This window comes from Camarhynchus parvulus, chromosome 1 (genome assembly GCF_901933205.1).
Source record: "Camarhynchus parvulus chromosome 1, STF_HiC, whole genome shotgun sequence".
NCBI classification, from domain to species: domain Eukaryota; kingdom Metazoa; phylum Chordata; class Aves; order Passeriformes; family Thraupidae; genus Camarhynchus; species Camarhynchus parvulus.
Genome location: NC_044571.1, coordinates 76,052,550 through 76,196,728, shown reverse-complemented (window position 1 = coordinate 76,196,728; position 144,179 = coordinate 76,052,550). Strand labels below are relative to the sequence as shown.

The 144,179-nt window shown below is 38.3% G+C and overlaps 1 protein-coding gene across 1 annotated transcript; it reads right to left on the bottom strand.

Moving 5' to 3' along the window:
* Positions 1-47,196: 47,196 nt before the first annotated feature.
* Positions 47,197-122,987, bottom strand: TRPC6 (transient receptor potential cation channel subfamily C member 6). Its single transcript, XM_030949879.1, has 12 exons — positions 122,845-122,987; positions 75,116-75,890; positions 67,048-67,233; positions 65,021-65,185; positions 62,987-63,200; positions 61,184-61,411; positions 59,183-59,447; positions 58,171-58,366; positions 56,779-56,982; positions 50,757-50,840; positions 48,262-48,337; positions 47,197-47,486 (listed from the first exon to the last, which is right to left on the bottom strand). Exons 1-12 carry the CDS (start codon positions 122,985-122,987, stop codon positions 47,335-47,337), a joined length of 2,688 nt encoding a protein of 895 aa, XP_030805739.1. The 3' UTR covers positions 47,197-47,334.
* Positions 122,988-144,179: the final 21,192 nt, after the last annotated feature.

The window sequence follows — 144,179 nt, the reverse complement described above, 5'->3', positions numbered from 1 at the left end:
TCTGTGGTAATGGTTAACGTTGTATTTTCTATATTGCTCATTTTTTTTCACTTGTTAGACTGATAAAAACTTTGAATTCTAAATTCCTGCATTCCAGTTTCCTTTTTACTTCTTACTAGCACCTGAAAATTTTGCTATTTATATTTATATATTTTGTTTTATTCTGTTTATAAAAGTAAAGCAAACAGTCAACATTTTATATGCTTTGATTTTTTTATCATGAATTAAACATGGAAAAACAATTAATCAAAATAAAAACAAACAACAAAACTCAGAATCTAAAAATTCTCATATGCCTATCTCTATTCCAAAATATCAGTTCATTCCTGTCTAATTTGTCTATGGACATCAGAAGATACAAGGAACCATAGATACCAAGAAAAACAACAAGTTCAGAAGTTGTCAGAGTCAAGAGACTATCAACTCCATAACTACTGCTATGGCACTCTCTATTTCCAAAACTGTCAGTTAGCTAAATCAGTATAATGAGAAAGAGGAGGATCCATTCTGAGAGGTTTTCTGACCCAAGCCCTGTCCTTAAATTGAGAGATGTAATTTCTGTGTCAGCAAACGGGCTCTCCCTTTTGTGAATTAGAAATCAGCATTAGGAGAGACGTCATAAGGGACTGCTTAAAACTTGAATATGTCAGAAGGCAATACATATTTCTTATTTGCCCTTTAAGATTTCTTGAATAGAAGAAGTTCTTGAATAGAAGAATAGCCAACAGGTGGTGAGCCTGGATTTCAATTGGGATGATTTCCTGTGATGTTTGCAGAAGCCACATTCCATTTGTGTGTTGATGTACAACTTTGCACTGACTGAAGTCTAGCCTGGTCTGCAGATGCTAAATAAAGAACTTAGAAAACATTGGATGATTCAGCATCGATTTCCACAGGCTCATTTATGCCTCAGACTCTCTGGCTGGGGCTGGGTTTAATGTGTGGTTCTAGAAGTCAAATCCTGGCCCAGGGCTGTCCTTAGACATTTTTACTGCAGCAGAACTTTTACAGCACTGTAACACTGAAAATGTCCTTAACCTCTGGGGTTTACAGCACACTGAAGTGAGCTTTTTAATCTCATTTGATTAGTCTTTTTAGATAATATCTCTATTCTCCCTTCCTTTCCTTTGAAATCCAAGTTTAGTGTGATAATTTAACTACTGCATCTGTGAACTCTGTATTACAGGAAAAGGTCGGCATTAACAACATCTGAGGGCACGTCTGAGTCAGAAAGGAAATGATGTGGCAAAAAACCCCAATATCACAGAGTCATCCATTTTTGCTATTTGTTTGTACATCTTCTAAAACATTTCCCTAGCCCTGTCACACAAAACTTGTTCCCATGGCTTTAAGGAAGCAGTGAATATTTCACTGATGAACCACTGCACTTTTCAGTGATGACAGTGTTATGGACCCATAATATTGTTGGTGCTGACTGCTTATGATTAACAGTGATAGTAGTGTTACTACTAACAATTACATACGTCTTGTACTCTATAAAACCATGAAACGACACAGGCCTAAAGGTGAGATTTTGGTACTTATGCCTGAACCCGGAGGGATGTTCCATTGTCTGAACACCAAACAGTGTTGTTTCTGGTCCTGAGAAGAATTTCATGTCCAGGAGAAAACTAACTCTGTGTTGAGTGTCAGAAGAAGAGAGAGGCACCTGGGGGAGGCTATCCAAGGTGTCCACTGCAGTGGACTTTGGTGGATATAACTCTACCTGACACAAAATTTTGGCAGCTTCTTCATATTAGAATAGACCAACAAATCAAGCATTTGAATGCACCTGGGACAAAGAAACACTCAGGAGAAAACACACAAGACTAAATAGGCAGAAGAAGAAGAAAATGAATGACAATACAGGTTTTTTTTTCTGTTTTCAATTTCTTTTTTCTTTTTCATAAATATATGTTTTTCCTAAACATAAAAAAATTATCACAAATCAGTTGTGCTCTGTTAATCTGATCTTCTTACCATGGTGATAGTGAAAGAACCACTTTGTCCAAATTAATAATGATTGGGAAGAAAAAATCAGACTGCTTTCTTCTAAATTAATCATTAAATTAGAGTTGATTAAATAATCACCTTCTTTTTAGAATGAATTTGCTTTTTAAATGGCCCTTGTTTATTCTGAGTTTGTATGGTAACTGAAAAGGAAAATCTTATTTTATTTGAGCTATCCAGGCATTACTGTAATAAAATGATAAAATACATTCAATGTTAAATTGTTTTGACATATTTACATTGAAGTAAGAAAATACAAAGGTAGTAGGCACTGATACTGTACTGCTTGGGGAATGATACATCAGTGTAAATGTGTATTCACCTGCCTTGGTAGCAGTCAGAACAAATGGACATAATACAATTTTGATTTTCCTGCAATATAACCCTATATTTTAAAAGAGAATGCAGGAGATTTTATACAGTATACCAGCTTGTTTTTTTTTTACCACTCCAGCACCTGTTCATTGATAAGAAAACTAAAAACAAAAGCTGTTCTATGATTAGAGGCTGAGGACTTTCCTGCACTGTAGAGATTGTCAGTCAGTTTTTCTGTGCACAAGCAGTTCAGCTATAACATGCAGCAAATTTCAAAAACACACTGGTTTTGCTTTCAGCTGCTAGTTCCAGAGCCTAGCAGGGCTGTTTGGCAGGGCTGCAGTGTGGTTACAGCTTTGTGCAGCAGGATGATGGTGATCCTTCACTGAATCCTTAATTGGGTAGTCCAGCTATATAGAGTATTGATGGCTGGCTACATGACTTCCAGCATTTTATGTGTGTATTGTAGGCTGCTGAAGTCTTAGCCAAATTAAATTACTTTTTGCCCAGCTGCCCTTATCCTAGTCAGAAATCTGGGGTTTTGCCATTCTCTCTTTGCAACAAAAAACTATGAACTAGATCTGAATCTCTTCTGAAACATTCAGCTGAATGAAACAAAACATCACAGACATGTTCCAGCAGTCTGCAGTCGCACTATTTGCTACATCATCTACTGGTAATCACAATCCAAAACAAAACATTTATCTAAAACATCTATCAATAGTGCAGCTGATCTTATAGATATGAAACCCATAAACACTACTGATTATTTTTGTTCTGCATGGCAATCTGTAGAAAAAGCAATGAGATGTATAAATGGCTGCTCTTGACTAGTCACAAACACTTTTTTCCCCTGTGATTTTTAATTGCAGATCATTTGTGCAGAAAATGTAATATTTTTTGATTTCTTGGTGCAGGTGCAAACAAAGGGATAGGGTTCTTTACTTCATGTTACTTCCACCTAAAAAAGGATGAGTAAATCAGATACAATGAAAACTCTGAATTCTGAGTAAAATATATTTTATTTTTCATTGAAAATTTAAATACTTTAGACACCTTCTGTTTCAGTCTTACAGGAGATATTTGATAACTGTGGACAAAAACGGTAGACTGTATTCTTGGTAGAAAAGATAGGAAACAGGCATAGCCTTCTGGAAGTCATGAAATATAAATGCCTTCCTTGCTGTAGTCCAAAACTGATCTCCATGCTGTACTGCCTGTTTCCTACCAACCCTACAACTTTGAAGAGGGTTTCACTTAAAATATTTTATAGGGGAATCTGAAATTAAAAGTACAAAGAAAATTGATGGCTCTAATCTTTCCTAGTCTGAGTCAAGGTAAAGGGAAAACTGATTACTTGTATTATTTTGAAATTTGATTATTCTCTATCAATCTATACAAGATTGAAATCTATCCTCAAAGGCATTTTCACTTCAAAATCCAGTTACTGAGATCCTAAGACTATCCTCCAAAATTGGAAATTTAAATCAAGGCCTTCTTTTTTTACTCTTTTAATTAGTTCAGAGGAAAGTAATAACACATTATGTATATTTCCTATATGAAACACATCTTGAATTCCCCAATAATATTACAAAATAACAGTACTTTGATTATGATATTTAAATCTATGTGTCAGTAATATTCACTTTCCCAAGGCATATTTTGACTACAAATCCAGCTGACTTCCGTCACCAGTAATCTTACAGTGCTCAGCTGCAATACCAGACAGCCCATTTTTTGTTCAAAATTACTGTAAGTAAAGAATCTATTCTACAGAGGCAGATACAGGCCAATGGCAAGAAAATACATCTGTCTGTCTGTCTGTTCCAACATAGAACTGGAGCTTTGGTGGCCAAAAGTTGTGCAGGCCATCAGTCTTGTAATTTCTCTCCTTATCTATTTCTCAGGCATTTAATTGTATTCTGGGATTAGATCACAAGCACAGGTTCCCTTTTCCTCCCATCTCAGGTCCTTACTCCTATCTCAGTACTACCAGGATTATTGTCTTTCAACAAAATTTTCATCCTTAATAAGAATTTAAAGTATTTTTACTTTTGTTTTGTCATGTACTGAAGGTTTGTGAGATGAGCTCACTTTCCCTCACAGTGATGATGAGTGCAAAGAAACAAACAATTCTGAAGACCATTTATTTTTTTTCCTATCCATTAGAAGACTAAGATTCAGTCAGTATAATTGTCCTGGCAGATGTCTCTAGAAACTTTAGACCTATAGCCTCTCTTTTCTTTGATGGCATTTTCCAAGTACTGAAAATGTAAGATTAGGATGATTCATAAGAAGTTTAAAATAATTTTTGGAGGTAATGTCATAGACCTCATCAGTATGTGCCAAAGACTCTGCAAGGCAGAGAATAAAGACAAATTCTGCTTAAAAGAGCTCAAGCATACAAGTGTACAAGTCAGAGTGAAAAATCTCAAAAAAGCTTGAAAAACTTTTCATTTTTATTTTATCTATTAACTGTTCAGCCACAATGCCTTAGAAACCTGAAGTGAGGCTGGAGTTAACCTGTTCAGATTTGAATTGCAGGCAGTTTTATCTGATCTGCTGAAACATAAACTGAGTAATAGCTCTGTTTAGGGCACAACACTCCTAATTCTCCTAATGATGAGAGGACTTGTCCTAATCTGAAACAGGATAACCAAATCACCCCCCAAGATGCCAGCTTCTCTCCTTTGAGTGTCGAGGCTGGCGGGGTGTTGCTCAGGTGTCAGCTTTTCCACTGGTGCCATTTGTAGCTAACTGAGATGAATCCCACCCGAACTAAAAGCTGACCCTGTCACACACAGTGTGGGGAGGCACACAAAGGCATGGAACAGTGAGGTCAGAGCCAAAGCCTGATACAAAACCAAGCCTTGCTGATCTTCTCTTTAATCCTCTGGTAAACAGCCAATCTATTTATTTCTCATTTCTTGCAAGTGCGTTTTAAGATGTAGCTGGTGATGGATAGTGAATAAAGCCATTGAAACAGATCCTGATCACAATTCATTTCTTATTCTTCATATTGCAAGGATTTTGACCTACAGATCTACAGATATATTATTTTTATTACAATTTATGTTGTTTTAAGCAAGGAATTGTTTTGGAAAAACACTCTGTAAAGACATTAAATCACTTGTCCTAAATCAACTTCTTTTTTTTTTTTTGCTCATATAATACCCAGCTATGACCTTAACACTCATTTTTCATTTTCATCCTTACCAGATACTATTAAAAGTATCTTTATTCTGCCTTTTCTATTGGTTTGTCACTATCTAAAGGTAACATAACACCTTAAAACTTACAGTCATACTCAGTTATTTGAGAGAGGGAGATCATGTGGCACAATTTGGAGGAAGAGTATAAAGGTAAGGGAACAAACTTAGGAATCATAACATCATAACATTATAGAATTATAGAGCATTTTGGGAGCAGCCTTTAAAGGAGAACAGTCCTTGCCTGGTTTTGCCACTCTCAAAGGTACAGGTCCCAGTGCACATTCCTCATCTGAGACAAAGTGAGATGGCCCAGGCATCACCCACTGCAAACAGGCAATGGAAAATATTTTTCTTTTCCTGCAGTCCTTTCCCTGCTTGCCCCAATGTGAGGAGCACTGAGGACTGCTCAGGCACTTGAGCCCATGGTAAGTCAGGAGTGGGTTTATGAGAGGTTTTCCCCATATTCCACCTATTTCTACAGGCAGGGGCTGATTGCATGGTGAGATGGGTTTGTCCTGTGCCACTCACCCAAAAAGATGTGACTTCCTCGGGGTGGTGACATGCATTGCCTCTTAGAGATGGAGCTCATGGGAAAGGAAAAAGTCTTCTGGGCAGAATATTCTTGCATTAACTTACTGTCACAGGTGTCATGTATAAAGTTCCATGGAGACTGAGAAGAAATGTAGTGACGTTGTGGAGTATGTCACATGGGGATGAAAGAGTTGGCAATGCCCAGCTCCACTGCTTGCCAGCTGCTTGCTTTTACAGGCAGCTGCTTATATTACAAGCACCCTGAGCTGTAATTACATGCAAATAATTATTCATTTTCCAACCCTCACACCACTTGCTGAAGGATATTAATATAATCCATTTTATTCTTGTCTATATTAATAATGGTTTGTAGATACAAATGGGAAAATTCAATTTTGAAAGGGCAACAGTTTCTTCTCACAGCCCATCTTTACAAGATTATTGTTCATTTTCAGTGGTCGATTTCACGCTGCTGTCAGCTTCAGAGCTCATAAACCCGCCAGAGCTATTGGATAATTATCTAAAAATGCACCATCCAGATTTTCTTCTTGTGTTCTGACACCTCCATACGGGCACAATCACTGCAGCTGCCTAAGCATCCCAGGCAGCTGGTCCAGAGGGCACCTGAGATGGGAGGGGACCCTACCCGGTGTCCTGCTGCCTGGCAACAGCCACGCTGACTTCCTCGGGTTGTCATGGTGACACTTGCAACACAAAGTGCCACCTAATGAGGACTCTGAAACCATTTGCTCTTGAGAAACAAAGTTGTGGTAATGCTGCCCTCAAGAAATGGGTCATATTATTGCTGTCATCAGGGAACTGTGCTTTTTAGAGACAAAAAATCCATCTGTTTCTTGGTTAGAGGTTGTATGTTTTTTTAATAAATTCAGATCCAGGAGTATCTGTGCTCTGCCACAGTCCCTCAGGGATGTCCTTGCCTGGCGTGGCCATACCTGTGGCCTCTCTCATAGACCCAGCATGGGTCAGCACAGCCAGGGACCTGTGCCCCCTTCGCCTGTTTTGTCCCCAGAATTGGGTCTGCAGCCCTTCATGGCTGACCGCTTCTTTCAAAGTCAGCGCGAGCTGGGGCACTGTGTACACTCCTGACTGGCTGAAGTTCAGAATCTGGTGGATTTTGTTTCTGTGGGGCGCAGACCTGGCTGAAGCTACTCCTGACTGGCAGCCTGGTGGACCGAGGCTTCTCAACCTGCATCAGAACTGACACTCCTCTCTGCATTTTTCCACCTTTGCACATTACAAGTGCAGGGCTCTGTGTCCCTCCTCTTCCTAAGCCTTTGCCTTGACCTTGGCTGAGCCTTCTCCATTTTCCCAGCCATGAGAATTGTCAAGAAATTCTCAGGGAAGATTTCATCCTGTCGTTCAACCCTTGGTCATCCCCTTTGCAATCTCACTTCAATGGAGCCCTAGGATTTGTCAGTGACAGCTGTGACTGTAACACTCATCCAAATCTGATTCTAACCCTAGCATATGTAGGGTTAGAATCAAGCTGCACAAGAGGAAGGTGGACTGTGAAAAGTCTCCTCCCATAAGAGCTAGTTAATGAGGGCTTTGGCTGGAGGATTGGTGCTAAGGCTCTGCTGTTGTCAAAAGTTAGATTTACAAATGAGGTTCAGCAGCAGAAGCTTCAAAGGGGCTGAAAAGGAAGGAAGGGTCTACAGCAAGGTCTCAGAAAATATCTCTTGAAACCTCATTCAAGAGGGCTGTGACTAAGGATCAGCCAAGTCCAAGACCTAGGGTGATATCTATTGTCAGATTTGTAAGAGAGAACATGTGTCGGGCTCCAGGAGTGTCAGTGCAAAGGGGATGCTGGGCTGCAAAAGGGGTGGGAAAAAAATTATAATTATTTTTTATAATTTATAATTATAAATTTATAATTTATTATAATAAGTGGAGAAAAAAATTTCCCTTAGAACTTTGTTAAACCAACAAATGCAAGGGGTCTTGCATTGAAGCTCAGCCCAGACCAAGTTTGGTTTAGGGTTATATTTAGGATTGGAGCTAGGAGAAACCCAAAGCCTTGGGCTCATGTGTGGGGGGCTATGTATGGATGGAGTAGGACCATAAAAGGCTTCCAGAGTGGGGGTTGCACTTCAAAAAGAAATCACTCTTGGAAATTTGACTGAGGGTCAGTCACTGACATTTCATAGGATAATTTTAGGACTTCGGGTTTAGGTTAGGCATAGGCTTTAGGTTAAAGTTATGTTTAGTATAGAGACAGCCCATAACTCTTGCTGGTCAGGGCTGCAGCAGGCTTGCCAGAGAAAGAGGGTGGGCTAAACACTGGTGTCTTGTTCAACTCTTGGGCACCTTGAGTTAAAGACACTGCTGGCACCAAGAGGTCTCTGGTTTCAACTGTGCACTTTTCCATAACCCATTCTAAGCTGGTCTTGAAAAAGTTCCCAGAAATTATTTATTTTTGGAACCCCTCCCCTGCCTTTGGCAGCCTTACGCCCACTGAAGCCTCTCTGTAACCTTAACTCATCCTTGGCTGAGCCTAGCCCAAAGCTGCCCAGCCATGGCACTGCTTAAGAAAGTTTTGGAGGATGCTGCAATGCTGTGCCAGCAGCACTTCCATTTTCTGAAGACTATATTCAGGGTATTCACGGTATTTTCATGGTGTATGTCTCACCATGGTGAGCGCAAATGAAGTATGTCTGAACATGTCTGTGACCCCTGCATTCCAGTGGTGTTAAGATGTAATTCTTGGTGAATTTTTGTCTAATGCAGTAATAAAATACATAGCCTTTCCGTGGCAGTTGGCAGATTCACAGAGCCTCATACAGGTAAATCAATATCTCTGGTGCTCTGATATTTCTGGTGCTAATTTTCCTTAATGAGATATATTTAAATGTTTAATCTTACTGGCACTTTCACCACCTGTGTGCTTATTTTAAAGAATGTGAGCACAACTCAGCTATCCCTCTTGTCTGCCAGTGCTCTCTTCAGGAAGTTGCTTTGAACACTCAGTCTGCATGAATCTGTGGTGGGGGACAGAGTAGACAGTGGTTGCATCAGCTGGACTAAGTCTAGGAAAATGAGAAGCAATTGGAAGGGGAGGGAGAAGAATTCTTGAATGAAAGGATCTTGAGAGTTTGCATTGGAGAGAAGAGAATCTGAGAGTGTCATGGACTCTGAACTATTTCACTGAGCAGTCACATTTACACTCTTATTTCCTCTTACGGAAAGTACCAAGCCCAGATATAGTTGTTTTTCATCTAAATTAGGTATTTCTTGACTGGTAGATAAGATAACTTTTTAATAATTCAGTTACATGTTTTTTTCATTCTTTTTTGTTTGCTTTCTGATTTCTTCAAGTGAGCAGTGAAATATTTCTGTATGTCTGCATGATTCAGTTATTTGCTTTGCCTTGAAAACAAATGATCACTCATGGGGCAGTGTGCTCCTGTTCACACTTCTGGCAGTAATGTCTTACTTCTGCCATGTGTTTCAGAAAAAGTGCCAGTGAAATATCTTGAAGAAGAATATTCAATGTGTAAGCAAGTCTGATGAGTTTAAAAAGTATATGAGCCAAGGCAGGAAAATGAAAAAATAATAGTGAGGCAGAAAAGCAAAGTGTAAATGAACTAAAAGAAATGGGTTCATTCTCTGGAAAAAGAAAAAAAAAAGAGAAGATGGGGAAAGAACAATGTGAAAAATCAGAGGTGGAATACAAAGGAGAGTGACTAGGTAGTAAAGGACTGGGTAGCAAAGGCAGTAGGCAGGTGACAGAATAATCTAACTACACAGGAGCAAGTAATGATTAAGAAATAGAAGAGACAGGGATAGGAATAGTGATGGCATTGCCAGGAAGAAATTATTTAAGTGGGAAAAGAGGTCAGAGAGAGAAGATGGGCTGGTTATTACACTACCAGCCATAATTTCCCTTGAATTGGGCATTTGCATCATCATCTTTGATATATTTGCATAAGAACTGGTCTTAGTTTAACTTATATGCACATCTGAAAACCACAGCTCTTATGTGGAAGTCTTAATGCTAGATTTTTTTTTTTTATATTTGTAGTGAAGTTATAAGAGAAATAGATGGACTCTCAAGAATCAATGCTTACAGCAGTCTATTGTTTGTGTAAAGGATTTTAATGCCCAGGACTACATACTGGCATATATTAGATACTACATAATGAATATACATTTTATTCCTGGAAAGTGATTAATGAAACAAGAATATTCTTCTCAGCCATTGACTTCCTCTTCCATTTAGAATGATAGGTAAAATAAAAAAAATTACACTTCCTATTTCAAAGGCCTTTTCTGAGAATTTTGTGTAGTTCCTGTTTAGACCAGAGGCTGTAATTTTTAAGTACCTGTGCCCAGACTATGTAGGTTTAAGTCACTGAAATTCAAAAGGCACCAATAGTTCTGAAAATCTCATCATTTATTGAAGCTGTGAACTATAGTCAGTAAATTTAGAAACATCTATTTTGTTCTTTTTCTGTTTGTGATAATATTGTGTGTAATGCCATGGCACTTCTCTGTGTAAAACCGATTTGAATTTAAGCAAATGCTTGTATGCTGATCTGTGTTTTATTGAGGTTACTGCATAACAAAATAATCAACACATATGTGTACACTGTATTTTATGGACAGACTACCGACACATATTATACTTGCCATGTCTCAAACCAAATTATTTTTAGACTGAACTTATTAATTCCTCCTTTTATAGAATTATTATCTTAATGAAATGGAATTCCTGTTGTTAGAATACTTTGTATTTTGATGATCAATATTCTCTCTTATGTCATTCTATCAAGTCAAGCTCAAGCAGCAACTAAACCCAATATGCACTTCAAGTCCAATAGAAGATCTAAAGTTCCTGTGTGACTGTAGAAATTTTGTCATGAGTTGTACCCACAGCTCTAGCTCTGCTCATCAAATTCTGCAAACCAGAGTCTTCAAAGTGTGTAATGTTTGTCTCAAATACTTGCACATGGTTTGACATTTTCAGGAGGCTGTGAAGTGTTTTCTATTGGCTGTTGAGGACAATTCTATCAGGCTTTCCACTGAGAACCAGAAAGCCAAATCAAGCTGTGCACAGTTCAGTGCAGCTGTAGCAAGAATCCTTCCAGTATATCAGCTGGTTTGTTCAGAACTATCTCACACACCTCTCCTCTGCCCTGTGACCTGCAGGATTAGCACTCTCCTGATTTCAGGTGGTAGAGGAAAAGAAAAGGAAACAGGGAATATGTGTGACTTCCTGATAATTTGACACTGAGGGCATTGAAAGCCTGGGAACAGTCCTAGCAGGGAGGGGGTTTGAACTAATCTCTTCTGTTTTCTGTATGTGATTTATTAAAAAGTACCAATGAAAGTTTAAGAACAAATGTCAGGAAGTAAATTAGTTTGACTTCAACTTAACTTGTGGTCTGTGCTTTCAGGTTTGGATAAGTGTTTGAGTTATTTTTTCTGGACATTTCCAAATTTGGCTTTTAATATGTGAAGTTGAGGAGAACCTGACATGGGTCATGAAACTGCAACAAAAAGTTTACTGAAAATTGTAAAGCAGCTGCAAATGTTGGCTTCAGTCCTGTGGAAGCAGCAACAGTTGTTGTTCCAGCAACAGATGGTTGAGGGGCCTTCATTTATTTGGGGAGTGTTGGTATGTACCTGCTCGGTTCTGTCTGCAGTCAAAGGATGTCATGAGGACACAAAAACAATTGTACTGGGTCAGAGATACATCCAGCCTTGTATCCTGTCTCTGACAGTGGTCTATGCTATCTCAGAAGTAAAGTAGAAAAAGCAGTTCCAGGGGGAAAATCTTTACTTAATAGCCTTGCAATTTGCTCTGCCTCGTCCAGAAATTTTCTTTAAATATTTGCTGTCAGTTTACTATCTACATTAATTGAATTTTTAAAGCAGTTTTGTGTGGACAAACATAAAACATTTCAGTGGAAAGCAAAATTGGTCTGTACACTAACAGCTCTTTTACAGCAGTGGAGACAGCAGTGCTAAATCCACCTGTGACCCCTGGGCTTTGCAAAAGTCCATTTGGTAAAAACCTGTGGATCTTTAATTCTCAGGAAATGTTGTAAGTGTTCTGAGAAGCCCAATACTCCATCCATCTTAGCTATCACCCCAGCCAGCTTCCTGGGAGAGGTGAAGCTCACAAGCAAGGATTCACATTTTACCCAGCCCATACATCTGCTCCTGAATTGTACTCAGCTAAGGGTGAGCTGACACAATTTTGGTTGGTCTGACCCTATAAGTATTACTCTGAAAGAAAGAGAATGAGAATCAGATGTGTAAGCTCCCATTTAGCTAAGCCTTTACGTTATGTTGACTTACATGAGAAATAATTGTGGGTTTAAGAGTGTTGCTGAGCAACATATTTTTTTTCATCATTAAGTCATATTCCCCTTTCATATTTTTCAGAGTTACATCCATTGACCTGAATGGGAATAAGAGTATGGGTTGAGCCTACACAACCCATCAGAGTGATCACCACTCTGAAAAAGCATGTAGAATAATCTACTGTTCTTCAAAGTGACTTGTCTCCACCATACCCTGTATCTCTTTACAGGATCCTGTTTCATAATCATAGTACTGGAAAATGTTCAGAAGATTTTGCTGATTTCTTTTTCCTTTCAAATCACAAAAGTACTTGGTGTTACACTATCCTGATACAGTTTTAAGATTTTTCTTTTGATAACAATTGTTTGCAGCCTTGCTAAATTGTAACCCAAAAGAACATTAGCGCTTGAGCCACTGAGACTCCTGAGTCTCCTGCTGCTGGCTGGACATAGACCCATTACCAAAACAACAATACACAGGCAATAGTAAAAGATGACCAGAAAAAGATGTGTACATGGCTCCAAAACCTGCTCATTATTTAGACACAAAGATAAGAAAATCTGCATAGCGTCTAAAAGTTTTCAAACAAGAGGAAATAAATGAGGAAATTATAAATAAGAGTTCATTAAAACTACATTAAAGTAATCTTATTTTGTTCATTCACATTATTGTACCTCTGCAAAAAGCCCCATTCTCCTGACTGCAAAAAATGTAGGTTTGTAAGGCTGATTGATTACAGCCTTGATAAAATTAAAATTGTTGATTGCATAATTTATATTCAGTCTTATTAGTACTATTAATTCATTAGACCAGCTGGACAAGCCATTCTCTCCAATTCTTCCTAAAATCAATAGTTATAAAAATGACAAGGCAGGCAGATTAGGATCAATGTTAAATAGTACAAGTGAACAAAGATTGCAGTTTACTTGCAACCATGTGAAACCAACATTACATAACGGAGGATTTGATTGTTTCAGCTTGACATATAGTCATTATTTGTTGGATTTTCAGCGCAAAAGCATCCTGTGAAGAGTTTTTAACAGAAGTCGTCCAAAAACTTGAAAAATGTTTCATTAAATTGAAGAAGAAAACCAGGAAAACCTTTTGTCATATTTCAGCTCAAGGTGGGTGAACCACCTTATAAAAAGCCTCATTGCTTCGTGTTAGTGCCAACACTTGCACTTGCAGGCAGCAGCTGGAGAAAGGGAAAGGTGAGGAGCACTCAGGTTCTCAGCAGGCTGCAGAAGCTGTGCCTTTCATGCACCAGGCAGAACAGCAGCCCACCTTCAGGGACTGAGGGTTACTGCACAGACAGAAGGGATGTAGACAGCTCAGCTCGCCCACAGGTGGGATGTTGGTGTTGCTGGAGAAGCAGCCAGGCAGCTGCTGGGATTGCCTGCAACCTCTGCCCAGTGAGGTTCACCACATCAGCCAGGGAGATGCTGCCTGAAGTGTAGGGATATCCTTTCTGCAACTCACAGGCCAAAGCTGTCCAGCTGATGCCATGTTCAGGCCATTAATTCTGTCTCTTCCTATCTGCTTTGTCTAGGAACAGGGCAAAGATCCCTCAGTGGACTGTGGCTCAGCTGCAAAATATTTTAAATGCTGGGCAAAGTGTTATGTGTTTGTAGCTAGCATTGAACAATCACCAGGAAAACATATTGTGAATTATCACTAACAGCTTTTCTCAGTGTGGGAGCTAAACAGAAGAAGGGGAGCTTGGCAAGCGACTGAACACGTGAGCAAAGCTGGTAATTTATCATGCTGTATCAAGAGTCAAACACAGGCTGGAACCAATGGTCAAAAGACAAATTCCTATAAACACAGAGCTCTGTTGTTCAGGTGAGCTGTACTGGACACTGTACTGAATAATCTGGGTGAGCGTAGCAGAGGGAGAAAAACTAAAGGGAACAGTTGCTGTCCCTGTGCTAATGAGATTTCTAAATTACTGTGATGAGGATAACCCAAATGATGGTGTAATCCTCCCCCTGGTGTCAAGGTGGTGAAAGAAAACAGAAATTATGGACCTGTGAAAGGCTGAGATGTGGAAAGCTAAGTGGCTCCTTAATTAAAATGTCCCTACATTATTATTACTATGGTATTAAAATCAGCGGGAAGTTTATTTGTCAGACTTGTTATTAGAGGAACTGAGCAGCCTACAAACCAGCCTGACACTGTCAGCTCTGCACAGGACCCAAATCAAACTGCTGGTAGTGCTGAAGGTAGAATTTTGTTTCTCTTCCTGAAGATGAATAGTCTACTCCCAGTTCAATCAATTCCAAACAGCTGCAGGATAGTGGTAACTGCTTGTTTTTCCTTTGAATTATTGGAGCCTGACAATTTAATACATTCACCGGCTCATTAATTCTTCCCTGTCCTTGCCTGATTCACACCCTGTGCATCTTTTACCCTTCAGAAACCCAGTGGCTTTAGACAACTTCTATCTTGTCTATTTAACCAAACCTGTTTTGGTGCCTTTTCATGTTATAGTATGACACTGGTTCTGCTTTAACTGAACTGCTTGGCTGGGGTTCATTCCACTCTTAAAATACCACGGTGTGGGTGTGTGGAGGTAGGTGGCTACAGATGAATTTGGTGGCTTAGCTCCCCCAAAAGGTTGAGATAGAGTCAAGCAGTCAGTGTAATATGGATGAAAATCAGTTTGCGAAAAAAAACTTGCCCATTGGGTGTTCCTACAGTAGAGATATTTTGTCTGGGCAGATAACTGCTGTTCTTTCAGGAGAATAAATGAGTTAGTTACACTAGTTAGGTATCATCCCTGGGCAATATTGAGTCTGAATAGGATCATGACAGAGTCTCAAACTTTCCTGTCTTTTTTGTCAACAGGGATTATGTCAAACAAGTAATCACCCCGAGGGTGTTCCATCAGCCTCATTTTGGACAGTGGTTTCAGTCACAGCACCATCCCCAGCTCCTGCTGGTGTTACATTGCTTCTCACATCATCGGTGTTTGCTACATAACATGTTATTCCTGCCTGATGGGCTCAGCAGATTCAATGCTTAGATGATTCTACACAAGGATTTTTTCCCTGCGTTAATATGAAAATCTACAAGTGGAATGCCTGAATGCTTTTTTCATCTATACACAAATCTTTGCCTGTTTTAAAAGTGCTTTAAACAAATCTCATCCTTTAAAATAATAAAAGATTTTAAAAACTTTCTCATCTGCCCTATTATTTCTAGTTCATTCCTTTGTACTGAGAGCAATAACTCTTGACTAATGATTAGACAAGATAGCATAGATATTTGGGGAAATAATAATGTGCTAGGAGTAGATGATGCCTAAACGTGCTTTACTAGAGCCAGGGTACAATGAGAAATACTGTACTTTGAGGATAAGAAGCGGTCATGGATTATTTATACCTACTTATTTTAAGATGTATCATATGTATGGGTATTGCTGGTTTCGTAAATCTTCCCTTTCTTTTTCGAGGCAGCCCATTCAATGAAAATAGCAACATGTGGTGGGGTCAGTGCACCCTCATCTATTTCTGCATTTTCTCTTAATGTACATCAAATTAAAAAACATTTATTCTGGCTTCCATTAACTACAAATGTCATGCTGCCCCTTAAAAATATGCCATAAGCCATTTCTTATCCTTTTTACTCAAATCTACAAGCTACTTGTTCAGTACAACACACAGAGATGTTTCACTACACACAATTTACGTCCATGAGGGAGTACTGTCTCTTCTGCTCTGACCTGTACCATTGTAAGTCACTATGTTTTGTACAAATATTCTTTTGCAAAGGCTTGCACAGGGTAAAATTGCAGTCATTAGGATGAAGAACTGTGTGCGACTGGCATAGGGTGATCTGGGCACACCAGATAAACTCCGCCTTGCTCATGACAGGTGAATAACAGAGGAAAGCAAAAGTACCTCAGTATCTCTCAGAGGAAGGAATTTTCCCAACCCCCAAACCTAAGAACTAATTTAAGTGTCATAGTGATGACCAAAGCTTAAAAATATGTCTTTAACAGAGTTTAATAGGCATCATAATACCTCGGCTAGAGTGTACACACACTTCTGTAGATACATATTAGACACAAAATTTCCTCCAGAAGAAGAATCTTTTAGGAAAATCTAATCTTATTTTATAGGTTAAGCGATGGTTAATTCATCAACCTGGACTTATTCTGTATTTCTAGACTCAATTTTCTATTTTTGACGTCTAAAACCAGCTTTTCATTATGCTCTATTAATTATGTTGAAAAATCCTACATAATCCATGGAAAACCACTAATAAGGTAGGATCCAAACTATTTCTCAATTTTCTTTTCAAAAATTCAAAAGTATTACATTCTTCAGTCCCTACCCTAGTTTAATGGCCTTTGTCTGAAGTCCCTGAACCATGTGGACATTGTTTATATGATTTTCCTCAGTTTGAAAAGCTTTCCTGCACCTACTGTAAAGTAAAAACAAAAATAAGAATTTATTTTCAAACCTAATTTAGTGAAAACAAATCATGGGTTACAGATAAGCTATACACCTTATCTGTACAACTAGAGAATGGAGTTTCTAGATTTGTAGAAACTCCAGTCCTCAGTCTTCAGTTTGGTCTGATACTTCAAGGGATATTTTCAAATATACTCCTGTTATCATGTTATTTGTTTCTTGCATTCACAATAAAGAAATACTAGAAAAATACAATATAAATTTAGTTTGTTCTTTTTAGTTTCTTAAGTAATTAGCTGTAAATAGCTGTCTTTTTTTTTTCTAATGTGAAATGTGTATTGCTTCAATTGGGGAGAAAGAACAGTGTGGCTTATTTCTCTCGCTAATTCACCAAGTTTAAAAAATAAAAATTGCACTTTAGAAACCTTCCTCCTCTTGCAGACTACTGACTAAATTAGAAAATTATAGCAAGGCACACATACATTACATTATGCCTGGCAGCTACCAACTGTGTGTTTTGAGAAGAGTCAGACTTTAGCATGAAGCCCAGCTGTGGGACCTTCTAGTCTGACTGCAATATCATCTAGCGATAGTTTCACTAACACTACATTCAGCTTTCCCCCAAAATTTCTGCCTTCCAAAACCTATTCTTTTAAAGCTTGGAGATATATGTGGTTTCTTTGCAGAAGAGACCACATATATCTCCCAACATTTTATCTGACCTCTTACACTGAAATGCAATTTTTTTGCATTGTAACTGTAGACAGTGGCATAATAGTGCTATCAGCTTTCTTGTGTAGTCATTCTCAGGCTATCAACCATTCTGACAGCTGCTGAGCAGATATTTGGTACAATAATACTATTATCTATTTCCTGTGTTGTTTCTTCTTTCAACATTTGCATGTATCAATATGCGTTGCTGTTGTTATGTATGCCTTGATATATACGAACAATGAATTTTTGGGGGTGGTAAATCTTATCCCTTTTCATATAAAGGACTCCTTCAAGAATCTCTAAAGCTGATCTCTCTTGAGATGTGCCCAGAGTCCTGGATTCTGATGAGTTCAGAAGCCAGCAAGTGCTGAGGGATGACCATGGGGAAGGAGAATAGCCCAAGTGGCTACAAAATACAAAAGCCTGGATGTTAAGAGTGGTGGAAGTCAAGAAAAAAGTTTATTCACTTTTTAGGTACAACAACCTACAAATCTAAATTACATTAAAGCGCTGTCATCTTAAGTGTAGCTGTGATATCGCTCCTTAACTTCCCAATTTCCCCAGTCAGAGATAAGAGACCTTTATTGTCTCAGATTATGGTGGTGTATACAAAGTTGCTTTATTTCTGGAGAAGTGACTCACTGATTTTCCAACTGCTGAGACATCAAAATAAATACAAGTAGCCCCTAAGGACAAAGTGATTTCAGAGATCTTCACTGTGTAGAGTGAACACAAACAGGACATTTGTGCTTAAACTGAGTGTTGGGTGGGTGATCTCAAATATTTTTCAAGAATCTGCAAGAAAAAAATGAAAAGTATTAAAAAGGTAAATGATTAATATTTTTTCCTTTGTTGGAGGTTGCTTTATTTTTAATAAAAATGAAATTGTGCTATTTATCTATTCTGAAACTAATCTAGAAATAGGAAAAAATATAATCAGGAAACTAAATTTCTCCTTCCAAATCTTTATAATTTTGGTTTTTAATTTTTTATGAAGTTTTTAAATGCTCAAAAGTTTTAAAGACTTTATGTAAAAAATGGAGGTTAGGTATTCCTCCTAGAAGAGAAGTACCCTGTGTTGGTGATACAGTTAACTACCCATGCAGTAGCATCTAATGAGCAGTCATTTAGAAATTAGATTTAGATCACCTAAAGGTCATTAGCCTAGCAAATCTGATAGCTACATGAAAGGTAGTGAAGACACAAGTACGTGACAGTAACACAGGAGCTGATGAGTCAAGGCTGACATTCAGGTTTTCTGGAGAAAAATAAAAGCTGTAATAGCACTATGTAAGTAATATCCATTTAAAGTATATCAGCACTCAGATGAAAAGATAGTTTTCAAAATGATGTGCATTTCATATATCATGTGGTTGGACAGGCAGTAGGAAAGGAGATCAGGGATGGGTTTTAGCTCTCTGTGCAAACTGACAGACTTCTGTCAAAATGCAGGCATTGCAGTCTGTCTGTAATACATCAAGGTACTTGACTCCTTGGGTGCCCTGACTTTGCATTTACAACAATTTCTACTTTCATAGTACAGGTGGTTATAGCTGTATAATTAAGACTAACACATTAAACCAATGAATTACAGCAGCAGCTCTGTTTTCAGAGACCATATAAATTAATCACTTTCTCATCCTTCTCTGACCTTGCTTTGGTAAGTAGGTAAGATAAATTCATTTGACATTTGCTCTTTTCCAACTTCCTGAACATCCTCTGCAAAGCAGGAGATTAATCCTTCAGGGTTAAAGCATGATGTACACAACACAGCTGTACCAGAGACCAAGAGGATGAGAAAATTCTCACCACGTGCTCTACCAGAAAATTAGCAACTAGATCCAGATTAGTGATTAAAGTCTTCCTGCTGGACTTGATCATAAGGGAAAGGGAGCGGCAGCTGACTTCCATTTGGTCCCTGAAGTAACAGGGCTTAACCAGTGGGTACATTGAACAACATTGCTGTTTTCCTCCCCAGGGCATCTTTGGGGGTGAGGACAGGGTGGCAAGGGAGGGCAGTGCCCTTGAAGGATTGCACAGTTATGCACAGACAGTTGTTCAGTGCTTGCCCCCACCCCCAAAGAAACATGTGACTTGAACACAACTTTTAACTATAAAAAATGAAAAAGAGGATTAATAAAAACTGTTGTAACAGAAACAGCAATTGGATGCTGCTTCAAAGTTGCTGAGACTTGTCATTTCTGTCTCTGTTATTGCTTGGGAAAGGAACTGCAAGAGGTAATAAAATACTGTCAATACAGAGGTGAAAAACAACACCCACTCTGTCTAATGTTTTGACATGAGGATCTACTGGCTACCAACACAAAGCTTTACAGGTCACTGTGTTCCATATTTTCCTTGTGAAATGTACTGCACTTCAGTCAGTTGGGATTATGGCAAATCACCTGGATGTACAATTTAAAACTTCAAATAGATCATTGGCTTTAAGGTACAGCTACAGCATGTGCCAAAAAATATAGATGAACAAACGGCAAATTTCATGGCTTATTCAATTGAAGGGGTTACATTTTTGCAGGGTCCTTCACATATGACTCACTGTATTGATGTCACATGGCTCACTAGGCAGAGACAATAATGGAGTCTTGCTGAAAATCAGTCATGTAAGCAACACTGGATTATTTGTTTTTCTGAGGGCAAGTCATTTTACAGCACCTGGACACAGCATCTTGCTCTGCTTGATTCCTTAAACAGGAATTCTTAAGGCCTTTTCAATTTCATGTTAACCATTTCAAGTTTCCTGGGTTAGAATAATTTTGTAAGTAGACTCTAGTGATGTCAGGCTGAACCACTTGAGTCTTTTTAAAGTGATAAGCCCCAGGAGATGTTGGAGGTGGATTTATATGTGAGACCGAGCAGACTTGTTTTGCAAAGACTCCTAAAGGCATGAAGCATAGCACTGTTGAGTGGAAGGCACAAGTGAATCCAGCATTGGTGACATCTTGCATTAAATCTGTGAGTGGTGCTGTTCTTCTGGTTCTTCAAAAAAGGCATTTATCAGAACTCATTGTGAGGTTGTGGTTCTCACCTATGCACCATGTTTGGGCTCAAAACTGCTTTTGTAGCTTGGGTTGCTCTCATTTGAAGGGAGGAATGTGGACACTGCTCTACATGGCAAGGAATAGCAGGGACTTTCTAATTACCATTAGAGCCTTGGGAAGTGGGGTAGGTGGGACAACCAGCCAGCTGTTTTAGCCAGTGATAATTTAAGCACCAATTCCTGTCTTCCTGGTTTTTTTACATAGTCACACAAAAGTGTATTTCTGCTCCCTTTAGCTGCTTTCTCATTCCTAAGGCTCCTAGGGACAGTTTTAGGAAAGACCAGGCTTATAGAGAGAGGTAGTACTTGTACTGAGCAATTCTCACAGTCAGTAAACACAGACAGGCAGTCACTCAAGGACTCCATCTGGCCTGAAACAGAAGGGGTGGCTTTGGCACCTGCACAGTTTGGAAAAAGTTATTCTGACTTGAGATGAGTTACAGTAATTTCCTGCATGCTCGGGCAGGCATCGTGATTTGCTGTGAAGTGGCAGGCAAAGGGGAGAAAATTTGTTGTCTTTATTCATCCCCATGGCACAGGAGAGAAAAATCATGGTGAAAGCAACCAATATCCACAAATAGTTTTTCAACACACCACATGCAAAGTGATGTTAGCAACAGGAGCTCCAGTCTGTGGATGCTTGTTCCTCCTCCTGACCCCACTTTTACCTTTTGCTGGTCTATTTTTTAGGAAGTAAATTAAATTTTAGGAAGTAAATTTTAGGAAGTAAAAAAAGCTTTGGGGATCCTTCTTTCAGCCAAGTACAAAGGAAAAGGAGAACCCAGTTCATAAAACATAAGGACACAATAAAAATGTCATAACTGTTCTTAATTAGAAATTATGAAGGGGAGCAAGACAACAGGTAGAAAAATGTGCTGGTGGGGCTGAGTACAATTTAAGGGCATTTTTTAAATGTGTGGGGCACAGAAGAAATGATAAAACTAATGTTTGCCAGAAAAAGGCAGTAATGAATAATGAATAATGCCAAAAAGAGGAAACACTCAATGATTAATCTTGCTGTGGTCCTGGGAAGAAGCAGCTCTATGCCATTCTAGATGAAAAGGTACCCTCACTTAGTGAAGGTGATAGCAGACAATATCTATTAAAACAGCATTCAGATGCTTAGGTGTGTATATTTTGTTGACTCCACTACTCCAAATGGCAGGTTATTCCAGATTCCCACTGGTCTTATGATCAGAAAACTTCTTTTAATTTTAAAACTTTTTTTTTGTTAAGTCTTACCTATGCATACTTGTGTAAATATTAACATTTAGCTTTATTTGTTTCCAAGCTATATTTGTAAAACACAATTGCATGTTCCCTCAGTCCTTATATAATTGCATTAATAAATTAATCCCTTCTAGTTCCTGATCTGTGAGAGACTTTCCATTGTCTAAATCAGCTTTGTGTTTCTTTCAAGTCAATGAAGATTCAATTTCCCTCAACTATGACTTTTAGACTGGCACACACATTTTAACAGATATTGAAAATTTCAATTTTTCGTATGTTCTAGAATACCCTTTGATTTCTTTGATTCCAGCAAAGCATACTAATGTTTCAGTAAAATGAATATGTGCAATATCCTAAATTCCCTTCTATTTTACTTAACACAATCCCAATTTACAGCAAATTTTTGTGTGCTTGACCTTTTCATGCCCAAGTTTGTATTTTTCTTCAGGCAAATTTTCTTCCTCTTCTCAGAGTATTTCCTCCTGTCCTTCACATATTTTTCTTCCTGTATATTAAAAAATAATTCAGGGTTTTGATAAAAAAGATCCTAAAATAAGTCCTTCAAGGATTTAATCTTTAGCCACTCTTAATCTTGCAATCAAACTGTGATGCCCAGCCCACAAAATCTCCACTTCAGTTAGTTCTTGATAATTTTATAACCAGTGAGAAGACTATATCTTTTCCATAGTAGTTTGTCTTTGTGGCATATTATCATCTTGATTTTGGATAAAATCAGCAGGCTAGCAGATTTTGATGAAGAGGAGATTGCAACATTCTTCTCCCTTCCAATACTTCCTTTTCACAGATGGCAGAAATAACAAAAACTCAAAGTGACATCTAGTTGCAAATTTGTTTTATTTAAGTCACCGTGAAACACTAACTTGTGCTCTTTTAGCCTATGAGGGTAAATCAGTCAGGATTCCTCCAGAACAGAACAGAATCAGGAAATTTTGGAGAAATACAAACTAACAAAGCAGATTTGATAAGAAATTTATGCATATATATGATCATGGGCATAAATCTACCCTCTCCCTGATGCTCATGTGTTCATATTTGTTTAATTAAACATAGGACAACACAGTGTTATTTTTTTAAAAAAATTAAATTAAACTATTTTTTGAAAAGGAAACAGCGCTACCTTAACTCCTTGGAGAGGTCATAGACATGTGCAGTATACTTTAATTATATCTTCAGTGACAGAAGATTACTTGAGGAATACTTTATCAATCAACCAAAATTCATAGACAACCAGCTTCAACTGGTTTGCAGAATTTTAAATGTGGAAGCCTACAAGTTAAGAGAACCAGAATGGGGTGACTATGATGCATTTTTAAAAATGATACATCACACAAACTCTGCAGTCTACATACCTTCAGCTCATGATGAAATTGTTCTTTTTTAAGCATTTGTCTTGGGCAGGCCAAGGTCAGCACAAACCCCTGCCCAGCAGCAGGATATGTGGGGAATCTTCTCTCCACTGGAGTCAGAGTGAAGGTATAGCGTGAGCAGGATGAAAGGGCCCAGCTTTAAGCTACTGCTCAGCTCAGTTTGTCAGAGCTGGGGCTGAAAAGAGCCTTTTGTGGCTACTGTTGGTCTGTGATGTGCCTGTGCTGCCCCAAAACAGCTGAGTTCGGGCTGCAAGACAGGGGTTGGTGAGTCAGGGTGACCCTGGTGAGTGGGGGCTGGAGGGAAGCTGGCCTGACATAGGACAAAACTTAGAAAAGTCTCCTTTCACTTGCTTTTGCTCCTACTTCTTCAGCATGATGCAGGGCTAGCTGGGGTCTGTCTCCAGCCATTCCTCTGTATCTGTTTGTTCCACATCTGCTGTGCAGAAATTATGATGTGGGTAGGCTCTGCTCTCATAACAAACACAATGTCCCTTGTGCTCCTATAAAATTGTTCTCTCTTTAAGCCTAGAATCTTCAATTACAGATCCACATGGTCTTTAAAGTCCCTTTTATTAGGCAATAAAATAAAAAATTTATTAGGATTATGCCACTGAGGTAGGATTCCCAGAAGGTATGTTGTGAGAAGCAGTTAGTAACCAAAGCAATTCCAGCAGTTTCTGGAGGCCAGCAGGCTATACTTTACCAAGAACTGCTCAGACTGGTACTGGCCCGCACACACTTGCAGCTGTGCTCACAAGGGTGCCTCTTGCAATTTCAGCAGGTAAGGACATGGCCAGCTGCACACAGGGACAAAGCCAGGATGCTGTGATAACAAACTTTCCAGTGAAGTTCAGTTTGTCAGAGACATTATCTTTGTTTCTACTCCAGAGGATGCATTATTTGGAGGTTAAGAAAAAATGCTTGAAATCTTTATGAGACATAAGAAGGAGAGCATGGAAATAGATTTGTGGCTCATTAAATGCCACTGCCTTTAAAATGCACATGTTCCTCTCATTCTGAATTTTCTGCCTGACTGTGTCTCTGTGCATCACTGTCACCCAGAGAATGAGCTTTCTGAAGTATCCACTGGGCATGGTCTTTGATTGTTTGGCATTAAGTTCAGAGATGACTGCCCAGCAATAATTTATATTACTAAAAGAACATAAGCTAAGAAGCAATGAATGGCTTTCTTATAAGGTAGTTTTTCATTTTCCATTTGTATTCCGTGGTCAGTTATGCATTTGGACAGCAAACATTTACCCTTAATTATGTTTGTCTTCTTGAGCCACCACTGGTTTATGACATCCTAAAAATGCTGCAATGAAAGCTGTAAGGTACCTAAATTATCCTTATTTATACTCAACCTCATCCTTCTGCAGTGATGGAGACAGGAATTATCCAATGAAAGCCAACGAGACATGTTTTATCAGAGTTTATCATATTGAGGTACATGTAATTTACTCCTCTATGCTCTCTTTTGCTTTTTCCTACTTGTTTTCTGCATGGAAACTATAAAACTATGTTTTTCACATTCCTAAATTTGATTGTATTGTAAGACTCTAGATCTTTAAGTACTTTAACAATCAGGTTTAACTTCAGGTTTACATGAAACCCTGTCTTAGGTGGCTAAACATATGTTTTGCTCTTTGGCTTCTCAGTGATCAAGACACCCACTGGGACCCATGAGCCCCAGCTACTACTTTCTGCGGTCTTTCTTGATAAGTACATAAAAATTAAATAAGTAAATTTAAAAAAAATAAATAAGTAAATAAGTAAGTAAGTTAGTAAGTAAATTTAAAATTCTCAGGTGGAAGAAGGGCTGCATTAAACTGCTGGATTCTTCTCTCTCACCATAGATTTAAGGTTTACAATTTGGACCCCTCACCCACATGCATGGAGATGTGAAAACAGGAGGCATCTTTTCTAGTGGGCAAGTTTCCTGATCACTCTCATCTGTGACAAAATGTTTATGGCTGGGAGGGATTATAGTGTCATGCCTGGGCCTAAGCCAGTCAGTCTGTGGAGCAGATTACTCTTCTGCATTTCATCAAGACCCTGTAAAGACATGAGGAATGAAAACAGAGCCATTCCAGTTTCCAGGGAATTTTTTAGAATGCTTTCAGTCTCAGCCACTGATATCAAAACAAGTAATATAAAGCTGGTTAATTGTTGTTGCTTGGCTGTCTAGTGCTCTAAGGTCAAGAACAAAGTCACTCTTGGATCATTGCTTTGTCGATTCAGCTCTGTAAGGCACAAATTATATCACATTTACCTTTATCTAAAGATATTCATAGCCTGCAGCTTAAATTTTTGAATCCTATTCAGAGACTCAGTAAGATTTTTTCTGCAGCTGATCCATGCCAAAATCACGATTTTGACACTTTTGTATTCATTACAATCAGAAAAACCTCCAATTTTTTTTCCTAGCATTATTTCAGGCATTTCAAATTAACTGAAGTCTGCAGTCGTGACAGGTGTAAGGCTTCACAGTCCACTTCTCAGATTTCAAGCATCCTGCTGCTGTTTTTGTCAGTTTAACTTTCCTCTAAGAGCTTCTTAAGTAACTTTCATTGTAGCTGATCAGTATATATTTTTCTCTGGTTTCTCGAAGGCATGTCAAGCTAACCTGATCAGATATGAAACTGGATGCTCTGGAATAGTTAGGGAAGTATGCTAGAATTTTCAGTAGGCATGGTTTCATAACCAGATAAACTAAAGTGCTTTTTAACATGTCCACAGTGCCCTGTGCCATTGGAGTAAATTGTAGTGCAATATCTGGTCTGTGTGCTGTTATTATCTCTGTTATTACAATAGCTGAGCTCTTCACAAGCATAGAAGAATCCAGTGCTCCTCAGAACACTTTGGAGCTTTGAAGTAGGAAACCCATCATATCTACGGGGAATGAATGGAGAAGACAGATTAAGGGCTAAACCTTAAAGGTCCTTTGGACTTGCAACACTGAGATGAACTACATTTAGAGGGAGACTGAGCCTGGGATATTCTCATCTCCAGGTCAGCCAGCCCTGAGTAGAGTTGGACACTTGTGCAATTGATCCTGAAAAACCCCTGAAGGTATCAAAGACTTGATTTCATATGGAGGAGGTGCAATTTGAATGCCCTGCAGGTTCCTGCTCTGGTGAGTACTGATGTTTGATGCGATGAAAATAAGTTATTGGACTGCATTTATCTCAAATACCTGAAAAGTTATTCTATACTTACAGCATAGGAGGGGGGAACCTGGGTTGAAAGCACTTAATTAGACACAAGAGGGATCAAAACCAGGTTTCCTACATACCGCACACAGATCTACCCTACCTACAAGAAGGCCTATATTCTCCCCAGTGATTGTCTAGTAGTTCTACTTAGTGTGATTTCTGGTTAAGTATTTCTGAAGGCCCATAGCAGCTCATGGAGCGTAGGATTGTACCACTGGTCCTAGAACAGTAGCTTTGTAGAATCTTTGATATGTGGGATGCTCAGATATTTCAAGGGTTTAGGGACTAACCAGTTTTTCCTCAGATCATCTAACTCAGATCATGGCTCCTAACTGGACTGTTGCATAAAAAGAGGTAACACATGTCCCTTGTCTACAGCTGTAAGGACTTCTTCCCATTATTCTTTAACATGACCTCATTCCTGAGCATTTACCTCATTAACTGTGCCAGTAGAGGTTATGAGAAGGAGGATACCATTTTGATTGAAGTTGTGTCTCTTTCTCAGTATTTATTGGTGTGAATTGGTGGAGCCATGGTCTCCAGATGGGTTTTTCTTCATTAAAGCATGTGACAGAAATCAAAGCATAGTATTGATACCTCTGTAGAAGCCGCATGTTTCTATGTGCTTCATTCCCTTAAGCCAAAAAATACTTTGTCCTAATAATGAAAGAAGATTACTTTAGAGACCTATTTTTTAAAAAATAACCATTCATTTTCACCAATATCTTTGATACTGTGAATTATCTGCAAATTATTCACAAGGCTTTTGGCGACATATTTATGGGTTTTCAGTATTCATGAAATTCATCCTCTGCTAACCAAGTCAAATCATTTCATACCCACTCAACGAAACGATGGCTTCCACAGCTGTCTTTGCCTTACTAAACATTTCTGAACATATCATCCTTATCATGTCACATACCCAAGAAAACAGAACTAGAGAGAGAAATTTTCAGTTTTCTCTTCCTGGTTAAAGTATCTCTAGACTGCTGTACTGGAGACAATCTGTTGTCACTAAGAAATCTGGAGTAGATTATCTGCAGTAGAATGCATACAATCAAGTATCCAAAGGGCCAAGAAGGAACAACAGCTGGAAGGGCTGAGGCTGCAGGCAAAGAATGGATTCCTATTGTTTTGTAATCCTCCTGCCTTAGAGAAATCTATTGGGTACTAGGAAATACAGCTAAAACTGGGCTCAGGGACATTAAGTAGACAGAGGAATGGGTGGACTTTACTAGTAGTTCTCCCTAAGATGGCCCAGCTGATTCACTTCTACAGAATCATATATTAGTATAAAGCATTTAGGTAGGAAAGGCTTTTAAAATCATGATATCCAAAGATTAACTCAGAACTCCCAAGTCCACTACTAAACCTTGTGCCTCACCAACTTGACTATACATCTTTTAAATACTTTCAGGGATGGTGACTCAGCCACTTTCTTGGGCAATTTCTTCCAATGCTTCACGACCCTTCCTGTGGAGGGATAGAATGTAAGAAAATAGTGCAGAAGATAGTTTCACACCTGAGGAGTTGCAGCTGTACTTATCACCAAAGATTAGGAACAAGCCTGCTCTTAATAGGCCACATCTGTGTCCAATAAGAAGACGAGAGCTACAAAAGAGTGGGTTAGCTGGGTGAGGAGAGAGATGGAGTTTGTTGGCTGTGCTGTGAGGAGCTGCACATGAGAAATCACCAATAAGTTATGGAACTTTTGTAATATGATGGTAACACCTTTCCACAAAAATTTTTTTCCTAATGTCCTATCTAAAGCTCCTCCAAAACAACTTGAGGCCTTTTCTTCTTGTCCTGTCACTTGTTATGTGCAAGAAGACACCAACTCCCTGGCTGCACCCTCCTGTCAGGCAGCTGCAGAGAGTGATGAGTTCCCCCTGAGCCTCCTTTTCTCCAGGCTGAACACCCCCAGCTCCCTCAGCTGCTCCTCACAGCACTTGTGCTCCAGACCATTCCCCAGCTCCGTTGCCCTTCCCTGGACACGCTCCAGCCCCTCAATGTCTCTCTTGCACTGAGGGGCCCAGAACTGAGCACAGGATTGGAGCTGTGGCCTCAGCAGTGCTGGGTACAGGGGGACGGTCACTGCCCTGCTCCTGCTGGCCACAGCCTGGCTGATCCAGGCCAGGATGCCATCGGCCTTCTGGGCCACCTGGGCACACTCTGGATCATGTTCAGCTGCTGTCAACCAGCACCCCCAGGGCCTTTTCCACCAGTCAGTTTCCAGTTAGTAGGTACATGATTTCTAGGAGATACTGATATCACATTTAACATTCCAAGAATTATGCTTTCTTTCACTGCATATGTCCAACTTGCTTTGTTCTACTTTCTTTGAAGTCAGACAAGGTATAAAAGTGTAGAAACATAGACAGTTATGTCAGATTTCCTCTTCTTTAAATAATACTGCTCTTACATGAGAATAGAAATTTACATTTGTGTTCATGACATGTCACTTGATAGCTCTCAGGTGTGTGGCTGAAGAGAAAACCATGTCAGTATCATCCCACACATTTCAAGACAATTCCAGAATTATACTTCTCTCCTCTATAGTTTTACCTGGCCTCAGCCACAAACATATTCAATCTCTGGTTTGTTTATAAGAAAATTAACCTTAAAACTCAAAGAGTAATATCATGATTTGTTGGAGGAATCAAGCCCCTTAAACAAATAATTTATCAAGTGGAGAAAACCTGTAGAATATGCAGAGGTCACATCTAGCTAGCAGAGAACACCACACCAAATCTTCACCAAAAACAACATACAGATCTTGTGAGGGACCCATCCAAGTCAATCAACTAAAGCAGGAGGCCACAAAGGTCACATGATATCCACACCAATAACATGGTCACCTCCCAAAACAATAAAAGATGAAAGTCATAAAATATTTCTGAGACACTGCTCTGTGTTTCACCTGGATAAAGATAACTAATAAAAGAGCATGAATCTATCACAGAACATCCATGCGACCAGATAAGGGAGACTGTGAGCTATGGAACTAGTTTTGCTTCTTTTTACTTTTCCCCACAAAACATGAGGGATTATGAGAAAAACACTTCCACAAGTCCTCAGAAAGATTATAAAAAATTTACCAAGAAATCAGTGCATGTGGCTCAGAGAAAGGCAAAACTACAACAGACCACAGTCTGCTGCCAAATTACAAATCCTCAGTGCTGGGTTGTAGGGAACAAAACCACCAGATTTGCTGCAAAGATTTTTTTTCTCAAGACTGTGCTATGTTTAGCTCTTCTTGAGTCATCTCATGCCTTAAATTACATGTTATTTTCTGCGGCCCTACTTCTATAGCCTGTTCTGCCAGGAAATTATCTGGATTTGTAAAAAGCTAACTAGGCTAGAGCTGTATCAACTTAATAGGGCTACTGGCCTCAATTTGGTGTGCACAGAAGGGCAAAGCTATTGAGCAGTACTGGTAGAAACAAGTGTCTTATGTTGGTTCCTTTCAGGTCAAGTTGGATGAAGAGCACAGGGAAAAAGTGTAGAACACAATGGAATAATGGCCCTCAATATAGCTTCAAGGAGAGGCTAGGCCGTACTGCAGGAGACTACAAAATGTATTTGAAGGAAATCATCTGTACCAGTACCTGCAGGAATATTGAGAAAGACAACAAATGAAGTTAACTGGTGACATCAGTGCTAGGGAAATCTCCGGCAGTCCTTCTCGTGGTCACCAATTGTGCCTGGGAGGAGGCTCAGCTGGTTTGGCTCCCACACTGTTTCTGCATCCTCACCTTCCTCATCACCAAAAGCAGAAGGCAAACAAAGATTGTCTGCACAGCACCACTAAAGTTGTGGAGTGGAGACAGTCTTTCTTCTCTTTACCTGGGCAGAAAATACTCCAATCTAAACAGGAAACTCCATTAAATGCTCCATTGCTTTTACCATCAAGCGTGAATTTCACCAGGTATGCTCAGCTGCTGACAGAGGATCAGTCAATCTGGTGATTTTAGGCACCTGGAGATCTCAGGCAGTAGCCAAGTAAAGGTTTATGATAAGAGTTTGAGTTATCTAAGAAAGAGACTTGTAGATCAGCAGATTCTTTCAGGAAGGGGATGGAGCTAGATCAGTTTTACAAGTGAGAAAAGATCACTTGGAGAGTTTTTGTAACATGGTATTTATGTACATACAAAAAAATTGTATCTAATCATAAATGTTTTAATTTTACCCCTCCATTTCTACTGTGCTGCTGGAAATGTGAATTCAAGCTTCTTTTTAAAGAGAAGCCTTGAAAGGTTTCAAAATTCATTTTGCATTCCTGCAACAATGCAGCTAAAAAACTCCTCTTTGATTTTAGTGAAGTTATTCCATGTGTAGCTACACCTCAATGAGATAAGTGGTCCATAAACATGCCCAAGACTTCACTTGGTCTCCCCAGGAAGTGTTGAGCATTTCCAACACCAAAAGGAAGGCAGGGGTATGTTCTCTTTAAAGCCAGGCAGAAGTAGTGAGAGCCTCAAGCATCAGGTTCCAGTGTTCACCACCACACAAAACCAGTATGTAAATGTGTGCAAACAGCTCCCATCCCTTTGCACAAAGCCTTGGACATCTCAGAGGCTGGAACAGGAGCAGCAGATCCTCCTTTGGGCAGCCAGAGCAGTGTTAGCTCACTGCAGCCTTGTAAGGGAATAGAGGAATTCCTTGGGCAAGCTGGGCAGCAGCATCATCAGACCTCTCACAAAACCTGATTTATGTGCAGCAAGCTCCAAGCCTGACAACGTGAGGAAGAGCAGGCCCCAGCTGAAGTTAAGGGTGCTATACCAGGGGATAGATTTCCCTGGACTCAGGAAGGTCCTCAGGCATGAATTCTGAAAAAGAGCAGAGTATTCATTTCAGGATGGTCCTTTCCCAGATTTGGCAGAGACTGCAGAGGCCCTGGAAGGCAAGCTAAATACAGAATCATATATGTACAAATTAGAGGAATTGTCTTGGGAAAACTACAAAGAGAATATAATTCAATTACAATGTGAACAGAAATCTACATTTGTCTGCAGAATCCTTCTGGAAGCAACCAAACAGACAGGAATTCTGCCCAAAAAATTGTATCCAAGGGTTACGGTAGATCAGGAATGGAATTAATGTCACCTGCAACATGCTCACAAGAAAAAGACTGGCACAATTTGAAGGTGAGCTTGTAAGAAAAAGTCATGTTACAGCTCTGTTTTGTGTTGGCAAGGCCTCAGCTGAACAGCCACAACTACTACAGACATAAAAAATTTAGAAGAAATTATCTTAAAACATAAGTGTCTAAAAAGCATAAATCTGAGGAAAAGAATTGTGCTTCAGCTTGAAAGAATAGACTGAAGTAACAGTTTTCCTCAAATGCATGGAGACTGTGGCAAAGAAGAAGAGAATAATATGCTCTGATCTGTGCTGGGACAGTATGGCCTGACAATGTAGCAAGAAAATTTCAGATAACTTTACAGACTTCCAGTCTATGGGTTTTCAAAAGAACAGGCTGAGTCCTGACTGCTTTTGTTGACCCATCGATGCTGACAATATTTTAAAATACTTTCAAGTTTTGTCTTTCAGAATATACAGTTTTGAGGCAAAGCTGATGAGCAACACAGCACATAACAAAGTTGATGAGCAACACAGCGCATAACAAATGTGTGGGAGTCTGACCCCATTGGAGCAGAATTTCAGTAGATATCAAATACCTTTTCCAGTCATATTCCCACTGAAGTATTCAGAAACTTGTGATTGTCTTTATATGTATATTTCAGAGAAAAAGTAAGACCTATACTCACCCAGAGAGAATCAAGAGCTGGTAAGGATTATTGAGGAGGTCTGGAAATTGGAAATCAACATTTTATTTTAAATTCTTGTATTCGCGTCTCCTCCAGTAAAGCCCAAAGGAAATACATGAACAGAAAACAAATTAGACAGAGGAAATAGGCTTTCCTCTTTCTGGCTTATGACTTCTCTGACCAGGTCTTTAGAGGGATTCTGGTGTAGGTGCCAGAGATTCCATCATCCTAGCCCCAGCAAATATCTTTATTTTTAAGATATTTTAGATATTTTAAGAAATTACAAGATTTGAAGTCCAGATGAGAAGAAACATATTCTCACTTGAATTTTTAGTTGCAATATATCTAGCAGTTCTTTTAGAGTGAGCTCAAAGTGTAACCTATTCAGTACCCAAAATATAGAGTCAATGTGTGTTTTTAAATAGTTAATGACATTTTTTCTGATAATTTATATTTTTTTCTGACCATGTCATTTTATATCCTGTGGGTCCCAGCCAGTTTTAACCACAAATCTCTAATCACCAAAAACAAAAGAAGACTTATTTTAACTGTAGATTTATTTTGCTCCTGGAATATGGTCCTTCATTTCTGATCTATTGTGGGAAAAAAAAAAGAAAGTTTGGATTCTGTTTCTGAGATTTAACCTGCATTAAAAGCTCATCACCATTTCAAGTCCAGAAGACACATATTTTGCCAAATCCTTTCCTCACAGAAGACTAAATTCACAGTTCATTTAGTTCACACTATTAAGGCCAAATGCCTCATTTTCCTGGTGTGGATTAACCACAAAGTGAAAATTCTGCTATTTTAGCATTGAAAACCATTGAGGTAAGTCCAGTAGTTTTTAATTGGACTATTATGCCCTAATACTTTGAGATCAGTAGGCATTTGATTACACTCAAAGGGTGTATTTGTACATGCGTGTGTACAAGCATGTATACTTATGTGGAATTGTTTGCAAAATTGTCCTTATACAAATAGAGATGCAGATACACATAAAAAATTACATTGTATAGATACATACAGAAGATATATGTGTTATATATTCACAATATATTGCATATTTCTTGCAAACGTAAATTCCCAAATATACAAATGATGTAAGATGAGGATGAGGTTAGAAAGGAGGTTTGGAAAAAAGTAAACTTTTCCTAATCAGGAATTTGATGTAATATATAGTTGACCCTTGCTACACAGAAACAATAGGAAATAGTGCTAGTCAAAAGGAGGAAAAAAGCTTTCTACTAACATGAAGAGTATGATAAACCTTCACTCTCCCATTTCTACCTATACTATCCATTTTCAGGGAAAAAAAACATGCTCAGTGCTTCTAGAGCACTGGCAGGTTGTCACTCCAGACAGTCCTTTGTTATTTTGGTGCTTTCTGAGGTCAGACTCTAGGATCTTTATGTAAAAGTGCAGCGAGTAATAATATGAATGAAAGCAATACTATTTTTTTTCCATGAAAATATACTTTGTTTGGTCCTTACACCTAGTGAATAGATCCAGAACATGGAATTTTGGTGTAGACCTTTAGATTTCTTGGGAGCAGCCCATAGAGGGGCAACTGGAGCTCTGGGCATTCCTGGGTGGATTCCTGCAGGCAGAGAATGCTCTGGGGGGTCCTGTTGGGCAGTGAGGACACACAGATCCATTCCCAATACACTTCTAATTCCACAGCGGCTCTTCAGTGTTAGAAATCCAATAGCCATGAAAGCAGTAATGACAGTAGAAGCTGGTGGCAGCACCATACCTTAGGCTACACTCCATGTAAACAGAGCTTACTATTGCCTTTAAAAGTAGGAAAATACTTTTCCTCCCCAGGAATGAAGGCCTTCAATTGCCATTTATTTTGCTTATCACAAAGCATTAGCCCCAAATACACAGAAATCAGCTCTATCTCTTGGAGAAGAATCTTGCTGTTTATAGCCGTGGAGAGTGATTTAGTGTTTCCTTACTTAGCACTGGTGTCATGCAGAAAATACAACAACAAGATATTTATGCCTTGATTTCCCTGAGAGGAGGTTTTTTTTCCAAAATTCCACCAGGTAAACTGATTTGGTCATTGTTTCCCACTGGGAGGACAAGTCCTTTGTCATATACTTGTTCCATAGAAGTCCCATCACGTAGGACTTGGAAAGCAGCTGTGCAGACCTTGTTGTCTATGTGTCCTCCCAAAAACCTTCTAAAAACAAGAACATTTCCCAACCATAAATAGTGAAATACATTTACTGTGTTTTTCTGAGCCCTTCTTATACCACATATAATTTTCCCAAACCTTCTTATCTGTGGTTAGATACAGAACTCCTGGGGAAAGATAAGTCACAAAGTTTGCTCTAAGGTCACCTGCTTGCTTGTTGCTTTCTGAGCCACAGTGTGCAGATTGCAGCACTGGCTTTAGTAGAAATTACTTATAAAACCAGAAGCATATACAGCAATAAATGGCTGTGTTTTTTCCAGGTAACTAGCAGTTTCAGCTCATCTTCTAGCAGGCATAGAAAACCTATGGTCAATTTATTCACATCACTCCTCTGCCTGCCAAGGCTTAAGAGCAAGGGGAGAAAATGAATAGACACAAGGCCATGTCACGTAATCATCACTTTTCTGCAGAATAAAATCCAGGCACTGAAGTAATTCAACCCTCATGACCTTGCTAGGATGGGAGATGTGCCAGTCCCAAGAGAAGAAATTAGATATAAAACAAATAAACGTAAGTCACAAGGACAGTGACCATTAAAATGAGATTTCATATGCATAAACGAGGCAACAGCCAGTCAATTAGCAGGTGTGGGATGGTGAGGATGAGAAACACAAAAACACAGCCTGACAGAACCGCAGTTTTCAGTTTCCACTATTGCAGCACGACCCCAGGAAACACACGCAGTCCAAAACCATGCAACATGTTCAAACTGTGCCACCACTGTGGATTTCTGTGGTGCCCCAAGATAGTGGGATGGGTGGCTGGAATGTTTTATTTTCTGTGAGTAAAATGAAGACAGTGTCTGGGCTATTCTGCAATGAGAGCCATCTGTGAGCCAGTAAACAAGTCTAACAAGGGAGAGCCAAAAACATGGAGCTGAGGATTATATTCTCAATGACTCTTCTGTAAAGCCAGAGCAGATGAGAACTGGGGTGAGGAGCACCAGCCATGGAGCATATGCAGAGCTGAAAGGTGCACTGCTCCTGGTCCTCATGCCTTCTCCCATTGGGCCAGCACAGCCTTACTGCCTGCTAGCCCCATCCTTAAGGGATCAGAGGCCAGGGCCCTGCCTGGTCCCTGAGCTGTGTTTGAGCTCCAGGGCTGCTGGGTCAAATTCTCTGTTCTATTTCTAAATATTATATATTCCCTAAGTGGCCATTTGCTCATGGGCTTCTCTCAGAAACTTCTGGCTCCATCCTGAGTGAGGAAAGTACAGCACAAGCCCTGTACAAAGCTACCACACTGGCTGGCTATTGGATTTGGGAAATATTTGCATTAATGAAAAAATAATGAATGAAAACAGACATCATAATAAAACGTCTTCTTTTTTTTAAAAAAGTAATACATTTAATACAAGTCCAGGAATGAAGAAGGAATCAAATGCATTTCATATTTAGCTATAAAATAAAGTTGATCCATGGCATTTAAGATACAAAAAATCCAACTCATTTGACCTTCTGCTGTAAATCCAGAGCAGGTTGTCTGCTTCTCTCTCTCTCAGCTGTCCTGTGCTAAACAAGCTCTGTCAAACTCTCACCATGTAGCAGCTATTCCAAAATGAATATCAAAAATTGATGACCAAGGCTTTATTGGAAAAAAATGGTGCAAGGTAGGAAAAGAGAGAAAATAATCTGGAGTCATTTTTCTAGACAGAGGATAATGTGAAAATAGGTGAAGTAGTTTTCATGCTTGGAATCTTAGCCTGACAAGTGACAGCAGATATATTTTAAGACTTAAAAGTTCCCATTTTCAGAGATTAAAACAGTCATAAATTCTACCTGGGGTGTGACTTTTTACAGACCTTCATTTTGATGATATAATATCTTTTTAAAGAATTATTAAAACAATTTTCAAGGCAGCTTTCTAACACTGCTGCATCAGATTAGAATAATAATATTTTTCTGCTACATACAAATTTTATATTCTGTAAGACTTTCCAAGTAGGGATAGGCCCTGTTTGTTTGCCTGTAATGGTTTGTCTTTTTGTGGCTTTTGCTAGGCTGATTTTTACTTGGTTGTTTTCCCTGGCTGGGAAAATAAAATAAACAAATACTGTAAGTCTGCTGTGTTTAAATGAGAGGGAAGTGATTAATCATAGACATAGAAGACATGAATAAAAAAATCATAAATTTCACAAATTCCCCAAGGGAAAAGTGAAATGATGAAATCTTAGAAGATTTCTTGCATCCATTCTGGAACACAAGCCAGAGGCTTATATTTGCTTTGGTTAAATATAGGTAACGCATTCAATTACTGAGGCTTGTAAATGTGTTTAAAGTTATCCATAATAATCAAAGCCTTATAGAATTATGGAATATCTTAGTTTCAAAGGAAGTGCAATAGATCATCTGGACCACCCTCTAGGCCAAAATTGATCCAAACTCTGTTAAGGTGGCTCAAAACTTTGTCCACTCAGTTTTTAAAAACCTGAAAATATTAAGACTACACAGTGTCTGTGAGCAGCCTGTGCCAGTGTTTGAACATGTCCAATGGGAAAATACTTTTCCTAATATCTGACCCAGATTTACTGCCTTGCATCTTGTGTCAATGGCCCTTCATTCTCATAGTTTGATCAAGATACATAACCGTAAATCTGAAATGATTTCCACAGCCTTTGAGTCATTTTACTGCCATCGCAGTTTCACTTGACTGTCTCTTTTACAGGAAAGATTGTTGGGAAATGTCCAGTGCACTGTAAAAATCAGATAAGTTTGGTGTTTGTATGTCTAATAATACGTGTATATGTGTTATACTATAAATATAACATTTGTGCATGTATAATACATTTAGATATGTAGTATACAAAAGCATACACATGAACATGAATGTGATAGGTGTACATTTACAACACATATGTATAAGGACAGTGCAAAGACTGTGTGTTTGTGTCTGCGTGCGCCTTTAGCCAGCACTGCTCAGTGAGATGAGAGCGCAGCTTTGGCAGGACTGTGTGCAGCCACTCCATCACTGCTTTTTAAGCAAACCCAGGGCATTACTGCCCCAGCGTGGTGGATCGTGCTCTTGCAAGTGCCTTGAAAATTGCCGGCCTAGAATTCACTGACTTTTTCTCACTTTGATCCTTAAAGCGTTGCCACATTGATACAAATTCAAACGGAGTTTTGTTTCAATTTTCACTTCAGTTTCCCTGAACCTCAAATAGTAGGGGCGCTATAAGACTAGGCAGCTCCAAAAGAGACATAATGTGCTTTTTGTTTAAGAAATCATACACACACAAAAAAAAAATACACTGCAAATGAATATAATCACTTGAACACAGATTGTTTAGAACATTTATTGGAAGTGGTGTGCTCCTTGTGATCTCCTTTGGTTTCGTCAACAAGCTTGGTCATGCCTGGAGAGACTTCATGGAGGCATTAGCTCCACTCTCACTGCATTTTCCCATATAACCCAAAACATGTGCACTGGGAGGCTCTGGGCATCGCTGCTGCCCTTAGATAGCTGCAATATTTGCACCTGTATAGCTGATAAGGCCTCACTGTATCTGATTGATAGGCTTTCAGACCAATCTGATTGTCCTGAGGGAACCATATGAAGTCAAATGACAGTACTGTGGGCACTACAAGAGTGACCTCAGGCCCGGAGAACATCACATTCCTACGTCAAGTCCATATGCCCTTTAGCTTGGAATAATCTTGACCCAAGTTTGAAGGTGTGTATGTGCTTGGTCAGCCTCCATGTCAGGCTTGTTCTGAACACTTCCATCCAAACCAGCTCAATGGGAGCCAGGTTTCAGCTGGCATTAAGGCCTGGTGTTCGTGCTTGCCAGGCAGGTCACAGGCACAATGCCCGGGAGATGGAGCTCATGACTGCAGAGGTAGAGAGAGCCACCAGACCATCTGGGGCTCATATGTTTCACTTACTGTGATGCCCAGCCAGAACACCCATTGCATTCAACTGCTATAACAGCCTGAGGATGCAGGTGAAATATGAACTGGGATATTTGGCTTGAATTTTATAGGGCTGCAACCTGCTGAAGGGCATTTATCTATATTACAGTTGTTTACAGCCATTTGTAGTGCTGAAGATAACTTATCCCAGCAGAAACTGGGCTTTTAAGGTCTGTTTGTAATACTCAAATCCTGTCATAAGGTAAACAAGAAATGAGGACAGTGGTTCTGATTTCCAGAATTTGGTTTGCTCAGAGAAGTGCATTTTGTGTTTCCTCCTGGTTTTGTAGAAAGATTTCTGAAAACCTGATGCAGTAAATTCAATTAGTCATAACTTAATAAGTGTACTGCAGAGAGAGAGGTAGTTTATATTATAATCATTACTGAATCAATTCATCTATTTCCTAATTATTAATTCAAACCTCTGGCCACAGTATAGAGTTTATGTTTGCCATTCACTGCTGTGGGATAGTATTGTTTTCAAGCTCACTTGGAAGTGTTATTAAGAAAAAGGGTAGAAGGAATGTGGAAATACAGTTGGAAAATAAAATGCTGTTAAAATATTTGCTTTATTGGAAAGAGGATGATATTTCATGCCTTTACGTAGCCAGTTAAGACATTTACAGGGGTGGACTTAGCAGAAGGTAGAGTTTAACGGGACTGCTGCAGGCAGTGAGTGTGCAGCAAGAGGGAATGTAGTTCTCATAAACTGAAGAAAATGTGGTTGATATACTTCTGGGCTATAGCAAACTTTCTCATTGATCCAGACAGTAGGTACATTTATTTTGTATAGCACTACAAAAAAAAGCATTGCTGCAACTCAGCTAAGTTGATGAGAAGTTGCCAATGTTTTCTTTTCCTGCTGTCCACAGGAGGACACCCCCTACCAGTGGGCAGATTTTTGTCAAGGAAATAATTATGTGTTCAACTCTCCTGGCATGTCTTGCAGACCATAAACCTCAGGAGTTGCTAGAAGCTGTTTTTCAGACAGTCACTGCTACTTCAGTTCTATTCGAACTACTCTTGGGTTTTGTTTTACAATTTTTGGGCCTAGAAACTATCAATAGTCACTGAACTTTGTCATTAGAGATTCCAGGCTGGTTCTTGCTGGGCTCTGGGAGCCCACCCACAGTCCTGCAGGGACATAATTGTAACTCAATCCCCATTGTTACAGCTCCGTCTTGTTCTCCCTTAGCTGCCAAGTCACCTGAACTAAGAAGCACCTGAGGTTTCATTTGCAGACTAACTTCTCCAGTTTGTTTTCACCTTTGCTATTAGACAGAATTTACTTTAGACAAGCAACAACAGGTCTGTATCACACAGAAAAGGATGCATACAAATATTTTTTCAGTCCCATGATAAAGTTAATTAAAATTGTTTAGGTATACAGGAAGGAAAATTCACTCTAAGTCACTGGAATGGACTAATTTGAGAGTCTCTACAATGTATCCTGTGAATGAAAACACAATTTACCTGTCAGAAATTCCAGGTTCTCTTTGCTATAGTCTATTAAAAAAGACGGATATGTAATACCATCTGTCATCTTCTCATCTGCATCCTGGGGTCTGCAGGTACACAGACAGCTTTACCTTTTGCTGCATCAGCTGATGGTATTCACTGTGCATAGAAGAATCCCAGGATGACAAGCTCTTGGCTAGGAGCAGTTGGCCATGCTAGAACACCACCATAAAATTTATAGACATTGAAAATGATGACTTGACATATATTTATTTTATTTAAAGTTGAATTCCTGCCTAAACCAACTATGTAAACAAATAAACCTAAAAATAAATGGATAACCTTAATAACTTACCTTTCAAAAGAAGTGTTATGTGAAAGGAAGGGATAAGTAAGCAGAAACAGTTTATTATGAGGCATGTATATGGCAATCTTGCAGTTCCTAAGACTGCTTTCAAATTTCTAAAGGTATTTTTCCAGAAGAAATAGAATTATTTGTACCAGAGCTATTGTAGTACAGTGACTGTTGTTCTGCTGCTCAGGTACTCCTTTCTGTATAAAATAAACCAAAAGAAGCACATGCATTTGAAGTAATTTCAAGCAAGCCTGACAACAGGAGCATCTGTTAAAACAAATTTCCATTCTTTTCAATTATATGTAACTTTATTGGCCTATCAAGCTCCTAAGGCAACCCCTAAGGACCATAGCATGCCAGCATCCTGTGAGATGATGTTGGAGCAGGGAGGTGAGGATATTTTACTGGGATCACCAGCATGGATCCTGTTCCCAAAACAATCTCCTTCATACTAAATTTTGGCTGGTGATTAGAAAATTCACCCACATTAGATAAAAATATCTCAGTGTTTTGTTTGCCTAATGCAACAATTAAATTTGAGGTTTAATGAATAATAATTCTGCAAGCTGTTAAATCTACTGGAACAACTGGATTTTATAGTCTAAAGACAAGTGCTATGGGGGTTATTTTGTAATATTCACAGATAATTTAAAATCTGAGTCTTACAAAAGTACTCTGTTTGAAGCTAGGAAAACTTCTGCAGAGAAGAGCACTTGGCATATTTTTATGTGCAATTGCCAGCAATTCTTGTTAACTCAATACTCCATGGAGACCTCATTGCTGACCCAATAAGAGATTTACACGTTCTCAAGATCTTGAACTACAATAGCTTGGGCCAAGGTTGTGCCTCCATTTAAAGCAAATATGTACCTCTGAAACAACATTCAGAGTTTTCAGAGACTAGGAGGGGAGCCTAGATGGCTTACTGTAATGTGTGCTGTGGATATTTAATCAGAAGGACAAAATTTGCGGACACATGGAACATTCATGAGTGAATACAGGCTAACTTGCAACATTAGGAGACCCATAGGCACTTTGGGAATGATTTTGTCTTTATTTCTTTCCAGACTGATACTGAGAAATATTTCTTGGTATAGCCAGGGCTGTTTTTTAACACTCTTGATGGTACTAGGTCAGTGGCCTCCTGTAGGGTAAGAGAGAAGCCTCTGCTGAAGGATTACAGCCGCTGATATTGCTGCACCAGGCAGTTTAGTTTCCTCAAATAAAGTGTGATGTCCACTTCAGAGGGAAGTAACTCACAGAATTCCAAAATTATGCTGACAGATTGAAGCACGAAGTCATTTCTAGAAGAAACCTTTTCTTTTGAGCAACAGAATTAACATGTCAGGAGAGACCACATGTGCTCTAGCACAGCCACATAGTCTTGAATGTTTTACAACATGATTTGATAGCAACCTGATATTGTACCTTGTCTTCTGTTCACCAGAAAGATGTGCCCATGCTATATGTATTTTTAAAAATTCACACTATCACTGATATTTGTCCATTCACAAGCACGGATGTTGTGACCCAGCTGCAGAGCCTCAGTTTACCATTAGCACATGGGGGGACTGAATAAATTGGGCTACAGACAGGACAAATTCAGTGAGTGTCTCAATTGGAATTTTTAGAACAGCAGATCTAAAGGACAAGCCCATAGCAGTGCCTTTTGCAGTGAAGACATTAACTCATGAAATCCCATGGGTTTTCTCTATTGAAGTTGATTACATCACTGGAGTTCTGGTAAAGTTACACAAAATCTTCTTTGAAAACAATAAAATACTCCCTTTGAGAAAGAACTGAAGTTTTCTCTTCATTAATTCATCAAATTACATATTTGAGCATGTTGACATCAATAAGTATCATTTTCTCCTGGCATAAATGAAGAAGCTGAAGAACAGAGACTTGATCTGGGTTTAACAAGGGTCATAGGAAAATACATTTATTTGTATTTGAGAGTGACTAGGTTTTGCCTACTAACAAAAAGTTTTTGGACTGTTTGTCACTTTATTTACGCCCTTTGCCCTTTGCAAACCTACTAGAATATACTTCTTTATAAAGCACAATTAAACATCAGAATGGTATAAAAGTGTTAATATATAAAAGGGCACAAAAATATTGCTATTAACATTGAAAATTATTTATCTGCTGCATTTTACTTTGAATACAATATGAACTGATCTTCTTCAATTACTTTGATTGGAGTTCCATTGATTAAAGGAGCAAAGTGTAAATGTCAAGGAACTAAATCACAGAATATTTAAAAGCTTAAAACAAAACCAAATACTACTAAAATATATCTCCTTGGACAGAGAAAGCACTGAAAATTTGTACTTTTTGATCCCTACTGCACTGTCATATGTTGACAAGACGGTGACAAGAACAGAAAGAGAAACAAGAAACTCGGCTTTTTGCAAAAATTGAAACAAGAGAATAAATGAAATATTTTGAGGTACTCATGGTAACTAGGAAATGAGAAAAAAAGGAAATATTTTGAGGTTACTCATACACCAGGGAAGAGCAGCGCATGGGATTCCTCGGCCTTCTAAGAGCATGGAGCTTAAGGTACACACCTCAGTCTTGATTAACTTCTGAGATGAGCTTCTGAAGCACAAGTAGTTTTCCAAGCACAAACTTTGTGAATTCTATTTTCCACAAGCCAAATTAAAATTTAAGCAGGAACATAAGTACTTAGATAGATTATTCACACCAGGCAGCTCCTAACTAATTTTAAAAAACGTTAAATATTTACATGAAAAACTGGCAATTTACACTATAAGAACAATTTCTTCTGTTCTGGAAATTAGTACAGTTTCATATTACGTGGTTTGTAATGTATTAATTATAATGTTCAGATAGAAATTTCAAGCCTGAGGGAAATCTCTAAGAAGCAAATGCAAGATTTTGTTGTACTAAACTGCATTTTGGGACACAGAAGTCATGAGAACATGTTCTTAGTAAATTACAGGATACAGCTGCTATAGCTGAAGTACTGCCAAGATCAAGCTATGTATTTTAAGCTTTGAAAATATATTATTGAAAATATATGCTCACCCCAATGTACTACAACATGAGACATAAACTTCTCTCTGTCAAAAAGGTCCTGGTTTGGCAGCAAGAATTTAGTTACCATGTGCTCTGTAACAGAGTTGTTCTCACATTTGTGATAGATTTGGTTAATGGGTGGTTTTGTTTATGCTGACCCACAGCAACACTAATGAAGAGGGAAAAATGAAAATATTGGTGCAGAGCAAAGAACCAAACTCATCCATCATCCCTGGGGAATGGGATGGATTCTTGGGATGGCAAGTTAGATCCTGCCCCTCTCAGTGATTGTCCCCATCAGTTCAAGCCCTTCCAATGAGATGATCATTTGTGATGGTTCATAGCCTTGCAGTGCTCATGAGCTGAGTGCTGATTTCTGGCAAGCTGGGACTTCTCACTTCAATAGAAATGTTGCCAACAGCTACAGTTGCTTCTTCAGAGTAACAGGAGATAAATGGTCACTTCTACTATATAACTTACCTGGAATACTTGTCTACGTTAACCATTTCTATCCACTGAACACAAAGAAAGATTAGACAAGCTCAGTTGCACAAGTAAGTCTTCATGGCTTTCATCTAAAATCAGATGAATCTGATGCCACTTCTAAAACCAGCAACATTCATTGGCTTGGCCTGTCAGTGCTCTAAAATATGGTGTAATGCAGCAGATTTTTACTTGGAATGTCAGAACTTTAATTTGAAATCCCATAGCTTTTTCTCAGCATCTGTCACCTTACATCTTGGGTACCTTAGGCTTGCATTGCGTGATTGGTCTCTAATAAAATTTCCATTCCTCCATGACATATAAAGCTTTCTCTCAATATTTAGATGTGATTCTGTTTCATCCAGAATTGTGTGAGAAAACCTTGCACAGACATTGATTTGGGGACCTTCATTGCCTTCTCTTCAGAAGATCTCAAGTCCTTTCATACCTTTTAGTGAAATACATTTGGGTGAAACAGAAAGGAGATTCTCTAAGGGATGATGAAATCTACCCACCATATTTCATAATTAAAGTTTAAGAAATACTCAGGGGAAAAAATGTATATAAAGACAATACTTCATAGCAGGTCTGGTTTAGATGTGGAAGCTGCTAGTACAGAAACAGAATTGCTGAACTCAAGTAACTAACAAGATTTAAAGACACAATTAAGTAGGTAGCAAGACTATCTTGTTATCCTAATAATTTACAAACAAATATGGAAATACTTTCTGATCAAATTATTGCTTTATTAGAAACCAAAAGGAGAATTATGTAAGGTGAAAATTATGTTACTGCAGATGTTCTGAAACATCTAGCATCAGGCACAATCACAGGAGACAAAATACTTAGCCTTGAGTCTAACTAAGTAAGAAAATACTTCTCTGAAATGTTTTTTTTTTAATATTAGTGTTGTTAGGAAATCAAAGTTTTTTACCGTATCAGTCTTCCAAGCAGGAGCAGCCAAATTTCCGCGAAATACCAAAATGTTCATACAATGAATCACAAAGGCATTTTTAGTTTGTTACATTTAATTTTTTTTTTAATCAGCATAATATATTTGGTATTGTGCTCATTTAAAATACTACATTGCTTGTCACACTACATTTGGCAATAGACCTCTTCAAATATATTTAACAAATTGTTCCATGAGTAATAACTACATATAAAATATCTTCAATGATTAAAAAAATCCATATGTATTTTCTTCATGAAATACAATATATACATTATGATCTTATAGTTTTAAGGTACATCAAATTTTGGGTTTAAACAAATTCACAGTGTACATTTTACCTCTGTAACAAAAATCTTCCCTTTAAAAGTGCCTGGATCTCAAACTGTGTATACGTATTTCCTCTCTCTGGGTTTATGGAGAGTGAGGGTTTACCATCAATGAGCACTACAGCAGATCCAAATCGTGTATTACAATGACCAAAAATTAAGACTTCTGATTACTGAAAGTGAACACTGGCTGCCCCTGTTACCTCTGATCCTGACCAACAGATTTTCTGAAGAGCTCTCAGATGAAAGATGTGCTTTGAGCAGCATGGCCTCTAACACAGCCCTTCAGTGGAGCTGAATAAACTGCCCACTGTTTCAGAAAACCAGGTCCAAAATACTCAGGTGGAACTTCAATTCAGAGGCCAGTCCTGGCCAAGGGAGATTGGCAGGAACCATCCAGGAGCCAAAATGCAGTGAAGTTACCATCACACTGCCTTCCAGTCTAAGGTCACACCAGTTGCCTGTGCTCCACTACCTTTGAGTCCTCCCTTTCCTCCTTCTCCCTCAGATGAAGAAGTCTTAGAAGTTTCTAAACCCTGAGTTCACTGCACCTGAAGCCCACAGGACACACACCGCTCCCCATACTCCATTTGTGGCTAAACTTTCGTGCCAAGCTCCTCCTCTAAAGCATGACAAACACTCACAGGGCAAGCTGACCTCATTCCTCTACCTCCACCTGTCTCCAAGTGATTTCAAACCCCATTCTAATATGTCTTTTTTCCCTGAAAATACACAGTGCTTCCATCAACATTTTTTTTAAAAAGAACTATCAATAAATCCAGCTGGAAACTAATCTAGACTCAATAAAAATAATCTCCAGCCTGAAAGGGAAAGGCAGAAACATTCTAATACATTCCACAGTAAATAAGTTTCACAAAGCTAATTTTAAAGCAATTACTGACAAGCCTTTTTAAGTCTTGTTTCATACAAGTCTTTTAAAGGTGTGTTATACACCTGGATGCCATGTTATAATTTTTCACAGCCCTTACACTAATCTCAAAAAAAAAAGCTTAAAGAGAAGCAGAGATGCCCAATGTAATGTATGTTTATAACATTTCCAGAATTAGTGACTGTCCAAAGAGAGAAACATAAATTACTATATTAACCAAGGGAAAAATTATGGAATGGAATTTATGCTGTTTCTGTCTGGAAAGACAGAAACCATCTGACTGTCCTGCATGGACATTGTTACACAACAAACAGCCAGACAGAGCATGGGATACCTCATCTGCAGTTTAACAGAAAGAGCCTTTTAACTATTGCAGGGGGCAGGGTGAAAATGTTGGAGCTTTCTTTACCACATGGAGTGAAGATTCGTCATTAAAAGAGTCCTAAAAAATACAGCACAAGAGCTGAGCTGTCACCAGTGGAAACAGAATGAGGGATGCAAATCCAGAGAAGATAAGATTTCATTATTTTTTGCAACAAGATGTTTTGTTTGCTATCTATGTCTGCAGAAAATTTAATGATTTAAACAGGTTTAACATAGAGAAACATGGTCCCCCATGCATGACATTCCCAGAATTCAAAGAGAGGTTTGCACCTAACACTTTAGTATCTTCCACCTCAAATAAAAATGTTGCATTCAAACCCCTAACCTGCAGTTTGGGAGGTTCAGTTCAAGACATAAAAGCAGGAGAACTTGGGAATTCTGGAACAGATTGGAACATCAAGGGTTAATTATTTTGGTTTAAAGAAGGTTTTCTTCCAACCTCCCAGGCTCAGAAATAGCTTTTCAACCAACTTGGTGAAAAATATTTCTTTCTTAATGTCCTAACTCCCATTGGAACCTAGGTATCTCACAGGAGAGCCCAGTGCAGACAGGAATCAGTAGGGGAAAATACAACACAGTGCTCTGAGTGTCGTGGTATCTACCTCTACATGGAAACGTTCATAAGTTTATTTTAATATCCTACCTATTCTTAAGAAAGAGATTTAGCTTTTTTTTTTTTTTGCTAGTTGGGAATGCTGGAAAAATTAAATAGCTTTTGATATATGTATATATATATAAAAGCCTGGATTTTTCTCTCTTGCTTCACTAAAATATATGTAAGAATGGTTACAAAGGGAAATTTGCAAAAAACGAACAGTTAACATAGGAAAAGTTTCAATCTATGCTTTTAATCTTTCGTGACTGAGCTCATCAAGATTCCACTGGAATTCTAGACAGTAAATTGAGTACTTAAATTATCTCAGATCAACTATTCTTCAGCAGGTAAAGAATAAATATCTTTACTGAAGTGGTATGGTCTCCCTACTGTAGACCTAGAGGATTTGCCACTGTGTTCTTTCAATAAAGAATTGGAATGATTTAATTTCTGAATCTTTTTTAGAAATGTGAGCTAGACTTGAGGAAAACAGAAATATGGCTTTAAGTGAATTGTTAACATTCTGTTGCGTATCTTATTTTGGTTATCTCTTGCTTTCTTCTTCCTTAGAGTCAAGTGACAGTTTTTCCCCAAGTTTCCTTATAAGTTCTGCCAGATCTTCAGAATTCTGAGATTTTTCCTCAAGGAGTTCATACCGGAGACTTGAGATGTCCTGTTTAATTTCCTTCAATTCACCTGCAACAGATTTTAAAGGATCACAATATTAACAAAAGAAAAAAACAACATACCCAAATATCCCACAATTATGTTTTTTTCCCATATTTCTTTGTTGAAACAGAAGAAGTAGATATTCTGCTGCCCATTGGTGAATCATAGGATATTCTGAGTTGGAAGGGACCCACAATGACCACTGAGTCCAGCTTTAAGTGAATGGTCCAAATGGGGATTAAACCCAAACTCTTGATGTTATTAGCACCATGCTCTCACCAGCTGAGCTAACCTCAGTGAAATGGTGTCTTAGGGATAGGAATACGAAGATGCAGTTCAGGAATCAAACAAATCTGAAGGCAAAAGTGTGAGAGACCATGAGTTCACAAAACTCACATGATCTATTTGATGGAAAATGCTGTTCTGCTGCAAGAGAGATCACAGAATCATAGTCACAGAATAATTTATGTTGGAAAAGACCTCTAAAATCACTGAATCCAATCATTAACCCATCACTGCCCAGACCACCAGATCTTTAAAGAACCAGATGATCCTGAAGGGCCCTTCCAAACCAAACTATTCTATGATTCTATTATTACTACATGTAGCAACACATTTTAACACTTGTCATATCAGTGAAGTTTCTGACGGGACAGGAGAGACATAAATCCCATCTCTTCAACAGCATGTTAATTTTGCCTCTTGCACTTGTAAAGATGTGAAGTGGATTAAGTATTTTGGAAATATATAATCACTTTAGTTTGATTCTCTGATGAAACAGACAATTCATCAACATACTCACCTTCATTGACTTCATCACTTTCCTTATCTATCTGCGCTTTCAACACGTATCTTTTAATAAGACGCTTCATTATTTTCTGCAGAGAAGAAACAAAGGAAAAAGGAGTTTTCTTAGTTGGACTAGTATTGTTATGACATTTCAAAGTAAGAGCTCTCATCCTGATTTCAGCTGGGACAGAGTTCATTTTCCTTTTAGTAGCTTGTACAGTGTGAGTTTGGGTTAGTATGAGAATAGTGTTGATAACACACTGCTGTTTTAGTTGTTGCTGAGCAGTGATTACCCAAAGGCAAGGACTCTTCAATGCCTCATGCTCTGTTGCTGAGCAGGTGCACAGGGAAGGAAAATGGTTGGGACAGCTGAACCAAGCTGGCCAGAGGAATATTTCATACTATAGAGCATCATGCTCAATATAGAAACTGGGGAGGCTTGGCCTTGAGGGGTGATCACTGCTCCTCTGTATCTCTTTTTCATTGCTACTGCTACTACCACTACTACTACTTTTTTTTCTTTATTTAAATTAGTGAAGTATCATTATCTCAACTCACAAGTTTTACCTTTTATGATTCTCCTCCTCATCCCATGAACTTGGAAGGGGGCAGTGTGGGGGCAGTGAGTAAGCAACTGTGTGGTACTTAGCTGATAGATGGGTTACACTGACACCTCTGTTACCTTCTGTTGCATTCAGATACTTCAGTGTAGAATTTGACAAATTAAAGAAATTTAATGTAAAAATCTCTGCTTTCATCTGCAGGTGATATTTAACCTTTACAATTCTGCATATATATATATATACTTGAAAGTTAGAGAACTAAAGACAATCTTATGAATGTTATAATTCATAACCTTTAACCTGCTACTGGAGGGTGTAAGAGCTATTAATACAGTTGCATCTTTGATCTCCAAGTGAAGAATAAAGGCCAGATGAAGCCATCTGGCCTTTATTGCCACACAAAGATGATAATGACCCTGCTTAGCATTGCTAGTTGCTAAATCCCTTTGTTGTTAGTTTATTTGAATCTATTTTGATATATTTGCTAAGTTATGTTTTCCCAGTGTAGGGCTTGCTTAGAGAAAATGGGATCCAAAATTCTAACTCATTTAAGTGTCTCAGCTGGGACTCATCTAACCAAAGACAGATACTTTCTAAGGTAAATATACGTATCTCTCATCTTTATTTCCTTCTATGGATAAAATAAGCAAACCTGAGAGCACAACTCATCTGAGACAACTAAAACTGATCAAATAGCTTATACCATGAGAATGACCAACCTCTCTGCTAATAATAATGGGAATCTAGGCCAGCAAATTTATTGTAAATTTTACCTTTCCATGAAAAAAATGAATTCTGGCCCTGATTCTCCCAACAGTTCAAATTACTTAAAAAAGAAAAAGGTATCCAAGTACATTTTACAATATGTATTTCTGCCTTTGGGTTTAATATTTTCATAGGGTGTAGTCCATGACAACATAATACTTTTTCTTTTCCATTTTAAGATAGAAAACATTCATAGATTTATATGTCTGCTTTTGTCTCCACAATAATAGAGCTGGCCAGAGCTGGTTTTGAGGTGAGTCATGCCAGATTAGTGGTCCCAGGCCATCACTGCAGTCACACTTGCAAGGTCAGCAGCTGTACTGTTTATCATAATGATCCAAGAATCTTTCAAATACAAAGCCACACTACATGTTTATGGGGCAGATTTTTAATCTTAGCATCTATCCCTGCATCATAATGAAATTGGCTGTGAAAAAGTGAGGGAGTTTTTGGAACAGATTCCTGTAGACACTGCGTAACATAAAAGTGGAGCAGAGCTAGCCTGCCCAAGGGAAAAATCTCTCTTGTGGTCAATAAAGTATACTCATTTTGTGTACCTTTTTTCATTCAGATTGTCTTTTTATATTGCCCAGGTACCTCTTGCTTCTTCCTTTCCACTCATTTTGTAGTATTACAAGAAGGAAAGAAGCAGTCTCTGGACCAGAATAGCTGAGATTTATGAGGACTGTGCTGGGTCTCTTTATACTTAACTGCACAAAGGCTCATTTGCAGTTGTTTAGGAGGCAAAGGAAAACGAGATTGCATTGATAGGATAAAGGCTGACAGATACTTGCAGTGCTTGAGGCATTTGTATGTAGAGATGTGCCACAATAAGCTGATCTGCTTCAGCAAATGGAATGGAAAGATTTGGGGTTTATTTTTGGATTTCTCAGTTCACATTGTGCAGTTGAGGACTCAACTCTAAAATTAAGAACATTTCTCTAAAGCACACAAATAAATTGCACTATAAGGGTACCATTTCAGAAACAAAGAGGAGTGAAAAACACCCTCAAATTGTACTGCAAATACCTAAACCATTTCATTTATTTCTGACATATACAAGGTCTGTGGATTTATCCTTGACTTATGTTACTTAGCATAAATTCAAAACTGTTCTCATGCCATCACTCTGCTAGTTCTACTACTTCTTGATTTTATTTAAAAATAAACTGGTTTTTACCTGGTATTGTCTTGGAGGATTGTTTAAACTGTTTAAGTGGATTTCATCTGAGCTTCTTATACTCGATTGCTTCCTTTGATCAAGCTGAAACAGAAACATTATTTATAGTACAAAATAAATAGAATATCAATATGTATATTTCATGTATATATCCTATGACAGAAAACCTAAGGCATCACAAAATGGTGAACTGGGACTCAAGCTGAACAACTGGACTGTAGCGAACAGAAACTGCAAAACCAAATGGTATTGCTTTAGATAGAGTGGGGCCAGTTCAACAAACAGCAGTGCAAGAAGTATAAATCATAGTTGATCTGGATGAGGAATAAGTAGGACTGTCACTAAAAATTCAATTCCCTGGAATTATACATGGTCTAACCAAATTTTTACTCTTTCAAAGGATGGGACCATCAGTGCAGTGTCTCAAATTCCATGGGATCATTTTGTATTTCCATTGAACCTCTCTGTGTTGTGTCCTAATATATCAAGCATCTACTTATAAGCAGACTGGGGCACTTTGAAGCCTGTTAAATACTCTGTGGGATATGCTGGGATACAATTTGTTGACAAAAATAGGGCAGGATTTGCTGCTTACGCAGCTGTACACCGAGAGTAAGTTAAATACTATTAGATTTTGTTCAGCATTCCATAGAATCACAGAATGGTTTGTGTTGGAAGGGACATCTAAAAACAGGTAGTGCAATGCCCCTGCCATTGGCAGGGAGACCTTCTATTAGATCAGGCTTGTATTTTGATACAAAAATTTCTTAAATTTTATACAAAAATTGATTAAATCTATTGGTAAAATATATTCATTAGCAATCAATATAAAGTGTACACTGAATTTGGGAATTTTCGGTTCTTCAGAAAGATTCACAAATCTATTTGTCCATACTTTTAAAAAAACCATTATTTATCTATTTAGTCTATGTTTACTTGACTAAGCAAAAGTAATAATAAAAGATAAATAATGTAAAACATATAAAACAATTAATATTTCTCTTATATATTAATCTACATGTGGACAGGCATGTATAAAAAGGGCAAGTTACTATTTTTTATGCTTGAATAAAGCTACTTCAGATATTTTGAATATATATTAGAAAGTATAATCTTATCAAAATATTTTAACTTAAACTAGGTATCTGATTTATAATAAAAAATAATGACTAGTGAGTTTACACAATCACTATGTAATCACTATATTTTTCAGGATTTTAGAACTAATTATACTTGCTTGGGCCTCATCTACAAAACTGGGTTAAAAGAGAAAAACAATTTTCGTGCTATTTCAGCTCCTGGATTTCTCATGCACCATTTTTTGAAATAATATAGTAGAATAAGTGTAAGATCACGCTTCCTCGGCAGCAGCAGAAGGAAGTTGCCTTGGGTATTTACTACATATTTTATTACATATTTTAAAAGCAAAGTGTCATGCTGGTTACCAGTTTCAAACTTGTGTTACATTGTTTCACCTCAAAAGTTAACCTACTGCTCAATTACAATTTGATTTTCACTTGAAATAGCAAAATTGGCAATATGTGGTGAGATGAATTATGACACTGCAAACTTGTAAAAGCAGGCACACTGTAATGTCTTTATGTTAACCTTCACCCTCCAGAACAGTTTTTAAGATAATAATTTACTTTTAATTAGCCACCTTGAAAGTTCGCAGGTAAATCAGAAGTGTGAAACTTTAGATCTTCTTATGGTGTACCAGTAAAGGACACAAGATCCACTGTAAATTGCTGAATGACCACTTGGTGGCAGAGACTGCCAAGATTTCATTATCACATTTAACATTTTTAAGTCTCTTTAAGCTCTCTTTAGACACTCTTTAAGCTTCCTGCCTATGGCTTTTTTTTTTCTCCAAAATTAGTACTAGAGTGCACTCAGCCTGTGACATTGGTGACTGACCAAGAATCTGTATTTTTAAGTTACCATTTATTGAATATGAGTAACCAGAGGGGAAATTATGTAACTTAAATAAAACAATGACATAAATCCCAACCAAAATAACTCTGCTTCTAGAGTGGGGGGTGAAATATGAAATGCAGGATATTGTTTTCTGAAAACACCTTCATCTTTAAACTTGCCTCTCATTTCATTATTCTCTTGTATTACTTAAAATTCAATTCAATCAGAATAGTAATGAAATTATTATAGCTGGTTTCTTCAGCACTTTATGAATGTCTTAAATCAGAAGCTGCTGTCAACTTGCAATTCCAAAGAATTGTACTTTCTTGGATCAAAAAGGAGGGTTCCCAGAAAGTGACTAAGTTTGTGCTCCTACAACCAGATGTCACTCATGAAAATTTCAGAAATACTGTTTTACACTAGGAAAGTTAAAGTTAACATATTTGTCTTGTTTGAGTGAGGGCTTAAAACTACTTCAATAAATAGCTGTCCCTTACTTTTTTTCTGAAGGGCCATGTTTAATGAACAAAATTTAAATATATTATCTCTCACTGCTGATTTTTAGCTCAGGAAGATGAAAAAGTTCTGTGACACTTGAGCAACAAATTTTCTCAATCCCAAGGCAATTTGAAAATTTAGAACAGTAGTCAAAGTAGGTTTTTTAAAAAAACTCTCCTTTTCCTTAATTTCTTTTTTCCTTTTTATTGGTTTGAGTTTCTCACTCGATATTTAAAATGCCAATTCTAGCCTGAAGAAAGGAATCTATGGATCTTAATCAACAGCCTGAAAGAAAACATCTTCACAGTCTTTAGTATTGTATTTAGATATGTCTCAGGAAATTAATTTCTGGTGTACTATACTTTGAACACAGCTATGTAAAATACTTGCTGTTTAGCACTGACAGCATCTGGCTTCGTTTTCTGCTAGCAATAATCAGGGCAGAGCTGGAGATAGGAGTAGCATTTCCTTCCTTCCCACCCTAATTCTTGTCTTCCCACTCACTCTGAAGCTGCTGCAGCTTTTGCAGAGAGAAGATACAGGCTCTGCAGCAGAACAACCCACAGGCTGGGTCTGAATCAGTGAACTCCAGTGTGTGTTAACATTCCTGGGCACTGCAGTGCAATGTCTTCCACCAGTAAACTTTCACTGTGCTCCCAGGTAGGACTCACACCAGAGCAACCTTCTATCTTCCTAGGCACAGTCTGGCAACTGGAGTGGCTTGGGGACAAGAGGTTTCCTGTTTTGTGAGGAAAACTATCTGAATAGGGGCAAGCCATTCCTGAATTGGCCTCAATAGCCAGGTAAGCTACCCATGTAATACTAGCACAAACACAGCCATCAAGTCTTGGGTCTGGTCTTGCCAAATACTTCCCTATCTTTCCACAGCTCATTTTATTTATAGTAGCTCCCTGCACGGGTAGCTCCTTGCTCAGCAATCATAGCAGCATCAACCCACAAAGTCAAAATCCCAAAAGCGTGAGAGTGCCCTTGAGAAGATGCCATGACAGCCTCAACAATAATGAATCGCCAACAGAGGATCAAAAGGTAACACAAAACCACTTTAGCTACTTCTTGGAAGTGCACAAGATGGCAATAGCTCATAGATTCAGATAAATTCAGCATGTAGAAGCCCAAAAGGTAAGTAAAAATGTAATCATCTGCTAGTATCTACTGCAAAACCTGAGAAATTAATAAATACAACTCAGACACTTTATGTTTTTCAACGTAAACTTTCGTGTTTTTTAATTTGATTTGCATTTTTATAGCTGCTTTGGCTGCAGAGTAAGCACATTTCATTTAGGATTAGTTATACTAAAATCTGAACTGAGGGTAAAGCATTAGTATTTGAAGACTTAAAATTAATTCAGGGCTAGGAAAAAATCTGATAAACAATGTTTGCATCCCTACAGCTCTCTTTCAGAGGGACTGCTGTAAAAGCTGACAAACCTGCTGCTGTTTTATATAAGACTGGTAATTATTACACTTTGCACCTTTCTAGAAACTTGCTAAAAAACATGAATTGCTAGGTTTGAATGGAATGATAAAAATACATCTTCTTTCCTTAGTCTGTATAAATGGGACTTATAAGAGTACCTGGTTTATGGGAACATAAATTTCATGCTAAAAAGTCATTAACACAAGCTTGTAACCTACTTATGTGCTTTTCAAATTCACAGAGTAAGTGAATTAGAAAAGAACCATTTGTTGTTTTCCACCACCCCTCATTTTTAAGTTTATATGCATTGCCTCAAATGCGCAATATTTTAGTGATGACTTTATCACTCACAGAGGTTTTAAAATCGGGTTGCATCAGGCAGCCTGAAGAAAAGTTTTGCAAATGTCAGATTCATTAAAAACTTGAGCAAATGCATGTGTTTTTCTGTTAGGTCCTAAACACATTAGGGTTAGATTTTCCAAATAAAATGAAGTGAGATCTGTGAAACACTAGAAAAATTACTGGGAATAGAGATGAGACACTTGAACTTAACAAGAACTTTGATGACAGTGTTTGTAATACCTATATTTGTTTTCATAAACTGTATAAACTTACCCAGAGGCACAGGATTTTTCCCTAAAAATGCATTTTTTCTTTCTATGATAGTGAACATTTTTTCCTCTTTTACTCTTCAGCTAATAAGTGTAAAAAGGTGCTGGTCACATTGGTGATAGAGAACTGACAGATGCACATAAATTCTTTACTGGTCCCCAGATTAAGGACTAATGCCTCTTGACAAAAAATTCAAGAACTCCTAACCTTGAACAGGCCTCTGCTCAGACCACAGCCCATTTTAACAAAGATCCTTCCACACTTTAATTTCCATTGAAGAAAATTTTGTTTTGCCACCATGACAAATTCTTTTTTTTCCCTGTATGTTAGCATATGCTCACCTTTCTACTCACTACATCTGACCAGCTGCCTTGCACAACTTTTCTTCCCTAACATGTCACAATAGTGCTAGAATAGTGCCAGTCTTTACATTTCCAGTATCACGTACCATTCAATGTTTTTCTCAAGCAATTGACATGATCTATACCAAGATAGTGCAGGAAAAATACACCTGCTACAAACTAAGCGAGTCCAATGAATCAACTCAAGTGCTTTTTACTGAAGCCGTGTAAGTAAAACAGGCAACAAAATATTTTACAATAAAAGCAAAGAGCATTTTCAGTGGAAGCAGAGACAGGGTACCAAGGGGGGACTTTGGAGACTGCCCAGGCATGTGAGGGTGGCATTAGGAAAGACAAAGCTTGCCTTAAACTGACATTTGCAGGGGCAGTAAGAACTATTGCTACAACAGCAATGTATAGCAGCACAAGGAAAATGCAGGCCTGTTGGCAGTGGGGAAAGGGATTTAAGTGACAGATGGATGAAGTTAATAATGAGGGACTTGATGCCTTTTTTGCCTCAGGTTTCATCAACAGTTTCTCAGACCTCTGTGCTCAGTGAAGGAATTCTAGGAGATAGGAAGAACTTGACCCAGGCAAGTCAGAGTACTACATCCACAGATGCATGTGAGAGAGCAGATGCCCCCCTTGTAAATATGCTATCATCTCTGAAAGACCACGGGTATTGGGAGAGGTCCCCAAAAGCTGGAGAACAGCAAATGTCAGATCTATCTTCAAAAAAGGTCAAAATTATGATTCGAGCAACCCTGGGCCATTCAGCCTCCCTTCAGTAACTGGCAAAATAATGCAATGAAAAATGAAACTTCTTGGAGTCCATGCAAGAACAGATGGTGGCTGGAAAAAGCAGGTGTGTATTTATGAAAAGTAAAATCTGTCTGACCATCTAGATGGTATTCTGAGATAAAATGACTTGCAGAGAAGGGGAAAGCAGAAGACATCATTGGACCCGACAGTCAGCAGGGATTGTAACTATTCTATTCTATTCTATTCTATTCTATTCTATTCTATTCTATTCTATTCTATTCTATTCTATTCTATTCTATTCTATTCTATTCTATTCTCCCATATTAGTGACTGATTCAGTATGAATTAAGTATGCTGGGAAATTTATGAATAAAGCACGGCAATAATAAAAATGAAGTTAAAATTGGCTTTTTCTTCTAAAATTAGCAGTCAGTATATACAAGAAAAAAATTACCTTGTTCATCTCTGCATCTTCCTGAAAGCTTTTCTTTTGGCACAAAACCAGTTTAGAAATACATTTTTTTATTCTGATTAGGAGATAAAGCAAAGATTTTGGGCTTGGCACTAAGTTGAAGGGTACTGGAAGAGTTCTTCCTTCTTCAAAGTAAGAAAACCAAAGTTTAGCCCTTGCAAATTTCCATTCTACATCAGCATCATCCTGTAAAACAGAAACACAGCAGTTAAGACATGGTTAATACCACTCTGATTATTGAAGATGCTCTAGCTAACCTTTATGTGTGTTTTAAGCGTAATTGGCTGAAGTAAATCTCAAACATACAGAGATTTATGAAAACCAAAATTTCAGTGAATTGAACTGTTCTTATTAATCCATTTAAAATAGTGCAATTGCAGAAGAACAGAATGGATTTAATTTAAATGTTGTTTGTTCCAGAGTGAGTGCTAATAGTCTGCAATACAGGACCACAATGACAGACTCTATTACTACTCTACAGACTCTATTACTTTGAACATGAAGTTAAAAAAGATAAAGTGATTCTTACCTAATTCCTTCAATTTTCTGAAATATATGATTAAACCAGATATACTATCATCACCAAGGTTTATATTTATCATTTATGATCACCAAAACACTCACTTTATTTCCCCCTGTAAGGTTTAGGAAGGTTTTACGCAGAAAGGACTGACATCAGTTCAAGGTCATGACTCAATATTGCTGTATCTGTTTTTAGAAGCTGTTTTGTCCAGTCACTGTATTTTTAATGTTCCAAACCTGATAGATTTGCCCTGTGGCCTCCTGATCCAGAAGAATGTGAACATCCCTAGAGAATGTGTTGCTCTTGCTCTAGCTTGACAATGCTACAGGCCCCAGCCAGAGCCCAGAATGTGGGACCAAAGCAGAGTCAAACCTGTGTTTGATGCTTTGACAAGAGCATCCCCTAGCAAAGTCTGGGATGGCCCAGCTCCTGGAGATCTGCTTACTTTTTTCCTAAACAGTGATAAAGATTTAGCCCTCTGTTTTCCATGGAATGCAAAAGGTCATGCTGGATCTCAGCAAGTAATTACAAATGAGGCAAATGAAAGATTCACAAGTAATTACAAATGAGGCAAATGAAAGATCCACAAAGTCACACCATGTAGCCCATAACACAATTCACCAGTAGTTTCTTATTCTAGTCTGGTTCTTACTATTACAAGCACATGCAGACAAGTAATTGACAGGTATTTTATAATAAAAATGAACAGCGGCATTAATATTTTCTTCTAAAATTTTCCAAAAGCTTATGTGGTACTTCTCTTGATGTCAACAAGAAAATTTTCCAGGAGCCAGAGACAATTAGTTGTAACAGTAAATAGGGTGATATTTCATCATAAATGGACTTTTTACCTCAATTTCCTGGAATGAACTGTTGATCATTGCGATAAGCATGTTCAGTAAGACGATGACCATGGTAACATTATAGACTCCATAAAGAACATAACCAATATTTTCAATAAATTTGTGTTTATAATTGATAACAACTGATTTAACTTCTGAGAGTCCAAATATAGCCCAGAACAATGTTTTGAAGCTTTCTTCAACACTAAAAGGAGAAATTGGACACATGCAAATGTTATTGAAGAAAAGCTGTATATTCTTATTGTAGAAATTGCCAGTTATCAATTTTATACAGTGTACAAATTTTTCCATTATCATAATGTCTAACTCCACCTCTGTACATAAAAGCAGACTGTCTAATTTCATAGGTACAGTCTGTTTCATAACACAAAATTCCTAACAGAACTAACAATAGAACCATCTGGTTCAGATCAGATGGTTTTACGAATCATATATCCATCCTCAAAAGAATATTACAATGATTTGCTTGTTAAATACTTTAATATATACTACAAGCTTACGGTTAACATGAAAAAAAATTAAAAATAATTAACCTGTAAATACTTTATTTAAATTGCCCCATTAGTTCACTTACTGGGAATTATTTCACCATTAATATGACAAATATTTCAAAACTATGAAGAAGACAGGATATCTGATGGCAAATCATCAATTTTCAAAAAAATTAGTCTTATGGACCATAATCTTCCAGCTGAGTTTTTACTATTCCACAATTCCAGGGTAAAGTCATGGTGTAGAAATAGTGATTTTTTTTTTCAGATTAGTTGTTTTAAATACATGTATTTCCTCCCAATCAGTTTATAAATAAACATAAGTCAAAACCTCTGAGGTATTTTTTCCTATTTATCTCCATGTGTTTGACAACTTATTTTCTCTTGCTTTGATAAAGAGATCTCAGCTCCCCACATTCAAAAATACAGTAGCATTGCAAAGAACATTTAGTATTTTACTGAGTTATTGTTAAGAAAATAAAGGTTACAATTTAATCAGTTGTACTTACGTTGTGAAAGCTTCATTTTGTTTTGCCCCCAGATAGTAGGAATAGAGATTAAACATGCCTATCATGAAAGCCACAAACACCATGATAAATATCACCATAAACTTGAAGATGTCTTTAACGGTTCTGCCAAGTGATATCTGCAGTGGTCCAAAGCTTTCATTAGCTGGTAAGATGTAGGCTATCCGTGAGAAACTTAACACCACTGCAATTGCATACAGCCCTTCAGAAATGATCTGAGGGTCTGATGGATCCCAGTTTATTCTGGCTGGAAAAAAGATGAGAATTTCTGTCAGTACAACATGTGCTTATCTATGGGAGGCCTTTTTGGACCACCTGCTGCCAGTGCTCTGCCTAATGTAGCCTAGGTTACCACTGGCCTTCTTTGCTGCACAGGCTCATGTTCAACCTGGTGTCCATCAAGTTCTGTTTGTTATCCTATGAAAAAACCTGGCATTAAATACTCACTATTAACACCATCCATACACAGATCCTCTTCAAACAGACTTCAAGTGTATATGCATGCATGAAAAAAATGCCTCAACTAGTTGCTTTAAGACTTATGTTAAATTTATAACTTTCCAGTAAAATTTATAAGACTACAATTTAATGTGTTTCAGAATATATACATTTTAATTGCTCTGCTTTTCTGCAGTCTGGATAGTGCGAAAATGCAACCTTTTCAGAAATAGTATCTGAAGCACAGAATAAAGACAGAAACTGATGCAAATTAGTGTCTAGAGAAAAATATTTAATATTGGTAAGAGAAATGTGGTGGTGTTGAGAATGAACACAAGTCAACAGCGCTTAATTTTTTCCCCATTTGGGCAAAATACCTTCTAGGACTTCCCAAATATCCCAAGCAAGTTTCTTAACATTTTTATCTCTTACTGGTAAAGAGCGGGGATTGAGAAATATTAAAGAAATAGAATAGAGTCTCTGAGCAAATAATATATAAAAGATATATTGGCAAAAAAGGTTTATGAACTTCCTGTATCTCATTGCTCAGTTCTGTCCCTGCATTACAATACATTCCATTCAAAACTGCACCACCACAGACTGGTTTGCAGGACAGTATTGTATATTTGAACAGATTAAAATGATCTAGAAAAGGGGTGGGTGACAGTGAATTTATTTTGGTATTACTTCATTTCAGTGCTGTCTAGAACAGTCTACAAAAATATGTACAAACTTAGCCAGGGGAACTATGATCCAATAGTGGAATCATAGAATCACAGAACATGCTGAGTCAGAAGGGACCCATGAGGATCAATCATTGAGTCCAGATCCTGGTCCTGTGCAAGACTATCTCCAGGAGTCACCCCATGTGCCTGAGAGCATTGTCCAAATGCTTCTTGATCTCAGACAGACTGGTGCTATGACCACTTCCCTGGGGAGCCTGTTCCAGTGTCTGACCACCCTCTGGATGAAGAACCTTTTCCTGATACCCAGCCTAATCCTCCCCTGACTCAGCTTCAGGCCATTCCCTTGAGTCCTGTCGCTGGTCACCACAGAGCAGAGATCAGTGCCTGCTCCTCCTCTTCCCCTCACAAGGAAGCTGTAAGAGAAATGAGCTCTCCCTTCAGCTTCCTCCCGTCCAGGCTGAACAGACGAAGTGACCTCAGCTGCTTCTCATATGACTTCCCCTCAAGGCCCTTCACCATCCTCATTGCCCTCCTTTGGACACTCTCTCTAGTTTAATATCCCTCTCATATTGTGGCACCCAGAACTGTCCCCAGCCCTGGAGGTGAGGCCGCCCCAGAGCACAGCAGAGCAGGACAATCCCCTCCCTTGCCCAGCTGGCCATGCTGTGCCTGATGCCCCCAGGACAGGGTTGGCCCTCCTGGCTGCCAGGGCACTGCTGGTTCATGTTCAACCTGCCACAAAGATAAAGAAGAGAAGCAGTGGGAATTTCTTCAGTACTACATTGTGAAATTATGGTATTGGAGACTAATTAAAAGAAAATCAGTTTGTTTTGGCCCAATAAGTGTGCCATCAACTCACCCAAGGTGTAGTATTTTATGTTGGGCTCCAGTGTTGGACTTGTCAGATCTTTCATATTTGCATCAACGATGTTCTGGGCTCTGGATGCATGCCAAAATGCCATAAACCTTGCTATAAATGATGCTGCAAAAATTGCTAACATACCAAAATCAAGCATATTCCATAACTCAAACAGGTATTCCTTTGGACCTTGGGACCAAATTTCTTTACATTCAGACCATATCATGCCTGTATAAGAGAGAACAGAGAAAACAGTGTGTTCTTTATTCTTCGTGCCTGTTTTATATTTTTATTATATATAAGACATGCTCTTGGTTGCAGTCAAATTCAAAACTCTTTTGATCAGTGGGCATTCAAACACAAAATTAAATCCTTGGACCTACCAAATTTATATACATTCTGAGACTTCTTTCTCATCTGAGTAATAAAAACAATCTTTCAGACTGCTTCTTCCTGTAAAACTACAAAAGCTTTCCAAGAGAGGAATGGGATGTGAGTATTACCATCTGTTACAGACACAGAATGAGATGAGAAGAGCAGAAATGCTCTGGCATGAACATACAGTGGTGGTAGAGCTAAAACATAACTCAAAATTTCTTATTTGCCTTTTCCCTGGCTACAGTCTCTTTTACATATGTGACAAATGATCATGAAAGTAAGACTCAGACCTAATCCTTCTTCAATAGGACAAAGGTATCTGTCTGATTCCTAACTACTGTCCCTTAGTAATAAAATGGAAGTATATTATCAGTTTATGACACCTTTTTTTATTGTGAAAATACTTTTTTTTTTTCAAGGTAAAAATTATGTAATTATGAAGTTAAAAATAGATTAAATTAGCAAAGTAGAACTTCAAATTGAGACTTTATTATTTACTTCTTTATTACCAGATAAAAATATTGATGTTTATAGACTTTGGAAACCTAAGTGCTATATTATTCCTAAAATACAAAATTATAATAACTTATAAATAGCTTTACAATTAAATAAATAAATACTGCCAAGGTCTTTTAAAGCTATAATCAGTTGGTATACAAATTTCAATCACAGTGAGATCATAAAAGCACAATACTTTAAATGCATAAGCTCTTGAATGGATAGCTTGAATTTATCTCTCACTTTTCACTGATATAACAACCAGATCCTTAAAATATTTGTGCACCTAAACCCTACTGGACTAAAAGTAGTAGACTTGTAAGTAAGAATCTGACAGCTAAAATATTTTGGAAGGTGTATGCTCAAGTTCTGATGCTGAAGAGTTCTACATCACCAAATTGAAAGGGTCAGCTCAGAGCACTGCTCATAGCACTCATTTTATTCCTGTGCTGGAATGGAAAAAAATCTACTACTGAATCTTCAGGGATCTATGTTCTTCTCTTTCGTCACTAATATGTTCAGCTAAACACTATTAGTTCTGCAGGCATGCTTGCAAAATAAGAGATTAAGAGACAACTGGACACAAATAAATCTTGTCTCATCATGTAAAAATCTTTCCTCCTGGAAACTCACACTGGGACTCAACCACCCCAAAACTGGCAGACGCTTTGCTTTGATATTCATAAAACTGAATTAATTAATCTTCAGATAATATAGATTTCACCTAAATACTTAGTCTGCATGTTTATGATCAACTAGACACATGAATCCTGCTGCCATCTAATAAAAAACACAAGGCCCACGTGGGAATGCAGACAGCTGAATAAACTCCCTTTGTTGCAATTTTTACACAAAACATTTAAAGGAAAGGGGTCAGCTGGGCTCGGCTTCACTTGTAATCATAGCAATTTAAGCAAAAATTTTTACCTACTACCCAAGAAATAATAAGCATCTCCATCCATGAGAAACAGGATGTTTTCATCCTAAAAAGCTGTTTTACGTTGTCTGTTGTTTCATTGGGTCGGAGTTTGGTGCCATCAAACCTGTCAGCTGCATTCATGACAAGTAGACCAAGAAAAATGGTGAAAGAGGCTGCATGGGCTACAAACTTCATGAATGGTCCACGCATTATCCTCCCCAGCTGCAACAGAGATCAACAAACACAAGGATATTGCACTGACTGATTCCAAATAAAATGTATATAAAAAGAGCAGTAACACAGATAATCATATATTTCAATAATACAAAGAAACAAATATCTGAAAACGTTTGTATACTGTGATGCCCTTTTCACAGTCATCTTTACAAGTTTCTACTGATTTGCTATTTTCAGAGGAATAATCCATCAGTTTCACTGTTAGGATATCAGTGATAGATTAACAGTGAAACTGATATGAAAAAATAAAATATATATATTTTAACTCAGTGATTTGAAATAATACTGTAGTTATTTTGTGTCATTCTTGTCTATTATAGATAATCAAGAGAAAAATTTATTCCAGTTGTTGAATTTTTTAATACTAGCTAGCTTCATTGTAAGGCAAGACAGAAAATAAGATTTTGACACACTTACTAAAAGCATTATCATTATGAGCGAACTATGAAGAAAAGAATTCCCTTTCCTGACTGATGTGATACTCAATTTAGCACAGTTATTGTGCAGTTTTCCCAACTTATTTTCTTTTTTAAAAAAAGTCGTGACACCTCAAAAGGTTGTATTTGTAGTTCTCTAGAGTCTTAATTTCCTCCTGACTTGTACAAAGGAAAAGTTCTCAGCTTTGTAATGACTATGAACAACTTAAAAAATAGTTTAGTGCAAGACTTTAAAACCTGAAAGCTCCATACAAACTCACATGAGGTTGAACTTTCAGCAATTCTTTATTTTTGAGAGTGCCTGTATTAGTATTAAAAGTCTTAGCCTGTCCACTTAGTTGGCAGCTCCAGAAAAGTACTTTTTAATTTTAGACCAACTGCATTTGTATATGACAAATAAATCATTGAAGGAAAATAATAAGAAGGTAAGTCACTGCTACAGGAAAAAATTCAATTACTGAAATGTGTTGTATCTCAAGGTGTTATAAGAGAAAACTCTTCATAAAACAATAAAACAGTAAGTCATAATACCAAAAAGTGAAAATAATGCAACTGATTTTTATTGTCTAGATTGAAAGACATGAAAAAAATTGGCAAAACATAAAAGGCTACAGAGTTCAACCTGCTAGAATTGTGGATATCATACTGCAACATGTTGAATAATCCTTATAGGAGGCCATTTGTCCCTCTAACATACTTTCAAGGGAAATTTTCCATTAGTGTCCACTCAAAAGGGATACTGGCCAACTGAAACAGGGATTCAACACAAAGCTCAGTGAGGTCAAAAAGTGCAACCCATCTTTATCGGAAAGGTTTTCCATACCATATATAAACCAAACCAGATGTATTGGTAACACCTAATCCCAGACAGAGCATTGCAAGTGAATGCAGGGCAGGTTGTGCAACTGCTTTGAAGACCTCACAAAATATGATGAATACTAGCACTGTCTTGACTTTTATAGAGTTATTTTTTATAATGAAAAAGAAAATTTCCTTTGAAGCAACTGGAATCAACCCACAGCTTAAGCTTAGTTTACATGTGAATCAATGGAAAATGAGTATCCTCTGCATCTGCCTGCTAAGGCAAGAACTAAATGAAAAACTGTTTGACTGGTTTATAAAGCAGGATTTCCTCAATGTAACACTTGGTTGACCATTTTAACTTAGTTTCCTTCATATTGCAATTAACACAACATATTTACTTGTCTTAATTACAAATGCCTGAACGTGCAATCTTGCAGCCACTCCACTCTAACCTGGCTTTAAAACAACAAGTTTCTGAAGTGCTATGCAAGTGTGTCTTTGTCATACAGGAATTTACAGGCTGAGGAGTTATTAGGAGGCCCTGACAAGGCTTCCCAGGCTGACCTTACTGCAAGGAGCAATCCAATAGGCCATGGAGAGGAAGGGCAGTCCGACCGCAACCGCGAGGACAACCAGAAACTTCACTGCCATCGTCTGCTGCCGCAAACCCGACAGATTCTCGTACCAAATAGAGAGGAGCTGCTGCTGGCAGTTTGGATGTGCTACAAACTAATAAAAAAAAAAGAGCACAAAAACGATGCTGCTTTCAGAATAACTTCTCTTAAAATACAGCTATAGGACGTGGATTAAGAATGCTAGAATAGTGAAAATGCAGCTTAAATTCAAAGGAGCATTAACAGGGGCATAAGAAAATCTATTTTGATAAGCCAAATCTCCCAGCAAACATGCATGTTGCCATCAGCAAGAAATACTTTAACTTAAAAACTTATTTATTAACAACTATGTTCCATCACAAACTATTAATTTCATCTAAGGCTGATTTATCTGGGCAAACTCTATATGTTTCTGACACTGCTTCAGAAATTCCAACACTTTGAGACTCCTGTTCTGCAAAAAAATGCTACATAATCTTCACTTGGGAAAGAAATATTATATCATATTTTCACATAATTAACACAGAAAATACCATTTTTTCAGCTGGCATGAGAAAACAGCTGTCACATTTGCAGGAAATCAGATGAGGATTACTTATAACTTGGTTCTGGAACCATTTGGAAAAACTGCAAAACTGAGAAGTCTGTCCTATAAGGGCTCTTTGTGTCCTCTGGACAGTATAAGAAGCATGTTACAAAGGTAGATGTTAAAAAATAGTAGATTCCTGTGCACCGTACATTTTTAAATCCAAATCTATACATAAAAAAAAAAAAATTATTTGAATGTAGCATTTTTTCTAGATCCTTTCTCTACACGTAAAAGATGACTGGCTGAAGGTACAAGAAATGTCTTTATTCAGATAAGAGAAAGTGTTGCAAGAAAGCTCACATGTGCAGAAGCACTAAGACTCAAACAGTATGAAGGACCCAAGCTCAATGTAATCTGTTCGCTTCAACAGCTGTTTCAGCTCTCTTTAGTGACTTTAGCTTGGAACTGTTTTGCAGGTTGTTTTCACACACTGGTTCAGCCAAAATGGTTTTTTGTCTTTTCTTCCCTTCATCAACACATAAATACATCACACATATAAATTTTTGTGTGTCCCCCAGATGTGAACTCAATTTCTGTAAAAATTTAGGGTAACACGCTTTTGAAGTATACTTTTTATCTGTGTCTCCTTGATCTTTGGTCATACAAACTTCTCCACACAAGTAATTTCTCCCTGGTTGACACAGGTCACCTAGAATTTTACAACCTGTATTATCCAAGACAAGTTTCCTGGGAAATTCCAATGTTTATGCAGCTACAAACTCAGTTGGTTTCACTGAGCACTATTCAGATGGAGAGCAGAGTATCAAACTGTCAGTAGAAATGAAAGCAAGCCAAAGAAGGGACAATAATTGCTGTAGTTGGCACTGCCTAAAGCCTGCTTTCTCCTGAACTTAGAACCACAGCACTAATATTCCTAGGTTGTTCCTCTGATCCCTCTGTACAGATACAAACACAGTTTCTGTGAGACATGCAATTTCTCCAGGCTTTCTCAAATTCCTGAGAAAGACACAACAGCTTGATAAAAATTTGTATCATTTCTTGTTATGGAGTGCACTAGGTCTGATGTACTATTTTTAGCTTTTATTAAATCTTACATTTTTCCAGGCTTCAGAAGTAGTGCAAAATTTTTCCATCTTTTTTCTTTAAAAAACAGATTTAAAATAAAAATATGTATCAAAAACTTTTGCACATAGCCACACATTGTTTTAGAGTCATTTGCTCCCATGCTTATTGTGACCAGTATTCACTTTAAATATCTCCTTCTTGTTTATATTGCAAGCAAGGATTCTTTAGATTGTAAAATCACTGTGCCCAAAGGGCCCAAACATTCATTTCAGTGTCACAGGCAACCAAAACATGAAATTTAACAAAAGCATAATTTTATACCACCATCATGACATGCCTGTTTGATCAACAGAATTGCTTACTTTTTTAACTTCATACTTGATGGCGAGTTTCAAGCGGCTGAGGCTCGGACGACCATGCTCTCCATTATTATGGCTCATCTCCACATCACCATTCAGAATAGCTTCCACTTCTTCTGTATTTCTGCACAAATCAAGCAGTCCAACTACGAAATCTTTGCATTGCATAGACAGTTTCTTGTAATCATTCTACAAAACAGAAGCAGAAAGAAAAAAATCTTGGTGTTTAGATCCAACATGAGAGAAGCAATTCTGCATTCCACCTACACCTCTGTGAATGTGGATAGCTTCTTTGCATCTTGTTATGCTTTTTTACCCCTAAATGTTCAAGGAATGGGTTTCATCTCACCTTGGTTGTCTTGTACATCTACATTAGCAATTTTCACACCTGAGTCACTCATCTAGACACGCTTTAGAGGAAATTAAAGTAGAAAAAAAACCAAAACACTTTCAGAAACAACGTATGACACATTTTAATGACCAGTTCAAGTGGAAATGTATAGCACAGGGGAAATTTTTCTATTCACAGTTGCAGAAGTCTAGAAAAGACGTAGAAAATTGCACTGTAGAGATTTGAATTGGCCAAGATGAGCATCCTACGCAGAATACATGTAATGAAATACCCAACCTTCTTCAGAAAAGCATATATATACTGAAATTTCTAAGGCCTAGAATTATTCTTGAAAACTTTGTCTTTCCCCTTTTCCAACATCTATTCTAGCTTGCAAACAAAAGGGTTGATTGCTGCTCTCCAGCAACACTGCTAGCAGTGGTACAGCTTGCATGGTGATCTCTGACTGCAGCTCTGCTCTAGCTCAAGGACCTCTCAAGAGACTCCAGCACATGGGCCAAACTGTTGCTCTGCAACTGCAGCTTCAGTTGCTTATTGCTTTAGCTAACAAGTGTTGTCCTTGGGCACTGTTTTCCAAAAGACAGAAGTCAAAACAGAAAACGGCATTTTGATTGTTGCAATCTGCAGTTCATTAACCACTCCTTACATGCAGCTGTGTTTGGGTCATAAAAGTTGGATATAGCTGGGAATTAGGTATAGATGTGTATCTAAAGCTAAAAAAAATCTCACAAGAGATTTAGTCACACACATGTAAATAACTTCTGCTATTTTTGTGATTTCTGCTCTTTTTAATGTCTTAAAATGATGAAATTACAGTAGAATTTTTTCCTAAACGAAAGAATGGAAGAAACCTCCCACCACCTCACAGCATGCAGGACTGCTCACATAGTCTCATGTTCAAAGTAATTTTCTACAAATGCTTTTATTACACAGACACATTTCCCCCTCTTCCAGTCTGTTCTTCAGGGTATTTCCCCTTCTTCCACTCTTAGTCTTGAGTTAGCCCCTTCTCTTAAATACTTCCTTCATACTAACTGCCATATAATGCATCCAATACTTCATCCTAGAAGAGAATGAGCATACAGGATACCCTAATTTCTTTGCTGAGGGTGTACTTCATGCATCTTTGTGTTTTATTACCCACAACACTATAATAACAGTTTATTACTTGGATATATTAAAGGATTGCATCCAAGTTTTACACTTCACTTTGCTTAGATGGATGCAAACATTCACAGACAAATATTTACAGACATCTACATAAAACTGCTAGTGATTTATTTTTTTAATAATATAACATAAACAAGGTAACAGATCTCTTATAAGAGCAAAAGGCACTTCTATGCCATTTATCTACAAAGACAACAGAAGCTAAATACTAAAAGTAATAATTTCCTGTCATTCTGAATAATTTATTACTGCATTATTTTTTTTCTCTCCATTCAGATGAATAACAGGAGATTTTAACCAAAATCCTGACTTCTAACACTACAGAAAGACATTTTTTGAGAGTAATATTTCACCTTCTGTTTGGCTTTCATTTTTCTGCAGAAGCGAAGATTCACTATTCAGTATTTTTAACACATTAATTTTCTCTTCTAAATGAAAGTAAAATTAGCCATTTCAAATTCACAGACAAAGGAGAAACATAGAGGCAACTACCCACCCTTGTATGATTAGGTACTAACTCTTCCAAACTGATATTTGACCCTTGAGTTCCAATATAAAAAATCAAGTAACTTTCAGTAAACAACAAATATAATTTGGCCCGCATAAGAACTTACGAAGCATTGTAATATATTACTATATGTATTTTTTCTGGTAGAAGATAGGTACATACATCCACACTCACACACACTCTTCATCGACATTGTCCAGCTTAAGTGACTGACACCTGACATGGAGTTTCAAAACAGTATGTGAGGAGACCATTATTCCACAGGGGAATTATCACTTCTGACTTTAGGTTTGTACACAGTACTACAGTATATATTAGCACCCTGTAAATTCATCCATAAAATCCACCAGTTTATTTTCTCATCTGCAAATGCAATAAAACATTTCCCCGTCCCATGAAATACTGCCACAGCTGAGACCAGCGGTGGTAGCCAAGGTGAAAAATTCTCAGCAGTCAGGTTATGGCAAATGACTGCTCAATTGGGAAATTGAGCATTGCCCATCACTGCCTCCACCTCTGCTGTGGCACAGGCAAAGTCAGCTGAAGGCAGAATAAAAATGACATGATAGAAAAAATGATTGATACACTCTTCAATGTGTCTCTGTCACACACACAAATAAAGGGCCCCCTCCCTGGGTCTCACATGTCTCCTACAATTTATGTGAGCCAAGTGAGTGGGGCAATTTGTTTGGCTTAATTTATTTTCAAAAATGGACAAGGGCAGGGATAATGAGTTCTCCTTTACTGCATGTTGTAAACATAGTGATTAAAAAAAAAAAAACATTCCTGAGAAACTTTAGATGGCAGTTAGAAACTAAGTTACAGTTGGAGGCTCTAAAAAGAATCAGCACTGAATTCTGCAGTAAAGCATGTGTGCTTTATTCTCTGCATGTGACAACATTGGCTCAGGGCTCCTCAGCAGTTTAGGAAAAAACCAAATTGCGCCAAATTTCACAAATTTCTTCCCAAGGATGAGGGAGAAGTACTAACTGCTCCCACCCGCAGAAGAGAGGTGACACAGCACTGTGGGGGGTGAGGAACTAGGGAACAATGCTGGTGGCAGAGGAGTGAGAGCAGCACTGCTGAGAGGAGTCACCTGCCCTTAACGTGAAAGAATGTCTTGGGGTGCCAAGTAAGGGAGCAAGCAGGCTCTTGTCACTCTGAAAACCTCAGCTGACCATGCCCTGCTTTACCTCTGACCATGCACAGGAGACCACAGCCAGGAGAGCATCACTACAGCTGTATCTCCCAAAAGAGTTATTTTACACAGTCTCCTGTGACCAGGCACAGGCTCCTGCTGTCCCCCAGACTGTGCCTGGGATGAGAATGCTCTCAGGATGCAGGATGACACTGAGCCCCATGGATGGGATGGAGTAGTGCTCCAGATCATGTCCTGGCTCTGCTTGGTGAACTGTAGAGGACAAGATCAGAAAATACTGCTATACTAGAACTTAGGATGTCAAAGTGGGATGTAATGTTGAATTTAGGTGTCACAATAGATAGCTAAATACATTATTTCCCTCTCAAAGGCCCTTATGTCTTCAGTGCTTCACTCCTTCTCTAACAAGTGATGTTACTTTTTCTTTAGGAAAGCTGACAACAGCTGTAGTGAAGATGGGATCCCACTTCTGTAACAGGGGTTGTATAAATGAAAAAAACCAAACAAAAAAAACAAACAAACAAAAAAAACCAAACAGAAAACAAAAAAAAAAAAGCCCATAAAATTAGATTTTGAGATGGTAAATTGAATTTTGCTTCTCAGAAAAGCAAATTCAGATGACCTTATTAGGGGAATTACAGCCAACAGTAACATATCTATGTTTAACTTTTAGAGGGATTACAGCAAACAGTAACATACCTATGTTTAACTTGAAAACACATTTTCCATTTCATCCCTTTAAACAATAAACCAGTCAGTTGCCATTATGGTTGCAGTGGACTTTATAATAAATGCTAATCTTACCTATTTTGAACAGCACTGGGCCACAACTGTCCCTCTCAAAACTTCAGCCCACATCTCTGCAGGACAACATTTGTCATTTATCATCTACATCTTCACATACATAGTAAAGATACTAGCTCTTAGGTGGGAAAACCACTGAGATGACAGAAAACATGAACACCATCTCCAAAACTGAAAATATTCTATATAATATCAAACTTTGTAAAGCTGCACACTAAGCTGTGTCCTCCACATGTGCTAAGGCAATCCCAAGTGCAAGCACAGGGTGGGCAGAGAATGGATCAAGAAAAACCATGGGAAGTAGGACTGGGAATGTTGTGGATGAAAAATTCAACATGAGGCAGCAATGTCAGACTGCAGCCTGAAGAGTCAACTGTGTCCTGGGCTGTACCCAGAGCAGCATGGGCAGCAGGGCCAGGGAGGGGATTCTGCCCCTCTGCTCTGCTCTGCTGAGACACTACCTGCAGGGCTGCATCCAGCTCTGGAGTCCCCAACATAAAAAAGAGGTTGACTTGTTGGAGCAAGTCCAGAGGAGGCCAACAAAGATAATCAGAGGGCTGGAGCACCTCTCCCATGCAGACAGGCTAGGAGAGATGGGGCTGTTCAGCCTGGAGAAGATGAGGCTCCAACACGACCTTACAGAACCTTCCAGTACCTAAAGGGGCTCCAAGAGAGCTGGAGAGGGACTTCAGAAAAAGGCCTGGCAGGACAGAACCAGAGCCAATGGCCTTAAGCTGAAGGAGAAAAGGTTTAGACTATGTATTAGGAAAAAAATCTTTAAGTGTGGTAAGGCACTGGAATAGGTTGTCCTTAGAGTACTTTCCATCCCTGGAGATGTTCAAGACCAGGTTAGATGGGGGGTCTGAGTAACCTGGTCTAATGGAAGGTTCCCTGCCCTGGCAGTGCGGTTGGAACTAAATGATCTTTAAGGTCACTTATAACCTAAACCATTCTATGGTTCTATGACACAAAACTAAATTAAATGGTCTTCAGAAACACCTGAAGATCTCAGAATTACTTAGGAAGCTTGAATTAGCTATTTGTTTGGTACAGAAATATTTCTAAACTATGCTTCACACATCTGTCCAGTTATTCTTCCTTCAGAAATAATCTACTTTTTTCTGATTTTACTCCTAATAAAGTATTTTTCTCCAAAAGACTCTTAACTACTGCAACACTTTTAATACCTGTAACAAAATGCATGTAATGCTGGATGACACTACTGCATAGGTTTGTAGAACGAAAGGGGTTTATTCCAGAGAATAATGGTTTCCCCTGACTGTGGCATCTCCTATTTTGTATGAATCAGTTTCATGGCCAGTGTTCTCTCTAATATTAGAAGAGAGAAGCAGTTTATAGGACAGTCATAAAACAACCAGCATCACAGTTTAGCACAGATCCTTCCTATTGCCTCTGAGGAAGACCTGGAAATTATCTGTGTCATTGGCTGCTGTAGGCAACCACTTGAAAGTTTCCCTGCTACAATACCCTATCAGCACTATAAAATGGGTGACCTAAAATGGTGTGTTACCAGAAAGCTCAGCTTTAATTTAGGTAAGATTTGAAATATTTTAAATGGCTCAGGCTAACCCTAGGTGGAGCTAAAGATTTGCCATGTCCAGTGCCATAACCTATGCACTAAAAATATACTTGTTTTGATCGCACTAACATATGTAAAGCATTTTTGCCAAACCCACACTTTTATGCAGTGACCACACTCTCCAAAATTGTAGAAAACTCCTGAAATAAAGCAAGGGTAACATTTTTTTTTTTCAGATTAATTGCTGCAACCAGGGATATAAGCTAGCAGGAGTGCAAACAAGCCCAGACTCAGTAGAGCTGACAGCGTCCATTTCTTGTAACTTTTACACACTTGTACTGCCTCCACTGAACTTAAGGCAGGGTATTTTACAGTCAAGTCTCTGGCCTGTCTAGATATTGTAAATATCACTGCTGATCAATAGTGTAAATGTCAGCTCTCATAAATTCAGTTATAAATGTACTTCACAGTCTTTAATATTTATCTAGAACCACTATATGGTTTTAGTATCTATAAAAACATTCCCAAAAGACCTTATGTTGCCAGCTGCCAGCTCCTGGTGAAACCTTAAATTATTGGAGAGTTAAATTTCTGCATTGCCTTGTACTTGTGCTCCTCAGAGTTCCTATTCCACTCCACTCTATCCAAGGAGTATACATACCCCCAGCAGAGCCTGGATGAATAATGTCCAGCAGTATGGAGCTTCTTTGTCTCTAATCTCCTGTTTCTGCTGAGGGACAGTATCCAAAATCTGTTAAAATTCTTTGTACAACACTACACTAGAAGTGAAGCTCTCATTTTACAGAGAGCAACTGAGACAAAAGAGGAACTCGAAAAACAGAAGTCACCAAAGAAGGACCTCCTCATGGCACTTCAGAGCTGGCTGCAGAAGCTTTTTCTGTGATCCAGCCTACTTGGGTTCTCACCTGTGTGCTCCATTCCCTGCCTGGTGATGCCACGGACAGGTACTGTCCTCCCACTCATCTCACTGATTGTGTTCTGTAGCACTTGAAGGGCATCTCTTGCTGGCTGCTCCAGATGATGAGTTTATTTACCTTTATAATAATCTTAGCTTGTGTCATTCCAACTGTGGTAAAGGGATCTATACAGTTCGTACAAATCAGACATGCTATTTATCTCAACATAGCTGTGAACTTAACAGGCTGCACTTATGGTTTATGAAAAACGGGTTTTAGCTCTGTTCTAAATTTATTCTGCTTTAAGTTAATCAAGTGCTTTTGTTGCCATCAGCAGCTGCTAAAGAGAAAGAAGTATGTGGTTTCAATACTCTTCACTGAACTGCACATGAAATCAGTGGATGAAATCTCAGCCCACTGAGGTCTTAAAGGTTTCTGCCAGGGACTTCATGGGGCAGATATTCATTTTCTGCAATAATTGCAAATGGTCCTCCCAGCATTTTGGTTTTTTCTACTTCCCTCCAATTTCAGCAGTTCAGCTGCTGTTTTTAAGATCACCTTATACATTCTTCTTCCTTATTTTTCCTCTCCAATAAATATTTCAGCTTCTTATAATAGACTGGTGCCACCTATGAGCACAAGTCCAGGGGAATTCATTCAGAACTGCAGCACCTCAGCTCAGGTTGGCTGAGTAGAGACAGGTTCACAGTTTTGTGAACTGTACCACTGCCAAGATTATTCTTAAATATTGATCAGTATAACCTCAAACACTTGCTAACACAATGTTGGAAATTATTCTGTTACAGCTTTGGAAGGATGTTGATCTCCTGCTAGTGAAGTCTATATATATAGCTCTGTCACAGGAGCATCGGCTTTTGACAGGGTCCCATGAGGCAAACACACGCTAAGTGATTTTAGCTAACCCAGGTCATAAATAACATTGGCAGTGTTTGCACAAGGCCTGACTTTGCATTTACTGACAGATAAAACATTGTATTCTTATTGCCTTAACTCATGCTTCAAGAGTCACAACTATTAATATTTTTTTCAAAAACATGCATTTATGAAATACAAAAATCTCTATTTAACACTGAAAAAGCCTTTTAACTCTATAAAGTTTACATACAACTAAGCACAAAAAAGTAAGAAAGAGGAAGAAGTGAACAGAAATACCAGAATAGCACATTAAAAAAGGAGGACATTTATTTAGAATCCTCCTCATGAAAAAATGCAATACACGGTAAGTATGAAAACTTCAAGTCCAAATACAAGAAACTAAAGAGAATGCATGAGGGTTTGATAGAATCATGCAACTTGTCTGTCGTAAGTGACTAAAATGTACCACTTTAGACTCCTCTTTCCCCGGCCCTAATCCAGCTTCAGCCATGGGTTTGAAGGGCCTCCTTCACTCTCCTGCCTGGTAGGAAGTAGAAAATTAGTTCATTGGCACATTCTACATAAGCAGCATGAATTACAATCAGCACACAGCAATAAGACATTCACAAAGATGTAAATCATCCACTCAGTAAAAAACTGTATCTTTTCCCACATTATATTGCTGATTTATGAAGGATAAAGTTTGCAGTTCCGTGTCTGCCAGAATCAGCATCCCTCTACTCACCTTGAACTCTTTTTCGATGTTGGCAAGCACAGCCAGCTCATTGCTGAGCTCTAAGGCAGTCATGACCGGGTCTTCACTGGACAAAGACAGGTAAGCAGGGCTGGCCAGACCTTTGTAGGCATTGATCCTGGACCTAGAATGGCTGAAAGAGTCATGCTTTTGCTTCTGGTTGCACTCACTGCACTTGCAGAAGTAGTCGTGCGGCCTGTCGATGCGCGCTCCCTTGCGCAGCAGGGTGTGCACGATCTCGTACTCGTGGCAGTGAGCCGCCAGGATGATGGGTGTCACGTCGTGCGAGAACCGCGTGCCGTCCTCATCGTACGCGTAGAAGTCGTCATGCTGCAGCTCCGACTGGCTGGGACTCAGAGCCAGCCTCTTGCCTTCGGCGAACGCGGGGTGGCTCAGGATGGCCTCCACGATCCGAACGTAGCCCTTGCTAATGGCCAGCAGCAAGGCGTCCCCCACCCGGGCCAGGTTCTCCTTCTTCAGCAGCAGCTCGGTGATCTCCAGGTGCTCATTGGCCACTGCCAGCTGCAGGGCGTTCTGCCCCATGTAGTCCACGCAGTTGACGTTGAGCGAGGGACATTCCTCCAGCATTTTGCGAACCACCGGGATATTGCCATACTCGGCGGCGTCCAGGAAGCGCTCCTCCTCCAGGGAAAGGCTGGTGGAGTGGTCATTGAACATGTAGGCTGGCCCCCGGCTGGCCTGCCTCCTGCCCTTCTCCCGCAGAATGGTCTGTCGCCGCAGGGCCAGTCTGTTCTCGTTGCCCCGGCTGCGTGCACACAGAGAAATTGTTAGTTCTTCTTTATGCAAGGGTATTTTGAATAATAATTAATAAAAATATTCTAGTTCTCTATCTGCTGTGTATTTTGAATGCAGCAGGAACACCAGAAACCCTGCCTTCGCTGCATTTTGTAACCACTGTTACTACATAACCTGAGAATCAGTAGCCAGCTACATTTTATTTCAACAAGAAGAAAAAGCTGTCATCAATCATCATCTAAAACTACACTTTTTTTCCTTATTTTGTCCTCCCAGCTCAGAGTGAAAATAAGCCACAGCGTGAAAAGAGTCAGCAGTCATGGGGTGGGAAATGAGGGATTGCTCAGGACAGCAGGACACACAAAGATGGAAAATGTCTAAACTCCCTTCTGCCTCACAAAAGCAGTCAGGCTGACTTCCCTTGCACTTACTCTCTCTACTTCAGCAACCATCTAACTTATATTTTGGCTCTGGTTTCTCCTCTTCACCCTGCTGATGCTTTTCTGACATCTATAATGGAGTGCTCAGGCGTTAACTGAATCTGGACAAGATAAAAGCACATCAAATAACATTGTATGGCATCTCTTACATCCCATCTCCACCATTCTTTTCATTATTGCAGTCCATAATCTTGATATGCTATTTGTTCTTTCACTCAGGGGCTTGCCAACAAATCCTGCTAATTCTTGATTCATGATAGCTCTGAAATGTTGTCTAGTCTGCTACTACTGAAATCCTCAGCCATTTCCAACCATAATTATTAAATACCTCATTAATAATTATTTAGTCATTATTATAAAGTGAACATGGCAAACTTAAGTTTTCTGAGAAATGTTACAAAATATGCTACATTCTCTTTAAAAAGAAGGAAATCTAATTCGCTAATTCAATCTTATTTTTTCAGCCTATTAAGATTCTCATGTCCAATATAAATTAAATTGTAAACAATTTTCTCTTCTATAATTACTCCGCTAAACTACTTAATATTCCCCATAACTTCATCTTTTTTCTTTATTGAACGGTAGCTTAATTATTCTTTACATACATATGCTCAAATACACTTTACTACATTCAGTATTTCCCACAAAAAATAACCATAAGCAATATTTTATTCATTAAATATTAATGAATATGAATTTAAATTTCAGTAAAAAAATTAGTCCTCTGTGATTCAAAATTTCTTCACAAAAAGTAATATTACAAGGTATTATTTATTCTAGGTTGTTTAGATTTAGCTTTAGTATAAATTTCCTTTCTGCTTCTTGACTTCTATGTTCCAGAGATACAGTCTTCTGCAGCACTGGAAATACTTGGAATTGCGAAAGTCTGAAATATAAAAGGCCCATTTTTCTGCAAGATAATAATAAGTATGGAATGTGGAATATATCACAACTGAAAACAGTAACTATTAATTATAATTATTAGTTTCATTATTTGATTTTTTTAATAAATAGTTATTCAGAATTGCTAGTAGGGAAGCACAAAATATTTAAATCAAGCAAAGAAATGCTTAGTGTTATGTTTAAAATAATTTCAAAAGCAAACTTTTTTCCTAGTGATAAATGCAAATCCTATGAACTGAGAAATGTAGCTCTGAAAAAAAGCTATATAAGCTTTATTTTATATTTATCCCAGTTTTCCTGTGTATATGTTGAATTTTGTAAGCTTACTGTATTTTCACACTGCACTGTGAAAATACAGCAAGCTTACAAAATTCAACACAGTGTGTTCCTGTGACATCACATTTGTAGAAAGTCTGAAAAGCAGTGCAAAGTTTTCATATACATTTTTTATTGATTTGTTCTTTTGTACCAGAGAAGGTCCTTAGCAGAGTGAGGCATTACCTACATTTAAGGTAAACTGACCTGGGCTTCAATTTAACCAACCAGACACAAAGTCCTGAGACCTGGCATCCAAGGGTGCAGAGGGAGAAATCATGGCAAGGTTGCTCTCTACCATCTTTTAAGTGCACCAAGTTTTCCAACTTTCTTAGCTCCACATTGGCTTCTCAGTTTTGAGTAAACTGATTATTTTAATGCAGTAGTTCACTGTCTATCTTTAACTGCTTCTTTTTTCAGTGCAGCAACCAATTACTGTTGAACATAATTTAAATAATTTATACTGAAGTTATTTCACAGAAGGACAGAATAATTTAGGTTGGAATAGACCTCCTAGATCATCAAGTCCAACCTTTGACTCATCACTACTTTGTCAACCTGACCAAAGCACTAGGTAGCAAGCACCAAGTGACTGCACCACCTCCCTGGGCACTCCTTTCCTTAACAACCCCTTCCCATGAAGAAATTCTTCCTGATGTCCAACTTAATCCTCCTCTGAACAGATTATAGACAGATAAAAAATTCAACCCACAAAAAAATTGGAACATATTTTTTAAACTTCTTCCAAATAACAAAGACATGTTCAATGTAGACTAAAATCTTAGTTAAATTGTCAATAACAACTTCATTGATATAAAATATATATCTTTATGTGCCCTGCAAAACTAACCCAGTATAAAATTATTTTGCTAGTATTTGACCCTTGAACAAGGAAATAGACCCCTCAACAGACTCTTGATCATTATTTTTTCCTGAGATGCATCAGCTTCAGCAGTCTGGGGTGATTAAATGACCCAATATAAAGCTTGTGGGGACAGATCTTGATGTTTAAAAAGGCAAAGGAAGTATTGAGTACCTCGGCCTCACCTGGGTCCTTTGTCACTGAGTCCACCAGCATAATCAGTCTGTGGTGGTGAACTGACACAGCCCACAGCCAAAAACTGCTATTCGTTAAACACTTCGTCTTCCATTTTTCAAGTAAGGGAAAGAGGTTCTATTTCTATTCTAGCAATACATTTAGTATGGTTTATCAAAGCAAAGGGTAATCATTGCAGTGAAGAATACTTTGAATTAGTGTCTTTGTGTAGTACCACCTCCTCTTTCCTTGCCTGCATTTAGGAGAAAATCATTGCTTAAATGGGATATTAAATACATACATTCCTTTTACAGTAGCTCATCAACTGAATTAGAACCTATGATAGAATGAAATAGAATATATTTTTATTGTTTGCTGGCCTGTACCACATGTCTGATGCAGATCTCTAGAATCTGAATGTAACCAATTTCTCCAGCATCAATGCATTTCATATGTATGAAATGAATGTCCTGGTTTGTCCATTTACAACTACAGTTAATTAAATTTAAGGATCTGTCATTAAAACTGGTTCTTGCAGCACAAGGCTATAAGTATGTTTCATTGCAAACCAGAAAGCTGAATTTTCCGTTTTATTATTTCTGCTTAACTAGACAGAGAAGCAAACATTACTTCAGGAGTTTGTTTAGAAAAGTATAAGACACTTGATTGCCTCCAAGCACAGGGAACGGAATTTGGCGATCCAGAAGACTATGCTCAGTCTTGTTTTAGTCTGATGTTCTTACATTTATTTTACATTCAATAAGTTCCTTCCAGTTCATTTTTTCTTAAATAGATGCTCGTGTCATAGTACTGGCCACATAAATCTTATAGCCACTTGAAACTTCATCCTTCTCAGACTGTAACTGTTGGTTGCAAGACATTTCCCCAATGTACTTTGGAGAAATGCAGTCTAAAGTACCATACTCATTACTCCTTAGAACTGAAGAACCAGTATGATCAAGGCTGGAATATTGTCATCATTTTTGATATCATATTACAGGAAGGAGTTCTACAAAATTAGAAATCAAATGCAAGAGAGCAACAAAGGTCACACGGTCTCTACCATATCTTCCACTTGAAGCACAGTAAGGTTGATTTTGTGAATTATACAGGATGGTACTCCACTCATCTCACTCCCACCGTAAGATCAGTAGAATTCTAGTAGAAATTAGTAATTTTTATCTTTTCTGTAGATAAAGGAGAGACATTTCTCCTACCTACTTTATAAATTGAGAACCTATATTTTCCCATTGTTTCAAAGAGAATCCCAGCAGATTAGGTGAGAGGCCTCCTTTAATGCATAGAATTTAACAGGAATATAGGCCACAGAAGGATGATGGAGTAAAGTCCCTTACAAGTACAGATAGCGCTCAAACAATTCCCATTATAATATCACTCTATCTTGAAGGAAATGGCTGTCTTACTGAAATTTTATTGACTGTCACTAATCACATGGGAAGACTAATCTTGAATTTGACTGTTCTAGTACTCAGAAACATCAAGCTAATTTTCAGCCTAAATTTAAAAATCACCAATTTAGATCTATTTTACTCAAACTAAGTATCAGTTTTCCCTACAGTAGTTACCTGCAAAACACGAACATATAGCAATCATATCTCCTCTCAACCTTCATCTTGCTGAGTGAAGCTCCTCTCATTTCCTGCTACATCCATGAGGTTCAGTCTGCCACAGGACAAAACCCTTCTTGAGTACACCTTCCTAAACTTAAAATAAAGTAATCTCTTGTGTCAGTGTTTGTAGTAAAATGATTAGACACCTTTTTTGGTGCAGTAAATCTTTGGCTATCTCTCAGGTGCATTTACATCCAAGAAATCATTTAGGCATTATGGATTCTCTGGTGAGGCAGAATTCTGTCTTTGCTGACTTTCCTTAATCAGGTCTCCGACAATGAGTCTCAGATTTATGAAGTGAAAGAACTATGCTGAAAGATCTGATTTTGACCCTCAACTCCCTTTGACGATATGAACTGTCATTACAAAGAGTTGTGAAGCTGGGAAAGTTTGGCCATGGGAAACAACTGTGAGTAACCACAGCATTAGAATCCAAAGTAAAATGTTTTGTAGGAGATTCTACAATATCTGCTAGAAGCTGAACAAGCTGGTATAGTGACAGGTTAGAGTCCTCATCTTCCTTTACTCACTTAAAAGAGCTTATAATACTTTAAAATTACCTTATAAGAGTAACCTGCTAATGCATTGAAACTTGAGGCTTGGCCTTCCTTCAAAAGTTTTTAACCTTTAGAAGAAGACTGACATCTCAAGAAATTAGAACATATAAACTCAAAAAATCCAACTTTGCTGTTATCTTCAGGACCATACTTAAGTAAGAGACTACACTGAAGTTCCTGACCTGCACATATGAATATAAAACCAGACATAAAGCCTGCAGTTCTCATGAAAAGAAAATAAATGGGCACTCATGTACACTGCCAGCAATGCAAATCTACAGACACAAATGCTCTCAGAGCAAACTAAGTGGAGAGAGTTGTGTTGACACACTGATTTAATCACAAACTCCTCAGTCTTGTCAAGCTCAAGAATCCTGAAAATTTTCCAATCTCTGTGACAATAGTTTCCACTGTTTGTTCAAAGTCAAGTACACAGCTGAAACATGGTTGAAACCATTAGTAATCAATTCTGAACCAATTCTGTGAGGAAACTTCCAGAAAACTTTGAAGGCTGTGAGCCTATTTTTACAAAGAGAACAAAAAAGCTAAACTAAATCAATCATTTTCAAATTTAATTTTCTTATGCTATTGGTAAACTGTCAATAATTAGCAATTAGCTAGGAGATCAGATAGGAAGTAATACCAAACAAAGTCATCAGCACCAAACACCCAATAATAAATCAGCTCAAAACTATCTATCTAATTATTTGGATTGGGATGTTCTGTTCTTCTACAGTCCTTTATCATACTTTTATGTAAAAAATTTTAAAAATATATGTAGCACATAACATAATAGCATATATAATCTGCCAAACATATTTTATAAAATTATATTTTGATATACACAAAATAATAGCAGCATATATAAAATTAAATAATATTAACTCCATCTAGCTAGAGATAGGATGGGAGCTTAGACAGATACAGGGTGTGAACCTCTATATGATACCATGTTAAGGGACAGAAAATGGCAGGCTGTAGAAAGCAAGATTAAATTGAAATTCTAGACGTAAAGACAGTAAACATCTTGAAACAAGTATCTGAAAAACCTTGGGTTTTCCCTCTTTTGGCATGAGGATCCAAGGTTCCTCCATAACCCTTACGAGCTGGTGGTGAACTGTAAGTGGCTGAAAAACACTGTACATAACAAGCCAAAACCACCTATGGACATGTACTATAAAGCTTACAAATAATCAGTGGCTGTCTTAGAAGTAAGAAAATCCCATACTGAATAACCCCTAAGTATTTAAATTTGCAGCAGATGAAAGGTACAAGAAACCCCACTCTTGTGGGGTTTTTATCAGATGTACATCCAATACACAGTATGAAATATAAAATCTTTAAGACTTTTATTTGAAATTTTGGTGAAAACTGATTTGCCTTTTGCAACTGTCCCAGAGGTCTTTCTTAGACCTGGACTGTCAAAGCTTTCTTGTTTACAGACTGCTGAGAAGTGTTTTCCCCAAACTGATTGATTATGTTGGGCAAATGCTTTTGTACAGAAGCAGTTAAAAACAATTATGTTTCAGAGCGTGTTTCAGCAGTCACAGTTTGTGAACCTGGAAGGCTAATAGTCTGACAAACACTTTCTTCAGGAAACAACAAAAGGTTTTTCTTTCTCTCCTGAAAAGTAATTTAGTGGCTATCTAATGGATGATGGAGAGAAAGCCATAAGGCAAACAACCAGTTCTCAGGCTCCTTATTTCATTTGTCATTCATTAACCCTAATTTTTACCCTTAGTTGAGTAATAAAACCAGTGGTTTATTATTGATGAAGTAGCTTCCAATCACTGAAATGGGTATGACAAGTAAATAGAAGCATTTAGGGAATGATTGGGAAAACAGTGTCTGAATAAAAATGGCCTAAGGAGAAAAAGTAGCCTGGAAAGCTGTAACTGAGTCAGCTTACAGATTTATCAGGAACAACACACAAAAGGTTATAGCACTCAGATTCCTTGAAGCTTTTAAAGAGGGGTGTGAGATTTAAATTCTTCCCCAAGAGAAAAAAAAAAAAAGAGAGAAGAGAGTGCTTTACCAGCCCAGAGGCTTTTATACATGACAATTGCAAAGTGAAGCAAACAGATTCACTGAATATTCTGAATTGGAAGGGACCCACGAGGATTACTGAGTCCAGCTCTGATGTAAACAGCCCATATGAGGAATAAATCCATAACCTTGGTGTTACTAGCACCATGCTCTGACACCCCAACTGAGCTACCCTCAGGGTCAGCCTAGGATGGTAAGACAAGGCAGATGACATGAAGAAATGGGTTGAGACTGCTTAGCATGGAGTGTCAAAAAATATCATCCTTTTCTTTGAGGATTGCTACATTTTAAGGTTTAAAAGACTTCTATGGATCTGGATTGTGTAGGTCTGAAGATTGAGATGTACCTGAGCACATTCTTAATTTCATTCTGGCTGTTGAAGACATTTGACAATAAACTTACAATACTTTTAAAGCCTAATTTTAGTGTCATTACAGAAAAACTAAATTCCTACTTTCCAGTAGCTGATCTTGTAGCTGATCCAGTAGCTCAGAATGATGTCTAGCTATGTCTGCAAAACTAGTTTCTCTCTGTGTAACACCTGCTCAAACATTTTTCCTCAACTGTAAAAAAATGTTTAATGCATTCACCCTTTAAAACACAGTTTAATTGAAGTGCAATTGCCTATTTTCACAGCTTATTTGATCAATGTGCAACCTCAACTCTGAGGTTTTTTAAAGATAGGAAATATTTATTTTTCTGCACTGTTTCTTGCAGAAGGTGGCAAAGAATACTGGTGTGTGCCCACCAGATGAAACACTTTATTAAGCTTGGCACTTGATAACACCACTGTTTTCCTCTATACCCAGCATCTAATAAAAAATACAGGATTCCACATTCCTTACATGATTTTCAGGAAGTTCCTCTTGGTGCCTACTCTATAAGTTAGTTACATCTGGAGACAGACCATCCAAAGTTCACTTGTTTAAGAATAGTAAAACAAAGATCAGAGTCTTAATAATTCAAATTAAAGGGTGCATTTTATCTTCTGGGATAAAAAGGAAAATTAGAAGACGTGAAATATAAAGCATGAGTTTAGCATAGTTTTATCAGCTGGCTACTTTGCTAATTTGTGGCTTTTATATGAATACCTGAATTACATCACAGTCTTCACTGTCACATGTTTATAGAGGTATTTCACTTGGATATGCCAAGGGATATGTTAAATTCTGTATTCCTACAGTCTTATGCATTGCCATTTTGAGATGAAGTAAATAATTCTTAATTTTTGAAGTTTTCTATATGGCTTTGTATTTGGGACTTAAACAAAGTATACAGGTCTATCTGAGCTTGCATGTTTTGTAAAATGTAAAGTCTTGTGCCTTGTTCACTCCCCAGTAACCTGGCCATGCCTAACTTTGTCTCTGCAGCTGACGGTCCTTGCTGAGGTTCCTTCTGTTAGCCCTGAAACCACCTCCCCTTTCAGAAACTCCATTTTCTGCTCAAGTGCTTTCTGTCCATTTCAAGGCACACCTTTTGCAGAGCTATCAGTACTGTACAGTGCAGCTGCCTGCCAGCAGCTCTGGTGAGTTATGGCTTTCATTACTCACCTCACTGAGAGATGACTGTCAGGAAGACCAGTGTAGACAACAATTGCCAGGTGCCTGCTTGCCTCAAGCGAGCTTCTCCTCTCCACTAAGTATCACTGGCCTTTCTGTCTTAATAAGCCACTGCAGTTAGCAATTTAAGAATTCCAGGTCTGACTTAATCTGAGATGGCAATTTAAGAACCATTTGTTTGCCTAGATAGGAGGCCCCTGAAAAAGTATATCCAGTTCATATCAGAGTCACCACTGAAATTTCCATAACTCTCATATCATTATTAGTATCATAAGACTATCCTGGATGATTTGTAGACTAAATCACTGAAGCTAACAGGTCATGGATTTTTAAAATGAGGCTAAAACTTTGGCCAGTTAGAAGGATCACAATCAATATAGCAGCTATAACACAAACACAGTTGTCTGTATATGACAAACATGCCTTCTATAAACAGAACATTATTACATTAGCAGAAGTGAAATAGCAGACATCAACACCATAACCCATGTTACTTTCACAGAGTTCCTCAGGAATGAAGTGATAAGAAATCAAATAAAAGCAAAATCCATTCCTCTTATACCTCATGGAACATTGTACTTCTGTGTAGCACATGCTTTAGTGCTGTGTCCCACTGGTTATAAATAAAAGCAGTCTAAATAGAGTGTGGATACTTGTACCAATGCTAAAACTGGATACAAACAAAGCAAACTTCTATTACATACAAGCAACTTGATGTTGGCCCTCAACTGTTGGAAAGGCTGAGATTCTTAAAGAGAAAATATCTTTTAAACAATAAACTAAAGACAAGGTTCAGTGTTTTATTTCTCCAAATCTTTTAAACACAAACTGCTGATCCCATAGAGACAGAGGGACAAACTGAATTTCTTTTTTTTTCATTTCAAAAGGATAAAGCCTAATTTCAATTCAACTGAACAGGTTAATTCCTGTACTGTCATATTTTACACAGTGCAGCACTTTTGCTAACTGCTTCATAAATTAGGTCAGGATGCTGTTTCATGTGCATCCTTGCAGAAACACTCCAAACCTTCTGCTCTGCTTCAGCTGCTCATGGTTACTATTGTAGCATGTCATTCAGTGTCCGGACAGAAGTGCTGGGATGTCTCCAGGCTGACCCCAAGCAAGGAGCTATCTAAATGAAAATTAACATTTCTTAAATAAGCAGAGTCCTCCCCTCACCCCTCCAGAAAAATGCTTGCTCTAAGCCCAGCTCTCCAACCCAGATTATCACACAGATGCAAACCCTTGTGCTGTCCCCTGGTAGGAGGCAGAGTGAGGACAGGAATCAGTGGCAGGAAGTGAGGAGAGAAAATTTGATTCCAATACCAGTCTGTACCACAAAGACTAGAGTCTACAGTAGTCACTCAGACACAACTGTGTATTTTCCCTTGTATTTTCCCTTTGTTGAACCACCCTACTGTGGACTCTTACTCAAAACAACAGGTTATGATGCAAAATAAAGGGGATTTTTTTTAACCAGTATTTTGTATTCACTCATTAAGTGATCTATCTATGATGATGACAGATGATTTAGAAGACAGGGGAAAAGCAGAATAGACAATTTCATGTGGATTTTCTCTATCAAGCTCTGGGTTGTGCTTTCCCATTTCACAACCAGATAAACAGAACCTGAGCATATTAATCAAATTTAGACCAGTAATAGTGGTCCTTCAGCTGAAAAAACTGGAAAATGCAAACCTGAAAGACACTGCATCTCTAGTTTTAGTGAATCCTAAACAGAGAACAGGCTGAAACCTATGAGTCCAGAAGGGCCAGGTTATTTTCCCGGCATTTAATGCTCTCCTGTCCACTCACTGTCTGCAGTTCACAAACAGGATGCCTGCAGGTGGCACCCTGCTCTGGTTCCCTGCCCCAAGCTCATGCACAGCTGTCTTGCTTACATTTCTGAGTCATCACAGGACCACTAATGAAGAGCTACAGAGGATCCCAGAGATTGGCTGGGAGCTGATGAAGATCAGAAACCCATTTACACCCCCACCCCCCCATACCTAGAGAACACGTCCAATGCACTGACAGAACAATACATTCAAACCTATCTGGAGACACAACACCACCCTTTTATAGTGTGCATTTTCCTTCTGCCATGTCTTCTTCAATTCTGACCACAAATAGGCATGTTTTTAAGTAGCACTTGGAGGGAGAGCTGATCACTTATTCTGCCTGTCCTCCTTTCTTTTATATTTTTTTTTTCAGGAACAAGTACAAACAGAGCCTGTAACTTATCCCTACAAAAGAAACTGAAGAAAAGGGAGCAGGAGGTAAATTAGCAGATTACTGATCCAAAGCAAGGCAAAGGAGGTGCTCTGTCATACTGTGCAGTTAGCATGTGCAACGTGACACACAATGCTACAGGTGATAAAATCTAACAACAGGCTTAAGGGGCAACTAGACAAATTCAGCCAACAAAAATCCACTACTGGGACTGAATTTCCTCTTTTATATATATATATTTAGATACAGAATAATGGGTATACCAAATAATACATATAATTGCATATAGTTGCCTACCTGAAAAGCTTTTCTTGAACCATTCCCATGTCTGTAGGTGTTTGCATAGCCTACAGCACATTCCAAAAGCTTCTATTATAATCTATTCCAGTCCCAATAGTTTTAATATTCATATCACATAGATGTTGTAAAAATTTAGCTGAATAAAAAATTTTTAATGGACATTTTGCTATGTAAACTTCAGTATGGATAAAGATTATTAAATTAGGCAACAGGAAAGTACATCTATATACTAGAGACAAAATTACATTTGTGTTGCTCCTCTGAGTAAAGCCACAATTTATCAGAGAGACATGGAATCTGATTTAGTACAGTGGTAATTTACAGTTAATGGATTCATGTTTATAAAAATCACTTCACGCCTAAGAGAAATAAATAGACTCAAGAGGTTAATGTAAATAAATTTAAGGAATAGAAACCATCCTGACTGTAGTCTTTCCTGAGAATTTGAAGAACTCAAGCATTCAGACAGCTGATCTTGATTTAAGTTCTTCTACAATAAATATCAATGTCTGAAATTAAACAACAGCTTTAAAAGACATCTGTGCATGATGTACCAGAAAGATGGGGGAATTAACCATTAATTGATTAGTTCTGTAGCAACCCATTCTTCTCAGCCATTCCAGGGCTGAAATGTGAACGTTCAATGGCACAAGCTCTTAATGCTGCTGCAAGAGCCTAGAAACTCTCCAGCAACACTGGTGGGTGTTCTACTGGTGCCATATACCTTCCTCTAAATCTCACTCATCTTGCTTTTGCAAAATCTTATTCACCTATGGCTCACAGCTAGAGAACAACACCCATATAAGCCTCATGGTTCTGATGATCAGCTTCTTCCTACATGAGTAATTAGCTGTAAAAAACACAGGTGAGGAAAACTTCCCCCTCTGTTCTCCCAACCACGTTTGAACCTCAATTCTTTAAAGTACCTGGCAGCACAGTCAGAACATTTTTCTAATAGCTTCCCTCATCTGAATAGTTCACACCATAATGTATGAAATGTACTTTGCATAGCGTCTCTTGAACTTTAGAGGGGAAAAAACACTAGATGCAAGTACATGGGGTTTCAGTTTAATAGGATTTAATCCCATTTAATAGTGCTTCACTACTTGTAAAGTTCAATACTGCTGGGACCAGGTGATTTTGAATTAAAGGCAGGAAACCTCAGATACCTAATTTAGGATAACTGGGCAGTTCATACTTTGTGAAACTATGGTTTCAGGCTGTCTGCAGTCAGGGAAGTGACACTATCCACAGTCACTAGCTCATATTCCCAAAGCAAAGAATAATGGCTGCAGAGGTCCTTAAGCACAGTTACACATTTATGGGCTCCAGCAAAATCCTGCTGTGGAACTGCAGGGGCTGGGACTCCAGATGGCCACAGCTGAACACTGTAGGTAGGTGCAGCGTGTGAAAGACTGCCTAAACCTATGCAACAATGAATACATCTAACCTAGCAGCCTTTACTCTGTTCTGCTTGCTAGAATAGGCAGATCTGTAGATACTTCACAGAGGTACGAGAAAGATTCTGGTTGAATTTTGTTGACCAAAAAAATGGAAAACAAAAAGAAAACTCAGGCAATGCTGGGGAAGGATATATTTAAGTCATGCCTCAGATATGATGCGATGTCCCATTACAGTCCTGAGGCATTAGCCTTCTGATAGCAGTGGAGTTGCTATCAGAAGATGTTTAAAAATTAATTTCGCTTCAGCTCATAATGTTGTCACATTCAGGAAGATATTTTAAAAGCAGAGAAACTCCACACACTTGCTAGCATTGCTATTCTTCAGTTTATTTTAACTGTGCCCTTCTACCACAGCCATTTTCATTCTGCTGCTTTTTTTCATAATTGAATGCTGCTTACTGACATATGTGTTAATTAACCTCATTTGTGAAATGCTTCTCCCCAAGCACTTTCTTAACTCCTTCATTTATTTTTAAACGAACACTTATTAGAGACAATATTGTCACCTACTTTATCCATATTCAAAACCTGCCACAGGATATTAATAAATTGCTTGTAAATAATAATATACTATGAAATTATAGGAATGTACTAGGAAAAAGCCTGAAAAACACCACAACATTCTTCTCAATACTTTGGGTTCTAGTTTCATGTGCAAAATTGAAGGTATTTAAGGCACTGATGTGCTGCACTTCACATGGTTTGAACACAGAAAATCACTGTTAATAACAATCAACTAAACCAGATCAGGCAGAAAAGGCACCCTACTTAGAAATTCTTCAGGGAATACATACAGTGAAAATGTTGCACAAACATTTCAGAGGGATACACCAGATTCCAGCAGACAGATAATTACCTACTCAGGTAATCAGGGCTCAAAATCCTTTGCCTTGTAACTGCATGGAATAAATGTAGAGGTTTTACCCCTAAAATACAACAATCCAAACCAGATTAAATTTTTAAAACAGCTCATCTACCATTTCTATTTCTGATTCTCTAAAATACAGAAGGTATGTTTACCTTTCCAGAAAACACAGTACAATTTTTTTTCAGGATGTAGGACATCATTTGTCTCTCCTGTCGGTGCTATTACCAGTCGTCAACTTCCTTTCACACCTGAGACATAAAGAAGGCCAGCAGTATAATAAAATCTCCCTTGTGACAGAAATAGGCTGCTGGATTACTCCAACCTTAGCTCCCTTCCATTAGGAAAAGATCCATCTATGGCTGTTTCTTGGCTTTTGGAAATTGGCCAATATCCTAGTTCATCTTTCACTCAACACCATTTTACCACAGCTCATAATCTCCAGAAAGGAATCTTGTCAAGTGATTTTAGAAAACATAAGGCATAAGACTTATCTCATGCAACATTTTTATGGTGCTTAGAAAGGACTTTGGAAAATTAACAAGGCGTGCTCCCTTGTTTTCAAATCTTCCTCTACTGATGGACAAATAATTTCTTTTCAGGGACTCTCCAACTACTCAAACCATAGAAACTTCAGAGGGTTCATAAAAAAACCAATTCATTATTATCGTCATACACAGTGTAGATACCTGCTTTTCCACAAACCATTTGAGAACCCAGAAATAGAATGGAAGACAGTCATTGAAGTACAAGAATTGGAAATAACACAGGAAATAACACAACTATATGTCCTGTCATACACAGCTTGGATTCACTTTCCACTTGCCAGAATGCTGAATTTCCATTCACACATTTTACAGCAAACAGTGCTAAATCTGTACAAAGAGCAGGTCATCTTCTAGGGCTACTTATCATTGTTTTAAGTGATAACTTGGGCATTATATTGAGCCCAGACAGTCATTACTATTTTGGCAGAGTAAAAAAAGGGAATCATTCTTCATTAGATTTACTAACCACCTGAAGCAATTACTTTTGAAGACTGCTCAATTAAACTTAATACAACCACTCCCTATTCCTTTTAATGGTATTCCTTACCATTTTCTTGCTTTTTTTTTTTTTTTTGACTGAGCTTTCAGGGATCACTGGTGATGCGGAGGAATCAGAACATGACAGGTCCTTAGTTGGATTGTCCTGATGCAAATTCCTGATTTTATCCAGAATATACTTCACAAACACGCAACTGTTATCAATATAGAGATGAAGTAGATATACGGAAGCTGAAAGGAACCAGTCTGAAATTGCCTCTGGAAGGAAAAGGTATGCTGAAGTACTTCAGGCTGTGTAAACTTCAACTGTACTTGATCACAACTGCTGTCTATCTCCAGCTCTGTTCTGCTTAGATTTGCCTTGCATTGCACAAAAAATATGTCTCTCAATGCAAACAATGAATCTACATAAAATCTATGTAAATCCTGATCTTTTAGGAATAAATAAAAACAGTGAACTTATGCTGTGGCCAGTTCTGATGAAAATAAATTTTCAACTTCTGAAAAAAATGTACCAGACTGGGATGAAGTAAGGTAATTGTGTTCACACAAGCTGTCATCAAATACAGTTTCAAACATTTGAAACACCTGTTAAGGAGAGGAGCATTTGTGCAATGCTTTAGTTCCACACTGACAAAGAAAATTAAGCAAATGTACTGGATTGTTCTAGAAGGTATCCAATCAACCTATTCACTGCTTATTCAACATTAATCAAGCTAGTAAATAGTTCAGCGTCACCCTGAACTGCTTTTTCTACCAGTGAGCAGAGAAAGTGATGTATCCCAAAGTCTAGTCCTCAGTTCATTATGCCAATAATCAAAATCTCCTCACAGACAACCTGCACACTGCCCAAAGGAAACCTTTCTACAGAGATGCCTGATATCTCCGTATACAAGACAAGCAACAGGAATGATCTCTACTCTGAGAACCAAAGTGAGAGCCTTCCAGTGCTGAGCACTAAAGGCAAAACAATAATCAAACTGTCTCATCTGCAGAAGCAGAAATAATCCTGATCACCTAAAACTATTCAGAATTTAGCTCAAAGAAGTTTGTGGCCGATGTAACTGTTGCCCTTGCCTTAGTTTGCCACAAGTCTCATTGCTGCTCAATTCTAGATTGGTAGCTGTGGTTGGAAACACAGACAAAACTAGATTTCCTCATTCACATTTCATTTATATTACATTAAATTTCCCACTCTCTTCTTTCTGTGTGACCCAAATAAAAAATTCTTCTTGTAAGTAAAGAATGAGCTTTTGATTTTTTTCTAAAAATACTTTGCATTTTACCTATAAATAAGTAATAGTGATATGAAGCATCTGGGCCAAGTTCACTGTAGAAAAATTAGGTCAGCTATCCAAAAAAATGAACAGATTCATTTAATGCTACCTCTAGTTTCATAATGGATTAATTTCTTACTGAAGCACCTTTTGTGCCTCCTTAAATACCTGGCACTAGCAGATGTTGAAAATTCTATGAAAAATATGGTGGATTATCTCAGTCTTTCCTTTTTGAGATCTGCATTTTGGATATTGTATTTTCTGTTTCTTAGTCATGAAAAATACTACTGGGGGAAAGGGACAGGCATTATGGGAGTCTGAGAAGAATTATGTAGAAGAGACTTCTCTTACCCATTACAAGAAAATTTAAACCAACACTTAAAGAATTCAGAGCAAATGAAAAATAGCTTCAGAGATGAATAAAAGGAAAAGATGAAATAAAGTTGGAAACAGATGTAAAGAGCAGACTATTCAATGTTCCTTATAAAAACCACTCAATTTTACCTTTATCCTGATTAAAGCATTTTGGATAAATAACAGTGCCCCAAATTACACCCAAATACAAAACCTAAGGACTTGTTCTCAGGTTTTCATATATGAGTTGTTGTACTATTTCTTCCTGTCCCCTCCTCATCAGTTTCTACACTGGTCTCTACCTGAGTCTTACAAACCTTCTGAAAATTGGGCCAGAAGTTTTAATAGAATTTGTTTTAGTTCTTTTTAGTTTATTCCACTCTCTAGACAGGTCAGTAATAGCAAAAGTATTTGCTGTGTCAGTCTCATCCTTTCCAAGAAAATCAATGTTTTCATTGCTATGGCAGGGACAAAATAAATTTAATACATTATGTTCCCCTTGTCTGCGTCATCAAACATAGCAGTCTATTTATCATGGTCTAGCTCTTCAGTGTTCCTCTGCATAACTTTTCATATATAATGCAATTTCTAGAGCAATCACAACAGCTGTAAAATACTGAACTGAGCAATACTGAGCAATAATGAACTTCTTGAAAGGATGCTAAATTTATTGCAAATTTATTAGAGAAGAAAAACAATACCATGACAGAGAACACATATTTCCTTTAACTTTTGCTGACTCTGGGGCATAATTTCTCAAATTTTTGACTAATTTCTATTACTAAAAGAAGGTAAGCAAACATTAAAATACTTTTAGATTAGTTAGAAAAAGGCAAACAAAATAAATATTATCAAATATCAAACAATAGCACTGAAAGTCATCAACAATATGACTCTCAATAGTACATTTTTTCTTAAAGAAAAGAAAACTTGAATGAAGTCTGAGAAACTTCTGAATAAGATTAACTGAACTGGCTCATAAAAAATTGGTTGAATGACCTAAAAGGGTTGTGTTATCATAACACAGCTCTATCAGGAAGCCCTGCTGACAAGAAAGAATATTGTGCAAGAAACCTGACTCATAAACATACTTCTCATGTTGGCACCTGGGTTATTTAAGGCACTTTAAGAAATGAAAAGATGGCAGCAGGTTGACCCAAAGGGGAAAAATGTTCTTTGAATAGGAAACAGCATGAGAAAATTAAAGGAAAAGTTAACCAGGAATTCAGATCAGGAAATTACTCAGGAAAACAAAATCTGTTTCCTGAAACAGGACACTGTTTTGGACATTTCTCTGCAATACTAAAATCCATGTGCGTCAGAGGCGATCTGAATTTGGATTACAAAAAATCCAGAAAAATGTGCTGCCCGCCCCTTTCTTTTGCATGTAACCCCTCCTTCTGCATCATAAAATCAGCAGATCCTGGTTGAGGCTTTAGTCTGGCATAACAGGATTACACCAGCTCTACTCCCACGTGAACTGCCACTATTCAGGGTCTGTGTGGCAGGAAAAAAAAAAAGAACCAACAAAAAAATCAGAAAAACAAACCCAAACCCAAAACCAGTGAAATGGCAGCTGGTGAAGCATTCTGATTACTATTTTCACATGAAATTATGGACAGCATCAATAATGTATTCAGGAAACAGTCTGAAAATGTTGCTGTCTTACACTGCCAAAATTCATGTTACCTAGTACCCAGGAAAGGCTTCTTCCACTTATTATAAATTCCACAGAAATACTGAAAACCTGCAAGCAGATCTCCCAACTGAGTTAATGTTTTAGGGGAAGTAAAAAGAAAGTAAATTCCAAGTAAGAACCTTGCAGATGTCACTTTGTGGAACACTGAACATCCGTAACCTACTTGGCTTTATATCCGCTGGCTGATTCTGTTTCCCTAAAAAAGGTAACAATTCAAGCCCAGTCCTTCTCCCTCAAAACAGCAGAAACTCAAATTCAAAACCTGATGACAACAAAGGAGAACATTCCCCGAGATGTTAATTCATTTGGAGTAAGACCAAAGGATGAAGCAGCTTATTTTCTAGGGAAACGTGTTTTTTTCAGTTGTTCTGAAATTCATTAGTGAGGAAATGAAAAGTTTTAGTGACTTCAGGCATGGAGCAAACCCCAAATATTAACTTGGGATTCTCTGCAGGGCAATCAGTGCAAAGTTTAAAAGAGGTCTCAAGTGCTTTGCTTAGTGTCAAAAGGACACACTTTAATCTTGATCTTCAAAGTCGTGAGCTAATTGCTAAATTGTCGTTTTTGTGCCTTAAAAGGAAAAACAACTGCTTATGTCTTATGCTTGGTGTCAGTGGCCCCGAGATGTAACCATTAATTTCTGTCTGCTTATGCTTCTGGAAAGAATATAATTGTGTCACTAGATCCCTGAGCAACTATGGCTTTTTGCAAAACCAACTCTACTAAGAACTGAATCATAAATATCATAAAATAGATCTGGAATAAAACACCACATTTTAAAGTAGCCATTGTTATGCCTAGGGTATTTTTGTGTTGAACACTGTCAGAAACTAAATAATGCTCCCAAATAACCTGTTTTGCTAGGATTAAAGAAGTATGTCCTAAATTATGCCCTTGGTAAAGAACTAATAAATGTCCTGTGTTTTGTAAAACATCACTTTTTGTGTTCTATTTTCTGAGCTTCTGAAATTGCTTTTGTGACAGGGAGCCACAGCTCTTTGCATGAGTTACCCATATCTGGTTATGACTGTGTACATCAAAACAGCCTGTGAGACTATGCCAGAATAAAACCTCACAGCCATTTTATGTGTCCAGAATTCAATGACGTGACAGGACTTATTTGAAAATACTATGCAAAACTAAATAAATAGCACTCATCTTATGAGAAAGGTTTTGCCCTTATGATTGTTTACTGATGTAGCTCCTAATTCTTCTAATCCCTATTTTTCTGGCCACTCCACAGACACCCAGGAAGCCTCAGAAGAACTTGGAGGAATCTTGAGCTCTACCTTTATGAGCACCATCTGTCATAATAACATTTTTTCAAAGATGGCAACCTGACAATCAAACACAGTAATTAACTATCACAGCTGTCTGTGGGTTCCCTATACATGCCCTGTCACCTCAATCAATTTTATGGCAAAGATAAATATGTATGAAACTGCAGGGTTCATATGGTCATTAACGACCTTGCCCCTCTGTAGGTTTCATTTGGAGAGGTTTCAGAGTACATTCTCTCATAACAATGCTTGGTCATCTCAATTTTCAAAGTAACAAGCCAATTTGTGGCTCAGCTCATAAAGGGAGACTTTTAGATATAGGTTAAATGAGCAAGGAAGGGATGTGTATGCATTTGTGGATAATAGGGTTTGAAGGAATCAGGATATAAAAACTGATGTTTAAGGAACAAGTACTGTAATTGTTCCCAGTGCTGAAGTCCAGACACTGGGCAGTGACTTGTAAGAAATATCAAAATATGCCATCAAATTCAAGACACAGATTTAGCAGAGCTTGCTATGGTTAAGTCTATAACTTTATAAGTTTAATTTCTAAATCAATGCTTCTACGTTTTACTTTGTTTTTAATCACAACTCAGAGAATGAGAGGTTCCTTACCGCCTCTTATTTCGAGTTTTATTCCTAAATGCTTCTTTGACAGAGTGAGTAAACAAATCACTTTCCTTGGAATGGCTTCAGAATTTTTTGCAGGACTGCTTGAATGCCAACAACTCTGCCTAGAAGGACCAAATTAGACTGATTCTCATACTGTTGCACAGAAGATTTTAATACACCTGAGCAGAACACCCCAGGCATTCCCAAATACTCCCTAAAAATGACTTGGAACACTGACCCACTCACATTTCTATTGTTAATGAGATCTGGAGGAACTCTTCTGTCAAGCAGTCACTCTCATGCTGTGCACAGTTGACCTCAATACAGAAGATCTTTCTGACTTTAGCCACACAAGAAACCCACCAGTAAGAAAGACAATGTATGTCAGAATGGTCTATTTTTCGTTTGAAAAAATTTAAACATGAGTCACTCAGCACAGTAGAAAATAATCTGATGCTTTTAATGGGGTATACTCATGTTGACACCAGAACTGCCTTGGGAAATGAGATAATATCTAATCATATCCATTATGTGTGACACAATCAGACACGATTGATTTGACTAAATATAGATGCACACAATGCAGACATCTGCAACTGAACTCGGCATCCCAAACCCTCCACGCTGCTGATGGACAGAAATAAGCCCTTCCACAGCATGACTCACTGCCCCAAGTAAATGTCTAAATTGAACTGCACATTAGAAGTGCCTATTTAACTCCACTTTTGGTAAAAGAGCTAAGCATGGCTAGTTGAGATGGAGATACCTACATATACATCACTAAAATTTTCTGAGAGGATTACGACTTTTTCATGCTCTGATTCAGGTCTACACTAACTGGTCCAAGAAAGGTATTGCCTTCATCCCAAAACCTTATCTTTCCAACATCCTTAAATTCTGACCGTAACATTGTCTGTAAATTAAAGCATGCCATTTTTTTCAAACTCTGCCACTTTGTAAAGCAGAATGCAGGGAATTTAGCTAGAAGTTGTACCAGAAATTAGATTTAAAGCATAGATCTGAGAGATTTATGTAAGAACAAATGCCCTCTTGAAAACACACTTTTCTGATATTCAATCTAAGCTCTAGCAAAAGGTCAAATAATGCTGTGAAAATTCCCCAGGCAGTTGCATTTTCACCATGGCAGCATAAGCTAGATAAAGCCAAACATCTCCTTGAATCTGATCCAAATATTACTGACTTGTGTGGGAACTGGTCGGGACCTTTAATGTTCAAAAAGGATCAGAAAATTCCTGTAATGAGATGAAATAATGCTATCTGTTTGGAAGAGATTAATCACTATTAAAATATGCCACCATCTTCCTTGAGTTAGCACAATGTATGAGAACATCAGTCTTTGAAAAACTAAACAAGTGAACAAACATCCATGAAAAATGTACAGGGATAAAACTCTTACTTGATCAAAGACAATATAAAGCTCTGTTGCTCACTTTAATGAGGTTGGCTTTTACTGTATGACTTGGCTGTATGTCATGTATATCAAAATGAAACCTCTTAAAAATGTATTCTGCTTTGCTGCAGTATGTAAAATATTAGTTAACCTATGTAAATACAGACAAAATTTGCATAACATATTTTCTGTGTGCACTTGAGTTTCATTCTATAATTAAGATATAAATGTTCACACATGGAATCCCAGATAGAGAGGATGAAGCTCATTCATTTCCCTGGCTTTCAGCACACCACTCCGTTTTGTTCATTCACTCTTCTTGATCTCATATGCTAAGTGCCATGAGTTGCTGGATCGCAGGGAAGGCTAGTGAGTTGCCTCTGGCACACTGGGTCCTTGAAGGTTTCACGTTCCTGCAATACAAATCATTTCCCAAGAAAATATAGACTCCTCCCTTTAATGCAGGAAACAAGTCAAAGTAACTGTTCTATGCTGAGAACAGGACACATCATATATGGTTGCAGGTGCTTTCTGCTGCTTTCTCCTTTGTCCTGGTCCTGTCCGTGTCCATACTGAGGACCTGTCTGGAGCATGCTATGAGTGCCTTTCAGCCAGTAGATTAATTTTCTTTCTTTGGAATACTCAAGACATGGGAAGGAAAGCTGAAGAAAATTATGAGTTAAGAGTATATGTGGAACACACATAAGGGAACTGATATATCTGCACCAAAAAGTGAAGCGGTGCTGAACAGCCCTTGACCCTTTATTAAACCCTGTTATTTACAAAAACACAGTGGTAGCATTCAGACTAGCTAATGGAAATTTTTCATGGCCTGGGTTAACTCCTGAGTGGTGCGTGGGAATATTTGGGAATGCTATTTGGCTTATCTCAAAAACATACCAGGGACCATTCTAATAATTTAGCCATACAGAGCGAGATCTGCTGTCCAGGAACATTCCCTGGCACTTACTCATTTACTAGTACAGACATAGCCTAGGGACTAGAAATTGAGCAGAAACCTGTTGCATGAGACGCTGTCCAGACACGTAAGAAAACGGTACCTTGGTGACCAACAGTGACAAAACTGTTACAAGTGACAGAATTACAAGTTTTCAACTGAGTTCCTAGTAGTTACTGATTCCATTTACAGGTGTTGTGTGAAATTGCTGGGCACATTCAAAAAGTTGGAAACGGTACATTGGGTCCTGAAAGAAAAACGTGTAGAGAGCAAATGCCCAAGAATAACTCTAATAAAGCTCCTGTGTTTCCAAAACAAATAATAAACCTTGAATATCCCAGGAAACATGGCTAGCTGAATTACAAGATTTTCCCTTCCCCCATGTATTTCCAAGGACAGCGGATGTAACAAAGCAAAGAAAAGAAAAGAATATTGTGTAGTTATTGACGAATTTAGGAGGAGAGGGAGGCAAAATTCCTGAGGTCTTGCATCCATTACAAATGTATGACACTCCTAAAATCAAAAAAGGCCCTTGTACAAGAAGCAGCAGCTTTTATTCCCAGTTTTCCTTAACTCTTTTTTTTTTTAATGATTCAGACTTACACCTATTAGAAAAAAAATAAGCCATCTGTTTTCTCTGGACATGCTGTCTGCAATATAAAAATGTAAATATTATGGTACAATTAGAAGATATTTGGGATTGACCTGCACTAATGCTTATGTGAATCTGAAACAGGAGGGAGTTTGAAGAATGGGAAACTAAAACAATTGAAAGAAACTGACATTTCAACCCATGACATATCTAGGACTGCAATTGTTTTATGCTACATCAAGATATTTTCTAGAAAATGAAACAAAGTGAGGAAAAGTAATTCAAAATGGGCAGCATATCAATTTCATTATAATTAATGGCCATATCAGGATCCTCTGGGTCTTTTGTCCTTCTATGTAGGTAATTTGCAATCTTTCACCTGTTTGTGAAGGTAAGCACTGAGATAAGAAAAATAGAAAAATAGAGCAGTGGCAAGAAACAAAGACTTTCAAAGTGCTCTGAAATACGAAATCAAAATAAAACTCAATAAATATTTTAGTGGAAGCAAAACATTGTAATCAATATGTTATTGATAAGCAACAGTGTAGTATCTTCATTACACTTAAGGCAATGGTAGAAATAGAATAGATCATATACTTGTAATCACTCCAAGATTTTCCTTTTTCCTCATGCAGCAGAAAAGTCAAATGGAAGTTCCTGGGCAAATACACTAAATGGACATAAAAATTACATCTGACATCTGTAGAATCCCTGCCTGCAGGCAAAGGTTCATTCTGCTGACTTTCTACGCTGGCCTGATATGAAACTCCACCAAATGCAAAGCTGAGTAATCACAGCTAAACCACAAGTTCAGCCTGAGCCATCTGCCTTCCTGCTGGGTGCATAACCCAAATGCTGCACCATACCAATGGCATTTACGAGCTAAAGGCAAGTTCAGGCCAAGCTGGTATCCTCCTGGGCAGGACTGTGAATTAATATCCATGTAGAGGTTCTCTGTGGGAACAGCAAGCTATTTATGTAATCCATATGAAATACCTGTTTTTGTAGACAGCCAGAAACATTAAGTGCATATATGCTGATAACATATATGGAATTAAAATGAGAATGCCAAGTAATTTCTTATGAACACAGAGCAAAAGGCTACTAATAATTCTGAAGCTGGATTCTTGAAGTTCAATTAAGCATGACATTTTTAGTTAGGCAAGGATCTTCCCCCCAGTTATAACAGCACAAAGTGGATTTGAATCTGTTATACACAAGTATAAATCCTTGTATCCTGTCACCACAGAATCTCATTGGTGTTACGTAATCCAGGGAATGATTTTGAGAAATGCTCAAGAAACTTCTCTTCACTTTTCAGATGTGAATTTATTGGAGGAGTAAAAGATTCCTAATTTTCTCATTGCCTTGTTTTCACAATTTATTGGAATGCTGCCTGTTCTTACGTTTCCAAGAAACAACGGACATATTTACTCAAATACAGCCTCATGAAACAGAAATTATTTATATGAAAAGAGGAATCTCAAACAACTTTCTGATGTAAATTCTTCATACTTATCTGCTGCAACCAGAGTTCTAAGATAGTCAATCACAAATACCTATGAAAATGATAGACTAAAAAAAAAAAATTACTTTTGAAATCTGTGGTTGGAACTAAAGAAAACTCTTAATAAATTGAATCTAAGTATTTAATAAAATATTAAAAAATCTCTTCTACAGGATTTGAAAGAGGAATTTATGTGACTTCTCATGTTGGAGGCAATATTGATAAAAATATAAGGAGCTTTTAAAGAAACCACTATTCATCTAGCAAAGTTTTCTATTCTTCAGGATGAATTAAGCTTTAGGCTGATGAGTCTTTTTCCTGTAGCTATTTGCACACTTTTGCTATGTCCTTTCTCCACTTGTTTTTAATATGGGGAAAGCACATATCAGACACAACAGTAAGAAAATAATCTGTGTTAAACAACAAAAATTCCCGTAAGAAAAATGTCCCATAATCACGGCACAAAGAAACATTCATCAGCCTTATATGCATCTTGACCTGTGGCTGATACATCTGTCAGTCATGAACTGGCTCCTACTGAAATCCTCAGGAAATCTCATTCCATGATTACTGGCATATAAGCATTTTTATTTTTTGCAAACCAATATTCCTACATAGTTAGTGCACCCAAACTCTCATTAGCAGTGTATCAGCACTATGGGATGACAAAGATGATGAAGAAGAAGCTGTGACAACATACACAATGGGAGTGTGCTGCAAAGACAGAGCTGTTGGAGAACGTCCAAAGGAGGGCCATGAGGATGGTGAAGGGGCTGGTGGTGAAGCCATATGAGGAGCTGCTGAGGTCTGTTCAGCCTGGAGGAAACTGAGGCAAGACCTCATTGCTGTTAAAACTTCTTTGTCAGGGGAAGAGGAGGGACAGACATGGATCTCTGCTCTCTGGTGGCCAGTGACAGGACCCAAGGCCTGAATCTGTGTCAGGGGAGGTTTAGGTTGGGTATCAGGAAAAGTTCTTCACTTAGAGGGTGGCTGGGCACTGGAACAGGCTCCCCAGGGAAGTGGTCACAGCACCAGCCTGGCAGAGTTCAGAAAGTGTTTGGACAATGCTCTCAGGTACATGGTGTGACTCCTGGGGATGGTGCTGTGCAGGGCCAGGAGTTGGACTCAAATGATCCGTGTTCCCTTTCCAACCAGCATATTCTCTGATTCTGGAATTTACACTGCACAAAACAGCCTGCAGCTACCATGCTGGCAAGAAACTGTCCATATGACTCCTGCAGTGTCCCATCACTCCGGGATTATGAGGAACAACTGACTGCAGCACTGCAGTAAATGTGGGCCAGCAGAGACACAACCCACAGTACTACGTGTCTCCAGCAGCGCTGACTGATGATGCGATGGGGATTCTGCAGGAGCCAGCTTTGACCTGTCCTGGCTGAAGAGCTCCAGTTCAGTACAAGTTATGGCATCTCCACCCAGAAGGAGATGCCCATCACTGCAGAATTACATCAATACACAGAATTACAACAATATACAGATTTCAATTCCGCCACTACAAACACAAAACCCTCATAATTCATTTCAATAAATTGATAAGAAGTACCATCCAGAGGAGTTCATGGAAGCAAAACACCCAGTAGAAACACTGCACACAGTAAAAAAAAAAATAAATTAAAAACATAAAAAACCCCCATACACTGGGGATTTTACTTTTCAATTAAATACTATCATACAATAAATTTGTAAGTGTTGCTCTAGCCAATTTCTCCTTTTTGCTACTATGACCCATTTTTATTTTATTGGAAATATTTGAGAACACATTTACACCTCTATTGTATAACTATAAATATACTGCCTTCCAGCATATTGTCAGAGAAGATTCTTTTCAATGGTTACATTGTGGCTATAATATGCAGCTAGATTAAACTGTCATAGAAGATTTATTTATTAGGATCAAGTCCAAACTCTGCTTTGAAAAATCTGCAGAGTTATACAGCTCCCTCCCAACCTGCATATGAGAGGTTCTTTAGTATAAAGCCAAACGGAGACAGGCAGGGAGTGGGTAGGATGGAAAAGGGGAATGGACACTGTGATCCTGGAAGCTTCCAGGGTATGTGTCAGGTGCAGGGCTTTGGAAGTGTGCATGGACAGGTTTGATCAAAGAGCATCAGCTACTCCTTCAGGTTTTCCTTCTGGAATCAGCAGGAAGGGGACTCTTAGAGCAAGGAAAACCAATATAGCAGGTAGGGGGCAGAGGGGGTTTTAAGAGATCACTTGTCTCTTACTCTCAGTGACCTCTCTACTTAAAATTTTCCCAGGTTGGGACTGGCTGAGTGCTTGGGAGAACACATACAGAGACACACTTAAATTTATCTATCATTTGTTCTGCATCTCTCCCCTTTTTAGAGCAAATGACAGTCTTTTACAGAACAAAGAAATGTGTTCTTTAAATTGGCACTAGCTGGTACAGCGTTTTTCACAAGTTTAGTCAACTGTTTGCATGGCACTGTGAGGCTAATCCTCATCGACCTCTACACTGGTTAAAATGAGTGTTTCACTACAGCCACTTTGCTCAGTTCCAGTAAACTCTCACTGTTGAGAACAGGGTGGCTCCATGAAAATGAACATTTGGAAAAAGGTCCAGAAACGCTCTCAATTCTTAAACCGTGAAGGGAATTGTTTGAGACACTGTTATACGGATTATGCAAAAAGCAGGACAAGGAACTTTCCAACTAGTTATACACAGACTAAGAATCGGTATAAGATACAAAGGTCATCAACAGCCTTGTCATCAGAAACTGTGAGGCTGTACAGCTCAAAACCCTGAAAGAAGGCAGCAAGACAAACAACAGAATTAAGAATCTTGGACTTCAGGAGAGCAAACATGACCTTGTTTAGAAAGCCACTCAACAGCATCCTGTGGGAAGGCAAAAAGTCAAGGAGGACTTCCTAGTTTTCAGGACATCCTCCTCAAAAGTATGGAAAGAGCCCTTTGTGATATATTAAAAAAGCATTGAAGGAGGCCAGCATGAATGAACAACAATGTCCTGACTGAGCACAGGTCTAAAAAGGGAGCACAGGGATGGTGGAAGAAGGAGGAAACTATTTGATTTGATACAAAGATACTGTCCAACCACACAGGGATGGAGCTAGGTAAACCAAAGTCTGGGTAAAGTTACATATAGCAAAGGAAATTAAAAGAAACTCTAAAGGTTTTCAGATAAACCAAATAGTAAAAAAGGAAGGCTGAAGAGAAGATAGGTCCATTCCTCAAGGTGGCAGTGAACCTAATAGAATGTGTAAGTCTAAGGAGCTTGGTTTTCTTTGCCTTGACAGGCAAAGTTTCTCAAGTCTGTGAGCCAAGTATCAGAGTGCAGGGGAGTAAAGCATTACCTACATTATCAGAAGATTTAATTGGACCAATTGGATATACATAAGTACAACTGATCACATCAGACACATGCGAAGTTGCTGAGGGACCTTGCCAATACCATTGTAAGATTGTCATGTACTATCTTCAAAGGTTTTGGCATTTGAGAAAAGTTCCTGATTCTTGCAGAAAAAGGCAGATGTCGCACCCATTTTCAAAAAAGGGCTTCCCCAGAGGTAACCTATGCACAGCTGTAGGTGAATCAGCCCAATCTCAGTATCTCAGGAAGTCTGTGGTAAATTCTCCCAGAAGACCTTTCCCACACATGAAGGATAACAAGGTGGAAAAGGTAGCATCAATTTACTAAACAGCAAATCACACCTGATAACTGGACTTCCTTCCATGACAAGATGTTGGGCTCCCCACACCAAGCTAGAGCTATGGCATCACTGACCTTGATTTTAGCAAGGCCTTCAATATGACCCCACAGCAGGGTAGACAAATTGATGCAGTATGGTTTGGAGAGGGACAGGATAACGTGAGCACAAAAATGCCAGGCTATTTGGGCTCAAAGGGTAGCAACAAGCACTACAAGCTACAGCTGGTTACCAGCATCCCTCCTGGAACAACACTAGTGTTTAATAGTGTTTAATGTGTGACGTGGATGACAAGGTAGAGCACACCTTTGGGAAGATGGTGGGAGCATCGACACATTGGAAGGTAGGGCTGCTGTTCAAAGGGTAGACCAGAGAAATGGGCCAAATGCAGCACTACAAACTTCATCAAAGGCATTTGTGAAATCTATGTCCAGGACAGATTAAACCAATGCAGCAAGCTGAAGAACAACTGGAGAATATGCAGCATTCCACAAAAGATCTGAAGATCCTCAAGGTAAAGAAGACTCAGCAACGTACCCCTCTGGTAAGGACAATGAACCCTGTACAGCGCTGTATCAGTAACAGCGCTACCAGCAGATCAAGGGAAGTCATCCATAGCTTTTCTGGGCACTGTTGAGACTCTGTTGGGCACATCTGGAGTACTGTGTCCAGTTCTGGACTCACACAACAAAAATAAGACATGGACATAACAGGGTAAGGCCAGCAAGCGCTCAGTGGTGCTGGAGCTCAAGAAATGAAAGAAGAGATTGCATCAGCTTTCTTTCCTTCAAGATGGTTAAGAACAGTTTCCTCAAAGATCTTGCTGCTTTCTATAAAGACCTGCTGGAAGGATATGAAAATAACTGAGCCAGACTCATCTCAGTGAAAGGACAAGATGCAAAAAGCAGAAGTTGCAACACAATATATTCTGATTTTGTTTAAAGAAAAAATGTTCTCCCGTGGCACAGACTGACAAAATAATTTGTGGAGTCTCCACCGCTGGAGACTGAAATTGTTCAAACTCAGCTGAACAACACCATGTGCAACATAGCTGGATCTTCTCTGAGCAAATAAATAAGTATATTTTGGAATAATAAATAAGTATATTTTGGAAGCAGAGAAACATAAGAAACAGGAACTGTTTCTGAGAGGCAACTATGTTACAAGTGATTGAATATAGACCAAATCATCACCAGCAAGGTGTGATGTGTGGTAATAAATTATTAAAAGTCAAGAAAAGAGCTATTGAAAAAAAAACTGAAGGAACTGGATTGGTGCTTCTTGATCTGGGAGGACCTCCACTGCACAAAAAATTTCCAGATACATAATGCTCCAAAGACAAAAGAAAAAATATTTCCTTGAACTAGGCAAGGGGTTATATCACGAAAAACTCTAGAAGTTAAACATTTGGAAACCAGAATTTAACCTCTTATTTCCTTCCACCAAAGCAATTTCTTCAATGACAACAATATTTCCTAACTTAACAAATAAATTCCTATATGACATTATATCAAACTGATTACTGAGTCCTGGTACATTAACTCTTACTGTCCTTCTTATTAATATACAATTAATCTTGCAGTAACTGGCAATTTGCTACATTTCATTTTGTCATATTATTCCTTTCTTCAATTTTCTGTCTAAAACTTTGTATTCTGTTCTTAAAATGGGGCTGGTATATCTACCACTCAGTAGTCACAAAATATCACCCCTATCTGATAGAGCTATTAAAAACTGAAATGGCAAAGAAAAGATTGTTTGCCTTTAGAACTGAAAACTTTGGATAGGCTTTGAAAAAATTATTTTAATATTTTCCATATTCCTTCTATAACACATTTTGAATCAACTCTACGAACATGAAATTTCATTTTAAGAGACAGACTTCTAATTCATCCTCTGAGCATCTATCTGACTGAAATGTAGCTTATTTTTTACCAACTGTATTTCATAAATTTCTAGTTACTGGCCATACTTAGGATGCTTAAGCTTGTGTGAAGGTGAAAGGGCTTCTAAATTTTAAGGACTCCAGCTGGTGATCTACACAACCCTTTGACATTTCAATATCCACATGAGAATATGTTACAGAGCCTTTCTATTGTGAATTATTGTGTCAAGTGCAATGATGCCTTCAGGCTTTAAACAGGAATTTTGGTCATTGAAATGTACATTTTAGAGTAAAGAAAGCATAGATAATAATCTGCTTCACTAAACTTGCCCTAGGAAATGGAAGTCACAGTCTCCATTTGCCCTGAGTGGGAAACCTACACCTATGGCAAAAAAACAAATCATGACCTCTATCTGGTTCAGAAAGTCCCAAAATCAGAATATGATCAACTCTCAGTATAAAAGTCCCTAATGAAAGCTCTCAGCCTGATAGTGTACTATATATATTGAGATGTAACTTTAAAATTGAGAATGTTTCAGTGTTTTTCAGGCTTGAAGGTCACCATTAACTTTCCTTGAAGTTATTACGCTTGTAACTGGAAAAATACAGCTAAATGAGTACTGAGTTGCTGACAACCTAGTACTTTTTCAGTAGGATAACATTTGAAAGAATGCACATAAAAACATTCTGCTCAATCATACACAGACAACTTTATCAAACCTTGAAGCTCGCATTAGGAAATTCATTTGAAAGTCACAAAATTAGAGATCTTTTAAATCCAGTGCCAGATAAAAATAATCAAAGACATTTATTTTCACAGTAGTTATAGTTGCCCATGCAGTAAGTTGCTCATTCTGTAAGTAGTGTTACAATCTGAGCACACATAATCAGAAAAACTAATCTTCACTTTCTTAAAATAAATTTACTATTTGGAGGGCTTTGCATGTATGAAAAAATGGCTTTATAAAGTTCATTATAAGTTAGTCTTCAAATAAAATATATCTCAGTGCTGTCCATCTATATAAACTTTGCACAAACACTGCTCCCTTCCCACAGTCAATGCTATAAATAAGGGCGATCTCAAGATGGTGCAAGCTGTTACAAAACCTGTAGGAATCTATAAAGTTAGAGGGTCTTATATTGGTGGGAAAGAAAGACAGGCCTCAGTGCAGCAGAGTTATGGATATTGCTGATGCATCTTGTTAAGCTGTAGCGAAGACGTGAGGAATAGAACAATAGACTTATGTCTAGTGTTTCGGAATAACTTTCTAAGTTGCAATAAGTTTCTACAGCAAGGTTGAAATGATGAATAGGGTTTTATGCTTTGTCTTCTTATGAATGAACAAGCAAGCATTGTTTTAACTCCAGCTACGTGTGCTTATGTTGATTGGATAGAATCACTGTCAATATGCTTTCTCTCTGTGTAATTGGCTAGGATGAGTATTTGGTAACTTGTAACAAGTGAGTTTCTTTGGCTTGCTGCCTGGATGCGAACTGTCAGGATCTTTGCATAGACAAAACTATGTATTATACAGATTCTGGAAAATAAACGGTTCCCGAGGCACCCATCAGTGGTCCCGTCCTGTTCGTGTCTGTATATAGCTAGCCGGCGCAAAAACCACTCCTCTTTTCCCAGTTATGTTGACATGCATAAATGCCCATTGTTCGCATTATATTTATCTGTGTCTCAATTGCATTTATGACATCATCTGTACCATGATTCCAAAGAATTGTTTTTGTAAATCATAGGAACTCCAAAGATAAACATAAAGAGGCCTGAACTGACATTAAAGAAAGTGGATAACAGTGAACTTATTTTTTGTAGTCTTGCAAATTAGAAATCATCCAGTCATCCACTTAACAACAAAAAATGCAAAATTTTAAAGTTCTCAAATCAAAACACAACACCCCTCATAAGACAAAGACAAAAGGCAGTTTGATCAGTAAGAATGTAAGTCACCCAGGTAACTGAGAATCCACACAGCCCTTCAGCCTGCACAAGGAAAAGCCAACCAGTCAATATCTGGAGAAGTGCAGGAAACAGAGCACAATTTTTATAACTAGAAATGAAAGTGTTATATAAATCCAGCAATACCCAGTCAAATACACTTCACCTTCAATAAACAATCTGCAGAGATGTGAGATGGATAAACAAAGCTGAAACTTACTAGGTTCAAGGCTACTGCAGAAGAACTATACAACAGCACTTGTTCTCCCATCCTGACTGTCATCTGTAAGAATATCTGAAGTTCTGTCAGTAGAGACTTCAACAATTTGTCTAAAGCCAAGATACACTCTATGTTTTTAATTACTTTCTCGGATATATTTAGTGTATAAGTACTGCAATTTGCACTTCAAAATCAATTCAGTGGATGATTTTTTTTCCTTGTAGTCAGCAGGCCTTATTCTCAATTTCTTGCTCTTCAACCAGACATGAAACATTGTGATTCTCTGCACTGACTCTACTGTAAGTTAACACCACTACTCAGGACTGACATATTTAAATTGTCAGGTAGCAAGAAGAAAGCATCACTGTTAAATTAATTCTCATTCTAATACTTTACAGTCAATAAAACCTCTTAGGAGATAAAAATCCTAATGTTCATCTATTCCAGATCATTTGTCAATCTTCATTTATGCAAATAATCTTGTGCTTTTAACCCCTTTAAATCTGCAAAACTGACAAGTGCATTAATGCCTTATAACATGCTTTATAAAATCCACACACAGAAACAGATTAGCTCAATAAAGTAAGTATAATAGTTCCATGCCTATCCATCCTTCTGTCAAATCATATAAGCACTGTTAACTAATGTTAAATGCCAGAACTAAATTTTTATGCCTTTCAAAATTTCTCACTCATATTATTATCAACTCCATTAAATGACTCATTAATATTCAATTAAATACTAGAGAAAATTTAATTGATTGCTTCCAAATGTAATAAACCATAAAAATGATTAAAAACATTTAGAAGCACAGAATGCCAGAATCGTGTTTAGGAGTGTGATACAAAATGTGCACTAGGAAAATTAAATTAATTGGTTTAGTATATTTAAAAGTCCATTTTTTTAAGGTCAGTAAGATTATTGTGCAATTCATATAATGCAAGGTCCAGAGATCATCCACCCACAGAACTTTCAGCAGGTGAGGATAAACACAACAATACAGTGACAGGATAACACAAGCTTGTGCTGACATTGTCAGGAGCTCTGCTGAACTCTCTACTTTGATCATTTAATGATAGAGGGTAATTTCCTTTAATTCCAATTAATGCCATCTATTTTCAAAAAGGGGAACATATATGAGCATGTGCATATGTTACATACATATCTATAAAAGGAAGGAAAACAAACATTTATCATGTAGTACAGATAATAGAGCTCATCCTAGACACTGAATGTATTTAAATCCAACTGCAATACAGCAATCCAGGAACTCCACTGGGGGATTCAAGCACAAGGTGAAATACTGACCAGAATTCAGACCAAACTCAAAATGTCTTGTTTTATTCCACTTCCCTGGTCTTCTAGAGGTATGAATTACTTCTGGCATGAGTCAGACACAATTTTCACCAATAGCTTTAACACAGTTTATTTTACAGTTGTAGTTCCAGGCAATAGGGTATGGTATCAGCAAAAAAGGTCAGAGAAACACAAAACCCATCTTGAACAGGAGACCTGGAGATGATTAGAAAAAGAATGATTAAAGTAATGTAGAACACCTTAAAAAGACAGCTCTTCAGGTAGTTGCTTCCTCTGTTACTTGGTCAGAGGAATGCTGCTGAAGGATACAAGTCTAAATACATCGCTTTCACTTTATATTTATAAACCTTTATTAATTTTAACTAGTCACATTTTTTAATTGTTTGTTCTAAACCAAGACTACTGGGCATCCTTTAAGAAAAACATGCACAAGAGCCTCAGTAGGATTGTTCTTATCATCTGTAAGGATAAAAAAGCCCAGAGTTTACAATAAAACCCCATCAAGTAGCAAAGTACAAATCCTAGACAGGAAACAACGTGGCAACTAAGATTACTCCAATATTTCCACATGCAATGCAAGCAAAGATAGAAAAGAGTGGAACAAAATGAAAAAAATTGTTAACTGAATGAGGGGGAACACACCTACCTGGTTTAACCACAAAGCCTACAGGGAATGACATAAAACATGCCCTCCAGTCAGCACTGAACTAGCACTCCAACACAGGAATAAATTATGCCTTAATCAGATTAGTCAGCTTCTGGGTTGTAATAAAAAATTGAGTATTTCTTTTATCCTCAAAAGATCTATTCAGTCTGTATTTCTTTCTTGTAGATCTGACTACTAAAATCAAATGCAGCTGAAATCTGAGGAAATCTGCAAATATGAAATATAACAGCCCTGAGATCTCATCAAATTGCTAGGTAGAGTCTCCACATTCAGAATCTTTCATGGTGAAATACTATTCAGAGCATATTCTTTTTTTTTATTTCAGATGCTATTCCTTTTTATGATATCTTTCAATATATTCTCCTTTGTGTATCTCTCACTAATCTTGACCTGTCATGGGTGAGGGAACTGAACTGAGGAAAACTGCCAATAAAACAAGGATGGGAGAAAAATATGGATTTTAACATCATGGATCCTCCATGCTGAATATATGTCTCATGATTGCAGGAGAACTGGAATAATTTATGAGTGTGCATGCAATTGTGGATAAAAGGGACTGGATATGAAATGAAAGCCATGTAAACAACTGATTAGGAAAATGACAAGCAACAACCTCAGAACTACTCAGAGTACAGGAAAAAGTACTGAAGATCTTTTAAACATCTGAACAGAAAAGAGCAATAGGAAAATCTATTGGAATTGGATCAGCCATCAGGGTTTAGTGACAGAGCTGCTTCCTTCTGCAGAAGCAGCATGTGCATTTTCTGCTTGGCATCTGAGGAAGAAGGAACAGTAAGTTGTCTCTGCCTTGCAAAAAAAGTAGAAGAGAATATAATTATACTAAAGAGAGTAACTAACTTAGACATAACTGTGTTTCAAATAACAGAGATATGCAATAACATAGCAAATACAAATGAGAAAAAGGTAATGATTAAGATTATTCCAGCAGTCATTCCAGACTGATTCAGGAACTTAATATGCTTATCCATTTGTCCTTTCATATACTCTGTATAAAATGAAATGTGTCTATCATCTAATATGAATCTAGGTCTGACCTCGTATTTCTACAAAATTAAAATTTCACTGAGAAACTGCATTTGTAACTCAACCAATGATGAAGCTGACACTAGCTTCAACTTCAGAGAGAACACTACATCTACACAAACTTTTCCTACCTAGAAAAAAGAAAGATTTGCACAATATACGATGCCCATGTCCAAGAGACCATTTTTTTAACAGCTGTATTTGAAGGAAAATAATGAAGTGCGCCTATTGATGCTCTTCCTGCATCTCTATTAGGAATAAGCCATTTTCATCATGTAAATGTGATGTACTTCTAATTAAAGAGTCCATGCAGTAGCATTAAATTTACCCTAACACACACACGCACACAATAAAAACTGCAGCAGTGTAACTTCAGGATGAAGAAGAGTTCCTGCAGAAGATCTTAGCGTTTCAATGTGTGCATATGTAAAAGGGAAAGCAGTACAAAAAAAAGGGAATTACTTTGGTTTACTTCTAATATTTGTAATTGTTATGCAAATTAATTACCTTGTTAGAATAAAGAAGCAATGATGATGCTTATTGTTCGCTGATATGCATAAGTACTTGGTATCATGACCTCAGTGACACTTTTAGAGAAAACAGAATTGGTGGCAAGTCACACACACAATTCCAGCAGGAAAAGATCATTTGGCTTTCTCAGATCTGAGATGTAATGGTGACTGCAGCACAGAGCACAAGTTACTGTGATCAGATTTGATAGATCAAAGGCATAGAATGAGACCTTTAACAGCTACCGTTACTTTATAATTGCAGAATATTTTGCAGAACGTGTGACATTTGCAAACATTGTCACTCAGAAGAGATTAAAAGGAGCTGGCCTCCACTGAACACCATGTTGCCTTTGATTCAACAGAAGAAATCCATGAACTAGCTAGACATATGACAATGTTATTAGCTGTTGTTGCTCTCCAGTTAGGTAATAATAATAGAATAGCATGGGGAGGATTTTACAATCACTTGACAAAGACTGTTATTATAACTAAAATCAAGAAGTTTGCTTTCACTGGGGGAAAATAAAGTTTCAGAATATACAGGGAAAACCTTGAGACCTTTATCTTCAAGAAAAAAACATAAGGAAGAGAAACAAGAGTTCTTCTGCCTTGCTAATATTTTTCTGGCAGGTAGCTGCTGTGGATTGAGATTTCTGTTTTTCCTGAGTTGAAATTGGTCTTGCAACTTGGTCTTTGACACCCTACAAACCTACCTTACTGCTAGATAGTTCACTACAGTGAAATACAGATATGAGATGTTTTCCTAAGAGGTATTTATTCAAACTGACAGATTGATTCAAACTGTAAGAATCTGGAGCACTGACCTTCGGGTACAATGGTAAATACCAATCAAATAAGTAGGACCAGTTCTCACATGGTGCTACTTATTATCAAATTATACTGGATTTGTAACATGCTTCAGAGAAGAACTGTAATTTAATTAAAACTTTCCTTAGTTAAATAGTGTTAAGTGATAAAGAATGATAATTCTAACATCCAGAGAATCCAGTGAATCAAAGCAGAATAACAGTGTACACCGTTTTTTAGCATGAAATTGCATGGGTACTAGCAGAGCTAAGAATTATACAGTAGTAGTTTGTTGGGATGGAAGGGAACTCTCCTCCTGGAGAAGTAAGTACATCAGGAGAAATAAGAATCAAAGTGTCCTTTTCATTTATTTGGTGCTGGTACAGGTTCTGAAAAAAAAAAATTCATCAGGAATTCTTCTTGCTTGTCTAACTGCCTAACCTCACTTACCAGATTTTACACAAATACATTAAAATTAAGGGGACAAGGGGAGGCTCCATTACCTGAATCCAAACTTTCACATTGTAGAGGAGAAGAAAGCATTTGTATGGTTGCTTTGTAACTGACTTGGAATGTACAGCTTTGCATCAGTTCCACAGCACAATTAGCAACATTTTCCCACTGAAGGGAGACAGAACTGGGAGACAGAACTGTAGTTTTGGTCACAATAGCTTTGCCTGGGCTGGTCTCTTGAGAGAACACCATGAGCTGAACACCGACAAGCAGATACACCCTGAGCACTGCCCAGGGAGTCAAGTCACGTCTGCAGAGCGGGAGAGAGTTCAGCAGAGCTGGAGCTGTCCCCTCTACAGCCATCCCAGGGGGGGATTCAAAAGCAGTTAATATTGGATCAACCCATGTATGATTTATGGTGGCGTCAACAAAGCAAATGCAAATATTCTTATTTCAGCCATATTGAAACACTTTTGATCAAAAAGCCAATGGAGAATACTTCTGAGAACAGTGCTGTCAAGACTTATTTGGAAAAAAAGAATGAAAGTGATTTTTCAAACCATGAAAACAGATACTAAACCAGTAACATTCCACATGAACAGAAGCTTCAGATTTACTCAGCCTTCATTTTTACATAGGACTTGGGAAATGGGAACACAGCCGTCCTCTATATTCTGCATTGGAAAAATGAAATTGTTCTTTTTTTGCCAGGCATAAAAGGTGACATCCAAGAAGGGAAGGGGAAGGAAATAAACCCAAAAGACAAAACATGCAATTTCAGAGTTTTACTTACAATTTTTATTTACTGAGAAATTGGATTTCTTCCTCATGATCCTTCTGTAAGTGTTATGCCATGTACTCTCTGGAGCAGCAGTAAGTGCAGCAGCAGTAAGTGCAAAAGTGTGAGGAGCAGAGGGTCATGCTCTCATGCAGCAATAATGTCTGGGATATAAAGTTAGTCTAGTTGACATATCATTTCTCTAGATGCTGCACATGAAAAGTGTCATGAAAATAGTTTTACCATTCTTCTCCACCACTCTGCAATGTCCCATTCCTGTACACAAGAACATAAAGCAGCTGTATCTGTCTTTGCTGCTTTCTGGAAATTACCTTGAATTTTTAGGAAGATGCTAATTGATGACTGGAGACAGGTGAGAAAAAAGGCAGTCTTATTTTGTAGATCCATAACTTTTTCAATTCCTTTTAAATATCCCCTCCAGTTACATTGTTTTTAGCACCTTGCCTTTATTTTTTTTTTTGTAAGGTATTTAGCAGTCATAATTTCATATTTACTGCCTCTTATATTCTCAGAACTAGTACTTTGAAGAATATTAGAATAAAAGTAGATGTTTTCTTGTTTTCTTCTACCTTTTGTCTCAGTCTTGGGCTCAGGGGTTACCGAGCAGAGCGAGAGGTAAGGTGATCCTATCAATCACTGACTCTTCAGCCAAGACAGTGACACCTGCTAACATATCTGAACATATTCCACTAATGACCCATTGCCTATACTCAGGACAAATGTTATGATTACAGCAACACGAGAAGCAGCCCAAGGAGCATAACAAAAAGCTGTGCTTACCTGAACAAATAGGCAGTGTGACATGATCACACAGATGGAATGATCCTGACTGCTCGCTATCACAACATAGCAGAGAAGTACAACCCCAGCAGGCACAGAGGCAGGATCCCAACCCTGCATCACATGGAAAAAGAGCCACCTCATGCCCCTTACCAGCAGCAGCCTGCTGCTGAGTCTGGATGAGAGCTTGCACAGATGGGCACACTTCCATTTTCAGATGGCACTCAGCACTACAAATCTTGTTCCATATTTCTTACAATAACGAGCACTCAGCTGTACTGTGCCACTGCCAAGGGGCTGTCTGGTTAGAAATTCATATTTGGGGCAACACTCCCCCTCTGCCAATATAATATTGATAGATTCAGAAGAATTATTCCAGATATAGAAATTATTCAGAAATTACATCTCACTCAACAGAAGACACTTTGCTGCTGAATCTGTCATGTAACTCTGATTCCCCAAAACTGTCCTCAGGCATCTAAATACATACAGGAACTGGACCACATGCCTCTGCAGTGATTCTACTTCCCCTCCTCCTCAATGTGTACTTCCATGCCTTTTCTGGCCCTCTGGAGATATCAAGACCTGTATGCACTCAGAAATCTTGTCATAGACAGAGTTTGAAAAAGGCAAACAGACACGCAGCAGTGCTGCTTCCAGCACCACTGAGTGAGCCATGCCCTGCACAAAGCCTCACTTCCTCACTGAGCCATGCCCTGCACAAAGCAAGTTAAACCACAAAGGATGCTCTTTCCCTCTAAGGCACTATCACTGATAACTAGAGAAATTTCTGCTGGTTTTTAGATTTGATGTAAAATCAGTAAAATAGAAACCTCAGGTCATGAAAGATCCTCAGACAGCTTTGTAAAATGAGAGGCATTAGCCTTGCTGTCCCTGTAAATCCCCACCTAGGTTTTTTTTTTTTTTTTTGTTTCTCTTCCTGTTATGCATTAAATGCTGTTGCTGATTCTAGGACAGAAGTGGCTGTGGGGTAAGAAATCCCAGTGTATATTTTATATATCAACTTGTTAGGTAAGATCATTATTATTTTATCATACAAAGAAGTTCTGAAATTTCACTGTCACATCATTTGCTGTTTACCTACAAATGTGCTCACATCAGATGTTGCTAAATGATTAAATAGCTGTCTAACTTAAACCTCTAAAATTCTTTTCTGAAGAAAAGTAGGGAGCATTAACTTCTTCGGCTTTGTACCATATTCAACATTCATACTGCAGACCTGGAGACATTTTCATTGCTGACTTTTTTGTTAGAAGTGCTCTACAAAATGTTTCAAATAATCTAAACTGTATCTTCAGAAACTTAAGTCCCTCTCCCTTCCTAATTTTTGATGGTTTTATTTGTTGCTTAGATGTCAGTTCACAATATTAGTGTTTTTGCTCCAACATATCTGCCACGTTGTTGCAACTCCTTAGTCTTCCCTGGGCAGCAAGAACTTGTTACAGACTCCCAGCCTCACTGACATCCAAGGGACTTGAACAGTAATATGGATTACAGCCCAAGTTTTCCAGAGCTTTTGATCCTCAAGTGAGAACATCTCACAATGAGAGGCCACACAAAATACCCAGTATCCTTGAAAAGCTTCATCCTGTGCTTACTACTTGAAAATGAAGTCATATCAGCTAAGTTTTTTAAGTGCTACTGCACTCGATTGTATTTTTATCAAGGATTGTTGCAGTTTTTAGCTCAGATTTCCACACTTAGAAGAGAGAAAACAAATTTTGTCTTGTATGGGGAGAAGTACTATTCTAAAACTTGAGACGCACAAGATTCACTCTCTAAGACTCACAAGAGCAGCAGTCTTCAAAAACTGTCCTGAGTAATTAATAGGAAACTTGTTCTTAAAGGGAGAGGAATATAAAATCTACAGAGAGGAAGAGTCCCTGCTGCCTTCCCACAGCCTACCTTTTGCATCTGATTTGTCAGCATAACTAGGTAACCCACCCACCAGGGGAACAAGATGATCCTTTGCAGAGTCTGAATGAGCCCTGTGAGCAGCCACCCTACTCTATGTGCTTCTGCAGGACAGAGGAAAGCAAAAGACAAGCAGTGGACATGGCACAGGCAGATCCTCCAGCATTCAGAATTATCCTTCAGGGCTAACAGAAGCTTGAGAGCTCTCAGAGCACAGGATTTCTCTTTGAATAAGCACCACTAGTACAGCACACATGTAACTTTCCAAAAGTCCTCTCCCACATATCCCCAAATAAAGCTCTATAACCTTTCAATTACCATTTCAAAAGCTTTCTGTAGGTAATATACTTTGATCATCGTGATTTCACTGGAGTTAACTATAAATTAATAAATCCAGATGGAAAAAAAAACCCCAAGAAACATAACTTCAACTCACAGACAACACAACACCCTTAGCAAATGAAGATAATAAACTAGGAATTTCTAGTGCATGTTTCTTTCATTAAGACATTTTTTATAATACTTGAAAATTGAAAGTAATTTTAAGTTATCTTAAGGAAGAAAAGCATATAACTAAAGATTAACACAATGGAATTAAAACTAGTACAGAAAATCAATTACTGCATTGAAAAGCAGGAAGGAAAATTGGTTTATAATTTTCTGTCATGAAAAACAGTTGGTTAGGAAAAATTCCCACAGAAGTTTACTGTGGGCTATTACTACCTGGCAGGCCGAGTACATGCACACAGAGTAGGACTAACAAAGTTTATCAGTCTGGCCTGGCTAGCTGTTCCAAATAAGGGGGGAAATCATGACTAGAAAAGCTGGAACATATTGATGGCAGGCAAACATCTTAGAGAGAAGGAAAAGAAAATACAAATCACTCCTCAAAGATAAGGGAATCTTTCCCTTTGAAAAGCTGCTAAGCAGTCAGTCATCAGTCCCAAAGTCAGTCAATGTGCACACCCAGGCTGGGCCAGGAAGAAAATCAGCACAAGCAAGTGTTCCTCTGAACTAAGCCCAGTGTCGACAGAAGATGACAGGAGGCAAGAGACCAGCTCTGAGTCCACCCCTCCAGTCTGCTGGGCACTCACCTAGCTGCTAGTTAAGCTGATGTGACATGTGCAGACAGGGATAGGACAAGAGGAAAAGGCTTTAAACTAAAACAGGAGAGAGTTCATTAGCTCTTAGGAAGATATTCTTTACTCAGAGGGTTCTGAGACAACTGGAACAGGTTGCCCAGAGAAGTTGTGGATGTTCCATGCCTGGAAGCGCGCGAGGCCAGGTTGGTGGAGCTCTGAGCAAGTTGATCTAATGGGTGCCATCCCTGCCCATAGCAGGGGTGTTGGGAGTAGATGACAATCCTTAGGATCTCCCCCATACCAAACCCTTCTAGGATTTTGTAACACAGCACAAAACTTTATGAAAATTCTCCAGACTGAATACTCTGCAAAGTTGTTAGTGCTGCAGCAGCACCAGGCCTTGTGGTCTGTATTGTTTTCTACAGATCAACCATGATCCTTTGGTTTATGATCCTTCTTTCTACCTGCTTGAAAGGCCTCATAGATGCTAATAATTTTGTAAATATCCTCACTTCTTTGTTCTCTTCACTAAGGTAAATACTGACATCAAAGCCAGTGTTTAATCAAGTTCAAAGACCAAAATAAACTCCAGTCATGCTCTTCTGAACTGGCATCAACTGAGCTCACAACCACAATATTGATATTTTATTCATACGAGTAATTTTTTTTAACAAAAGGGGAACTACATTCAACTCTTCAGAAAACAAGTTATCTACTTCCCACACAGCTTTGAGAAAGCACCTAAAAATGACAGTACTTGATATGTCATTATTTCACTTATTTGGGGTTCTTGTAGTAAATCTCACATTTTATTCTTAATGCCAAACCTTGCCTTTTGGGTTTTTTTTCCAATATTGACAAAAATTTATTCAAACATATCAGACTAGGGGTTACAACACAGCTGTGCTGAAAAATGCACTATTAGTAGGAAAAAGTGTAGTTGGACAGAAATGGATATGAAAGATAAGCCCAGACCCACACCTTAGTCAGTCATCTTCACATTATATTCCACACATTTTATTTCACTAAAAATTGTATACTTGATTGTGTATGTCAGTGCTAAACAAATAATAAACTTTCTACTTCAAGACAAAAATATTAATCCATTCCAGAGAACACTGCCTATCATTTAATTATCATTAAGCTTTTTGTCCACATTTAATTATCAAAACTTAGATTTAAATACTGCTTATCAACACAAATCCTTTAAGCCGCCTGTTGAGTGGACTCTGTGTAGCAATGGCTACACTCACAAGTAAGTGCACAAACCTGTATATAAAACTCAGTGTATGCACTTCAAGTTTAAGGCCTTCTGCTAAGGCATTGCCTTGTACTGCATAAGAGCCTGAGGTATGAAAGCAAAAGAATTTGATGGACGTAGTTTAATTGCCAAACTCTTCTTTTGCTCATGTTTGCCGAGCTGGAAAGTCCAACACAGCCTGATGACGCAGACCCACCACGCCAAATCATATTTATTTGGGGATACCAACACTGGCAGGACTTCTTCAAGTAGCCAGTTATTATAACCTTCAGCTTCTGTGGTGGGAAATGCTGCTGGGACAATGTTTGACAAACAGCATGCTGGTTATTACATTTACATTGAAAAGTATGCCATACACATCCCACACATTTCTGAATCACTACTCCACCTTCCTCATGCAAATTTAACAAATTACTTATATTTTCATGGAAATCTTACAGTTTTATAAAATATTGTCCCCCAGGGAGGCAACTTTCATTTGTTTGGTGACTAAATGAGAGTTAGGCTATAAATAAACTTGCAGATATCACAACGGCTCAAGAAAAATTGTTATTCATAATCATAGCATAGGAAACTGGGTATTGTAGCTGACCAAAAAAGCTCCCAGTTAAATTAGTGAGTGTACACAATGAACACAAGAGTGCCTAACAACTGAACCCAAGAAATCTCACAAGCCTGCACCAAAAACAAACACATGTGGGGGAAAAAGTCTACCTATATGAAATAAATAGGGACATGTGTGATGTGGAAAGTGAAGCATTCTCTTCTACCTACTTGCAGGATACACAGAGTGAACTAAAAGCTGGGGGGCTTGATAACAATGTTGTTGTCCTTTTACTCGAGACCTAAGGGATTACATTTAGCCACCCAGAATATGAGAGATTCAGATATGATTTTTTTTCCAGCGCCCAGTATGAATTAGATCCATCAAACCAAAATCACATTATGATTTGTGCAGATGCTCCATACACTAGGCTATAAAAGGAAATGAACCCCTCTCCATACCAACTCTTCTACCTTTTTGATCTCAACGAGACTATTGCAACATATTTTCAGAAGACAAAGCATCTCATCAAAGAGGTTGACAATCTGAAACACAGCTGCCACTTTGTACAGTACTCCCTGAAGAGATTATGTCTAATGAAGAGTCTGGAAAATAATTTTACAGGTCATTTCAAGCAAGACAGTTGAGACTAGAGATAAAAATTACATTATGTCAATGGCAGAAACCATTATATTGCAGGCAGGAAAGAAATCATTAAACATGTTATTTAACAAAGAATAGTTTTTTAAGTATGTACTAGGTTTGGTAATTTCAAGAAACACTTACCTGGAAAACCACAAAAGTTGAGGAACAGCCTATGTCTCAAGGCAGTTATGTACATCAGAACCCTTTTCCTCCTGTTTTCATCTGATAATTTGTGTGCCTCATTTACTTTAAAACTGACATTTTAATACACAATTATCCCTCCTCACATCTATAAGAAAACATCTATTTTTCACAATGCAAAATATTGTGAAGTATAAATAAGCAGTATAACCAGATGTCTGACTGAATTAGTGTCTTCTCACTAGCTTAGTACACTGACAATCTGTCCTTCACTAACATTTTTCCAGCAGGGAAGTTTACATACAAGTGCTACTGCACATCAGCTCTCAGACTTGGGGTTAGGCATTAAAATGCACTTTCTATCCTGTTTTAAACCCCAAAACTGGGCTATTTGCCAATGAAATACTTGCACAGGAGGGACAAATCCCTCCAAAACACATACACATTTTTGCATTCCAGGAGTCAATCTTCTGACATGTATATTGCAGTGTATTTCATGACACATAAGGGGCAGGACTCAATGACCAGATGGAATAGCACTACTAGAAAGAAAATGTTTACTTGCATATAATTTCTAACACATCTTAGAAGTCTTAAGTCTTAAAAAGTAAGACTTTGGAGTAAGTAAGTAAGTAAGTCATCTTTTGGAAATAATTTATTTACAAATTCTACAGATTGCCTAACTTTTAGATTTCCCACTTAAGGTTCTGAATTCAAAAGAACAGCAGGATTTTTCAGCACAAAATTCCATTCAAATTTTGGTTTGCATCATGCCACATACAATGGTAAAAGCCTTCCATCCACTGCCAAAAGTCTGTGTGACCCTACTTGGCACAGCCAATAAACTCCAGGTACCTTGAAATCTTTTTTGCAGTAAAGATACCTTGGATACAGTAAAGCTGTTCTCCAGAAAGAGGAGCTAAAATACAGGAAATAGATCTCTGTAAATGGTTTGGGTTTTTATTATCATCCAGAAACTACAGCACTTAACAGCAGTCACAAAACAACACATGAAAGGCATGTTCTACAAACAATGTCCTCAGTAACATCAGCAGTAGCACTAAATCACCACTTGAGAAAAACTATTCCTTAGTATCAAGCTACTTTTCAAGCAATAGTCACATGCCGTATTATGCCAATGTTACCCTTTCAGTAATGTTTAAAAGGAGGTAAAACTCAGCTTTTTTTGGATATCAGCTGTACTCTGCATTACTGATCTCCATTAATCACCATAATAGCATAAGAAAATACCAGTAATTTGAGGATTAAAAAAACAGAAGTAGAGAAAAGTATTCTTACTGCATGTAGATGATAAAGAGTGTAAAGATGGCCCAGCTTATTATTTATTAAATTCTTGGCCATATGAAGGCCTCTAGGAAAACCAATGACTTCTGGTTGAAAAGACATATCTACAAAATGTACCTGAATTGTGATATAGCTGGAAGTTAGGCAGAAAAATTCAAAAACTGCTTGGTAATCACTGTTCACTCACTGCATTCATTCCTGCCAACCAAGGAAGTCCTGGCAGTGGCCCCATGTAGATATTGCCTATGGATCTCTGTGAAGTGACTCTTTTCCACATCCAGAGAAACCCCAAAGAACAACTTCTCCATGCCCAACGTGGATATGAAAACCAAGCCCTTGATAACTTCCTGCGGTTAGTGCTACCCTTGTTCTACAAAGCAACTAGATTAGGATGCAGGCGTTCCTTACGGCCACTGTGAGGTGATGAGAGGCAGTCTCCACACTGAGAGAGGGCTGGACCAGGAGCTGCAGGCACAGGCACTTTTTTCATTTCATTCTTGAAGGGAAATTATCAGCACCCCACAGACTTGCAGACTTTGTTTGAAGAGATGATTTGAAACAACGCAAGCTCTATCCTCTCACATCTGCACAACCACTCTGAGTGAGTAGATGGCAAAAGAACTGCAGAATTGCCATATTAGTTCAAAGCTTTAGTCCACTAGTGAGAACCAATCTGAATTAAACATCACAAGGCTTTTTTTCTGAAAGGATTCATTAGATATATGCATTAGACATATGCATTCATATATGCAGGGTTTAAGTCCAATGTGCAGTAATATATGCTGCTACATACAGCTACATGAGCACACTGAATTAGTGATCCACAAAGACGCTCAAGAATAGCAATACAGCAGTAAATTTTGAAAACTCTGGTTGTTCTTAGCCGAGTTGATAAATATTCAAGCACTCTAAGTGTTCCCAGTTTCATTGTTGTTATTCCTTTCCTATATCCAGGTAGCTGTCAAGTGGCTGGTAGGTGGCTCACAGATAAAACAGCAAATATTAGGAGAGCCTGATAACTGTAATTTACCATTTAAGCAATAAAACATAATTTGTAAAAAAGAAAGTACACATCTTCTGGCAATCATCTGAGATTTTAGGACTCATCTTGCATTGCTTAATACCCATTTTCCCCCTCTGTTGGGTAGCTTCTCCTCAGAAGCATTAACAAGTGGTAATTACAGTAGTCATGCTGACAGCACATAACCAAAGGGACACTGCCAACACTGAACGCCAACAGACGTGGATGTTAAGTTGTGGTTCCTGGAACCTTTGTAATTTATGTTTAGATAATTCAGCTTTTATTGCATATGTTCTTACACTCTGCTTTAAATGATAACTACCTGCCAAAACTCACATAGTGAAATTACACAAGGCTACGCGGCCTTGACAAAGATAATGATAGGAGGATGGGGTTTTTTGTAATTATTTTGGAATAATGAAAGGAGGATGGTTTTATGCACACACCTTCAATGTGCGCTCTCTGTAATTACATTAAGCCCATTAGACACCATCAGTTCTATGTACACCCGACGTCTCTTGCCCTGCTCTCCACAGCTGAGCCCAAGCCACCCTTCGCCTCCCTGCCAGCGGGAAGGCACCACGCTGTGCTCAGAGGAGACCTGCCAGCCCGGGCACGGCGGTGCCCACGCTGCTCCTCCACCTTTGCAAACACAGCTATCCCGCTGCTGCCCCGGGGAGGCGAGGGAAGCTGCCAGATCCCCGCGCGGCTGCCTGAGAGCCCTGACCCCCGCCCGCTGCCCCTGTCCCGCCACCGCCTCCCCCGCGCAGGGACGGAGCGACCCCCGGCGCGGCCGGCGGGACTCACACGGGGTAGAAGGCGTAGGGCGGCAGGGCGCTCTCCTCGCACAGCTCCGCGTCCAGCAGCAGGTAGTCCTGGCTGTCGTTCCGCCGGGCCCCCGGCGCCGGGGAGCTGCCCTTGCGCGGGGCGTAGGGCTGCGCCTGGCTCATGCTGTCCCGCGGCCGAGGTGCGCGGCGGCTCCCTCGGGGCGCGCCGGCAGCGCCGCGGAGGCACCGGCGCTCGGGGCCGCGCTGGGCTCTCGCCGGCAGCGCCGCGGCCCCGCTCGCTCCGCGCCCCGGCAGCGAGGGGCTCCCGGCAGCCGGAGCCGCCGCCCGCCGCGCCGCGGGCGAGGCGCAGCTCGGAGCGGGGGCAGCAAAGTTTGCGGCGCGTCAGCCGGCGCGGCTGTCCCCGGCCGGAGGGAAGGGGCGGGAGGTGGGAGGGCGGCGGGCTCCGCTCGCCTCCCCTGGGGCTCCGGTGCCCCCCTGCGCGCCTCCCCCGCCGGCGCCGCCGCTCGCTGCGGCCCGCGGCACCGACCCGGCTGCGCTGGCGGGGCCCGCAGCGCTGCCCCGGCAGGGGCCATGTCCCACCGACCGCCCCGCCGGCACCGAGCCAGCCTCCCGCCGCTTTTGCCAGGGCACGGCCCGCGGTGGTCGGCAATGAACCCTGCCGAACGCTCCCGTGGGAGTTCGGCAGGACCGGCGGCGCGGCTGGCGGTGGCTCCCCGCGGCTGAGGAACAGAACTCTTGCTTGGATTTGCAGTGGCTTGGTAGGACAGCCTGCGCTGCACTTGTGTCCTCCTGTAAGTGGCCGAGGAAGAGCATCAGTGAAAATGAATGCTAATCAAGTACACCCAGAAAATCTGCAACTTTAAGTCTTCCCCATAAACTGGAAAATTTCACTGGAGTTTCCACTTCCTTTTCAGGCTCTTTTTTTCATTCCCGAAACATCCTCTGTTCGCCTGCTTCAGAGAAGAGCTAGTTTTTAATCACCTCTAATAACGTCAGTTAAGAGCAGGGGCAAAATATCAAATATCATAGTAAAAAAAGCTCCAAAACAACACAATATTTTTGCAGTAATAGCACTTAATCAAAACTCAGTCCGCTTGTATTTCTCAGTTCTGCTTCACTGGTAGCATTTTGTTTGATGATAGTTTGCAAATAAGTAATTACAAACTTTTCTAGGAAAAAGGCATGGCACTGAAGAATTAACATCTGACCTTTAGGTATCTTCCACGTTAAACATAGTACTTATGATTTCATAAGGGGATATTTAAAATTAAATGTTGTGAAGATATAGTTAAAACATTAGTGCATCCAAATAAAATCACTCCTTCATTCCTGGCCATGTTCACATATTGAATGGTGTTTGTGTTGGAATAGCACACAGCCCTGTACTCTCTAGGCATGCACACCTTCCCCTGATTTAGTGATGTGCTGAGAAAATAACTGGGCAAGCCCCAGGACAGTCGTTTGCAAAGCAGGCTGACACTGCCCCTGCTCTCCAGCAGCCCCAGCCAGCCCATGGTTTCAGTGGCTGCCTGGGCCACTGGGACTCGTCTTACCTACTGAAACTGTCAGAGGAGGAGCTGTGTAAAGAGACCTGCTGCTCGTTTACATGGTCTTTAGAGGAGGTGCAGAAATACCTGCAGTCAAATTTCTGAAATTTCTTTTGTCCTAGCTATGGCTCTCAAAATTACACTCTAATGAGTTTTGGAAATCTTCCCTTCTTTGCAAACCATTTTTTTCTGTTACAGAATATTTTATTTTATATAGGAAGTTTAGTACCAATGATACCATGTGTATTTTGTAATTCTCATGCTGCTGCTTCTTTCATATTACTATAAAAACAGACAACACAAAATTATGTGCAGGCTTTGCATTTGAGAAATATGTTGTTGATAATATCTCACATTTTTATTGAAAGAAAATTGCTTTCTAGAATACTTTGGGATGGAATCTTGATGTGTTCCACTGTTGTTGTGTGTAACCATTTAATTTCATTTGTTCTACTTTGTTATGAAGAGGCAGTACTTCTCCACTTAGTGCTTTTCATATATTTCCCAAATCTTTGCAGTTACTTTTTATTCCAAGTAGTCTATTTGAGATAAGGCTGTTGTTTCAAATGTCTTCTTCCAGGTACCTTTTTTTTTCCCTTTCCTTCCCACTGTTCTTTTTTCTCCTCCCCTCTTGTATATTTTCTTTTTTCTTAAAGTGAATACCATCCTGCTTTGTTGATGGGCATTGAAATCCCTTGATTTTATTTTTTTTTTCAGAGGCTGCACTAGACCCACAAGAGCCGCTTTCTGTATTTCATTCTGCTGCTTCCTTCACTCTTGTGCTTACTGATTGAATGCCCCTAGATTATTTCCCATCTTCCACATGATACCTGTTCCTCTTACTCAGCTTCCAGGTGACATTTCTCAATTTCTCAGTTGGTGCCCTTCCTAGATGCCAAATTTTCCTTGGTCTTCATTCTTATTTCAGTCTCATAAGTTCTGATATTTCCCAAGACACTCTTACTTTCTCACAATCCCAAACCTTTCACAAATCCTCAGTGAAGCCACACTTAGTAGGTGTTATTGATGACACAGTGATGACACAGCTGTCTGATTTTCCAGAAACATTGGACAGATAAATTATAGGAACAAAAAATGTTCAATGCCCTTGAAAGGAAAAAAAAGATGCTGAGCTGAAATTCTGAATCTTTTCAATCCGATTTGTATTTTTAAAAGACATCTTTCAACATACTTGCCTGTCTCCATTGCCTGGTTACAGGATGAAAACATGCAGCACCATAGGAGCAGGCCATACTTCTACTAGAGGTCAGATAAGCACAGATGTTCTGAAATCTGTGGGTTTTCCAAGAATCACAATATGATGGGAATGCTGGCTAAAGGTGGTGTGTCCTTTTGATGCATTTCTATTGGAATAGTTCAGGATATGGGAGTGGACTTGCATTTTTTTCCTTTTTTAGGCTAGGGATGATAATCCATTCTGTAACTATCTGAAAGCTAGTGAGGTTAAAGAGAATTATTTTGGATGCCAAAATTCCAGAATGAAGAAGCAAGGTATGGTCCTTTCCTTCTGCGAGAAAGAAGAAAAGAGACTCTTAGCAGAGAGCATAACTTTAACTATTCATTACACTTTGTGCAATTCTTTCCAACACCAAATAACATTTATATATTATTCTGGCTTTCCTAATGACTTGGTATTTCTGTTGCAAAGATGAAAATATGCTATTTTTAAATGAATTTGCCATTATTGATATTTATGCAGTCATCTATTAGACATTTAAATTGCAGATTGAATTACAATGAAATTGCTGTTCTGGAGAAAGTTATCGGATCTTCACTCTAGTATTTCCCATAAATATGTGTGTATATCTATATCTATATGTAAAATCAGAGTGAATACTCAACTAGAAAAACCAGCTGTTTTTCCTGAGTCTTTATGGGGTTTGTGTGGCATGGTTTTGGTGGGGGGGCCAACAGGGGTGAGTTCTGAGAGAAGCTGCCAGAAGCTTCTGCCATGTCAGATGACATCAGTGCCAGCCGGCTCCAGGACAGACCCGCTGTTGTCCAAGGCTGAGCCATCAGCAATGGTGGGAACACCTCTGTGACAAGAGATTTAAATATGGGGGAAAATTTCTGCACAAGAACATTTGCAGCCAGAGGAAGGAGTGAGAGTATGTGAGAGAAACAGCCCTGCAGACCCCAGGGTTGGTGCAAAAGGAGGGGCAGGGCATGCTCCAGGTGCCAGAGCAGAGATTCCCCTGCAGTCCATGGTGCACAGACCATGGTGAGGCAGCTGTGCCCTGCAGCCCATGGAGGTTCATAGTGGAGCAGAGATCCACCTGCATGTATTAAACGTTCATGCTTTAGAGGTAAAGAATACCTTACCTTGACTAAAAAAATTTGCAGCATTGACATGCTTAATATTTCCTTTGCGCACCTTTTTTAGTACATTATCAGAAAATTCATCTGTCTTCTCAGATAAAAAGAACAGATGCATTAATGTGAAGTGTAAGTGTAGTTTAGAGTTGGTTTAATTGGTTTTATTACAGACAGCAAGTTACAAGTTATTCCATCATAATTCACTCAATCAAGTCTAGTGACTGAGATATTTCACTCACAAAGATGAAAAACAAAAGCTGAAAGCTCCTGGGAAGGGAAAGGATGAGAGATGGAGTGAGCTTGCCTAATGACTGACAGGCACATTTCTCAATGCACTACTAGAAGTCACTTGGGTGCCATGGCAATGAAAGCTGCAAAAGATGCCATGCAGAACAGCACAGTACCATGATTCAGCCTCACTGCATAACTTACAAAAATGTTATAGTGGAATATATAGAGGTGCAATTGTATTGCTAACTTGTAGACTAATCTAAGCCTCTTCAGGAACAAGAGAAAGTGGCAACATCAACCTGTATTTCCAAGGAAATTTTCAAGGATTCATACAGTGATGTTTAATTGCTCACATTTAACCAAAGTCTTGTTGTGTAAGCTGGTTGGAATGCACTAACGAGGATACTCCAGCACATGCCACAGTCAGTTTCGTGGCTTTCTGTTCTGCCATGGGAATACTATCAAAACCACAGTTGAATAAACCAGGAAAGGTGCAAAGTCAGTTTAACTGTGCAATGGCTAAGCAGTGTCACTGCTGTGGATGTGAGTATCACATGGAAAGAATAGAAGAATGCTATACAGCTTGGAGTTGTGAAGGATGTGTAGCCTGCCTGATGGAATTCTTCTCTGCTCTGTAGTGCAGAACTCTCTACTTGCTTTTAGAAAGCCTGAAAATGGAACCATTACTACTTAGTAATTTTGTTTTTCTCTGCATAAGATAAATGGAATAGCCATTGTCAACTACTGATTCTAATCCCAGCTGCCTTCTGCCTTTCTTTAAATGTGAATGAGGGCAGAATCATGTTGTGCCATCCAGAAACCTTTCCCCATTTCTAAAATTCTTCCTTTGTACAGTCTCTTCCGACCCCGATCCGACCTGCTGTTTCACATTCAGGTTAGGTATTAGAAAGAAATTCCTCACTATGAGGATGGAGAGGCCCTCAAATAGGTTGTCCAGCGAAGCTGTGGGCGCCCTATCCCTGGAGGTGTTCAAGGCCAGACAGGATCTGACCTTGAGCAACCTGGTCTAGTGCAAGGTGTCCCTGCCCATGCAGGGGGGTTGGAATGACATGATCTTTAAGGTCCCTTCCAATCCAAACTGTTCTATGATTCTGTGACTTGGCTCTCATAGCTGTACCCCTTTTGTTCACACAGAATGCTGCCTAGATATGTGTATGAAACTGGAGTGCATATTTTAGTCCCTCAGTCAGAAATTACAGATGAAGCTTTTTTCTTCAGAGGAGAGCTTGATGAGGAGTTAGGCATAGATGGCTGGTGAGCTAGATGGGAGTAGTAGGACTGGATCGCAGAAACACATTCAAAAGCTGTTCAAAATTTCTTGGCTAAGACCATTCTTGGGTGTTCATGGGCCAGAGATACTGAAGGATTTTTGAACTGCAAAAGAGTGGGGAGAGAAGTAGGGTCTGCAATGACAAAGGATTAATTTAAGGATGTGTTCCTACCAGAACATTTATACTCAGGACTCAAGTTTGTGGGGACCCAGAGATTTCTGGGAGCATCATTTTTGCTGGACTGCTAGGGATGATCCTACTCCCATCACATAAACATGCGTACACACACACTGCCCCCTCCCTTACAAGATCTCACTTAGCCTTTGTCTTTTTCAGAAACACACAATTCTTCTCTTGTTGCCTTCACACAAGATCTGTCAGTCTGCATTTGCCTTGGTTTACGTGGTGTAATTAATTATTGTCAAATAATTTTAAAATTTTGAAATGTACTAACACCCACTTGTGCTATATCTACACTGTGAAAGTCAGTCCAATTGAAATACTGTCACTAAACCCATTGCAGCTTCATTGCATATAATTTTGTGGGTTTTGAATAAATACTGTGTTTCCAACCCAGTAGTCTGAGGCATATTGCTCTGAGATAAAGAACTCTACTAGTCATCAAGCCCCTATTCCCATTACAGGTAATAAGATACTCCTTCTCTATTGAGAGAAGTGAGTAGGAGGATATTTGAAGTCAAAACTAGATAGAATTAACTAAAAAATGTATTTTTATTTTCCAAGGAAGTGGAAAGGTTTTTAGCCTTCTAATCAAAGTGTATATGGAAAGAGATCTTGAACCAGAGATCATGTATGTAATGAAATGCAAGACTAATTTGACAGAAATCAATAGACTTACAGCATAAGTGAGATCAAGATTACATTTTTTCCCTTTTCTACATTCTTTCATTACAGAAAGAAATAAATTATTTTCAATTTTTCATTTTAATGACTAACCTAAGAGCTTTTCAGCTTCCATTCTATGTTCATGAAAGGTACTATATTAACTTCTTTGTCCTGCCTGAGTGATTCAAAGCATCTCCACATGTCACCTAAATTTGTCACAACAGCAAAGAATGTAAATAATGTGATACACTGAAGCCTTCTGTGTACATACTTTGCAGAATCATTTTCTTATCTTGGAGATTTGATATTTAGACCTGCAAATGTGTAAAGAGTAAACAAGTATCATAAAGAGTGACAAATACATCACAGCTCCAACAAAAATAGGTTCTTAAGCATTCAAACAACTATTCCTGGTATTTAACTTTTGCCTGCAAAATGTGTTTGAATAACAAGTTGTTTAGCTTGACATGATCATATACAGCAATGATGTAGTTAATAATTTGAAAAAAATTCTATTTGGTTTTTATTTTAAGTTCTTAACAAGTTGAAGGTGTGGAGCTTCTACAAATGAGAAGATAATAATTTTTTTGTTTGTTTCTTTTTCTGGTGCATACTAGAAATCTCAAGTTAGCATTGTCAACAGTAAGGTTTATTACTGTGTCATATTAAAAGATGACATAAGTAGTTACTTTAGTTCTCAAATCACTTATGGTTATTGATGATACTAGTATAAATTTATCAGTTATCTGTCCAGCATAACACTAGGAATTTTCTACCTCCTTTGAGAAACATACAAAACCACAAAAAGTGTGAAAAATATGTTGAAAGGAAACCAACAGATCTGTTAAATTAAAAGCAGAGTAACTGCAGTGAGTACCTCCTAAACATCTCACTGCTATGTCAGCTTGTTGTTTAGGGATCCTGACATGATGGATATTAGTGCCACCATTCTGCCTTCAAGGTGAAATTTATAATTATTGATATACCACTAATTTAATCCTTCTGTATTTAAAAAAATTAATCACAACAGTTTATCTGTCAAAAATATCTTTTCTAAGTTATGTACAAATGGTATCTTACTTATGTTTACTCTGAATTACATATATGCATCCTATTCCTTTACAGTAAATCAATTTCTACCCTAAGTTTCTTTTTGACAAAGTTCTAAGTAATAAAATAATCCTGTCTGGATTTATATTCTATTTTGTATTTATTTTGCTACATGTATGTGCTACACCATCTTATTCAGTGACTTCAGTAGTAGAGAGCTTTAATGCTTATCAGCATTAATATCTTGAAGGGTTCCCACCTTTTAAAGCATGACACTGATTTTTTTCCCCTTGTAATTGTAAGGTCTGAGAGCATCACTCTTACAGAGAAAACATGATGTGTCATTGATTGGCATCAATACTGATCTTTGAACTCAGATATGTCCTTTTATTTGTTTGTTGCTGCTATACCTCCAACAACTATCACAGAGATTTCCCTACTGGCTCCTGCAGGCAGGCCTGTGGTAAACTCTGTAGTTCTGCCACCCTGACTTCTCTGTGTCCTTGCTGCTGGCCTGAGTTGTCTTGTTTGGAAATTGGGAAAAAAGTAAGTTGGGAAAAGAACATTGTGTTGCATGAAGGGTTGCAAGCGACCTCTCAAACAGCTCCCTTTTGTGGTGCATGACAGCCTTCCCCTCTGAGTGATTCTCTGGTTTCTCTACATTCATGCCTACCACCATTTGTCATTCATATATTTTTAGATTAGTAAGGATTTGTTTGAATAACTGTTTTAAGAGAAAATTCCTCTGTGTAATCACACATCAACAACTATATGCGACTGAGATTGTTCAAGAAAAGATAGTCACTATCTTTTACTTATTGTTACTTTTTTTTTTTTTTTTTTTTGAAGATCCAGCAAGCATTCATTAAGAGAAAATAGTACAATAAAATGGGGATAATTATTTGCTTATTGTAACCTCTAGGAAAAACACATAAACAGATTTCCTTGATGAAGTTGTTTATATACATTAATTGTTGAATTCTAGGAACTAAATTGCAAGATGTAATCCATAATACATGTAATATAAACGCAAGTATACATATATCTTGAGAAAGAAAACAGGGCTGATACAGAAAATGTATGACAAATCAGTCTGCTACATAGTGATTTTGTTACAAACAATTTGACAAGCTCTACCCAACATTCTTGGTAAGATAAAGTTTTGACAAATATATTCTCCATATATATGTCCTCTATTCTACCGTTTGAGCTATGGTGGCATCTTTCAGGACCTGCTTTGACAATCAGTTCTACTCATTGTGACTTCAGTCCTGAATGAGCGGTCACTCTGTATCCTGCCACCAGATGGGACAATTTGGTATTAATTACCTAAAAATCTTCTATGCTCCCTATTGCAGTTCCCACACTGATACCAGATGCAATCTCAGTTTCATAAATGACAGTAAAGGAAGTTAAATTGCTAACATGCATTGCAAGATGCTTATTCATTGTGTCTGGCTGTACCACCACAGTGTCAAAAAATACTTCTTGCTGTTGTTGATTACACTCTTTTAGTAATCCATAGGTTCCCCAAAGTTGGCCGCACCAGATTGCATAGCATTTGCCTGCTCTTTTTACATCATGGCACTTCAGGAATGATGGTCACTTTCACAGTCTGTGAAATTTCACAGTTTGTGAAATTTCTTTGATCCAGATCATTCTGATAGCATGGAAGGATTTAGCTAACACCATAACAAGCAAATAAGAACAAAAAAACAGTCCATGGAAACCTGCAAGTAATATATTCATTAAACACAGTATCATGTAAGTTGAATCAATTTCAATCTGGAAAAGTTAAAATATGAAACAAGCCCACCTGCAGTTTCTCTAAGGAAAACTTTCCTTCTGATAAACTTTACAAAATGCACTACAATGTTCGCCTGCCTAATTTACTACCAGATTATCTGCAGAAAAAGCAAAGTGATAGGGTCTGGGAATAAAAGAGGGAAGGTATGTTTGGAGGCAGAGATACATCATCCTTTGGCTTTTAAGAATACCATGTGGGGTGGAAACAATTTTCACTTATCTTTAGATGCTTATAACACAGGCATAGAGCTATTCAGTTTTCTTCTTTGGCTAATTGTCTATCCAATTCATCTTTGGCTAATTGTCTATCCAATTTTCCCCCAGTGATCGTCAGGGAAGCCTAGATAATCACCCCAGTAGATGTTCTTACATTGCAAATGTGCAAAAGCTAAGCAAAATAAATTCTGCTCCACAGTTCAGCATTGACCTGTTACCTTTCAAGCTCCCCCACAATAGTCAACACATAAAACTTAGACCATGTTGTAGTAATAGATGCATGCACATCCCATGAAAGCATAAGAAACAAAATTGTGAAAAATATTAAACAGGAATATGTTTCCAGACTCCTATTTTGCAAATGGAAGTGATGAGATAGTATCTGTATTTCATGCCATGATCACTTAACCCTCCAAAGAAAAGAAAAGGCAATTCTAGGATTTAGCAGAGACCTTTGAACATCAAGTTAGTCCACTAAAGGAGTGGAATGAGATTGGGGCATGGGGACAGATGGGGATGAAGTTAGGGCAAGGGAACAGACAGAACAGCTCTAAGGAATATTATTTTATCCTTCTGATTAAAAATATTTATTAAAAATTGAGAAAATCTACATCTTTAGAAAGATTTAGTTGGGTTTTTTTCCATTATCATATGACAACTCTTATGTTGTAGGAAATATTTCCAAAATACCGATCTCTTACATTTGGTAGCAGTAAATTGAAGTCTGGTTCTTACTTTTGTTCGGGCCTTGTAAAATACCTGCATGGCTGGTGTATTTGTAAATAATGCTATCAAAGAAATCAAATATAATGATGAAAGCATTTAATCTTTATGCTCATAGCCTTTTCAGTAAATATGCTTGTTCTTCTTTTATCCCTTGAGAGCAGATGTAGCACACGTAATGAGATTTCGCAAAGTATCAGTATGCAAAAGATACCTCAAAAGGAATCTGGGAATTCAGTTTATTTCTGGGAAGTAGGATTAATGAGGAGTGAATAAATATGAATGTAAAAAGCAAGACGTGGTCAATATTTAAAGATTACTGATGATCAGTACATTGGAGAAATTCTCCCAGAGAAAATTTGTCAGGGGAAAAAAAATAAATATTTTGAATATATTTTTGAAGTATATGAAATAATTTTGAATAAAGCAGGCCTACTGAGAGTTGAGCTAGAGTTATTTACTCAATACTTCCAGGTAAAGTTTAACAGATTTTTGGTTGTTTAGACAGCAGGTCTCTGTTTTCTTCACCAAGCTGAAGTTGCTAAATAACTTGCAGTTGCAAAACATCCTTGTCCCAGACTTCACGGTTCTCAGATTCTCACCAGTCTGCTGATTCCTCGGAGCTTAAGAGAACAGACTGCAAAAAATAACTGTATGCAAACTACAGCAGTGATCTACTGCTCACATGAGTCATGTGGAGCACAGTTTGTTCTGTGCAGTTCACCTTCATTCTGAGATGGTTTTTTACAGAATTAGATTTTACTGAGATTTTACTCCAGAGGAAGTATATCTGCAGTAAAAACTATGCAAATGTCCTTCATTCATTCTCTTGTAGTCCATGCCACCTACATGGATCCAGAATTGTATGATGTATTTTTAATCTTGTCTGAGTCCTCCAAACTACATCATGGATGAATCTCCTCATAGAAGAATCCTCTTGATTGATATACAGAGATAAACCACTGTAGTTTTAACTCTTCATGGCATCTTTGAAAATATGGCTAAGAGAACATTCTGCTGGGCTCTACAGGATCATTCTAGTAGATCATATTTATGTGACAAAAAAATGCATAACAAGGACAGAGCAAAAACTTACCCGAAATATATAGTATCCACAAAACTATCCATACTGGGTCACATAGATCATACCCTTAGTTTTACTCCATAATATTGATTAATAACAACAATAAATTCGTACAAAAAGGGATTAATTTTACTCTGTGGAAGCAATTTGTGTCTTTAGGAAGCAATTCAAAGGAAAAGTCAAAAAAGAAAGAATATTGAATAATTTAAAAATATGTAAATGCTGAATCTTATCCAAGATACATGAGCTAACCTGCATAATGTTAATTATATTCTGATTTGATAAATTTTTCAGACAAAATTTCTTTACAATATTCAGCAGATGCAGTGTCCATAAAATCATCAGTTATCACTTGACAGGTTTTTTCATCTTGGAAAGAAATTAAATCCCCAAATGATAAACAGTCATTCTTTGTCACTTCAGAATGTATCCCTTGATATTTTTTTTGTGATTATTTTATTTTGATTTTAGTAATTACATTTGAAAATCTAAAACCACAATTAAGTACTTTAAACACTCTCAAAGTTAAATGATTCAGGAAGCCAAATAAATTTGTTTTTCCCCATTAATTAAGCATTGGAACAATTTCATCTTTCCAGACAGTTGACAATTGGTACAAACTGTTTGAATTACTGACAAAGAAAAAAATTATTGGTGTCAGTCTCCTCTGTAGATATTGCACCAGAAAACTATCTATTGAGATGAAATTCTGATCCCACTGGAATCCATGGAAGCCATGTCATCAATGGACTACAACAAAACTAAGAGTTTATCCTGGATATTAGCAGGATTGGTACAGGCTTTAAGCAAATCCCAGCTGTATGGATGAGCTAGATAAGCATCTTTGTATCATTAATATTTAATAATAATAACAAAAAATCTCCCAGAACCAAGAGTCAGCCAGGTGGAATTCCATTTTATTGTTTTGGCCTTGCTTACTGGAAATTGTTGAAAATTACTTCAAAAATTATCATTGCATGAATTATGTTACCTATGCTTGCCATTTAATATTCTATAGAGTCATGAATGCTTGATGAATGCTTTTAGAATCATCAGTTATAGACCCAGTTATAGACCAAATTCAGAAGAATTAATGGGTTGCTATACCGTGGTATTTTATAATGAGTAAATCCTGAAATCCTGACGGATTTTCAGGTCTCTGTAGGTGTTGGGGTTTAGGAATGGTATACTCAAATTTAGTGCTCCCACTGAGACCACTCCATACCATACACTGCTCATTCACTCCCTCCCACGCCACCCCTTCCCTGTAGTGGGCTGGAGAGGAGAATTGGAGGCACAAAAGACAAAGATCATGGGCTGAGGCAAGAACAATTTACTGGAAACAGCAAAGAGATAAGAAAAACAACAGTAACAGCAACAGTACTGATGACAGAGGGTACAAGAGGGAGGTAAAAAATTAATATGAAACCCCCCATAGAATACCTGGCTGCTCCCTCTGCCATCCTCTTATACTGACCCTTAAGGGAGCCCTTATCTCATCCCTGGAAAAGGGAAATGGGAGGTGGTATCATACAAGCTCTGGGTCCTGGCCATGCCTGTGCCTGCTGCCAAAATTATCCACATCCCATCTGTAACCAGGACAGTGGGCATCCTCGTCCTCTGTGGTTGCACCATGTACATGTTTGGAGATAAATTCATGATCTTGGCAGGACAGAAGTTTTCTGGAATTGCTCTTCAAATCCCATCATAATCTTTAGTATCCACTTTCTGTGCTAAGGTACCTGCAGTGGACAAGTATTAGTAAGTTACTGTGGCTACAAGACTTTTTCTGAAAGTGCACGGTGTTCCACTGGAAAGCAGCATGTAAGCTGTGAGACTGGAGGTAAGAAATCTCTGCAAAAATGAATTCTCAGTTTCTGTCCTCTTTGTTGTGTCTTTTTTGAAACACTGGTATTTCTAAGAAGTGCTAAGGTTTCCAAGGCCACAGTAGCATTCTAAAGAGAATTTTTTAGGCAACAGCCTACTCAGAAGTTCGTTTTCTTTGGAGAAAATAAGTTGTTGTTACTTAACTGATTTATTTAATAAATTCTTGGATGAAACTCCCATGGAACTGTTTCAGAGCTACAAGACTGCTGTTATTAATCTCTAAGCGGTGTATATTGTAAATAGCTCTTTGGAATCTTGAGTCAAAGGGTCTGCTTGCCTTCTTCACTTATCAGCTCTTGGGACCATGTTACTTGCATGAGGGTTCTTGGTGAAAAAAGCTGCTAGTACTCTGAGTTGCAAAGGCAGAAGTGAAAATAATAATCCACTTCACATTCCTCTTGGGAATAATGCTTAAAATAATTCTCAGGCTTTAATGTTAAAATTAATTTTGACTTCAAGAATAATAGGAGTTGGTTCTAATTAAGAGCCGGGAAAAAAGCAGTAGACCCCCAGTTTAGACACAGTAGTTTGGGAAGTTCCCTCTGCCTGTATCCTCTTATTGTCCACTGAAGCAGCAATGAAAGGGCCTTTCCAAGCCCTTTCAACAGGACTCTGGAAGAAGCTCTTTTTTTTTCAGGTAGGTTAAAATTAGCACTAAATTCCACTCCGTTATGAAGTGTTGTGCTCCAAGTGAGAATACTTCTTCAAAATCATATCTTGCAACTGAGAAGAGCTGAGATGCTCTTTTGTCAGATTTAAATCAGATGAGCTGAATCTCCATTTGTGGGATTGGGAAGTCTTAAACTTGGCCTTTTGATAATCAGTTATAATAGATTTGGAAAATCTATATACTTTATCTATAATGAAAACAATTACACAGATTCGTTTAAAATCATATTTTATGCAACATCCAATACTGTCCTGGTGAGAACAGGCAGCAGCTGCTCAAGGACAGAAGTATAATTTTCGAAACACAGAGATATTGCTACATTCCATAGGATGCAAGAGGGAAATATAAGAATACTACACAATGTAATATATATCTCTGACAACTGGGTAGGCCTCAATTCATAGGTTCCAAAATCTACTTTTAACAATACTAGTAAATATTTTTTTCCTAAACTATTGACTTTCATTCTGTTTAAAACAAAACTGTAATAAGTTAGTTCAGAGCTACTTTCTGGGGAACTGAGGGTGCAGCAATCACTTAGGTTAACACTTGCTGGTGTCATGAATGCCCTTGTGTCACAGCTGTGGGGCTGCACAGCTTACCCCAACCTCCCAGCCTAAGGCAGTAGAGGACCTGATTTAATGGTGAACATAGTGGTGGTGCTGAGTTGGTGGTTAGAATTAACCAGTCTGTGATTCTAAACCTAGTTGAGTTGCTGTGATCCCATAGCTCCACTGCAGTACATACATACTTCAGCAAGGCGTTGCATGGAGTCACCTTTCCCTGATTTATTTTCTCTGTATTTTAAACTTAATCCTACTGCCACTGTAGTCACTGTTCCTTTCCCCATCTCCTACTGCTCCTTACTTACATTTCATGCTGCAGTTTTGATGTAATATGTTTTTGCTAGGCTTTTGGATGTAACTACTAGTGTATAGTAGGGACAGAACTCATCCAACAGTTCATGATATATTGAATTTAAATAAGGCAATCCAAGTAATTAATTTTCCATTAGCAGTAAGTCACTATTATGCAATCTGTTTCTGAAGATATCACCCAGTATTAAGCAGTTATTATGCACTCCTTCTTTATGAGTCTGTTCCAGTGGTTTTTTTCACAGTGACTGAGTGCTGCATCACAGTTTACATATGCAAATTAAAGCTGCCATATTAAACGCTTAATTCTTAATTGCCATTAGTATATTAGAAGAATGGCCTGGCCAGACTTTCATTTCCCGGCCAAACTTTCATTTCCCAACCAAATCCTTAGATCTGAGAAGTTTTAAAAACTTTTTTCTCCTCTCTTAATCATCAAGCCCCAAACAGAAGATGCTGATTTTCGCCTGAACCATCTTCAGCTACTGCAAAATCCTCACAGAATGTTCTAGGATGATCCTCACTCAGCAAAGTTTCCACTAGAAGTTTCCTGTAAGAGTCTGGGCAGAACGAAGGCTGAGCAAAGATCTTTGAGTTTGTCCCAGGGGCTTCAGTACCTCCCATGTAACACGCAAGTTTTATTGTGCATGGCTTTGTATTTTTAAGCCTGAATAATTCAACCTGTGTTAAATAATTAATTTGGGGGAATTAGCATTTCAGAGATCCCTTGTATTAAAGTCAAATCTAGTGTGCTGCTATATTTAAGTTTTATCATGTACAATTGCTCACTTGATTTTATATCTATGTTTTTATACTTTACAGTCTCATTCTCAGACAGTATAAATAATAAAAATAGCCACAAGCCTACACTTTTTATTTTTATATCTGATGAAATGCACTACCACTGGACTCCCTCCACAGTTTCTATAGGGTTCAATATGTATTTTTTTTATCATGTCATGTCAACACTTACACATTACTTTAGCTAAGGACTTGGAATTTTACATGAACCTCAAGTAATTAATGAAACTTTGAAGCAACTTTGAGAGACAAGAATGAATTATGGGTAAATGAAGACACAGGAGATTTTTGATTTGCTAAATTTCAATACAAGTGAGAAGCAAAATGAAGAACAGAACTTCAGCCCATGGAGGAGGCTGTGGCAGAGCAGGTTGATGCCCAAAGGAGGTTGTGACCCTTCCTGAAAATTGTATTGAATGACCCCTTCAAAGCCATTCAGACTGTTACACAAAAGCACTTTGCTGGTGCAGTGCAGTCCAGTCCATATGTGTGCATTTAAGTCCTTCTTTAGGCAAGCAATTAAACTAGCTGAATAAAACTGCTTGCTTAGAATTAAAACAGCTAAATTCAGGAGACCTACTCTTGTTAGCAATTAATTTCTGTGTGTTTTCCAACTAAAAACAAATGCTCTTAAAACAAAACTAAATAATCAGCCAAAGCCATTCAAAATTAACTCATTTACCAATCAACTCATCAGCATCTCTTTCATCTTCTTAGTGTTGAAGAATAGCACAAATTTAGCTTTGGGAAATGAGACTCCAAGCATATTAGACCCAAATTTGTCAGAATTGATCAAAATAAAATGGTGAAATATTGAATCCGATTCTGTGGTTCATATTCAGCTTTATTTTACAATCAGATCACTGTGCAGCAGGATCCCCTATATGAATAAGGTCTGAAAGAAAGAAGGAATAAGAAGCCAACATTTTTATCTTTGCTTCATTTTGACCTCTACATACACCTGAGTGGACATCCAGGTCCAGCACAAATCCTGGACTCTGGGTACTTTGCAGCCATTAATCTACAGAGAGCTTGGAGATGATTCCTCATTCTTGCTCCCCTCACAGAATCAGAGAAAAAACCTCAGAAAAGTTGAGCTACTACTTTCCCCCACTCAGCGCAGAGATGGGGGGGAAACACTTAGGAAATTAATCTTAACAAAATTGTATGTTTCCTTTGTTCCGCCTCTGGGTTCCTACCTAGGAGTGAATAGCAGAAATACATGAAACTTAGACTATTACTCTTTCAAAATTTTCTCACAGATAGGTATCAGTGTATTCAGTAGCCAGCTTCTTTTAAAACAGAAGCATGGCTCATCTGTTACTCTGTGTGTGATTTGCACTAATCAAACATCTGATTTAGAGAAAATATAACTTTTCCAGTTGGGCTGTTTGATATTGCAAGATGAATAGTTTATAAAATCCTAAAAATAGCATTTCACAATAATACTGTGTAGTTAGGATTCTAAAATCGTATCTTTCTAAAGGTTGCTGTTGTTCTAAAGGCACATAGACTATTTCAGATTTATCTTTGGAATTATGAAATCTTACTGCTACTAACCATCCACCCTGAGTCCAACATGTTAACAAAAATCATAGAATGGTTCAAGATACCTATGGGAACCTTGTTCTCTCCAAGCTGAACAACTCCAACTCTCTCAGCCTTTCCTCAGAGTAGAGGTGTTCTACACCTCTGATTATTTTTGTGATCCTCCTCTGGACTCACTGTGCTCCCTGTGCTGGAACCCCAGAGCTGGTGCAGCGCTGCAGGTGGGCTCTGAGCAGAGCGGAGGGGCAGAGTCCCCTCCCTGGCCCTGCTGCCCACGCTGCTTTGGATGCAGCCCAGGGTACAGCTGGGTTTTCTGAAGCTGAATTATATTTGAATGCAGCACAATGAGCAGCAGTCAGCACCATTGGATGGAGTTTTGAGGGGGCTGAAATGGTTTTTAAAGTCCTAGGTCAGTCTCCTACAAGTAATAGAAGGTAATAGACTTTGTAGGTCCATATGTGCAGGATGCTGCTGAGCATGCCTAGGACATTTGCTTTTTAGAACATAGATGTCATCAAAATTTTTGTGCGTACTGTTTCAGGTGCCTGTACAAAAGTTGACTTGAAATTGGTTCAAGTCACCAATCTAGAAATTCTAATTTCTCTACAGTCCATCCCAAGCAGGATAGTAAGAAATTTCAATGTGGACTAGATTCTCACATCAATTGAACAATCCTGATTAATGACACCCATCTTTAAAAGAAATAAATTAGCTAGTCTGGCTGGTGAAAGAAGAATAAATGAGCAGTTAACTTCAATATTTTGGATAGAAAATAATTTTATTTGAGGTGTAACAATGCAGGCACTACTTTGTTTGTTTGTTTGTTTCACTCACATATAGTGGGGAGTGGTGCTGAAATACCTCAGAGAGTAGGTTCTGGTTGTTTATTTCAAGTATTCATACTATAATTGGATAATACTGACAGCATATACTGGGTTTGGCTGTTAATGGTGGACTTAATTTTTTCCTATCAGCCTGAATGGTGCTGTGTTTTGGATTTGTGATTAAAACACTGTTGATAGCACACCAGTGCTTTGCCTATTGCTGAGCAGTGCTTGCACAGCATCGAGACTTCCTTTTTTTCCATTCTGCTGCAACAGCTGGTAGGCTAGAGATGGGCAAGAAGCTGGAAGGGGAGACAGCTGGGACAACGGAGATCAGCTGCCCAAAGAGATATTCCAGGCTATGTAACATGTTCAGCAATAAACCTGGGGGACGGGGGCTCTGTGGGAGATAGCCATTGCTTGGAGACTCATGGGTCATTGCTCTGCTACTGGTCATTCTGATACCTACATCACTCAGGTTTTGTTTGTGTGTCTTCTCATCTTTCCATCACCCACTAAACTGTCATTATCTTGACCCATGAGGTTTTTTTGATTTTGCTCTTCCTATTCTCTCTCCTCTCCAGTTAAAGGTGAAGACTCAGTGAGCAGCTGGGTAGGGCTTAGCTGTGGCCACAGTGAATCCATCACCCACCAGTACATTATCAGAATCTCGCAATGCTGCAGACAGAAGAAATTGATTTCTGAAGATAAAAGACAGGAAAGAAATAATGGAAACATAGTGATCTATCAAAATGTCAACCCATCTTATCTATGTAGTCAAAAGGTGTGAGTGTATGTGAACAGGATTTGAAAAATATAAAACCAGGTATAAAGATTAAATAGTACCAGACCAATATGAAACTTAATAATACATAGGTCATAATAACAGTCATAGTAGGAGCAAAGATTGGTGTATTTTCTCAAGAAGTATTACATTATCTCCTGAAAGAAAAGCAAATATGACAATTGTCTTGTGTAAAGTGTGACAATTGACTTGTAGTCAGCAAACTAGGAAGCTGTAGATTGCAAATATCCTGCATTCTTGAAGTAATGGTGCAAGGTCTGCACACATCCTTCTCCCTCATCTTGCTTTTTTCAGAAGAATTTAGGAGCTCTCCTAGAACAGATGAAGCAATGAGCACTTTGCAGAATACAATGTGCAGTAGGACTTGGTTGCAAAGTAAATATCTGTCCAAAATCTTAGTGTAAGAGCTTCTTCAATAAAATCTACAGCAATATCCCTTTCAGGAGAGGTAACCACTTTAGTCTGAATGACCCATTTTTTTATCCTTTTGTAGTCTTCAAAACAGCAGTAGGTGTCATTAAAAATAAATTCAAACTCCAGAGCAAAGATCTGATCTCTTTACAGTTTCTCAAGTCCATAATGCCTTTGCTCACTGGATTAGATGGTTTTCTTGAGAAGGACTCTCCTATTCCAAGTGCACATACAACATTGCCACCTCTAAAATACTTCTAGATCATTGCCTTTTTTTAAGCAACAGGCATGTTGGGGAAGTTCTTCAGTACAGCAATGTCCTTTCCCTGTCACACAGAAGACAATTTGAATGCTGTGCTCTGGGTGCTCTGTACACTTAGCAGCACTGAAAACAGGTCTTCAAATACAAGATTCTTCAGAGATGTCTCAGTTCTGAGTGTGAAGAAACTGATGGGAGCCTCTGAGCTTTGTCCATGTGTATATATGTGTGTCCATGGCACAAGCACATGGATGTTTGCAGAGTTAGCTATCCATTACCAATTCCTTAGCTCTTAGTAGGACAATGTACATTTGTTTATGTTTTATTAAAGAAATTTTAAATTTTGCTAAGAAAGACCTTCCAAAAGTGCATATAAAAACTTCATTAAAGTGTTCATGCTTTCTCCTTTGGATGTCCTAGGAGCAGCAGTCGGTGGTTACGGCTGCTCTATTCCAGTGCTTTTTCATGGCTCTTTTCCTCTCCTGTCTTGATTCTGTTGTTGACACCTGGCAACTTGCACAAATCAGATAGTTGAAGCTGGATGAAGTGAATCCCAACAAAACACAGATACTAGCAATATTTCCCTGGCTGGCTGGATATCCACTATTGGGTGTAAAACTACCTTTTAAAAGGGGAATTAAAGGACTCATTTGTCTTCTAGTGGTATATACCTTAATGCTTCCTTACCATCTCCCCCACACCAGCCTCTGGCAAGAAAGGCTGCACAGGGTCTTTACAGGAGCAGAATCAGAGAATTCCCTTGCTTGGCTGAGGCAGCAGCTCTGCCCTGGTTTTTCAGCACTCAGACTTGTGAATGATGCACCAACCATGACTCCATCAATTCACGCACTGAGTGATAAGAACGCACTTGTTGCCACTGATTTGATGCAACAATTCGGCTTTCTGATGACAAGATTATACAAAAGTCTGATTTAACTAACCATTCGTTATCATTCCTCATTTGCCCAATTGATGAAGCATTCCGTGCCTCAGAACACATTTCAGCAGATTTCTTGAAACTCTTTCATGCTCTGAGCATTTTTGCAGATCTGCTACATTTCTAATGTTTATAGTTCTGCAACGTGGGTGAGCATTTTTGATGTTCTGAAAATCTTTTATTGAGGGGAAAAAAAGTCAGAAATTTACTCTTCATAATTGGTTACAAATTTTAATGTTATTTTACACAAGAAAACCATCCTTCAGGATTAGGTGAGTCTTGCAGATCATGATGTCAATTCAGAGATACAAAATAAGCAATTCATGAAAATCTGATTTTGACTTGTCTTTGGCATTTTGGGGAGAAAAGATTTCTGGTAAGGTCATAGTAAAACTTGTATGTACAACATTGCAGTTATTCCTATAATAAATAATAACATTTGGAAAATATTTAATTTAAAAAAAAATTGTGGAAAATTCCTCTGACTTGATCTGTGCTCTACTCAATATCCACTCTGAAGAAAGGGTTACAAGAAATATTACTAAGTATGTCAAGTATTTATGAGGTCCAGATTATCTACTGTCTATAACCAAGAATGGAGAAAGAGCAAAGTGCCATGATTTACCCATGATTAAGTAGGAATGTCTCTGGCAGACCTACCCCTCGTCCTTCTGGTTGCATGGTACCTTGGAGGAGTAACAGCCTAAGCTTACATTTCAGTTAATCATGTGGTATTTTTGAAAATCTGAATGTGATAATTTTTTTAACAAAAACCTCACCCAAATGAGAAGTTTCACAAGCTGACAGAGGCTTCATTATGCTTGAAGTTGTTTTTCTAGTATTTGTAAAATGTTTTTTCATCTGACAATTTAAAACACATCCCACAAATAGAACTGTGCAGGCCATAGTACAAATGAAGTGAACAGAGACTTTAGTATTTGCCTGCAAAGGAAAACAGGGACTGAGATATATAAATCAAACTGTTGATCATGGAAATTCTGCAGTGAAAGATAAACCTAACAAGAATAGAGAAATGTGTGACGCTGCTTCTATGCATCACCAGCCTCTGTTTGCTTGAAAACTTAGATAATAAACCATGTTTTTTTAGAGTAAGATGAAAGGCTGTTGTGTTGGGCACTTTATGAGTCAAACTAATTAGGCATTTGCTCCAATCCAAATCATGGCATTGCAGAGTACCATAAAAT

What these genes read in the sequence shown, in the direction of transcription:
- TRPC6 (XM_030949879.1), bottom strand. Translation starts at nt 122,987, where the DNA reads ATGAGCCAGGCGCAGCCCTACGCCCCGCGCAAGGGCAGCTCCCCGGCG. An exon ending in CATAAAATACTACACCTTGG is followed by an intron (nt 59,448 to 61,183) that starts GTGAGTTGATGG and finishes TCTTTTTTCCAG; the next exon opens with CCAGAATAAACTGGGATCCA. An exon ending in CAAAATGAAGCTTTCACAAC is followed by an intron (nt 58,367 to 59,182) that starts GTAAGTACAACT and finishes TTCTCCTTTTAG; the next exon opens with TGTTGAAGAAAGCTTCAAAA.